This window comes from Oncorhynchus masou, chromosome 2 (assembly GCF_036934945.1).
Source record: "Oncorhynchus masou masou isolate Uvic2021 chromosome 2, UVic_Omas_1.1, whole genome shotgun sequence".
NCBI classification, from domain to species: domain Eukaryota; kingdom Metazoa; phylum Chordata; class Actinopteri; order Salmoniformes; family Salmonidae; genus Oncorhynchus; species Oncorhynchus masou.
The window spans coordinates 43,404,679-43,548,857 of NC_088213.1; the positions used below are offsets into that span (position 1 = coordinate 43,404,679).

The 144,179-nt window shown below is 42.4% G+C and overlaps 2 protein-coding genes across 3 annotated transcripts; one reads left to right on the top strand and one right to left on the bottom strand.

Moving 5' to 3' along the window:
• Nucleotides 1–772: 772 nt before the first annotated feature.
• Nucleotides 773–105,451, bottom strand: LOC135505302 (activating molecule in BECN1-regulated autophagy protein 1-like). Its single transcript, XM_064924560.1, has 17 exons — nt 104,341–105,451; nt 104,175–104,233; nt 103,892–104,075; nt 86,823–86,995; nt 86,584–86,650; nt 85,019–86,490; nt 79,735–79,821; nt 67,535–67,711; nt 62,833–62,913; nt 61,849–61,952; nt 45,962–46,072; nt 33,171–33,359; nt 30,719–30,873; nt 24,983–25,122; nt 14,062–14,172; nt 13,568–13,764; nt 773–5,710 (listed from the first exon to the last, which is right to left on the bottom strand). Exons 1-17 carry the CDS (start codon nt 104,470–104,472, stop codon nt 5,397–5,399), a joined length of 3,753 nt encoding a protein of 1,250 aa, XP_064780632.1. The 5' UTR covers nt 104,473–105,451; the 3' UTR covers nt 773–5,396.
• A 12,317-nt stretch (nt 105,452–117,768) lies between these two features.
• Nucleotides 117,769–132,691, top strand: LOC135505315 (lysosomal acid phosphatase-like). Of its 2 annotated transcripts, XR_010450264.1 has the most exons (12): nt 117,769–117,917; nt 119,051–119,146; nt 119,380–119,466; nt 119,924–120,076; nt 120,222–120,320; nt 122,781–122,870; nt 124,928–125,060; nt 126,258–126,346; nt 126,712–126,818; nt 127,814–127,989; nt 129,365–129,762; nt 130,996–132,691. XR_010450264.1 is itself a non-coding variant. In XM_064924561.1 (11 exons), the coding sequence occupies exons 1-11, from the start codon at nt 117,831–117,833 to the stop codon at nt 129,493–129,495; spliced, it is 1,248 nt and encodes a 415-aa protein (XP_064780633.1). In that variant the 5' UTR covers nt 117,769–117,830; the 3' UTR covers nt 129,496–132,691. The 2 variants fall into 2 exon arrangements, 1 of the variants encoding a protein (XP_064780633.1); XM_064924561.1 differs by having other exon boundaries at nt 129,365–132,691.
• Nucleotides 132,692–144,179: the final 11,488 nt, after the last annotated feature.

Consider the following 144,179-nt stretch of genomic DNA (forward strand, 5'->3'; position numbering starts at 1 on the left):
TCATCAATTTCCCAGGTCTAGTTTCCATCCATTTACACCGCTGTGTAATCCTACCAGTTGATATAGAGGCACGGCTTTGTTTGTTTGTTTTCCCGCTACCTCTTTGCACCGGACTGAATCTTCATCTCGAGTGTAAACACATACAGCCTCAGATGTTCAGGTGGGCCAACACTAGATAACGCTCGCCCTCTTCAAACCCCCAGGGTGTCCATGCGTCAGATCATAGTGGGACCTTTTTTTTGCCAGATCTGATACAGCAGAGCAGCGACTGTGAGTAATCCAACGATTCGGTTGATTTTACATCTTTCCCCCTGAGTAGTTATCAAGAAAATATGAATAATTCAGCAGATTAGAAATAGTTATCCTTTTAGTTGGAGTAAAAAAACAAAAAAGGTTGCAGTTTCATGATAATAAAAAATAAAAAAAATTCTCAAGGAGGAAATGATTCTGGAAGACATGAAAAACCCCAAGCGGGAAACAATCCGAATATTATTTTCATTTTAATTGCTCTTGTTATTTTTGCTTAATGCCTTGCTAGCCAAAAGTGAGTCTTTCTGTAGGAGGGGATGTGGGTTGTTTACCAGAAACAGTTGCCATGAATAAACCCACAAAGCTCCACAAAGATGATAAAAATAAATGGAGGAAGCAAAATATCCACAGAAAGAATTAGTTCCATCTAACATTAGCACTAGCTCCAAGCTCTCAAGAGCAGGGAGTCAGTCTTGAAGATCCTGTGCACAGTATTCTGTACTGTGAACATGACCACCCCCAATGACAGTGCCTTGTTCAAATTTAATAAACACAAAATGTTCAAGGATTATAAACAGCTGGCAGGATATATTGCCGTAGTGCTATCAATTAATGCATGAATTAAACGATACATTCTCTTGAAATTATCATACTGTAAAATAGCACGGAGGGAGACGATGACAAAGTTTCAAACAGGTCATAACAGCTCACCATGTAAGGGGACCACTTTTTACTAGATGGAAGGAAAATGTATGATATCGTCTTTCACCCTGGAGAAAAAAAAAGAAAAAATTTATTGTTTCTTAGCTTCACATTTTTATTTGTTTATGATCAACAAGTATTTTCTAGGATCTTTGGTGTTCCAACACCCCTTAGTTGCACATTGACTACTGTCATATACTGCGGTTTACCCTTTATAAGTAGATAGAAAACCACTTCAAATCACAATCTCCTACAAAAAAACAGGCACACTGAAGACACTTCCTTGTTGAGTTCACGTACACTAAAGAGATCACATATTGACACACGTGAGAAAAAGACACCATTGTGAGTCAGTGACAACAGAACAAATACACTCATGACCTTTAGAATTTCCCTGAAAGTATTCATATAGAAAGCTCATTATCCTCAATTTATAAACACATTTCAGACTTAAATATATATATATAATATATTTTTTTTTTAAATCCGAAACAGATTTGATCCAAATTTCAATCATATCCAGAAGGTCACAGACATTTTTATTCTGCTCCACAAACATATGAATATCAGCTGTATGAAAATATGACAGTGTAATGCCTTGACAACACTGAGTTTTGTGATGATCTGTGAACAGTGCAAAGCGTTAAGTAAATACGTTGAGTATGTAATGTGATTACATATTGCCCTTAAATTGCACAGAAAATCAAAAAACACGGGGAGTCGCAAAACGTCCTGGGCTGCGGAGAACTTGAATGTGGCGATTTCTACTGTATATACCGTAGTTCCACTATTTAACTACGGTTCTTGATTGAGTTTTGAACTGATGCGCACGCTGGCGGATTATTGTGTGTTGGTGAACTGAGGAATAAAGAGCACAGATAGAAGGTGAAAGCCGAAACGGATGAGCTCATCTAACGCAATGCTGCATGAGCATCAAGGGTGACCAAATCCAACGCTGCTCTTTCGCTCACTGCGTTTTCCCTCCCACTTCAAACCCAGCAGGACCGGAGCCCACAGGGAGCAGCTGTTCAGCTCTCCTGCTCCACCTCACCCAACAGTCACCCATGAAGCCACTGTCAGCTCCTGTCTTCTGATTTAGAACACATCCTTTTCCCCATTAGCCCTCTTGACCAACAGGACACTAGAATGCAGCACATCATATCCTCTTCAAATACAATAGAAAACAGGTGAAAGAAAACAGAGTACATTCCACCCGTTCAAAAACAAAACAAATAAGAAGAACGTGAGATGAGTGTGCTCAAAAAAAGAAATCAAAAACGGGGGAAACAAAAGTGTCAGGCTTTCTGCTCCAGTTTCCAAAAGGGGGGTCTTTTCAGGAGCAGAGTCTGCCAGATCTGGGTTAGCCTGAACCATTCTGATGCCTGATGTGTCTCTTGGTTTGTCTGTCGCAAACACTTTCCCATTACAGCCTTTTCTACTACCCAGATCACTCTGATATCCAACCCAAGAACTCTAAATGAGACTCCGATCTTCCTGCTCTTTCCAAGGGTCGATGGTTAGAAGTTGTTGTAAACAGATGATTTTTGTATAAAATCAGAATGGTATTGTCCCTCATGGATCATACGCTAACATGAAACAAATTAATGCTGGAATAACAAGCTTATATTTGTCCAAATCTAATTTCACTCTGAGTCTGACGCTATGAGAGGTAATCTAGTATTTCCCATAACCTTACAGGAGTCATTACAAGACATAATGGGATCACTTAATTGTTATTATTATTATTTTTTTTACCTTTATTTAACTAGGCAAGTCAGTTAAGAACAAATTCTTATTTTCAATGAGGACAAATTCAAATGAAGATCGGCACATAGAGTATCGGAAAACACTGGGAAGACAATTTCACAATCGGATAAACAACAAAATATATTTATCGCTTTGACAATCTTCCTGAAGTTGTTTGTCGTCAGATCAGCATATGAACCGACAAATGGTGCATTTGCTCTCCTAGAAGTGTTCTGAACAACAGAGATAGACAGTGCTGCTGCAGGGTCACAAGACTAATGAAACTCTGGTTAAATTTATATGAAAAAAGATTATGATCAACCTTACATTATTGCTTAAATTGGCATATCTTCTATAACCATCATCTTTCTAAAACATAAATAAACTCAACAGATACAACAGACACAATCACAATATACACAATACATAGAGAGACAGTGCAAGTTGGCTGGACCAACAGTGGCCGAGAGACAAAAACCTGTTCATAATGCGTAACTTTTCACATCCAAATATCAAAAAAGTAACCCATTCACCATGGAGCTGCAGTAAGCACTTCCGAATTCATTAATTCAACACAGTTTCTTTCACTGTCACAACCGACCACCTTGATAGGAAAAACAAGAAATAAAATGTATTCTTTTTTGCAGATTACTGTTTAAAACCAGTTTTAAAAAGGACTAAGAAGCCGTTTGAAGCACACAAAGTCCATTCAACCTCGAGAGCTTTGCCCCTGTGGTGACTCGGAATGCTATCAGCACCACCGCCCCTGTGCACCTCCAACTGCCTCTCTGTCACAACGACACAACCCCCAAGGCACCGGGGCGGCTCGTGGGAGGCAAACAGGCCATTTTTAAAGAGAGCCTTCCGGATGCATCTCCTTTTCAAATTCCATTTCGCCTTAGATGACTGGGCTCAACATACCACAGTAGACCTAGAGAAGGAATCCTACTGTATAAAAGACAACCATCACAAATCATGGGCTGACCGTTTGAAATCGTAGAAGAGGATACACTATTGTCGAAATGCTTCACTTCAAATACTTGGCACAGCATATAGTTGTTTCAAAACGCGTTTCGAAGTTACGAGGCTGCGGATCTAGGGCTCATGATCTTACATGCCAGTAGTACATGTGTACTGTACCCTGTTATTATTACATCAACCTTTGAAATACATAAGTCCTGCTGTTTGTTTTCTTTTCCCGGGTACGGATTAGCCATTGTCACACACACCCGACTGCACACTGTACACCAGATACAGGCATCACACTGGGGAGAAAAGAGTAACGGTATTATCTGGCCACTGTCTGGGAGCAAAGTCTTGTAATGCTAATAGGTTCGGCTTAACGTATGACATCTCGAAGGATCGGCAATAATTGTCATCAAATATATGGTCGAGCTATTGTGACGCACTATTTGAACTTTACAAATCAAAACCGCGCAGCTTAATCAGTAAGGCAGTATCAATATCTTGAAAAGAAGTCTAAATGAGAAGAAGGTTATGATATCATAAATAAGCCCCCCCCAAAAAAAGGAGTCGAACTATTTTGTCATTAACAGCACACAGCGATAATATCGAATATCGCCCATATTTGGAGTAGCATATTGTGGAATTGGTCTCCCTAAATATTGCCCAACCCTAAATTCTACTCTGTAATGTAATGCTGCTCTCCTATGTAGTACAAGAGATTCATAGTTATCTTGGGTCAACTACATCTTTGCGAACCACTAATCAACCATGATGACTATAAAGGAAGAATGAAACGTTTTGCAACCACAAAGGGCGACATAGAACATCCTCTCTCTTCACACAATAAAATATAATTCAGACATAAAAAAAACACAGATACAATAATCCAGGTTCACAATCAAATTGTACCAATGTGATTGGTTAATAAAATGTGCTTCTACTCAGCATATCAGCTTGTTGCTAATAGTGATCAAGAGTCTTAACACGTTTTGCAAAAAAAGTTGCAATTTGATCATGGAATTTGGTCCTAGATGGCCTTTGAAAACCACCAATCTGAAACCTGATTGTAAAAGAATCACTCAGGTCCACCTCCCTCCAATAGAATGGTCAAACTGTAGCTTTGGATTCTTGCACTCAATTGGGCAATGACACAAGTCTCAAACTGAAGTCAGGGCACGGAAAATAACACCACATCCAAGGAAGAGACTAAGCCTAATCCTAGATTGAAGATAGGTCTTATCCAGCCTACTATTGGATAGAAATCAGGACATGCAATGGAGGAGTAGGATGAAGTTTTAAGTGACTCATTTCATTGTTGGGATTGGAAGCCTCCAGAAAAAACAGTAGTCAATGTAATAAGGCTAGAGGAAGGAGAGTCTTCTAGGTAGAGATCAGATGGATATGGAAAGCACATGACCATCTATTGACTGTAGGGGTCTCCATGGTAACTGGCACTGTAGCTGTTGTTGTCGAGAGGGGAGAAAACAGGGGACAGGGTTGAAGAAGAGGAGGAGGAAGCAGAGGGCGAGTGTAGATCTAGATCATCGACAAGTCCCATAACCCTCAAACGCATTGTCTGTGTCTATAGGGGTCCCATCGGCCCCCTCCTCCACCCCAATGGGCCCCTGAGGGCTGAGATGAGAAGAGACTGTGATGTACTGGGAGGGGAGAGGTGCTACTGTCCTGCTATGGGCCCCAGAGAGCTCTAACAGGAAGGCTGAGCTCTCACCCAGCTACATGCTCTGGTGGGTTAGAATACGTGAGGTGGGCTCTGTGAACGACAGAGTGCCCCGGTGGGGCGGAGAGAGGGACGTCCAACCATCACCACCACCCTGACCCGTGCCCTGGGTGCCTCTGACCCCACCCGGTGCCTCTGTCCCAGTCTGGGAGCCACGGTGGATGCGGTGGCTAACGATGATGCTGTTACCGAAGCTGCCCATGGTGGTGCTCTGCTCCCTCTGGACCACGGCCGTCATACCACCCTCAGCAATCAGCCCGCGGAGCCGAGAAACGGCGTCCTCCCCAATGCCCTGGTCTTGAGATTCCCCTGGGCGGGGAGGGAGAGGAGGAGGAAAAGACATGGAGAGCTTGGTAACACATACAGTAGAAACAGTCACATTCATTTCCTCAATGTTGGATTCACTTCATTACTGGAGCAAAAACATGTTGGTTCGCAATGTTCTACTCGCTGAACATGTTGTTTGCACCAAACTACACACACATGAAAAACAAACAATTTCCACTTTTTACACAGATGCATGTACTCTGCTTGGCGGTTGAGAAACTGCCTCCATAACTGTAACCAGACAGTATAAACTATTTGAGGGAAGGTGGAAGTGGCAGGCATGACGTGATGGAGGTGGGCCTCTTCTCTGTGATTTGGCACGGCGCGGTGATATCCGTGCTAGCCGTAGCGCTAGCCCTAATGATGGCCACGTTACCTGACAGGATAAAAATATAGGTAATTAGAAGGCTGGCTAATGTCTCAGTGTCCAACTAACCTGGCTAAATCCACTCCTAAAACAGCGTTACCAGTCTGTTCTAGCATCTAGCCCCTACAGTAATACCACATACAGTAATCATATTAGTCGGGCAGCTGCTGTTGGTGCAGAGTTCAACTTATCCCAATCCCCTATTGAAAGGAAATCAAAGATTATTTACTGAGCCTAAAAAATATATTAAGCAACATCTCGGAGGAAGTGCAGCCAAATAAATGTTTGAAACTAGACAGCCGTGTACTGTAACATCAGTGGAGTATGAATAGAGTGAGACATGATGCAACTCAAGTGTTACGCCTATCTGTCAAGCACACATGGATATTTGGCTTTGCCACAACGTGATTGGCTGTTCATACCCATGAATTCAAAAAAATAAAATCCTTTACAGGCAAAAATAAAATTGTATATGAAGATTACTGAGTGAACGTCGGCAGCCTAAATGTTTTGCAATCGCACTTAAAGTGATGCGGGGAATGAAAATGAGAGTGAGTCGGCTGCCTCTAGCGATGCATGGAGAAGCCAGACTGACAGATCAGAGTACTGGGTGTTATCTGTCAGTCACGGACTCTCCCGGGACTCTGCAAAGAAATTCATATTGAAATCTGTGTCAAAAACAAAGCCACAGTCAGAAGCACACAAGTGCAGTACCATAAGGTGGAAACACGGCAACTTTAGCATCCAAAACTTCAGGCTTTCAGGATATGAACATAGTCCTTAAAAAAATAAATATATTATTGTACTTATGGCTGTCCCCTCCACTGAAAACAGGAGGTATCTGCAATGTTGTTTTTGTCAGGCGTTTAAATTGTTGGGAATGGGTCAATTTGGAAGAGTGAACACAGGCTGTATGTTTTTGTTCTTCATTTGAATTGGGCTCCAAGCAACCATAAAAGTTTATGAACAATTACCATTGTACCGTTATCTGCAGAATTACACTGGGTGTGCCAGCAGGACAGTGGCCCTGGCAGTGCCCTAATTCATATGGATGAGGCTACAACTGTAAATTAGAAGAACATTCAAAAGAGCTACTGTTTACTATGTACAATATTATTTTTCGCACTGCATTCACTACGCACATTATGATCATTTGTGGTCTGTAGATCATATTCCTTAGAGTGTAAGAAATGTGTGAGCGTCGACAACTGGGCTGTAATAATCCCAGCCGTAATAATGCTCTGTTGCCCCTACAAGGGGGAGGCCATTAACGGGTTCAATGAAGGGGAGAATATGAGGGAGGAAGACGGAGGCCTCCTCCCTCCGTTTCCTCAGTCCCAGAGATAAGGAGACAGTGAGTACTGACAATCTTCTCAGACAAGGACCAAACATATTTATCGCAGCCAACCACCCCTGTTGACTGACTGGTCTTGCTAATGATGTGGTGGTAGAACGGTGTTCAGATCATAGATAAAGAACTGAGATGACCTCGTGTGTGTTTTCTCTGACTCACCTGGAGCTACATTATGTCTCCTTTATGTCTCCTATTTGGCAGCTGTTTTGCTCTCAGGCAAAGATTGTCTTGTGGTGCTGGCCTCTGAGGAGGCCTCGGCTGACAGAGACGGTGCCGTCTCTGTGCTGCTGCATGGATGAAGGTCACTTACGTGTCCACCAACTCGGGGAGGAAGGAAATAAACGCAGCACATGTTGAGACCCTGTTCGCTGGGAGAGAATGTACATTTACCTTTCATTTTATACGGTTTAGAAAACCGTGCGTGCCTTGGTGACGCCGACAGAATCGTGTTCGACACGCAAGAGGAAAACTACATCCAGTCAGATTACAACCGTTTACCCAGGTAAACATTCAAACTCATTCAAATCCTCCAAAAACAAGCTCATTGTGAAGGGAATTCTTCAAGGTGATCTGCACCAAAAAAGAAATACGTCAAGGAGATGGATCTGTACTGGGTGTAGTACCCCGTACAATGATATATTTGTAGAAATATAGACTTACTCTGACTGAGAAACTTGTGCTGTGTTTAACCATATCCCTGAAACATGTTTCCTAAAGAAATGTGTAGTCTCAGGGAGGGGGAGAGGAATCGGATTAGTGCAGTATTTTGTTGCTCCATCTGCGAGGTGGAGAGATGAAAGCCTGCATTGGGCGGCTGCCGTCTGCCGATGAAAGTCTTAAAGTCTCTCGTATGCAAAACTGGACTAGGAACAGTTTCTTCTATACATGTTCTCTCATACCTCCAAAATCGTGGATATCTGATTGTGACTATTTTCACCTCCAGATCCAATCAAACCAGAGACTGACAAGGCTAGGGGATTATACTGAAACTCGCATGGCATCAGGGAATTGGATATAAGACCTGCCAGTGGGTGGCATTCTATCTGACTGTTCGACACCACAAGGCCAGAGGCTGCGTGAGTAGTACTCTCAATGTCAGTCACCTGTCCACCTGCTAACTGAACTGCAGAACCTTTTTAGAGTGGACGTTTTCCCACAGTATAAACTTGACAGGTACAAATGCATTTAGGTTTTCGCCTTAGAAGGGATAACAGGATGTTTTCAGTGATGGATTCCACCCATATACCTTAACGACGCCTCCTCTTAATAAGTAGATGACAGACGAGCAGTACAAAAACTATATGGTGACGTTTCGGACCAAAGATGATTCTCATTCAAACCATTAAACCATAGTTCAATAAAAAAAAAAAGTAAACTGAAGATTTGAAAGATCATTTCTCCCTCACCCCACACATATACGGTATAACCTGTGTAATTACACGCTTTTCAAAATACTGAAAGTTTCCAGTCATTAAACTGGAGGGGTTTCTTGACGACCCAGATAGTAAATGGTAAGTCCTGGGTGTCCTCTATTGCTACTGTTGATTCGTCAAATATCTTCAGTCTATTCTCCATATCCCCATCGAACAGCGGGAGGCGCCATTTAAATCCTCTTCGGTGGAGTAAGAGAGCTTCTGCTTTATTGCTCTGCCCTGTATCATCTCCCAAGCGTGGCCCCAAAGACACAGAAGGTGTTGAGGGAACGTTTCCTCCGTACCCACACGGCCTCTATTGGCACAGAGGACCAGCGCTGAGCATTTCCTGTAGTCTCTCCGACTCTCCCGCTCTCTCTCTATCTCTCTCTCCGTGGGATAAATGATCATTTGGCCTCATAATGCACACTCAGGCGCTTTAGCTTCATCGCTGTCCTGACAAATTGATTGCGTCTGATCTACCTGATCGGTGGGGCTATTAGGGCTTTCCGAAGTGTGTCGCTGCCTTAATGAAAGCAGGTGGGAAGTGTCACCTTGTGTTTAATACTCTCCTCTGCACAAAACACAGGGTGTCAGAATGGCTGGAGGGGACTCGACTCAAACGGAATCTTGGCTAAAGTCACTTTGCCAGGTGGGTGTAACAGAGATGCTGGTTGGTTTCTTTCTTGGGGATCATTCGGGAAAATGATAAATCAGAGCTACTTAACTAAAATGACATATTAGGCCTTGCACAAAAGTGAAAGTAAGACCCTGGGCAAGAGTCGTGCCGAGTGTTCTTTGAGCCAGCTATTCTGCCAAGGCATAAATAGGGTAGGTGTGTAATGACTCTTATTATCATAAAATGCGATCATCCTCTCACAACAGTGCTGCTAATCCATTTCAAATGAACACGTCGAGCAATGTTTCAAGAGTTGGGCCTGAGGAGTGTGCTGTTCAATGCGATGTGCAGAGACGTGTTCCCAATGCCTGCTCTATCCAACAGCAACACTCCATCAGGCATGCACTGGAGAGAGCTGCTAAAGAGTCACTTAAGGCATCACAGCCGTGGAGATGCTGATTGGTCAAACCAGCCAGCTCACAGTATGTGGATGGATGACTCAGATCCGAAAGATACGTAAATATAATTTCCCTTTGCACCAGGCCCATTGGGACTATTTTGACCTACAGTCAATTTGCACACACCAGTAATATTATGATGAATAAATGCAGGTTTTAATCATTAAAAACCTTTTCTTTGTGGTGAGTAATATTAGGCTTCCTGATAGTAGTGTTTTGTATCTCCATAATTTGCATACAATACCTCCATCTACTACTGAAAACTCCTTGGATGATATATATCAGATAATATTAGATATTATGAAACCTAACTTCAGGTTTGGGTAAGGAAGTAGGTATCATGTAAGATTCTCTTACAGTGTTTCACCTCCAGTGTTTCTTATATAAGAGGGACTCAAGTCTTTTTTTATGGGAAGGAAAACACTCCACTTCAAGAAACAGGCCCATTTCCACTGGAGAGTAGCGGCGTCTGAGCAGTCAACTTTTGAAGGGCGGCGGGTCGGAGTCAAAACAACCAACCTTAATTACCACCGAACTCCTGAACACCTGTCAAGAGAATCCTCTCGTAGCTCAACCTGAATGACGAGGACCATGGCAGAATGAACAGACACGGTCAGAACTGGTTCCAAGTGAGGTACAGTTAGTACACGTCTACATACAGCGCAGTGGCTCTATCTCCTTGCTATGCTATATAACCATTATACCAGTCATCGGTACATGAACAACAATAGGGGAGTAGAAACAGAGATAAATGATAAGTGCCAGATACGATTGGACGAAAGGTGAAAGGCCCTTGATCGCAAAGGCTTGGCATGAGAGCTTGCTTTCGATTCCTCGCCAGGTGTTTGTTTCAGTCATTCATTTGTAATGAGTATAATGGGAGGTGTGGTAATGCTCTCACAACGTAATGCCTCGTGTACAACATTCCAGCCGAGCCGAAATGGACTGTGGTGCTCTGTTTGTGGATACGGACTCTTATGGAATTGAGTCTAAATCCCCTATAGTAGTACCTTAAAAAGGCCCTTAAAAAAGGCCCAGACACACAAAAGTAGACCATGCAGGTCTCATGTTCTCTGATAGCGCTCACTTTCCCAGATGTGCCACTTGGGAAACATAAAGACACAGTCATGAAAATTATAATTCAGTGCCCCAAGAGAGACGTGTTTTGGATGAGACCCAATATCACGACATCTATTTCTGTGATCTGTTACTAAGACAGTTAATGCAGAGATATCTGGTAATAGGTATTGCTATATTACCACTGGGACAACAGACAAGTAATGGTCCACTTCACCTAACTTTGGAACCAAGGGCAATTCAGAGGTTAGTCTTAAAGGGCAATTTCACTTCTTTTTAATTTTTATTTATTTTTTACTTCACATTGATTATGTCCAGCACCACCTCAACATCAACATATGTGAAAATGGCACCTTTCTGTTTTGTAGTAAAAAAGAGAGGAAGTGTAAGAATTTCCAAATGACATCATTGACGTGCATCTTGTGATTTTAACCAATTATGAGTAGGCATTGCCTACGAATTGGTTGATGATGTCATTGGAAAGACACGGTATCTTCCTCTATCTTTTTTTTTACCACAAAATATAGAAACACGGCATTTTCACATACAGTATGGTGATGTTGGGGTGGTGCTGAAGATGACGAATAGGAAGTTGAAAAATTGTGAAATGTACCTTTAATTAACTAAATAAGTATTTGCTTCCTGTCGCCAGGTTCTGTATAAGCCTTTAGTGCATGCCTTTGAGGTCTTTGTTCTGCTCTGTATGGAATGAGGTCAAGGAGGTTGTTAAGACTGATTGCAATTAGGTTAAGTCTTAAATGCCAAATGAAAAGGATTCTATAAAAAGTGAATTCAATTATGACGCTACTAATTTGCCAGGTTGTATTTCCTGACAGCAACGAGGAACAAATTCCCGATTCATGAAAAAACCCAGCCATTGTAGAAATGCACTGAAACAGAACAGCAGAAAGTGTTGTGCAGTAAAACGGAAACCTAGTTGTGAATTCAGTGATGGGGTGATCATTACCATCACCGACTATCCAAGAGGGTCGCTAGCTGATATGATTAATCGCAAGACCAGAATGGTGATTTACACAGTTCACTCGCTCAATTAATGATACATTTATGCTTGAGGGGAGCGTTGGGCTCTCTGCGTATATATTGTATATTGTGACTTACCTGTTAAGACAGCACATAGTTGAACAGCTCAGTATTATGAAAACGATATACAGTGCCTTCGGAAAGTATTCAGACCCCTTGACTTTTTCCACATTTTGTTAAGATTCCAGCCTTATTCTAAAATGTATTAAATGGTTTTCCCCCTCATCAATCTACACACAATACCCAATATTAACAAAGCAAAAACAAGTTCAGATTTTGATTGATTTAAAAATAAAAAAGGGAAATATCACATATACATAAGTATTGGATGGTGAACCTTCGCCCCAGTCTGAGGTCCTGAGCGCTCTGGAGCAGATTTTCATCAAGGATCTCTCTGTACTTTGATCCGTTCATCTTTGCCTCCGTCCTGACTAGTCTCCCAGTCCCTGCTGCTGAAAAACATCCCCATAGCATGATGCTGCCACCACCATGCTTCACCGTCGGTATGGTACCAGGTTGCCTCCAGATGTGACGCTTGGCATTCATGCCAAAGAGTTAAATTTCCTCCAGATTCAATCTTGGTTTCCTCAGACCAGAGAATTTTGTTTCTCATGGTCTCAGAGTCTTTAGGTGCCTTTTGGCAAACTCCAAGTGGGCTGTCATGTGTCTTTTCCTGAAGAGTGGCTTCCGTCTGGCCACTCTACCATAAAGACCTGATTAGTGGAGTGCTGCAGAGATGTTTGTCCTTCTGGAAGGTTCTCCCATCTCCACAGAGGAACTCGGGAGCTCTGTTAGAGTGACCATCAGGTTCTTGGTCACCCCTCACCCTTCTCTCTCGATTGCTCAGTTTGGCCGGGCGGCCAGCTCTAGAAGAGTCTTGGTGGTTTCAAACTTCTCCATTTAAGAATTATGGAGGCCACTGTGTTCTCGGGGACCTTCAATGCTGCAGAATTCTTTTGGTACCCTTCCCCAGATCTGTGCCTCGACACAACCCTGTCTCTGAGCTCTAGGGACAATTCCTTCGACCTCATGGCTTGGTTTTTGCTCTGACATGCACTGTCAACTGTGGGACCTTAAAATGTGCCTTTCCAAATCATGTGCCTTTCCAAATCATGTCAAATCAATTGAATTTACCACAGGTGGACTCCAATCAAGATGTAGAAACATCTCAAGGATAATCAATGGAAACAGGGAGCACCTGAACTAAATTTTGAGTCTCATAGCAAAGGGTCTGAATACTTTTGTAAATTAGGTGTTTCTGTTTTTTATTTTTTATAAATTAGCAAAACATTTGAAAAACCTGTTTTCACTGTCATTATGGGGTATTGTGTGTAGATTGCCGAGGATTTGTATTTATTTAATCAATTTTAGAATAAGTCTATAACGTAACAAAATGTGGAAAAAGTCAAAGGGTGTGAATACTTTCCAATGACATTGTAGATCTAGTAGACAGGGTAAATGCTGGAGGGACTGGGGGAGAGAGACATGGGTATAGATATAGGTAGACCTACTGTCTGTTGCTTCGGAGGCCCGGAATGTGCTGGGAACCTGTGGATCTCGGTCGGTCTGTGTGTCGGCATTCTGAAGCTGTGGGACGGGTGTCTGTGTGCCTTGTGATGTCACAACGGGGGTAGGGTGACGGGGCTGGAGACCGATGGCGTTCATAAGCCCCATGTCCCTTTCAGACCTCAAGGGGGCCCTGCTGCTCCTGCAAAACACAGCCACATGGCCAACGCTGATAAAGGCCATATGGATGTAAGTGTGTGTATGACACTTGAGTGTTGGCATTGCATTTAGTTGAAAAACAACATACTGTGCTGCCTTTACCTTTGACAGACGTGTAAGCACAGTTCAGAGAACACCTGCTAGACAGAAGACTTACATATCTCCATTGAAGAAAGAAAAAAAACTCTACTTGCACCCCCCCTTCTCTGAAAGCCACATATACCTAACTATTGTTCTCACACACACCATCCTCAAAAGGCCTGCCCCAGCCAATTCTCACCCTGGTCGCTCTCCGTCGCTGCTCCCACCAGTACCACCGCCTCGATTGTTGTTGACAGCAAATACGGGCTCACTGTGCTCAGTGGGGCCGTCTCCGTCGAACTGGGCATCTCTGGAGGGGAGAGACGAAGGAGAGAGAAAGAGATCAAAAAGAGAGGGCGAGAAAGAAACAAAGAAAAGGAAAGAGAGAGGGACATTGTACAATGAGTCAGTGCTATCATGTCATCATTCATGTTTTATAATTTGGTCATATTTGTATGTTAAATCAGAGAACTAAAAAATGTTCAGTTCCAATGTCCCACTTGTCATGTCAGACCTATACAGCAGGATATGCTAAAGCTTTCAATAAGTTACAGTATTTCAAGCAAAAAAAGGATGTATTGTACATCATAAAACTAAATGTTTTGCTCGACAGAATGACCAGTCCATACATTACCAACAAGCAAATCCCTCACAGTGGTCCCCAGCATTAAGATGAAAAATCTCTTCTTTGCATCATAGCTCAGAATGACACAACATTGACTGAGGCAGGTTGTCAGAACAGGATGCATCCACAACTGTGATTTCATCGGATAAAAATCCATTCAGGGCAAGCACTCCAGCTATCTTCCGTGTAGAGTATAAATAAATCGTACATAATTTTACCTTGCAGTGAAACAGTTGAGATCGTTTTCATAATACTGCACTGGTCTGAGAATCTGACCAATAAGTGTCCATTGGTGTTGAGGCATAGAATGTGGTGTTGAACCATAAAATAACTTAAGATTTTCAATTCACATTTAAAAAACATTCCTGTCCAGTAGGATTGGATTAAATCTTTAAACAGAGACAGAATGGCACTGGAGTTCACCGCAGGGGTGTCAAAGTCAAATGGACGGAGGGCCAAATAAAAAATTTAGCTACAAGCCGAGGGCCGGACTGTTCGAATGTTCATTGAAAAATTTTTAAATGACGCATATAGTCTAGTGAACCTAATTGAACCTACTGAAAACCTAACAAATATATTCCAATATGATCAGATAAATAAAGCAATATTTTCTTATGGCTCTGTCAGTAATCTTTAATTTTCAACAGACACAAAAGACAAATTTCCTTTATATAAAAATCCCCATAACATGAACATTAAATGAAAGAAACCGGTATTCAAGGCACCATCAGTAGCCTATATTTTCTATTTTAGCAAAAGTGGGCTAAATTTACTTCAAAGAAAAAAACAATAATAGCAATTTTCTATCATCCACTCAACTGAAATATTTTTAAAATATAATTGGATTGAAATACAATAAAATAAAGTGCAAAAATCTATTAATCAAAAACAACACTTTGTTTAAGGAGAAGTAACATGCAGTGAAAACAAATATTAAACTTTAACTTTTAAACTTGAACTGAGTAAAAACTCTAAATATGTGATTGCACAGTAATGTTCACTTGTTTGAGGTTGAGGGTGATACTTGGTGGTGTCCCATCTTTTCCACAAGTTCATCAATGTTCGGGGTAAGGCTCTGAGCTGAGGAAATCCTCAGAATTGAGTGGAGGTGTTCAGCAGTAAGTCGACTTCTGTGTGATGTTTTGTTCAGGTTCATCAAAGAAAAAGTTGTTCACACAGGTATGTGCTGCCAAACATAGACAACGTTTGAGCAGCCTGGATGCGCAGCTGGGGCATTGTGTCGGGGAGGAAACGGGCGAACTCCGCAGCACCCACTGCCGCATATTTTGCCCTCAGTGCATCATTGCATTGGAGGTCAATCAACTCCATTTGGAGGTTTGGTGGTGAGCTTTCCACGTCAACAGCAAATGGGTTACCGAGCAGTTCCAACCTGCTTTTTTGTGCTTCAAAGTCAGCAAATCGGCGTCGAAAGTCAGCGGCAAGCATACCTATTTTATCAGCCAACTGTGCGCTCGGGAACGCACTGGTAGAGAGCTTCTCTTTCATGGTCTGGCAGCTGGGAAAGTGGCTCAAATTTTCTTTCCGCATCTGCGTCTCCCACAGAGTCAGTTTGGTTTTAAATGCCTTCACTGTACTGTACATATCAGAGATGACATGATCCCGACCCTGCAGCTGCAAGTTCATTGCATTCAGATGACTCGTAATGTCACACAGAAAAGCCATTTCACACAGAAACATTTCGTCTCGGAGTTGTGTTGTGTCTTTCCCTTTGCTGTCCAAGAACAGACAAATCTCCTCACGAAGCTCGAAACATCTTTGAAGCACCTTTCCCTGGCTTAGCCATCGCACCTCTGTGTGATAAGGCAAATCACCATGCTCCGTTTCTAACTCCGTCAGAAATGCCTTGAACTGGCGGTGATTCAAACCTTTGGCTCTGATAAAGTTAACTGTGCGCGTGATGATGCTCATTACATGCTCCATTTTCAAGGCTTTACCGCACAACGCTTCCTGGTGTATGATACAATGATAAGCTGTCAGCTCACCTGTCGCGTTTTCCTCTTGCATCTTTTCCCGTATCTTCGCCACCAGTCCGCTCCTGTGTCCACACATCGCAGGTGCTCCGTCGGTTGTCAAACCCACGAGTTTTCCCAAGGCAGCTCCATCTCATTTACACATCTTGACACCTCTTCATACAAATCATGCCCCGTAGTTGTGCCATGCATAGGACGTAAAGCCAAAAACTCCTCTGTCACGCTTAGGCTGGAGTCCACTCCGCGGATGAAAATTGACAACTGGGCAATGTCAGAAATGTCGGTGCTCTCATCCACAGCCAAGGAATATGCAATGAAATCTTTTCCCTTTTTCACAAGCTGCTCTTTTAGATTGATGGACAACTGGTCTACTCTCTCGGCAATGGTGTTTCTGCTCAGACTCACATTTAAAAAGAGTTGCCTTTTTTCTGGGCAAACTTCGTCACAAACTTTAATCATGCAGTTTTTGATGAAATCCCCCTCCGTAAATGGCCGGGCTGATTTAGCGATCTCTTCTGCCAAAATAAAACTGGCCTTGACAGCAGCCTGGCCTTGTGATTTGGCTTTTTTGAACAGAGCCTGTCGAGATTTGAGGCCTCGTTTTAATTCCTCTGCCTTTTGTAGCCTTTGTTCCATGTCCATATTCTTGTTTTTGTCCGCGTGTTTCGTTTCATAATGTCGTCTCAGATTATACTCTTTCAGTACCGCCACACTTTCTCCACACAGAAGACACACAGGTTTTCCAGCTACCTCCGTGAACATATACTCCGACTCCCACCTTGTTTGAAACCCCGGTTCTCAGTGTCCACCTTCCGTTTTGCCATTTTTGATGGGTATCTGAAAGTTAATTTTACTGTGATGCTGACGACTGCTGTGCCAATAAATATTGAAATGAAGCAGCCTACTGCTCGGTGCGTCACCGTTGCATTGTGGGAAATGTAGTATTGGTGCGTGTAAAAGATCTGCGGGCTGCCGGCCGGCTGCGGTCTGCGGGCCGGTTCTAATAATAAATCAAGATCATCCCAGGGGCCGTAAAAAACCTTCTCGCGGGCCGGATGTGGCCCGCGGGCCTTGACTCTGACATATGTGACCTAGAGGCAGCCTTGGTATTTTAATCCTGCAAAATGATCCATAATTAAGTGGGGGCAGCAGGTCGCCTAGTGGTTAGAGCGTTGGGCCAGTAACCAAAAGGTTGCTAGATTGAATCACCGAGCCGACAAGTTAAAAATCTGTCATTCTGCCCCTGAACAAGGCAGCTAACCCAATCATTGTAAATAAGAATTTGTTCTTAACTGAGTTTCCTAGTTAAAAAAAAGGTTAAATATTTTTTTTTAATTAAAAAGTGTTTTTTTAGCGCATTGTTTTTATCAAAGTTTTGTTTTTTGATAGCTTATCAAGTATAGAACATAAGAATTTTTCACTTTTTAAATCATCAACGTTAAATTAGTTAACATGTTTGGCTACTTCTCCAACCTCTCCAATCAACTAGCAAATTGTTTGGATTCAAATACCAGCAGAGCAAGATCTTTCTAGCTCCTCATCTCCTGGACCAAAGGCTGGATGAAAAGACTCAGAAAACTTTCCTCAGAAGTTTTGAACAGATTAAAACAACCCTGCTTAAGGACCTTAAGAACAGCCTCTCGATACGGGCTCCTACGGAAAACATGGTGAGGACGACGAGGTGGTAGGAGACTAATTAACAAACCAAAGTCTATTGTATGCACTAACAATGAGAGTACCGGAGTTAGGTGATCACGGGCCTGGCCATTTCTGCAGGCTGACCCTCAGGCAAATTACGTCACCCACTCAAAGGCAATACAGTCCATACAGAGAGCAGTGAACCAACCAAAATGTAATGAACGTTTTTTCCACCAATGCCTTCACACGTCGTGCACTCTACAATCTTCAAGGCTTAACAAGTCTCCTCTTTTGTATGAATTTATCTCAGAGAATGATTTTGACCTGATCTGCCTCATTGAAAATGGGCACAAAGAGGGGGACTATTAGCATCTAGATGCGGCAGCTCCGCCTGGATATAAATACATTGAAAAGGCGGGCGGCCGTGGTGGAGCCCCCCACCCCCCTTCAGACAAGCACAGATTTTTTTTATTCCTGAGTTTTGTGAACTATTAACCTCTGTATGCTAAACCCTCTCCAGCATTGTAATTTTGGGTGACTAACATCCATGCTGACTCACCAAAGTGCTCTACGACTGCTGACTTCCTTAACATGCTGGACTGCCTAAACCATGTGCAACATGTAAATGTTCCCCACCCACAATCGTCGACACACAATACATTATCACTGGAGATGTCCCTGCCTCCAACTTGGATGTCCTCGAACTTGGGTGTATCTGACCACAAGCCTGTGACATGGTCTGACTGCTCCCATTCCGCTCCAACGCCAAAAGGGGGCCTTTCAATTCTGCCACCTTAGGAAACTTAACACACCCCTCTTCCTGGAACACATCTAGCCCACCTTTGAGTCTGACTGCAGTGAGCTGGCCCTCAACGACATGGTCAACCTGTATAACAGCACTATGGGTAATACCCTGAACATCACTGCACCCGAAAAAAACACGAAAGTAACCTTCCAACACTCTTCAACCCGGTTCACCGATAAACCGCACAGAATGAAGACTCATGACCGTAAGCTTGAGAGGCATTGGGGGAAGGGCGGCTTCACTGTCCATCTACTGGCCTACAAAGACCACCACGCAAAGAAGCTATTCTGCTGCTCTAAAAGCAGCACGATCAGCCTTCTACTCCACCAACAATAGCAAACCTCAGAATCCTCTTTCTCAACCATCAACCACCTTCTCAAGCCTGCAAACTCATCTGAGCAGTGCAATCGGAACTTTTAAAGCGGGCCTGAAAACACGTTTCTTCTGACTGTCTTTCTTATAGTCCTAACCTGGGAAGTCCTTTTAGCACCTAGCCTAATACTGCCATTTTCTGCCTTGATTCTAAATGTATGATGTTTTTAGTGTATATATATTTTGCCTATGTAGAGCTATGAGACGACACAGTAGGTGACAAGTTAAATAAAATTAAAAATGTAAATTCAAAGCGCTATACAAATTAAATGTATTATTATTATTACTACTATATGAAAGAAATTCTCCAGTTCTCTTGTATACTTTTTATGCAGTACTGAAAGTAGTGCTGACGAGCTAAAAGTGGTCCCAAGAATTGCATACAACGTCATATATGTGCAGCTTTCTGCACCACGTCATTGCTCTCTCTTGCTCTGCTGTGTGTGAATCTTGCTAGCTGCCACTCAAATGGCAAGGGCCTGAAGCTCATTGGCTATAACTTTAATAGCTAGGGGGCTGGGCCGCGTGAGGGGAATTTAGGGGAAAAGGGCGCAGCACAGCTTCCAGAAAAACAGTCGCTTTCAAAAAAAATGGGATTTTATAGCTAATTTAGTTAAAACAGTAATTCTGCTCATAAATTATGCATGTATGAACTAAACATTCAGCCCTAAATGGGAGGTTAAAAAAATACTTATTAATCGCCATAGTTACAGAGCATGTCTTTATAAGTCACCCCAAATAGTATTGTGGCCTGAGTGTTGGGAGAATGCAAGCCATCCATAAAGCCTGGTTACATTGAATAGCTAGAGATAGTCAAGCAGTTGGTTACTGGGAAGACAGCACCATTTAAATGCATCTATCAGCTGTATCTTATTAGACAGATTAATAAACTGCATTTTATTAGAAGGATTAATAAAATGCATCTTATTAGAAGGATTAATAAAATGCATCTTATTAGAACGATTAATAAACTGCATCTTATTAGAATAATTAATCAACTGCATCTTATTAGCTGGAAATGAGCAAAATAATTTTCCATGTTCCATTAATCCCCAGCTGCATTTTATTAGAAGGATTAATAAGCTGCATCTTATTAGAAGGATACGAGCTAAATAAGTTTCCATGTTCCATTAATCCCAAACTGCATTTTATTAGAAGGAAACGAGCAAAATAAATGTTCCATTAATCCCCAGTATCAGTGGACAAGCAGCAGAGTCAGCGAATCAGCAGCCTGTGAGAGACACTGATAAGTCATGTACACTTAACGACCCTTCCGCTACAACCGTTAATTAAAATAAGTATGAGACAGGGAAATGAAATACTTGATAAGAAACTGAGCAACGGCTCTTTTTGGGGTAGTTACCATGGATCTAGGAAAACTGCAGGCAGGCATCAAATTGGGAAGATCGAGTACAAAAGTGGATATCTCATATGGACTGTTCTTCTTTCTCATGCCGGGAGGTAGATAAACAGTATGTGTATATTTCCAAAGACCATATTCTGGTGTGTAAACAGTGCAGTTGATGGACTGGTGTGCTGAAAGAAAAAATGGATGAGAGAGAGAGGTAGAAAGAGGGGATATTCTATTCACTCACTCCCTCAGGCAAAAAAAATAATATATCTGAGAGACAAATTGAGTGCATGACACTTAAAATCGCTGGAACGGCAGCCCCTGACATGCTACTGCTTTCAAACCTGTCAAATTGTCTGCTTTACAACAAGCACACCAGGCAGTCGAAGAGACCTTCCCAAATCCCCAAAGGAGGAAGACAATCTGTGTCTTCTCTTATTTGCATAAAACCGGGGGGGTGGGGGTTATTATCTTAAGATATAACATTGAGCTCTGCAAATATCACCAGAATGATTCAACATTAGACACATGCATATGTTATTTTGACATAAGCTTGGACAGGCCCAACTCAAACCTGTGTCTGAGCCAGTAATTGGGTATGGGCACTGTTTGCTTATTCATAATTGTCTTGGATAATATGTAGCAGATGAGGTTCATTAGCAAGCACAGTACAACGTCCAGCTGTAGTGAGTGCAGTTTTGCTACAATCTCCTTTAACACACTTAGAACAAGACTAAGACCTGGAATAGAGAAACGTTTGGACAGAGCTGAAGCCTCAACTGTTTTGCCAATGGTCTTAAAATGCCTCCATAAAAAGGAATAATGAGAGCTTTTCCTCAGGGCTCCGTTACCCAGCAGTCTCTGGGTGACTGGCCTGTTCTCCGGCGGGCACAGATCCGCGCCACTGCTCCACCTCACGACAGTTAAGAGGCATTTATGGGATACCAGTATGTGATGATGATGATGATGATGGATGACGATGATGATACACATTAAGTACTATAGAGAGAAGGTGCTGGATATCATGAGTGTGCATCTGGTTTTACAAGTCCCTACATTTTCTGCTTCAAATGTAAGAAAGCCACTGTGTAAAGTGAGAAGCAGGAGCGGGATAATCAAGTTGAGGATAGATTTCCTGAGGTACCGGTACATGTGAAACCCTGGTTCCAGTCGGACAACTAATCAAAGTCTGCATTTAACCTGATGTAGACCCTGTACTAACTACCTGCATCATTAAGAGTATTTGGCCCGTGAAAAGCGTACATTTTAGACCTCCAAGCACACTAGCCGTGAATCTGAAAGGAAGTTGAAGTATACAATCCAAGAAAAGCTGCCAAGAACAGAATACATGGTGGGAGTAGGGTCAAACTTTCAGGAGATAGATAAAGAAATAACAGTATTAGGACCAAGAGGGGGAAAGTTATTATTTTATGAGACTATTTCCCAAAACAATGCCACTCTCTCTCTCTCTCTCTCTCTCTGTCCTGATCTCATTTCAGTTTCATCAGCAACAGCACGTCCCTGCTCCCGGAGCAAAGCTGCTTACAGCACAGCATGCTTGATAAAATAAAATAAAAAGTCAAATTGCATTAGTTCTCATGCTGCTATTCTATATAATAAAACAGAATGGCCACACCAGGCATACAAAATTGAATTATGGGGGTGAAAAAAAAAATCAAACCCACAACAACCACCTAAACCTGCTAGCGAAATTGGGCTGTAAATACAAAGTTCTACCCAAATCCCCCAAAAACTAGGACAATGGAAGACAACAGAATGTGAGATATTTTGGTGAGGGATGACCAATAAGCTGAGAAATCAGACAGTCAGAGACGGTGAGTAAGTCTGTGCAACAGCTGAGATTGACAGGCTTGCTGCTGTTAGAACACAGCTGTTTCAATTAGGCTTTCTAGGATGATTGGGATTGGCCTCTGCCCAACTGCTTCCAGTGCCCATGGTCCCAGTGCCTTCTGTTGCTAAATAGGTTACTTTGACTACACTATGACCAACAGATCTCTGCTTAGACTGTACTCCACTTGTGGGGCAAACAACCACTTTTCCACTCAATTGGCATTTGGTCAAGGTATAAAGGTGGCTATCAGTACAAACCTGTGGACTGTAGTAAAACAAATATGAATCAAGAGGATGGTCATCATCAAAGAAAGGGCTGATTGAATTACCAATCCCCTCAACAGTCGATCACTCAAAACGGCTGACAATCATGGTTTGCTCTGATTCATGTCAAACTGAACGCAGTGAGACATTGATAGGCTGTTTTGGCTTGGAAAGAAATCACCAGTAAACCTGAAATGTGAATGGGGGGAAAAAAAGGACACTTCTTCGAGAAAACAAGCAGCCTTAAATTGTTTTTCATCCGAGCAGAAAATGAAATATTATGGGTTGTAAAGAAAAGAAAAACAAATCATTGATTGAAGAAGATGTCAGGGTTCTCGTGAAAACGTACAGAGCGAGGAAACGGCCTCTTCTTCGGAGAAGCCTGCCTGTGGGCAAATCAGGAAACATTGCTCTCACGCTGCTTCAGACTGCCAACACATATGAGGTGCCGGGATATTCAAATGCAGCTTAAAATGCAGATGTCTCAGTAGCGAAGACGACGTGTGCATCATTGCTGATCCATCTCTAACTAGGTATCCTAGAGAGAGGGTGCATGTACAGCAACATGCTGCCTCGCTACTGAGGCAGTGCTGCTATTCGAGGTCCGGCCATATATGAGCTCCTGCTGTAAACCCCCTTAGACATGTTTGATCATGTCATTTACACAACACAAGAGAATACAAACACATACGCATCCTGGGATTCTGGTCTTTATTCCCCTCTTTCAATGATCACTGCTCGACAGTGTAGTAGGAGATGAGTCACTGATTGCAGCACAACTGTTTCTACCATTAGTAAACACACAGGGAAATAATAATTGGTCTCCCGAGTGGCGCAGCGGTCTAAGGCACTGCATCTCAGTGCTAGAGGCGTCACTAAAGAAACCTTGGTTCGAATCCAGGCTGTGTCACAACTGGTCCCATAAGGTGGCGCACAATTGGCCCTGCGTCGTCTGGGTTTGGCCGGGGAAGGCCGTCATTGTAAATAAGAATTTGTTATTAACCGACTTGCCTAGTTAAATAAAGGTTACATTTAAAAACATTAATTTAAAAAGTCATTTGAAAAATACGCTTTCCCCAATAGGGATGTGGAGTCTATACCGCAGTGGTGTACAGTATGTGTGCCTGTGAGTGAGGCAGTATGTCCATAGGGAGTACTGTGAGTGTTCTTCCTCTTGTGATGTTTGTTTGGTTATTATGCACCTGTGGTGCTCTGCGTGTGCAGGAATGCTATTACTGAGTTTACAGATCACAATTAGGGCTTCACGATTATAGATGCACTGATAAGTCTCTCTTGCATGTACAGTGATTCTCTGGGTAAGATTATGGTTGGATCATTAAAAAAAGGCTGACATAAATTAGAGACAATTTTGCTGTTGATGAATTGCAACGTCTTTAGGGGTGTTTTTAGATGTAAATTCCCCAAATTTCCTCTTCAAAATCAGATAACATTTGTCTAGTCTTAACTATTGCTGTTCGTAAACTTTTGGTTTGTCACTAAGGTTTGTCATTTCTATGTGTAGAAAATAGTATTTGTTCATAATGCACATTTTACTGTTGTTTGATGATATAGTTTTTGTTCATCGAAGTAACAAAGCAGGCCCGGGGGCTAGGGAGAACAAATCATTCTTCCACTAACACCAGACAATTTATTTCAGACAGCCAGACAGAACGGAGAAAAACATAACTGAGAAACTTCATGAAGAGTGAGTGAGAACAAGCTCCTCTGACTTGACTTAGCTGATGACAGCTGGCTGAATAAGTCAGTGGGCGCTCCATCGATCCAACTCTCCCTGCCCTGCCTGCCTGCCGTGGGTGGGTGTGGAGCTGCTGCCTGCCTTCCCGAATGCCAAAGGCTTTAAAGCCATGAGCACTGGGACTCTCGGGCCATTACGTAACCACACAAATGAGGGGATTCTTGTCCTCAGCAGCAGAAACATATATTTATCTAAAGCAGGGATAGAAAACACACTAATTGGCTATTCGTTTTTTTCACTGTTTCCATACAAATGTAAAACAAATACATGGCATGTAGAGAAATGTGCTATGGGAGAAATCTAGCCACAGGCCACTCCTGATGTAAACATACTGTGGTAGTGAGAGAAGAGGTAGTGAGGACAAACTTAGTTCTCTAAGCCAGGGGCAGGTTGCACTGTGCGAGAGGGAAGGCAAGAAAGAGAGAGAAACTGAGGTACTATACAAAGAGTGTGTAGTGCAGACTCACACAGGTCTGCAGATGACTAGGTCTCCCTTGTTGGTACCGTAGGCAAGACCCAGGCCAGGTTCTGGGAGCCAGCGGGCCGAGTTGATGCTGACGTGTCTCCGCTGATCAGCGGCCAAGGGGTACACCACATCAAACATTCTCTGGAGGGAATAGGGAACATATGGAAATAAATCAATTACAGCCACAGCAAAGAGCATCACTATTTTCCCAATATGATACAACCCCAACATCTTTAAAAAAATATATAAAAAATAAAAAATGTGTTTTAAGAGTCATTTTATTGCATTAGCACCATCTTCTAATGAGCTTTATTTTTCACATTAGATTAGCATGCTATCGCATATTAATTAATTTCATGTTAATATAATGGTTATCAATTAACCCGATGATTCAGAACCTGAGACATAATCTGTTACTAGTGTGGGAATAGCAGAACAATACTAGAACTTTAGTCTGTCTGCTGAAGTAGAGCCGCTCCTTAGCGGTTGGCTGTTCCCTCAATTGAATCAAGTTCAGGAGGGACGTTGTTGGAGTGCTCATTTAAGAGCTTGTCACATTAATTCTCAATATGACTAGCCAAAACTGCTGCTATGACAACCATATCAGGTGACAGACACGGGTACTACTTCCTGCCTCTGCGTTGTCTGCCTCTAACCTTTTGAAGCAAAGACGAATGACCACATATACCTGTCTGTCCACATCTACATAAATTTTACACCACTCAGACAAAATATGGAGAAATAACAAAGGAGAGGGGGAAAGGCTGTTTCATTCATCTTCAAACGTAGGAGCAAGACAGAATAATTGGGGATTTGCATAACAGCTGTCAGCTCAGAGAACCTCGGACTGTCTACGCTGCCATAACTTGGGAGGTGTGTCAGTTGTGCTCGCAGGGAATGCAAAATATTCAACGTAGAAATTCAGAACACATCTAACACGGTCCCCTTTTGCTATGATATGTAAGAGTCATAATTTCAATTTTGAACAAAAAAGAACAAGTTACATATACTACCATTCAAACGTTTGGGGTCACTTAGAAATGTCTTTATTTTTTGTCCATTAAAATCAAATCAAATTGATCAGACATATAGTGTAGACATTGTTAATGTTGTAAATGACAATTGTAGCTTGACCAGTCTCAATGTCAACGGTGGAGAGGCAACTCTGGGGTGCTGGCCTTCTAGGCAGAGTTGCAAAGAAAAAGCCATATCTCAAACTAGACACTCTAATGTACATGTCCTCTTGCTCAGTTATGCACCGGGGCCTCCCACTCCTCTTTCTATTCTGGTTAGAGCCAGTTGACGCTGTTCTGTGAAGGGAGTAGTACACAGCGTTGTACGAGATCTTCAGTTTCTTAGCAATTTCTCGCATAGCCTTCATTTCTCAGAACAAGAATAGACTGATGAGTTTCAGAAGAAAGGTCTTTGTTTCTGGCCATTTTGAGCCTGTAATCGAACCCACAAATGTTGATGCTCCAGATTCTCACCTAGTCTGAAGGGCAGTTTTATTTCTTCTTTAATTAAAACAACAGTTTTCAGCTGTGCTAACATAATTGCAAAAGGGTTTTCAAATTATCAATTAGACTTTTAAAATGATAAACTTCGATTAGCTAACACAACATGCAATTGGAGCACAGGAGTGATGGTTGCTGATTATGGGCCTCTGTACACCTATATAGATATTCCATGGAAAATCTGCCGTTTCCAGCTACAATAGTCATTTACAACAATAACAATGTCTACACTGTATTTCTGATCAATTTGATGTTATTTTAATGGACAGATTTTTTTGTTGAAAAAATGACCAAAGAAACCCCAGCGTTGAACGAGAAACTGAAGATCTCGTACTCCCTTCATAGTTTGAGAAACAGACACCTGTCACCGCAACTGGCAGCTTCAATATATAGTACCCGCAAAACACCAGTCTCAATGTCAATAGTGAAGAGGCGACTCCGGGATGCTGGCCTTCTAGGCAGAGTTGCAAAGAAAAAGCCAAATCTCAGACTGGCCAATAAAAAGAAAAGATTAAGATGGGCAAAAGAACACAGGAACTGGACAGAGGAAATATATTTAAAAAAAAAAACAGGTCGCTAGGTGTAGGCTAGACCATAAGCAAATAGGTCAACTGGGATATGACGAAAGAGATAATCAGGGTGATTTTTCCACAAATAGACAGGTATTTCCCTTTCCACGGTAGCAAGATCTTATCTATTTTTGCTAACTTTCTATTAACATTCATCGGAGTGAGATCATTTCTTTCTTTCTGCATATGAATACCGAGTATGTCCACATCACCATCAGACCATTTCATTGGTAAACTACACGGTAATGTAAATGTTGTATTTATTTGTGATCCAACACTCATAATTTGGTTTTAATCAAGAGAGGATAGAAAAAGTATCTAGATCCTCTATGAGGCTGAAAAGAAAAGAATCATCAGCGTACAATGACACTTTTGTTTTTAAGCCCTGGATTTCTAACCCCTTAATATTATTGTTGGATCTGATTTTAACAGCTAACATTTCAATGACAATAATAAATAGATATGCCGATAGTGGACAGTTTGTTTTACTCCTTTAGACAGTTTAAGACTTTGAGAAGTAGCCATTATTTACTATTTTACACAAAGGGCTACTATACATGATTTTAACCAATAAAAGATTCTTCAAAATTTAAATATTCCAGTCATTCATAAACTCCTCTCACTGTCAACTGCATTTATTTTCAGCAAACTTAACGTGTAAATATTTGTATGAACATAACAATATTCAACAACTGAGACTAACTGAACAAGTTCCACAGACATATGACTAACAGAAATGGAATAATGTGTCCCTGAACAAAGGGGGGGTCGAAAATCAAAAGTAACAGACAGTATCTGGTGTGGCCACCAGCTGCATTAAGTACTGCAGTGCATCTCCTTCTCATTGATTGCACCGGATTTGCCAGTTCTTGCTGTGAGATGTTACCCCACTCTTCCACCAAGGCACCTGCAAGTTCCCAGACATTTCTGGGGAGAATGGCCCTAGCCCTCACCCTCCGATCCAACAGGTCCCAGACGTGCTCAATGGGATTGAGATCTGGGCTCTTTGTTGGCCATGGTAGAACACTGACATTCCTGTCTTGCAGGAAATCGCACACAGAACAAGCAGTATGGCTGGTGGCATTGTCATGCCGGAGGGTCATGTCAGGATGAGCCTGCAGGAAGGTTACGACATGAGGGAGGAGGATGTCTTCCCTGTTATGCACAGCATTGAGATTGCCTGCAATGACAACATGCTCAGTACGATGATGCTGTGACACACCGCCCCAGACCATGACGGACCCTCCACCTCACAATCGATCCTTCTCCAGAGTACAGGCCTCGGTGTAACGCTCATTCCTTCGATGATAAATGTGAATCCGACCATTACCCCTGGTGAGACAAAACCGTGACTCGTCAGTGAAGAGCACTTTTTGCCAGTCCTGTCTGGTCCAGCGACGGTGGGTTTGTGCCCATAGGAGACGTTGTTGCCGGTGATGTCTGGTGAGAACCTGCCTTACAACAGCTCTCAGTCCAGCCTCTCTCAGCCTATTGCAGACAGTCTGAGCACTGATGTTGGGATTGTGCGTTCCTGGTGTAACTCGGGCAGTTGTTGCAATCCTGTACCTGTCCCGCAGGTGTGATGTTCGGATGTACCGATCCTGTGCAGCTGTTGTTACACGTGGTCTGCCACTGCGAGGACGATCAGCTGTCCGCCCTGTCTCCTTGTAGCGCTGTCTTAGGCGTCTCACAGTACGGACATTGCAATTTATTGCCCTGGAGTCTGCAGTCCTCATGCTTCCTTGCAGCATGCCTAAGGCACGTTCACACAGATGAGCAGGGACCCTAGGCATCTTTCTTTTGGTGTTTTTCAGAGTCAGTAGAAAGACCTCTTTAGTGTCCTAAGTTTTCATAACTGTGATCTTAATTGCCTACCATCTGTAAGCTGTTCGTATCTTAACGACCGTTCCACAGGTGCATATTCATGAATTGTTTATGGTTCATTGAACAAGCATGGGAAACAGTGTTTGAAACCCTTTACAATGAAGATCTGTGAAGTTATTTGGATTTTTACTAATTATCATTGAAAGACAGGGTCCTGAAAAAGGGACGTTTCTTTTTTTGTTGAGTTTATATAAACTCCAGTTGTACTTTATCAAAGTCAGCTATGAACACCAGGCCTGGTTTCCCAGATGTTTCATGGTGTTCTATTGTTTCAAGTACTTGCCTTATATTACTTTAAAGTACTTTACTTCTGCTTGGTGCATTTTCCCATATTCCATCCAGTTTGCTTTATTTGTATAATATATTACACTTGATCTTGATTAAGTTCCTCTATTTCTTATTCTGACCCTCTAGGGTACAGTTTTTATTGCTATCTATCTGTACTGTTAGTGCTTCCATTTTCTTTGTTAATATGGACTCTTGACCTAAATTGCTTTTGTTTTAGAGATGAGTACTGAATTGCATGGCCTCTGAAGGCACATTTAAAAGTGTCCCATACAATAAGTGGATCGGCTGTACCTATGTTATGTCGGAAAAAGTCAGTTATAAATTCTTCTGTCCTAGTTATAAAGAAGTTATCATCCAATAGGCTTCAATTAAATTTCTAATATCCTCTCCCACGTGTAAATTATGTAAGAGTAATAACATAAATGCCAATCATGTGATGATCCGAGCCAAGTTATTAACGTGAGACCAAACGCTTTGAGAGAAACACCTCTTAGTTCACTTCAAATTAGAGATGGGCTTTCACGCGCCGTGTGGCAGCTTTAAAAACAAAAACAATATTCAAAATGTGTTCAATTAGATTTATCTAATTATGGCTCTTTTCAGACCATGTAACTGTTCAGTTAGAAAACTTATGTCACAACAATTTCATCACTGGCAATGTGAGAAGTTTGGAGTTAGAAGAGTTACTGGTGCTGTTTCACAGTGCTGTTGATCAACGATCATCAAGACTGTAACCGCAGACAAGTTCCTCTGAAAGAGGTGGTCAGCCAAAGGGCCATGAGAGATCAAGGGGTCGATTAAAGACTAAATGAGATGTGCATAACCATGATTCTACTTGGGGTCGAGCTACATAAGTTTCTCAATTACACTTGCTCACTTTGCACTGCTGGAATATAAAAGGCTAGAGCCAGCACCTGTGAAAAGTCTCTGATTGTAAGCCCATTTTCTACCCCCATCTTGTTTGGAAATAAAGTTATTTGGTACCTTCAGAATCCAGTTAAAGTAGAGTCAATGCAGACTCTGCCAGCACTGGTTTGATTGTTTGGGGTTGCTAATCTGGCTGGCCATTGTGAGAGGGCTGGAGCTGCGAGGGTATTATTGAGCTACTGTGCTGCATTGAATTGTAATGTCTGTCTCACGTACCTGCTCAGTTAGTTAGAGATAATGGAGGGGGGGAATCTATTGTTCTCATTGCCCTCAAATGATGGAGTTAAAGTAGCTATTTATAAAGAGTCATACTCTTTGCCAGCCAGAAGAAGCTCATCATTTACAATCTTCTTTACCTCCAGATGTGGGAGGTTTCATTTGGTTACTGTCACCCTGAAGATGCTTACAGATGATTTGGGTCTAGGTTCTTGCTGGCATTTTTAATTTCAATGCAAATCAACCTGAATCGAGATGCATTGATGAAAGCACAAATAAATGGCATATAATACCTTGTTGTTCCTGAAATTCCAAAGGGTTAACGTTGGCCAAACTCACCCTCATGGAAGTCTCTCCACCATGGGGCTGCTGCAGGCGTAACACTTGCGCTACCATGTGGTCTGTGTTGTGATGGAGCAGGATCCTGCGAGAGGCCAAGCCCACCATCACGTAGTGGCCCATTGGGGACAGGCTGACAGAAATGGCATTAGGACCTAGACAAAAAAAGAGATGATTAGGCTACTTTATGTTGAGCATGGATGGGTTTGGCATATAAACTTAAAGCAAATATTGAACACCTTTTGTCATGGTTTTACTTGAGGGCCTAAAAACAATATTTACATTCTGTCTGAAACACTCCATACTGTAAATTGCTTTATATATAATTGGGATTGCATTCTGGGTGTCTCTATTGACTAAGCAGCTATAAATAACAGACAACATGAACCATTAAATTAAACTGTCCTGCCTTCTCTGATGCCTTAGATGCCTGCTACTGTACAAGCAGGCTAACGCAAGTCATGTTGCATTTCCTAACAAACCAGTGAAGTATTTCTTAATGAATAGTTTTAATGTTTTTTGACGACAGATGAATGTTTGTTCCCACTTGAGAAACATTCGGTAAAACAACCTCTTTCATTAAAGGCAACCATTTGGAAACCGATATTATTATCCAGTTAGGAATCTGGATTATATCCAAAATGGAGAGTCCCTCTCTGTTGAATGCAGCCTGCACCTGATAAAAATCTAAAAGGTATATTTGTGTACTTGATTAAGCTATTGCCTAGTCTTAATGACTGGTAAGTGTTTGTACTGCTCGCTAGAGTAGATTAACTGTGAATTACTGTGTTCACAGCTACTTTAGGTCCAGACCTGCTCTAAATCATTTGTTTTGAATTTATGGCTAAGCTAGGCCTCCCACATTCCCATATCTACTTACCACCAAAAAAACTGTTGCTTAGATTAAAGCTTTAATTTGCCTTTTTCAATCTTCATGCTTAATACGCCTTCTTTAATATATTAAAATGTACACAATACTGCTGAAATATATATTTAAAAAATGTTTATTTGACCTTTATTTAACTAGGCAAGTCCGTTAAGAACAAATTCTTATTTACAATGACGGCCTACCCCGGCCAAACCCTAATCCGGACGACACTGGGCCAATTGTGCGCCGCCCTATGGGACTCCCAATCACGGCCGGTTGTGATACAGCCTGGAAACGAACCAGGGTCTGTAGTAGCACGGAGATGCAGTGCCTTAGACCACAACGCTACTCGGGAGCTCAAAATTGGACTTTAAAGATCTGTAAGATTGATATGACAGCACAGAACAAATATTTCGAAGCACTCCTTAAAGGGGGGATATTTTGGGGCTTACTACAATTATATTCCATACATGTATGGTCATGTGAAATTGTCCAATAAGACCCAATTGAGTTGTTTGGCTGCCATATTGGAAAAAGGCCTCTGGAGTTAATCTGGAAATTCTGTGATGGCCCAGTATCTACAAATCTTTTTAAAACACTTTTTTTTCTAGTTGTGTGTGTAATTTGGTGCCTCTATCATCAAAGTTACAATCCAAAAACATAGCGGTCCAATTACTTGGGATGGGCACGGTTATTTGAATACTCGAAAATCCGAGCGGACGTTAGTCTTCGATTACCTGCGAGGGTGTATTCATTTACTATATATCTGATATTGCAACATACAAGGATATACCAGGACATTTGTATAAAACAAAAGTTTCACAGTTTTTATGAGTGAGCCCCATAAAAAAAACTTCCGGTAGCCTAGGCTACACACTTTTCAAGCGTGTAACTTACTGTCGTCAATCAAAGCAGCACTACAGTCAGAGGCTCCATGCATAGAAAGTAAAGTGGGAGATTTCTAATCCATGCAAAATGGAATTACATAATTAAATTGGCTAAATGAGAAGGGGCAGGCTACAATGATTAACCAACAGGTAGGCTGTTGTTTAATATGGAGTTGTTGTAGACAAGGACGGGGATCGCAGCAAAATTGCATAAATGATCCTTGCTAGCTAGCTAGCTGGCTAATTTAACTGGCTAGTGTAGCTAGCTAGCTGGCTAATTTAACTGGCTAGTGTAGCTAACTGGCTAATTTAACTGGCTAGTGTAGCTAGCTAGCTTCTTCAAATAGATGTGATGCAGTCGAGGCAGACACTACCAGATGAGGTGATAGGTTGTCTATCACAGCAACAAGTTTGTCTAATTTGTGCGAGTCGGTTTGGCTACTTTCTCTCTTTCTATCTCCCTCCATGTCAGACATACCGGCCCCTGCTTTTGGGGGCCTGGCTCATGGACTATTTATGGGCCACAGTGTTACTTCAGAACAGGGGTGTCAAACTCATTCCGTGAAGGGCCTAGTGTCTACTGGTTGTTTTTTTCTTCTTTCCTTTCAATTTCAATCAAGTACAAGGGAGGAGAAAAAAAATCCGGCCCTTCGTAGAATGAGTTTGACACACGCGCTCAACAGAGACAACGACTCGCCGAATCTCTTGGAGTAGAGCATCTCTCCCAGGTTGTGAGGAGCCAGAGAGTAGATAGCCAGGATGCCCTCGTCTGGGAAGCCCCGCTGGCTGCTGGGTATGAACACGGCCAGGAGCTGCCCGTCTGCAGAGATGTCACAGCTGGCGTCATTGTAGATCTTGCAGTTCTGCACCAGCACGTTGACCGAGGCTGTGGTGGAGGAGACAAGACAGATGTGAGCGTTGTTTCACACATCTCCCGCTGTGTACATGTATGGTGCACATCAACTATACAAAAGAGGTCATGTTGTAAAAACAGGTGAATGTCTCTGAAGTTGGAAGGGAGAATGCAATGAGAAGAAAAGGTTGACATTAGCATTCAATCATATTACGATTCAATCATAAATGTTTGTTAACAATACTGGTCATATTATTCACACTCAAGTAAGTCCTAAACTAGTTCACATTGCGTTGACATAGTAAATTGCTTAAAAAGAAAAAAAAAGAAAGAATAGTTCCCATTTCCAATAAACTTCCAGATAGCATTGCAAAGAAAACAAATGCTAATTTCAGTCTGTTCAGAAATATTTACCGAAAGTGAAGACTTGAAAAAGGCATTGAATATTTATTTTGGTATTGATCTTAATGTTGCATTCCAACACCTGGCATCATCCCTTACCGTCTCCCTAGAGGAGACAACGATCCAAAACATGATTAAGTCATTTCTCAAAGAAGGCTGAGAGCGGCGGCTATGTGAACGCGCAACTCTCCTCCAAGTGTTGAGATACTGTAAGGAGAAGGGAAGTAATACTGTTAATGACTATACTGACAACCTGATGGATTGATGGAAATAGGCTAAATAAAATGCATTCCATTTTTAGAGGGGAAACTATCCACCAGCACATTGGCAATGTCATGCAATTTAGATTCTATCAGCCATTCAACATCAACAAGAAAAAAACAGCTTTCCTAAAAGCTAAGGGTCCCAAATAAGAGTATAAAACAGTGTTTATTTTACAAATAAAGGGTGCCCTTATGGCAAGCTATGCCAAAGCGAATAAATGGGTCACATACTGCAGACAGTAGAGGGATATAATCAGTTAACTGCTAGCAGACCATGCTCCAGTTCCTCTAGCTGATCATTCCCTGCCTACACCTTGGTTGAAAGAGCAGAGCTCTCCTTCCAATAACCTAGCCCAAGAATGCCTGTCATGGAACCAATACCCGTGGTCTATTTGGGTCCAGTGAGGACAATTGTGATGGCTGGTGAGGGAGGGGTGGACAGCGTGCATAGTGTATGGCCCATACATGGGGTGATAACAGCTGCTTGTGGGGAAGATTCAAGCTGGGCCATGATAATTAAGTAAAGCAGTGAAGTATTAGCAATGTAGGGCTGGGGCCTTGGGGGCAGACCCTGTGTTTTCCTCTGTGACAGCTTTATGAGCTCAATCCATCTAACACAGCTAAATGGACAGAGTGGGCATGCCATGCATGCCTAGTGAAGCAGCAACTTGTGTACATCCATTTGTCCTTTCACAAACAAATCCACTTTGTATAGGGTACATTGTATGCAATGTATGAGTAACAGAGAGTTGAGCACAGTTGTCAGTTAAAATGTTGAGAAAGTTCACTAGCCTCCAGATAACATTTGTCTACACGGTTCTAGATTTCAGTTATCTCCTGTGGCTCCTTATAAATTAGTACATGTAGGCTATATTTAAAAACCACTTCAAAAACAACTGCCCAAAAAATACTGCCAAAAAGCAGTACAATTCCCATGACTTAGACTGCCCAAGCATGAAATTGTTTTAGCAACAACAATATCAACAACAGCTAAATACATTAATGTAAGTGGAGTAACCATATTACTGTAGCAAGAAACCATTATTACATTATCCCTTACTGTTAAGTAGCCGAATTAAAATTAATGGCTGGCCTTTCTGACAAACAACAATCTTAAGCAACAATAATCAAAATGATTGGTGTTTGCGTAAGATGTGTTTATTTGTCTCATACACAGAATGTGGGATAAGTGGAGGATTGTCAAAATGAAAAGGGATACTTTTCATTGTCACGCAATACACCTTGACATTCAAATGCTAAACTAATACATTTATTTACTGCGAAATTAATCCTCAAAGCCTCTCAGCAATAAAATTGGCCCAGCTAGCTGCCAAACATACTGTGATTTGCATTTTAAGAGAACAATCTATACTATGCTACTGGGATGAGATGTGGCAAACATCCATAGGACGGATGGCTTTGTCTGGTGAGGGAACCGTGGCATTGTTTCACAAACTGTTCTAGGCTTAGTGAATATTATAGCTGACCTGGTTTTTCTTTTGAAGGCACTCTCTTGTGCTATATCCTGTCATCGATCAAATCGACATCGCTCATCCGGCACGGCCATACCATTTCAAACCCTCTCCTTACTTAGCTCCCAGACAGGTTTGTTTAAAATCTCATTTTTGTTGAGGACAGAGGATGCCCCTCCTCTGCCAGTTTCCTCTTGCTCCCTCACCCTCTCTCCAAGCATTATTTGGCAGTTTTTCGCACTACAAATTAGCTTTCCCCTTCAGCCACTCACAGGCGGGATATTCTGCCAGTAATGGTGCAAAGCTCTGACTAAGTCAGGATGAGAGGAAAGCAACTTTTGTGCCCCCACCCTTATGTTTCCTAATCCAGGACAGTTCTGGGAGGAGAAGATGGGAGCTTCCTGGCCATTCAGTTTAGTTTTCTTTTGAGGATGCTGGCTTGTGATCTCTACTCCACCAGCAGGCATACAGTTGAAGTCGGAAGTTTACATACAAACTCTGTTTTTCACAATTCCTGACAATTAATCCTAGTAACAATTCCCTGTTTTAGGTCAGTTAGGATCACCACTTTATTTTAGGAATGTGAAATGTCAGAATAACAGTAGAGAGAATGATTTATTTCAGCTTTTATTTCTTTCATCACATTCCCAGTGGGTCAGAAGTTTACATACATAAACACAAATTGTTTAACATGGGTCAAACATTTTTGGGTAGCCTTCCACAAGCTGCCCACAATAAGTTGGGTGAATTCTGGCCCCATTCCCCCTGACAGAACTGGTGTAACTGAGTCAGGTTTGTAGGCCTCCTTTCCTTCCTCATGTTGTCACAATGGGGACAAAGTATAATCTTTGTCCCCATTGTGCAGTTGCAAAAAGTAGTCTGTTTTTTTATGGCGGTTTTGGAGCAGTGGCTTCTTCCTTGCTGAGCGGCCTTTCAGGTGGTCGATATAGGACTCGTTTTTACTGCGGATATAGATACTTTTGTATCCATTTCCTCCAGCATCTTCACAAGGTCCTTTGCTGTTGTTCTGGGATTGATTTGCACTTTTCGCACCAAAGAACTTTCATCTCTAGGAGAAAGAACGCGTCTCCTTCCTGAGCGGTATGATGGCTGCGTGGTCCCATGGTGTTTATACTTGGGTACTATTGTTTGTACAGATGAACGTGGTACCTTCAGGCATTTGGAAATTGCTCCCAAGGATGAACCAGACTTGTGGAGGTCTACAATTGTTTTTTGAGGTCTTGGCTGATTTCTTTGGATTTTCCCATGATGTCAAGCAAAGAGGCAATGAGTTTGAAGGTAGGCCTTGAAATACATCCACAGGTACACCTTCAATTGACTCAAATGATGTCAATTAGCCCATCAGAAGCTTCTCAAGCCATGACCTCATTTTCTGGAATGTTCCAAGCTGTTTAACTTCTTGTGACGAGCAATCCCGTATCCGGGAGCGTAATTATAGCCTCAAGCTCATTACCATAATTATAGCCTCAAGCTCATTACCATAACGTTAACTATTTTTGAAAATCGCAAATGAAATGAAATAAATTTATTTATTTGTGTAGGAGAAATCGCTCCGTTTTGTTCATCACGTTTGGCTAAGAAAGAAACCCGAAAATTCAGTCATTAACTCCATAATATCGACAGAAACATGGCAAACGTTGTTTAGAATCAATCCTCAAGGTGTTTTTCACATATCTATTCGATGGTAAATCATTCGTGGCAGTTGCCTTTCTCTTCTGAACCAAATGGAAATGTGCATGCAGCTGGAGATTACGCAATAATTTCGACGGAGGACACAAGGCTGACACCTGGTAAATGTAGTCTCTTATGGTCAATATTCCAATGATATGCCTACAAATACGTCACAATGCTGCAGACACCTTGGGGAAACGACAGAAAGTGTAGGCTCATTCCTTGCCCATTCACAGCCATATAAGGAGACATTGGAACACAGCACATTCAAAATCTGGGGCATTTCCTGTTTGAAATTTCATCTTGGTTTCGCCTGTAGCATCAGTTCTGTGGCACTCACAGATAATATCTTTGCAGTTTTGGAAACGCCAGAGTGTTTTCTTTTCAAAGCTGTCAATTATATGCATAGTCGAGCATCTTTTCCTGACAAAATATCTTGTTTAAAACGGGAACGTTTTTCATCCAAAAATGAAATACTGCCCCCAGAGGTTCAAGAGGTTAAAGGCACAGTCAACTTAGTGTATGTTTTCACCCACTGGAATTTTGATCCAGTGGGTTGAAAAGTGAAATAATCTGTCTGTAAACAATTGTTGGAAGAATTACTTGTGTCATGCACAAAGTAGATGTGCTAGTCGACTTGCTAAAACTATAGTTTGTTAACAAGAAATTTGTGGGGTGGTTGAAAAACGAGTTTTAATGACTCCAACTTAAGTGTACGTAAACTTCCGACTTCAACTGTATATACACGGGTTGGATTTGCAAAAGACAGCAGACAATGTGTGTCACATAACAAATACGTCTAGGCAAGCAAGGTCAAAAAGTACCAGGCATATTTAAAGTGAAAACAACAAAAGTTATAACACTGCATGAAAAGTATGTTTGGTACCGACTTTCTGATAGAAATGGCACTGGAATAAAATTAGGCACCTAAGCTGTAACAGTGAAGAAACGTGCCACCTCTTCCATCCGAAATGTCACTAATAGGAGAAATGAACTAAATAGGAGGATGGGCAATGTAATCCCTTCCTTGGGAGATTACTATCCCACTTCCTCCATGCCCCAACCACTCTACAAGACATCTGAGGACACATTGGTTTTACACTTTTTGTAAGAATATGTGTGGCTAGCTTTCTACGAGTGCTATTGATGTGAATGCACTGTTCCAACAACCAATTCAATTTAGCAAGAGAAGAGAGAGTGGGGCCTTTGAAAATGTTTCACGATATCGGCACGGTTCCACACTTATGCAATCTGCTTGAAACCACCAATTACTCTCCAAGAGTGAAAATACTTGTTAGCATGTGAACTCGGTCTGTGACGTTAGCAGTATTGCAATGTTTTTTTCAAGGGAAAAAATGAAAACACAAAGCAGACCAAACTCTTTGGTCCTTTAAAAACCTTGCTGTATGTAAAATAGTGTCCTAATAGCTTTGTAAAATGACTCAATGACAACATTAGGGCTGTTTTCCTAAAGAAGTTAAATTCGCTTAGTGTTTTTTTCCTTGCCAAGATACTATAGAGTGCTGCGATACTGGTATTGTCTCGGCAGGGTTACTGTTAGCCGGTAAATGCCGTCTTTTGGCCGATAAAATAAATTAAAAGACGATAAAATAAATTAAAAGACGATAAATACATGTGTTGCTGGACGGAAGAAATAAAATACATTTTAAAATAATGCTTTTTATTAATTGATGGAAATACTACTCGATGTGCTCCAACTTCAAATGCAAATATACCTCATAGGTGTAACGGCAGATCTCCTCTTCGTCTGAAGAGGAGTAAGGATCGGACCAAGATGCAGCGTTGTAAGTGTCCATAACTTTAATCAAAGAAAGCACTGAACACTGAATACAAAAATAACAAAAGAAACGTGAAGAAACTGAAACAGTACCGTGTGGCGACTGCCACGGAACCAAACACCCACAAACCAACAGTGAAACCCAGGCTACCTAAGTATGATTCTCAATCAGAGACAACTAACGACACCTGCCTCTGATTGAGAACCATACTAGGCCGAAACAGAAACCAAACATAGAAAAACAAACAGACTGCCCACCCCAACTCACGCCCTGACCATACTAAATAAAGACAAAACAAAGGAAATTAAGGTCAGAACGTGACAATAGGCTAATAAAGCCACAACCTGCTTGGAAATTAGTATTTCTATTTACGCAAAAAATGTGAGGTTCCCATAAGGGACTTCAGCTAAGTGTACCCAGACTGAGCTAAATTGGCAAAGATTTAGTTGATTATCCCCGCTTCCAGTGTGACCGCTGAGAGGGGATTCTTTCTCCAAAACAGAGTAAAGACGGCCTCAAGATCACGCCTTCTTGAGGACAAAGTAACGAGGCTGATATGCACAAGCTGCTGCAAGGAGTAGGACAGCGTTGACTTCACAACAGCAGCAGCTCACTTTGAGCAGGCCAAGGTCCGCCACAAACGCAGGTAAAGAGGCAAATTATTGTGTTCGTCAGGCCCTGTCCTAGTAGTTTTTCTGCCCAAGGCAAGATCAACATATGCCGCCCCGTGTCATGAACAGTATAAAGATCTGGAATGGATTGATAGACTAGAATTATGATATGCACAATTGGTGCATTTCAGTTGAGCTTATTCAGTAGCACCTGTAAATAAAACATTGTTGCCAACTATTCACGTCAAAATACAAAGAATTACAAAGAATTACAATGTTGCTAGACAGCGAACTACCTATACTAGGAAACAGAGTTGTTACCAATGAGCCACGTATATCGCACATAACATCAGTCAAGACCCCACGATAGCTCAAATTACAATAAAACGTTATAACATCATCCAGTAGAACTGTAAAAAGTGAGATATAATTTAAGCCTTGGAAACAAGCGCTTTCGTAAATGCATGGAGCGGGACTCATTTCACTGGAGCATTGTAAAATATGATATTTCTCAATGAACGAATCAACCTTAACGAATATAGTTTATTAACGTATCGAATTTGATTGTCCAAAATAAGTTTTATAAATTTGCTCATTTTGCGTCCGCCTAGAGTGTCCTCTTTCCACTGCTGTGGTGCCGAATCGCAGCGGGCAACAGTTTATATGATTTTACTGAGATACAGTTCATATGAAGAAATCAGTTAATTTAAATAAATACTTCCAAATTCTCTAAAACAACGTTGAGGTGACTTATGGTAAAGAAATGAACATTCAATTCTATGGCAACAGCTCCGGTGGACGTTCCTGCAATCAGCATGCTAATTGCACGCTCCCTAAAACTTGAGACATCTGTGGCATTGTGTTTTGTGACAAAACTGCACATTTTAGAGTGGCCTTTTATTTCCCCCCAGCACAAGGTGCACCTGTGTAATGATCATGCTGTTTAATCAGCTTCTTGATATGCGACACCTGTCAGGTGGATGGATTATCTTGGCAAAGGAGAAATGCTTACTAACAGGGATGTAAACAAATTTGAGCACAAAATTTGAGCGAAAATAAGCATTTTGTGCATATGGAACATTTCTTGGATCTCTTATTTTAGCTCATGAAACATGGGACCAACACTTTACATGTTGTGTTTATATTTTTCTTCAGTGTAGTGAATCCTAACCCTAAACCTTTTCCTAATCAGCTACGACAAGTCAAATCTGACGTTAATTTGTCTAAAACTGGATCCCTTCTAGCCACGACCGGCTGGCTCTGGTGGTGTAGACAGCCATTTTTATTTTTGTTATTCGGCCTGGGTTGTATTTGAGTGGCCTAGATTGCAATTGAAAACAGCTGTGTTTTGTTATTTATTAATTCAATGTTTCATTCATGTTCCTACATGTTCATTCGCAAATTATATTAGACAAATTATATATTTTGAAGATGTATTTCATTACTGTGTAGGTGACTTGTACTTCTAGGCCAAATGTTTTTTTTCTTATCTAAATAATATTCAATTATGATTTGCTGCAGGGATGAAGATGCAAAGGGCAATGTTTTGCTTTTCAATAAAGCAACCTGTCATGTTGGTATAAGAACATCGTTCTACTTCATTTTATTACAACTTTACAGGCAAATTTCTATTCTGTGAATTACAATAATCTACATGTGATTTGGAGCACAGTGGGTGGACGCCCTAACGCGTTACACACCCAACGCATATGGATGTCCGGTAAATTAGAATCCTGCCGGTCACGTTGTCCAGCGCCAAATTTCCTGACGCAAACGCTGATGTGCATGCCTATCCATTGAACACTAATGACCCCTGCTGCTGCAGATGTACTAGTGGACTGGTCAAAACAAAAGACAGCAAAGAAAGTTGGATTCCTAATAAGACGTCATAATAAATGAGGATGACCTAGGAGAGCCTGTAAGTTGTTCCATCACTGCTAATGTAGAGAACCAATAGCCTACCGAAGTGCTTTTTTAAACCATATTATTGTCTGCCCTAGAAGATAAAGATACAGGATAATGACTCAATTAAGCAGCAACATAGACGTTCAACTTAACTAACATCCCACACTTATGTAATTGCACAACTTTTTCTTTGCAATGTCTCGCTGAATATGTGCATTAGCATATCAGCCAGTCTGCATTTGGCAAGAACTTCGAGATCAAGATGGGGAGAGCCATATGCAGTGACTGTGATTGTATTTCAGACCCTCTGCTTTTAATCATTGCTGAGAAGCTCCACACACACAAACGCCGGTTAACGCATCTCTTCCTCTTTCCCAAACAGCTGTTACAGTTCATTGTTAAAGGCACCACCCACATCAATTATATATGAGCAGCATTCCGGAGAGGGCCCATAGCCCAGTCTGTCTGTGGAGCTTAGTGGAGAGCCATACACACCACATTGAGTTCACAACTTACTCTCACAGAGGAGGAGGAACAGGGAACATCTGCTGTACTAGCATTCTGAAATTAAGTTCTTATCAGGAGGCAAAGTTATCATTATTGCTTTTAAATTATTTACATTCATTCCGGTGATTTACTTAGTCTTTTTTTCCATAATATAAGCGTTGAGCTTTTGTTACAAATGCATAGGTCAGATTAATTCAATATTGTTTTAATTTGACATGTTTTAACTCTTGACTTCAGTTCAGGGCATCCCTGTTTGAATTCTATAACACATCAGTATTAAAAATAACTTTTCAGATTAGATGTCAATACCATATTGCCCTATAAGCTCATTATAGGGCTCATGGCCCTGGGTTTGAACTCCTCCCTATGTAATTGGATCCTGGACTTCCTGACGGGCTGCCCCGAGGTTGTGAAGGTAGGCAACATTACATACAGTAATAGGCCTGATTTACAACAATGACGTGACAGCTTACAGGGAGTAGGTAGGTACTCTGACGACGTTGTTCCCATGCTTGACATGCCCCCAACCTCATCAATGGGACCACTGTGGAGACGGTCAGTAACTTCACATTTCTCGGAGTACACATCTCAGAGAAGCTGAAATGGTCTAACCAAACGGACACCGTGGTGAAGGCACGACAGCGACTCTTCAACTCATGCATGTGTAGAAATTCGGTCTGTCCCTGAGTGCCCTCACAGGGTTCTACAAGAGCACCATCAAGAGCATACTGTAGGGCTGAATCACAGCCTGGAATGGCAACTCCACTGCCGCGGACCGCAAGGCTCTTCAGAGGGTGATACGTGCAGCCGAACACACCATTGGATGCACACTCCTTGCCCTACAGAAAACCTTCAACACCAGATTTCACAGGAAGGCCAAGAAGATCATCAAGGACCCCTGCCACGCCCTGCTCTCCCTGCTTCAATCCCTCAGACAACACAGAAGAGTCATGGCAAAAACTGGGAGACTGGCAAATAGTTTCTACCATCAGGCTGCAGAATAGCCCCCATAGTCAGCTACCTGCTCCCCCTCACGCCTGCTTGTCCCCCTATGGATATTCCACCCACACTTCCCCTATGGATATGTCTAAAATCACATTGCTGGGAGTGGGTGAGTCACATCTCACCAACCTGAGGTATATTGTTGGGCAAAAAAATAAAAATAAATAAGGGCAGGGTCCCCAACTGGCGGCTCGCGGGTGATTTATATGGTCCCCCAAGTTTTTTAGCAAAAATAAATATACATTATTTTTCCTTTTTTTGGACATAAGACCGTAAAAACACCAGCAAATCAGCTCCAAGTGATTTTAATTTAGAAAATCTGTTTCAAAGTATTCCCACACATAAGAGATACAGTGCCTTCAGAACATGTTCACACCTTGACATTTTCCACATTTCTGTTGTGTTAGAGCCCGAATTTAAAACAAATTAAATTTCATTTTTTTTGTCACTAGCCTTCACATAAAACCCCATAATATCAAAGTGGAATTATGTTTTTCGAAATTTTTACAAATTAAAAATGAACAGCTGAATTGTCTTGAGTCAATAAGTATTCAACCCCTTTGTTATGGCAAGCCCAAAATAAATTCAGAAGTAAACGTTTGCAAAGACACTGTACAATAATAGTTTTTAACGTTATTTTTGAATGATTACCTCATCTCTGTACCGCACACATACAATTATCTGTAGGCCCCTCAGTCAAGCAGTGAATTTCAAATACAGATTCAACCACAAAGACAAGTGAGGTTTTCCAATGCCTCGCAATCTATTGGTAGATTCAAAAAATAAAAAATAATAATAATGTATATCCCTTTGAGCATGGTTAAGTTATTAATTACACTTTGGATGGTGTATCAATACAACCAGTCAATATAAAGATACAGGTGTTCTTCCTAACTCAGTTGCCATAGAGGAAAGAAAAAGCTCAGGGATTTCACCATTAGGCCAATGGTGACTTTAAAACGGCTGTGATAGGAGAAAAGTGAGGATGGATCAACAACATTGTACTCCACAATTGTGTACTCCACAATACTAACCTAATTGACAGAGCGAAAAGGAGGACGCATGTAAATAACACAAATACTCCAAAACATACATCCTGTTTGCAAGAAGGCACTAAAGTAATACTGTAAAAATGTGGCAAAGCAATTCACTTTTTGTCCAGAATACTAAGCGTTGTGTGGTATTGGATTAGCCCCAAACATATTACCAAGTACCACTTTCCATATTTTCAATCATAGTGTTGGCTGCATCATGTTATGGGTATGCTTGACATCGTTAAGGACTGGGGAGTTTTTCAGGATAAAACAAAAATGGAAGGGAGTTAAGCACAGGCAATATCCTAGAGGAAAACCTGCTTCAGTCTGCTTTCCACCAGGCACTTGAAGATGAATTCACCATTCAGAAGGACAACCCGAAAACACAAGGCAAAATCTACATTGGAGTTGCTTAAGAAGAAGAACATGTTCCTGAGTGGCCTAATTATAGTTTTGACTTAAATATACTTGAAAATCTATGGCAAGAATTAAAAATGGCTGTCTACCAATGATCAAAAACCAATCTGACAGAGCTTGAAGATTGTGAAAATAATAAAATGGGCAAATGTTCCACAATCCAGGTGTGGAAAGCTCTTAGAGATTTACCCAGAAAGGCTCACAGCTGTAATCGCTGCCAAAGGTGTTCCTACAAAGTACTGACTCAGTGGTGTGAATACTTATGTAAATTAGATATTTCTGTACTTCATTTCAATACATTTGCAAACATTTCTAAAAACATGTTTTCACTTTGTCATTATGGGGTATTGTGTGGAGATGATAATTTAAAAATATATATATTGATTTTGAATTCAAGCTGTAACAAGAACATTTGGAATAAGTGAAGGGGTATGAATACTTTCTAAAGGCACTATATATGTGATCGTGTAAGCAAGGTTTGAAAATGATTATTATTTAGTCAAATATCATATCTGTTTGGGCTTCTTGCGGTCAACAAATTATTTGCAGTCTACAAATTATGTTCCAGCACACTAACGATCCGCTCAAGAAAAACAATCATCCCGTGGATGAATTTAGTTGATGAAGCCTGGTCTAGGGAATACCATAGGCTTCAGCTTCCTGTATTCTGGGATAAGTTTCCTGTTTCTTCAATTCTTATTTGATTACCCCCCCCCAAAATGAACAATATTTTAACATTGGGGACCAAACACTCAAAAGTTACAGATCTTTGGTACGTACAGAGGTGAATTAGAAGTGAAATCCTCTATAAAAGTCTTGGCTTAGTTTGAGGATAATGTTCTTTCCCCATGTCTATTGTAGATAAGGGGTATAATGATACGCTGAACCGCTAGGAGTACACTACAGTAACTGCCTCTGGCTTCGGCAAAAAAAACAACAACTTAAAATAGACACTGTTACGTAACATATTACAACCTTTAAAATAATAGCTTGTCAACAAAACCCTCAAACTCGGAATGTTAAAGAAAATGAAACCCAGAAAAGGTGCTTGATTGGGCACTGAATGCATTAGAGCAGAATAACTCAGTGGGTTTTATATTTAGAGGTGGTGTTCTGAGCAGCGGGCCTCTGCTCTCTGTCTTTGACCTGATGTCAGGAATAACCTGGCCTGAAGCAGAGTAATAACCAGACCATGACACTATGTGAGCCTGATGATAAACAGAGCCACTGAATCTCCCATACCCTTAAGTATGGGACAAAAGTAGAATGCACTCAGCATGGTCCTGTGGGGATAGTACTGTGAAATGAACCAGACCATTAAGATCAGTGGCGGGCAAGATGGACAGAGAGAGAAAGCATTACAGAATAGCAGTCATTGCTGGGCTTGGATCTGAAACAATCCCCACAAAGGAATGAAAGATGGAAAGAAAGGTAGTGCATATCTTTTATGAGTAGGCCTAAGTTTCTTGTTCCACCCCAACAAATCGCCATCCCAACCAATCGACAACTTCAACAATGTTAGTCCACTCACAGTTGCTGATTTCAGGTAGGTTGTACTTGGTGAAGTCCCACCACTGGAGGCGGTAGGTAGTGTTGGCGATGTTACTGGCCACAGCTGAATGACCGTCACCAATAACCGCACCTAGGAGAAGAAAACAGAGAAACAAAAAAAATATGCACAAATCACTTGTCATGACTGTCCTGTGAGGATCCAAATAGGTCAGGGCAGCTTGGCAATGAATGACCTCAACCAGACCCTCTCTCACCCACAGAGGGGGGGAGGAGGGAACTGGTGGGGGTTTGATAGTTCACACCCTGTTGTAAATCAAGGAGAGAGAACATTCCTCTCCAAATTCACACAGGAATGTTCCTTTGTCTACACAGACAGTTTCCTACTAATACATTCAAAAGTGAATACTGGAACAATATTTCTAACATAGAATGTGGGGAATGGTCAGAGACGATCTAAAGAGTAACAATGTCATATGGGTTGTTATTTTGTGATGTCATAAAAAATGTTAGATAGGAAATACTGTAACTTGAAATCTCCATCATCTACGTTGTGTATGAAATATGGAATATGATGAGAGTATTTGTTAAGATATGGATTTGATTTTAGGAGCCAGCAGAGGAAAAATATATTCTATAAACTTTGCACAGTAAGTAGGCACAGCCAGTGAGGTCAAAGAGCGTGTCAGCCGGACGGAACCGTCCCTTTCGACCAGAGTGTATAAAACGATTGGAAAAGAAATGAACATTTAGACTAGAATTAACATTTAGACCAGAAAGGTGTCGAGCTGCAGCTCACGTCCAAAGTGGTTCGAACTCTGAAATCTAAAAATGAGGTCGAGACGATAATGTCACCTCCCGGGCAATGACAGCGGATTTACTGTCCAAAGTAAAAGTATCTAGAAAAGCGAATTTAAGTGGGACCATTCTACTACTTTTCAAAGCGTCGTATTCTACTACACTCATCAACCTCGAGAACCATCAACACGGCAGGCTAGCCTATCTTCAAATAAGCAGCTTTAGGAGCGAATGGAAGGGGAATCAACTCTGTAGTTCTGTTCAGGACTACACGACGGACAAAGACATTTAGACGTTAATACATTCATGATTTCTTACTCTAAACGGGCGGTGGTTCGTCTGCAAAGTATATGATTACTGTGAGAGTAGTTCTAAATGTACATAAGTATTATGTCTCTGTCCCTCTCTCTCTTGCCCCCTCCATGTCAGTCTGTTAAGGACTTTTTTCTAATATATTAAGTGTGTATGTTTATCCTGTGTTATCATTTAGTTAGCTAGTAAATAAATAATTTAACCAATTTGTGTAGTACTGAATCATAAGTAAGGCTGAGGCTACGACTGTTCAGAATGATGATACGATTCAAGGTTATGATTAATACGTTGACTGTTTTATGGATGTGATAGGTAAAGTCCTTTAGAGTTATATTCGGGGGTTGGTAACTCTTTAAACAACCGCTCTCGTGGTGCCCCAAATTCCTAATGAGTTAATTGGTACATGATTCATTTAAATCAGGTAACAATGAAACATAGTTAGTTGATTAGATCAATAACAAATCAACCACAACACATTTAATCTCTATAATAAATATATTAGCTTATGGGAAAAAAGTGTTTTCTATTTTACAGTTTTGGAATTCTGTCAAGTCTTTGTTGAGCTGTCATCCAACAATAGGGAAAACCGCAGTCCAGTACCAGGGTTTGTCCTGTCTGCTCAGTCATTATTCTCAGTAAACAACATACTACGGACCAGAAGTGTAAATGCTACTGGTCGAGTAAAAAAAAAAACTAAAAAATAAAAAGTTTTTTTATGTTGAGGCTTGCTCATGAACAAACCAGTGGTTTCGATTTCCTGGAGTGTTATGTTAATAGGATGCCCATTAACGTGGCTAATGGAATCCTGACCAGGTGCACATACAGTGCCTTGCGAAAGTATTCGGCCCCCTTGAACTTTGCGACCTTTTGCCACATTACAGGCTTCAAACGGGGCGGCAGGGTAGCCTAGTGGTTAGAGCGTTGGACTCGTAACTGAAAGGTTGTGAGTTCAAACCCCCGAGCTGACAAGGTACAAATCTGTCGTTCTGCCCCTGAACAGGCAGTTAACCCACTGTTCCCAGGCCGTCATTGAAAATAAGAATTTGTTCTTAACTGACTTGCCTTGTTAAATAAAGGTAAAATTTAAAAAAAAAAAAAAAAAAAACAAAGATATAAAACTATTTTTTTGTGAAGAATCAACAACAAGTGGGACACAATCATGAAGTGGAACGACATTTATTGGATATTTCAAACTTTTTTAACAAATCAAAAACTGAAAAATTGGGCGTGAAAAATTATTCAGCCCCCTTAAGTTAATACTTTGTAGCGCCACCTTTTGCTGCGATTACAGCTGTAAGTCGCTTGGGGTATGTCTCTATCAGTTTTGCACATCGAGAGACTGAAATTTTTTCCCATTCCTCCTTGCAAAACAGCTCAAGCTCAGTGAGGTTGGATGGAGAGCATTTGAACAGCAGTTTTCAGTTCTTTCCACAGATTCTCGATTGGATTCAGGTCTGGACTTTGACTTGGCCATTCTAACACCTGGATATGTTTATTTTTGAACCATTCCATTGTAGATTTTGCTTTATGTTTTGGATCATTGTCTTGTTGGAAGACAAATCTCCGTCCCAGTCTCAGGTCTTTTGCAGACTCCATCAGGTTTTCTTCCAGAATGGTCCTGTATTTGGCTCCATCCATCTTCCCATCAATTTTAACCATCTTCCCTGTCCCTGCAGAAGAAAAGCAGGCCCAAACCATGATGCTGCCACCACCATGTTTGACAGTGGGGATGGTGTGTTCAGGGTGATGCCATGTGTTGCTTTTACGCCAAACATAACGTTTTGCATTGTTGCCAAAAAGTTCAATTTTGGTTTCATCTGACCAGAGCACCTTCGTCCACATGTTTGGTGTGTCTCCCAGGTGGCTTGTGGCAAACTTTAAACAACACTTTTTATGGATATCTTTAAGAAATGGCTTTCTTCTTGCCACTCTTCCATAAAGGCCAGATTTGTGCAATATACGACTAATTGTTGTCCTATGGACAGAGTCTCCCACCTCAGCTGTAGATCTCTGCAGTTCATCCAGAGTGATCATGGGCCTCTTGGCTGCATCTCTGATCAGTCTTCTCCTTGTATGAGCTGAAAGTTTAGAGGGACGGCCAGGTCTTGGTAGATTTGCAGTGGTCTGATACTCCTTCCATTTCAATATTATCGCTTGCACAGTGCTCCTTGGGATGTTTAAAGCTTGGGAAATCTTTTTGTATCCAAATCCGGCGTTAAACTTCTTCACAACAGTATCTCGGACCTGCCTGGTGTGTTCCTTGTTCTTCATGATGCTCTCTGCGCTTTTAACGGACCTCTGAGACTATCAAAGTGCAGGTGCATTTATACGGAGACTTGATTACACACAGGTGGATTGTATTTATCATCATTAGTCATTTAGGTCAACATTGGATCATTCAGAGATCCTCACTGAACTTCTGGAGAGAGTTTGCTGCACTGAAAGTAAAGGGGCTGAATAATTTTGCACGCCCAATTTTTCAGTTTTTGATTTGTTAAAAAAGTTTGAAATATCCAATAAATGTCATTCCACTTCATGATTGTGTCCCACTTGTTGTTGATTCTTCACAAAAAAATACAGTTTTATATCTTTATGTTTGAAGCCTGAAATGTGGCAAACGGTCGCAAAGTTCAAGGGGGCCGAATACTTTCGCAAGGCACTGTATGTCAGTGTAGGACTAATGGCAAATCAAAAGGGTATTGGTGAAAAACTATAGTGCACTAAACCATTTAATAACCATCAAAGGTAGATACTGGTGTCTGTATGCTGTTATACCAAAAAGAGCAATCTAGAACATATATTATTCATAAGCATGTCTAAACCTACTAGGCAAAGAACTGCTCTAAAATTCTGTAAAATGTTTGAAAAGAAATGCATTAATACTGCAATATCGCCAACTGCAAGGTCCTAATGAATAATGAGGTATGGGCCTAAATCATAAATGAATTTACTGGTTCTGATTTGATGTCAGAACAAATGTCCAACAGTCAGTACATAGTAAATGTCTGTAATAACTGCACCAGAGGCATAAACATCAATAGTAACTGCCCATCAGCTACAGTAAATGCTCCAAGTAATTACATACACTTGACACATTTTCTGTCTGTGACAGTATGTGTGAATGTCACTCCGAGTCTAGGACACTTAAACAGCAACCGCAATTATTTCACAGTTAATTTGAAATGGAGGCCTCAGGCTTGTGAGACAAAAACAAGTTGTACTGACTTGACTGCAAAATTAACTAATGATAAAGACAAGAGACCATGGCTTTTTATACTGAGTGTTTCATCTACTTTCAAGGTGTTTAAAAAAGCAATGTAGATTAAAAACCGATTGAGTTTGCCATAATTAGCTATGCTTACATGACACAATTTTATCAAAAATGACAGAAACTGCAGTGTGAGGATAAGTGCTTAATGTTTTTAGCTGCTGCACCATGGTAACGGGCTAAACCTTTTTCAAGGCTGCACTTTTCCTTCTTACAGGAATACAACAAGTCTGCTGACCCTCTTTGTAATGTGGCAACCTTCGATTGGTTAGCTTAAATGTTACATTTTGTACTTACACACAGTTGCAACTTGCCTCTACGGTATGTGGTCAACATTGCAGCTATACAGAACTACGATGGACTTTTACATTTAAAAAAAAAAAACTTTATTTAACTAGTCAGTTAAGAACAAATTCTTATTTTCAATGATGGCCTAGGAACAGTGGGTTAACTGCCGTGTTCAGGGGCAGAACGACAGATTTTTTTTTTTTACCTTGTCAGCTCAGGGATTCAAACTTGCAACCTTTAGGTTACTAGTCCAACGCTCTAACCACTAGGCTACCTGCCGCAACTTTACACATGGTACGCTGTCTGTCCTCCGCTCTTAGTTTAAGTCATTAAGAGAACATTATTCATTTTTTTTCTCCCAAGATCACTGAAGTGTTGGAGCAAATTACATGTTGAGGAACTCTTGACAAGTGTTGCATTCATTTCTGACAGACCCATCATGACTCATGTCAGAGGGGGGGGGCTTAGACTCATGTAGGCTTAGTACATAGTCAGCTGCATATGAAAATTACTTTTAAATGAAAAACCTACCCATTAAATTTGATTATGTTTAATCTGGAAAGTTATCTGCCCTTATGCTCTATTCCCCCCATTTCGTTTTGTGTAATAGAAAATCGAACTAGCCATCATCTTACAGTATTTCCATGCATCATTGCCTGCAATGCCCAAAAAACCTCATGGCAGAGGTTAAGGAAAATAAATAGAGTGAATGACCTATTCTCTGAGGAAGAGGGGAGCTATAACTAAAGATCTGTAGTGCACTGGCTGCTCTTGACGGATTGAAACAGAGTTGGAACGTCAGTAGATCTTTAAAGAGTCTTTTTCACAAGTACTAGGCCATTACACCGGAAATGCAAAGTATATGTTTTATGAGAAATGGAATATTTGAAAGCAGACACCGCTCGATAAGCTAAAACATTTCTAATAATTTCATGGTTTAGAAATGTTGTATGATGATTCATCTTTGGAAAATCTTGTCTGAATCATATGTGGCAAACAAACGACAGAATCTAGACTAGCACCATAGTTAGCCAGTCAATGACTAAGAGCCCAGGCTGTTATTTGAAAAGCCTCAAACATTTTCACACCCTCATCGAATCAAGTTAGGGATTACTAGGGAATCAAACCGGAGAGTGAGAAGGATTAGAGAGTTGAATTGGATAGAAAGGAAGTGTTTGGGACAGTGTGGGAAGAAGAGTAGCAAGAAGTATGCCTGGAGATTATAAGGTATGGGGACAAGGGAGAAAAACAAGGGAGTTGGCAAACAAGGGTCAGAGAGAGCATAAGTGTTAGTATTTGATGCATATAGGCTGCATTTTACTTCCCCCTGGTCTCTCAGTCCAGATTTAAAACATTTTCACAGCTCCCCCTTAAAATTGGTCAAGGAGGGGTCAGAGGAGCCACAGGTTCTAACCCCATGGCCACACAGACAACACCACTGTCACATGGCACCATGGTGCGTTATAATAGAACCACATGGTTCAACTCACGGACTTACTACGCTCATACATAAAAAGAGAGTGGACTGATAGAGCTACAGTATATTTATTTACACCAGTGGGAGAAGACCCATGTTACAGTCACACTGTAATACACAGAGGAGCAGCCATACGAGGACCAAGCGCCCGGGGTCATGTTGCGTCATGCAAATGCAACCACTGGCCTTCTAGGAGTCTCTGTAAAATTCAGAGAAAAACGACTACATGAACGCATATTCGAAAACACACACATTTTATTCCGCTCTATTAGGAGACTAAGATCGGACTAGACAGAATAAGGACAGTCATTTTCCAACATCACTTAGACATTCCTCTGCTGGGGTTGTTTGCACTTTAAAAAGGAGAGGGAGTCACAAGTCTCAGAGAAAGACCCTTGTTGCTTTTTCCCCCACAGCCATTTGTATACCAGTTGAATGGCTGCTACTGCTGGTATTTTTGTTCACATAGGGAGGTCTGAAACATCTGAATAATGGCCCCTTCCTGGCCACTCATATCCCCACATGGGTTGACCTCCAATAAACCAGATAACCTCTACTGTACATCTAGTTCTGTACATAAAATTGACATTCCTCCAGCAAGCTTGCTTGCTCGATGCTAATGGCTTCCTATGTCAGGATACAGCTAGTGGTGTCTGTTTATGTCTGAGCTACAAATGTACAGTAGCTGCTTCAAGCTACCCAGTGTGAGTGCATCTGATCAACAGAAGGCAGAGAAATGGGATGTAGCTCTTACAATACATATGAAAAGAAACTAAATCACAGCGGGTACACTAACAGATGAAAAACATGATGCAGTGCTGCAGCAGTACGGAAGCATGTAAAGTGGAGCTATAGAGTTTTGTGTGTGACAACTGCACAATAGCAGAGTAGGGAGTAATCACCCATCTTATCAAAGTTACGTGAAATCACAGCAGATTTGGTTGCTGTGGTTACATCAACAGTGCATTGAGGCATGACTGATGAAACGTAGAGAGGAGAAAACATACAAGGCAGTGGTAATGGCCAAGATGATTTGTTGAATATAAAATAATTCAATGTTTAAGGCTGATATCTGGATTTAAAAAATCTAAATAAAACCAGGGAATATTTATGACAGCCCTAATACAAGAGCAATGCTAATCTCATTTGCCACATAAGTGAAATAATGCAAGGAATGCAACAAGAGGGGGCATTATAGAAATGAAATCAGACTGACCATCAGTCTGTGTTCTGACAGTTTAAACTGTTTACATTTTGCCAGTAGAAAGTCAATCCCTTCTGACTTCAACCGCATACCTTCAGGTCTGCCACAACTGGCAGAATCCGAAAGAAAGCGATGTCAAAACTAGCCCCATGTGGTTTGGATCTGAAGAGTATTGCAAAGTGTGTGCATGACTGAGTCAGTGTTTGAGAACATCTCTAAAAGAGAAGCTCCATTTTAAACTATTAGGTCTATACCCATTTTTTTATGCTCTGAAAGTCCATAGAGGCTGTAACTGGCCTCCGAAGGTTTGTGCTTTCGGGCTCGTCCATGTACACATTTTGAAGGTACCATAAACAGCAGAACGATGAATGAATTATGCAGAGGCCATAACAACTGGACAGGGAAGAACTTTTTGGCAGATGAGGTGTAGCTTTTAGAGTCCGGTGTCCAACTACTGCTTGAGCGGTCTTAAACGTAAAGTTTTGACTGAGCCAGCATTACTTGCGCTTTGCAAATCAACAAACCATAAATGTACTAGGAAAAAACGGATCATCTGCCACTCACCACACTGCCAGTGTGCTTTACTCAAACGTGGAAGTGAGTCTAAAGCACAGCAGAGTGATTACCAATGCCTTCCTTAAACCCATTTTTTAATTTCCAAGAGCAGAGGAGATGGAGTTTTTTCAAAAGGCTATTGTGTATGGTTACTTTATCTCTGAACCATAACTTAATATAATAGACACACTCTATTCTAACCACCGGGCCTCTGACAACGCTTAGCACTTACTTACTTCATAAAAAAAACTTAATGGAGTAAGTAGGTAGGTTTTTATCTTTTGGTGATGAGAAAGCTGCTGTCAGCTGTCCGACACAGCTTTCAGGAAAGTATTACAAAATCCAAATGCATATCCTTTGGGACTTTCCAGGCAAGATTTTAAAGAGCCCATAACAGTATGGAGCACTGGCGTGTTCCTGCCATAGACTCAGCTCATCCTGAATTATCCCCATAAACGTCCCTCCTCCATAAGACCTAGAAGGGAGGAGAAGAAGATCTTCAAGTAATGGTCACCATTACTGGCTCCACAGCCACAGGTCAACACTACCCCCTAGCTGGGCCTAGACAACATACACAATACACCATATACTCTAAAGCAAGGGTATTCAACCGGGGGTCCAGAGACCCATAGGTACTGCAGAACATTCGAGAAATATATAGTCGGAAGTTTACATACACCTAAGCCAAATATATTTAAACTCAGTTTTTCCACTATTCATCCTAGTAAAAATTCCCCGTCTTAGGTCAGTTAGGATCACTACTTTATTTTAAGAATGTGAAATGTCAGAATAATAGTAGAGATAATTATTTATTTCAGCTTTGATGTTTTTCATCACATTCCCAGTGGGTCAGAAGTTGACAGAGCTGATGTAACTGAGTCAGGTTTGTAGGCCTCCTTGCTCGCACACGCTTTTTCAGTTCTGCCCACAAATTTTCTACATGATTGAGGTCAGGGCTTTCTGATGGCTACTCCAATACCTTGACTTTGTTGTCCTTAAGCCATTTTGCCACAACTTTGGAAGTATGCTTGGGGTCATTGTCCATTTGGAAGACCCATTTGCAACCAAGCTTTAACTTCCTGACTGATGTCTTGAGATGTTGCTTCAACATATCCCCATAATGTCCCACCCCATGATGCCATCTATTTTGTGAAGTGCACCAGTCCCTCCTGCAACAAACCACCCCCACAGCATGATGCTGCCACCCCCGTGCTTCGTGGTTGGGATGGGGTTCTTAGGCTTGCAAGCCTCCCCCTTTGTCCTCCAAACATAACGATGGTCAGCAAAGAGGCAATGAGTTTGAAGGTAGGCCTTGAAATACATCCACAGGTACACCTCCAATTGACTCAAATGATGTCAATTAGCCTATCAGAAGCTTCTAAAGCCATGACATCATTTTCTGGAATTTTCCAAGCTGTTTAAAGGAACAGTCAACTTAGTGTATGTAAACTTCTGACCAACTGGATTTGTGATGAAGTGAATTATAAGTGAAATAATCTGTCTGTAAACAATTGTTGGAAACATGACTTGTGTCATGCACAAAGTAGATGTCCTAACCGACTTGCCAAAACTATAGTTTGTTAACAAGAAATTTGTGGAGTGATTGAAAAACGAGTTTAAGTGACTGCAACCTCAGTGTATGTAAACTTCCGACTTCAACTGTATATTTAAAAATAATAATAAAACATTGATATAAAAATACATGCTTTTATGAATATTGCTAGCAACAACAGAATAAACCCATTTTGAATTATATACCTACAGTAGAAAAGAGGAGAATAACATTTCTAATGATGTCAACTTTATTTCAACTCCTAATATTGAGCAAATTACACTCACTGGAGCTAATTACACTCACTGGAGTATCTGACATAGGCTTTGAAAAAGCACCCGCGAGTACCAGTCGCGGCAAGTGCCACTGGCTGCTGGTAAGCTTTCTTGACTGCTGCTATTTATGAAAATGTGTTTGGAGTTACATTTCTATCTAATAGGCATTGTTAGAGTTTACACTTCCTCCTCCATTTATAATGTGGGGAGGTCAAAATAAAAAACAATGTACCAAATCTATGAACTAAATATGTTTGACTACTGGCCTCCCGAGTGGCGCAGATGTCTAAGGCACTGCATCACAGTGCTAGTAGGCGTTACTACAGACCCAGGTTCATTCCAAGGCTATGCCACAACCGGCTGTGGCAAAGCCCGGAACAGTGCACAATTGGCGGTTAGGCGGGTCATGTTTCAAGGGACGCATGACTCGTTGGGGAGTTGCAGCGATGAGACAAGATCGAAATTGGGGGGTAGAATACAAACAAACAAAAATAAATAATATGGTTGATAACTTCTCCTTGCTGTTCACCTGATAAGACGATAACATTTGTTTTGTGCTAACATATTATGGTGTCCGGTTTGCCTGGGCGGGTGTCCCTGGGAAAGAAAAAGTTGAAGACCCCTGCTCTAAAAAGTCTTGCTTTATTGCATCATGATGAAACATTGAGAATAAATTATACAGTCTAATAATATTGTAGATATTTTAGTGTTGTAATTTTAGAGAGTACAACTTCTTTACGTGTTTAGTGTAACAATGCAGACCCCGTGCACATAGAATTCAGCTGGGTACACTTCCTGGGATATGACACACTGCACAACGGAAAATATGTTGCCCGTCTGCCAATGGAGAAATGAGTCTAAAAGCAGGAAACTGCCTAAATCCCTAATGTATTGAGCTTCATGCTGACAGCTGGAAACTTCCCCTTTTCATTGGTGAGTGCACATAACAAGCATTCAGTGGTGACATGCACAAAGTAGATGTCCCAACCGACTTGCCAAAACTATAGTTTGTGGAGTGGTTGAAAAATGAGTTTTAATGACTTCAACCTAAGTGTATGTAAACTTCCAACTTCAACTGTATTAATGACAGGCATGATGTTGGCAGGAACTAAAACCACTAGACTTTTCTGTCTGAGTGTCCATCAACCACAGCATCAAATGCCTCCAAGAGAGCTCCCATACTGGAGATAAAAGGTTGTCGCCCTCCCGTCTATAAAGAGAGACTACTGCATTACTGAGGCAGGACCCGCTAAGATATTCTAATACAGCCACTCATGCACTCAGTATCCCCAGCCGGGACGCTTTGATTCAAACCACTTACAGTAACTAATCTTGTCTTTGTTATTTTGAAGAGCAAATACATTTGAAAAATGCAAATGACAAAAACTAAATTTTATATGAAAATGTAAACAGTTTGGTTTACTCTTCACTAATGCATTTCAACAGGAAACTTCTAAGGCTCGGGCTTTCCATTGGGCTTTGGGGGATAGCCTATACACACAGATTTCTCGGAGGGCTAACAAAATGCAGGCATTGCATATTCAACAGCTTTCCCAATACAAAATACATGGAGATGACTGTCAGACTTATCTTGATTTGACAGCGCCTGAGCCAACTGGGTGATGGTGTACTTCGAACAGGGATGGGCAACTTAGGATGGGGCTGGGGGGGGGCCACAAAAAAAATCTGAACTCCCGATGAGGGGCCGCAGTGGTTCACGGCTCTGCATACCAACATCCATACAGCAAAACATGCAATTCTACACATTTTGACATGGGGTGGAGATAAGATTTTGTTTTGAATATGATATCTGAGTGAGAGTGACCAAAAAATCTAGGCCACCCCAGTCGTAAATTTGACCATTATTACTCAAAGTTTAGACAGCTGGCCGCTAGACGAACTTACCAATCAATAAAAAAAGACGTAGCTGAACATGGGCTTATTGAGTGAATATCAGTGACTGACATGTGCGAAAACCTGCTGATGCCCAAACACATTTGGAAACTCTCAACCGTGGTGGTGAGGAATTCATCCGCAGACCTAAAAAAAAGGGGGGGGGGGTTGCCAGTTTCCCATCCCTGACTTAGAGGGTTGCAGTAAAAGTGAGGGGGACATTGACATAGGATATTCAATTGCACAGTTAAAGAAAATAACTTGAGCAGAAAAACAATTGAAGCAGTGATCAGGAAAAGATGTTGGAAATGAGGGTGCGGTACACTACACACATCCGTTTGGGACATGCACATATGTTACTCCGCAACATATGCCTTCTGTTACACATATTTACTTTCGCCAAGGAAGGTATCAAAGTAAAACATGAAGTACTCTTTAACACGTGTAAAGCTGTTCTCAACTCTCCCAACCGGTAATCAGCATGGGAGCTGCTGCTGCATATTCCAAGGTACATGGGAATAAATGATATGACGTATTCAAAGGGTGAACCTTAAAAAGGGAGGGAATTGCTTTCTTCTATACATCGGCAAGGAAGTAGCTCCTTATACTAGTTAAGCTCAAGAGATTTCGTTTGGAGGAGAGGTGGATTTAGGATGGAGTGACTGAAGAGGAAAAAAAGGGTAGGGATAAGCTGGAAAGACAACAATGGAGGGTTGGAGGAGAGAGAAGAGGGGTGAAGTAGACACAGTGTGGGGGGGGTGAAGGGAAGGCAAACCGAGTGAGAGAAAGTGACTGGTCAGAGACCGAAGGTGAATGAGGTTATAGGGGACTGAAGCAGGGCCAAGTGACAAGAGAGTGACAAGCCCCTCTCGTCACAGTATATCAGAGAGCTGGAGCGTCACACAAAATACACCTGGCATATCCTCTCTCCACTGAACGTGTGATTTCCCTGAAGCTGATATTTTTTGTTTGACGGTAGTCCCAAGACAAAGCCCAAGTGGGGGAAAAGGAACATTGGGTCCTTGCTGTTCAACTTCTGGGAAAGAGCTAACGTTACCGACGGGCTGTCTTACGAGCTAGCTGCCTTAATTAATTAAGACTTCCTGTCTCACTGATACAGCATGCCTCCAGGTACTCTCAGTGCCACATCTGAACACGCACTTACAGACTGATACTAAATATTGAATTAAAATAGTATGGATTAAAGCACAAATCATTCTATATTGCATCAGACACATGCCAATGGTTTGACCTCTGGTTAATGTAGTGTACATTACTCAATGATGAGAATACAAGCTCTGGGCTAAATCCACTGCCCTATTGCTGACGATATTGCGCTTTTAATTTCCGGAAATATAAGAGCAGCCAAAAAATAGCGACCGCTTACCAGCTACCACCCGGTTACTCAACACTGCACCTTAGAGGCTGCTGCCCTTTATACATAGAATCACTGGTCACTATAATAATGGAACACCAGTCACTTTAATAATGTTTACATGCGGCTTTACTCATCTCATATGTATATACTGTATTCTATTCTACTGTATTTTAGTCAATGCCACTCCGACATTGCTCATCCTAATATTTTATATATTTCTTAATTCCATTATTTTACGTGTGTATTGTTCTGAATTGTTAGAAACTTCTGCACTGTTGGAGCTCGGAACACACGCATTTCACTACACCCACAATAACATCTGCTAAATATGTGTATGTGACCAATAAAATTGGATTTGACTTAGATGCCATTGGCCCGGTTGCCAACTCATCCATAAAACAAAATCTCACATTATCACAAAATGTAAGATTATATTGCAAAGTATCTGAACAATGGGACCTGGCAAAAGAAACAACAAATCCAGAATTTTTTAGTCAACATCACAAGTGGAATGATCATTTATTGAAGAAAAAAAAACAGAGTGAAAAAAGGATCATGCACGACAAGATTAGCTTACGTGTGATTTAAAACACTGTATGTCCTCAATGGTTTTGAACGGCTCCCTTTATGATGCGTTCTGTTTTGACGTGAAACCCTTACTTCGTCATGGATTTGTCAAAAGGGAAGAACTTTCACACAATAGGGAAAGAGAGCCTAAAAAAAAAAACAGAGGCACTGAAATAGCAGCCACTGAGATAGAAGAGGACAGATCTGAAGTACTGCACGTTATGTATTAAAAGCTGTACGGCTGAGGGCCTTTATGTAAGGGTGTCCTCAGTTCCAGCAAGTTCGATGTTGCTGGCACATCTGTGAACTGATATACAGTTCACAGATGCCTCCACCAACATGTCAATGCACAGAGGGGTGAAAAGCTGACATCTGCCACCAGCCCAGTCAAAAGTAGAAAACCCCAGAGGGGGACAAGGGAGATAGAGCAGAAATAAATGTAGCTTCTCTATAGTCATGCAATACAATACAGTACTTGCTACTTGGTTAATATCATATCAGTCTCTGGCATCGAACATATGGTGTTAATAAAAGAAAGTTGGACAAAGATAGGAGATGGTAGATACTACTATGTTCAGTTAATGTCCTTAGATAGAAATATGGATTAATGATGTATGATTTACTGGTACAATGAAAATAGTTGGGGAACTGAGACAAAATATTCTGATCGACCATGGTCTGTGTTCTATCCAATCATTTCCAGTTGTGTGTGCTGCCTGAACCAACAACCCTCTCTGTCCACTCCATTATTGTCCTCCTCCATTGGGATTGGTCATTGCAGTGGGTTCACTCTGGGTTACAGAGTGAGCAGATAATATCACCCTGTCTGTTCCCTTCTCTCCTGACCGTTGGGGTGACGATGAGATGTCATCCCAGATCACCTTCTCCAATTACAAATTCTCTTTCTGCACAGACACTGATTGGCCACCAAGATGAGAAGGGACATGGCCTCGACCCGGTTTAGCTGCTCAACTGGGTCTTAAACTCTGAATGACGTGTGCACTGTACCTCATGCCTTTATGCAAGTTTAAATTAAAATGCACTTTTTGGATCACAAAAATGAGCACCTAAAAATACTTCTAAAACCCCTAAAAGACAAAACCCTTCCATTGAAAAAAGATAACTAGTTATATAGCCAGTTATATAAATGCGCACCAGCATTATTTATTTTTGGAATGATTAAAGATTTGCATTTAGACCTCTTACATAAAGGCTCATATACAAGCATATGGTCATTACTGTCCTCTGCTGGTGAAAAAGCCCCGTTCTCAATTTTCACTACATTGTCACAGCAAAAACAAAAGAAGACTAGGCCATCTATGAACGAGCTATGCTGAACAGCTTGTGGAAGGTCATTTAAACTTAAACACTGTGTGTGCTGCTGTGGCATTTCAAGAGCAACATTACAAACCATCACCAACACAGGTGGCACAGCAATCTGCGTAGGAAGCAAATGGAGGGCTGGGCGGAGAGCATCTCTCCTGACTCAACAGGCATAAAACCTGATGTAATTTCTCTGTTTATTAACTAGACGTCACACACACACACACACACACACACACACACAAATGTAAGAACTTTTCATTCAAGTTGAAAGGAAATGAATTGTAAAACATTTGGTATGCGTAGGAGGTTTCAGCGGTGGGCAAGACACACACAATGACAGTGACACAGTACAATGAGAAACAACACCGTACAGCCACAGCAGCACTCTCCTCTAATGTCTCACTGTGACTATCGGTCATTGTCAGCCAACGGAAGCAAAAGGTGAGTGGGACTATTTGGCTTGGTTTGACATGAGCTGTGAACGTGTTCTACCTTTGGGTATGAGGAGTCAGAAACCATTCATAATGCAAAAGCATGCTTGAGACGGGACTTCAGAGAAACTCATATTTTGACACACGAATCATGTCGGGGGGTGGGGGGGTAGTTTGATAAGTTCGCTCTTTGGGGCTGGTGTGGGCGTTCCAGCATGTCTGCAAGAGTGTGGGCGGCAGAAAAAAAAAAAAAGAGGTTCTGAAGCGCTCTCGTCGACGAATTCATTATCTGCAACGTCCACATCGATACCACTGGAGCATGTGGATTTTGCTCCAAAAGCGTGGGTGGAGAGCACAGGGCAGTCATTACGCAGAGGCCCTCTTCGCAAACACTTACCTGTGCTGCTGCACTAACACTCATGAGTGGCTGAACTGCTCATCCATCCGAAAATGGTACATTGTGTGGGCAGCTCGGTCCTAAAGCACCAACGTGAACTGAAATATTACTGGAATGCCAGCTCTGCTAGCAGCCTAGTTACCAAAACAGAAACACAAGATGAAAACACGAGGGATAACTCTTCCTACCTGCTAGGACCCTGTTGACAGAGGAATGGGTGGCCAGGCCAGGCTGGCCCCTCTCGTGGTGGAAGATGCCAACATATGGCAGATACTCAGGCAGTAGGAACCTCCTTGAAGAAAGAGAGAAGCATCACGTTATATAGAAATCACACAACAACTAACAGAGTTTACTCACCCCATAATTAAGATATGAGAAAATTGGAGACAATCTCTGTCGCGTAATAGGGGACTAAAAAGCACAGGCAAGTTTTTATAAAAGCCTTACCCGACTTTACATTGTTGCACAAACTGATGAGGGTAGCCTAGTGGTTAGAGAGTTGGACTAGTAACCAAAAGGTTGCAAGATCAAATCCCCCGAGCTGACAAGGTAAAAATCTGTCGTTCTGCCCCTGAACAAGGCAGTTAACCCACTATTCCTAGGCCGTCATTGAAAATAAGAATTTGTTTTTCACTGACTCGCCTAGTTAAATAAAGGTTTAAAAAATTATAATAAATAAATACAATTGTGCTGTATGATGTTCACCACTGGTTTTGGATAGACCGATTCAAATCAAACTTTAGCAAAAGTTGGAGAATATGTAAAACATTTCCTGTAAACTAATCCTCGGGACACAAGAGTCCCGTTATGTCATTGGCTGCTCATATCATTGGTCAAAAAACATCAATTAGAATATGAAGAGCCAATAAGTATAATGTATTCGGAGTCCAGGGGGACCAATGATGAGTTTGAATAGGTTGACTATTTCACGTTTTTATTTTTCTGTTTCTTTTTTTGTTATGTATTTAGAGTATTTATTGTATGCTGTGTGATGCTGTTTTTTAAAATGCATTGTAGGGATGGCTGTTGTTTTTGTTTGTTTGCTCTGCATTGTGTGTATTCCATCAGGGAAACCAGTGGAATCACTTTAACGTGTTATCCCTTGGGTTGTACTCCGTGCATCTTTTTCCCAATAAAACAATCAATAAATGAATCATATCAGGGCCACCCACCGGGGAACAAATCTGCCAAGCGAGGGGGCAGACATACGAGCGTTGCGCGGAGCCCTGTGTCTGGCGCGATCACCGTTATCCCTGTGAAGACAGACAGACGGACAGAAAGGGAGATAGACAAACACATACAAAGAAAAATTAAAAGCCGCTTAACTGAGAGACCGTAGTTGGACTCACTATATAGTGCAGGCTCACTTAAAAGTTTGATGTTAGCCTAACTTATTAGCCTAACCTAACCTAGCTTGAGCTTGAGACCCAAACCAAAGGGAGAAAATTGCAGTACTACTTGTGATCATCCAGCAGCCTAAAAAAAAACAAGCAGCCAAACAGAAACTCCAGAGAAGATTTGCAAAAGTTTGAAAATGCTGCAACGCATAAAGATGGTAATATATGGTTCCAATGTTTCTCTATTAATAGGTTTGAAAAAACTGATAGTAAGTGGGCCCCTTTTCACAACACAATATAATCCAATCTGGACACATTCAAAGGAGGAAAAACAAAGGCAAAATATTTCCAGGCCAAGGAGACACTGTATAGAATCGGGATGGCATGTAACCTAGCGGTTAAAGACCGTTGGGCCAGTAGCCCGAAAGGTAGCTCGTTCAGATCCCTGAGCAGACGAGTTGAAAAATCTGTCGTCGTGCCCTTGAGCAAGGCACGTAACCCTAATTGCTCCTGATAGTCGCTCTGAATAAGAGCACCTGCTAAAATGACAATGTAAATATCTGACCTTGCAAAGGAAGACTGTGCCATTACAGGAACATTGGTTCCTGTCATTTATTCGCTGACCCCAGGAGGAATTAAATATGCATCATATTTCCATCAGAGTAGAGTATCAGATGAGAAGACGCGGCCTCTTTGTGATCCACTGGACGTTTCACATTCAGAATTTTCTTTACACTTCTTGAAAACTGAGACAATGTGAAAAAGGACGCGAGAGAGAGGAAATCCGACGAACCCGGAGCCTCTGAAAGTACTCGAATCGGAAAGCAGGCCGGAAATAGACATGCTTTCATAAATATACATTTCAATAACTGATATGAAATGTGCCAAACACTCATATACCCTCAGCAATGAATTTCTAAGTCGGGCAGTCAGGTTGGCAGAATAATTCATGTAGCAAATCGGTGAGGTCATATTTTGGCTTTGAAGATGCCCCATCTCACATCAGTCACCCAGAACTGCATTTTAATACCGGCAAATTGTTGTTTGCTCCGACTGCTATTATACTCTGTGGCTGACTGGCCGTATAACTTAATTGTATGTATGACGCTCAAGTCTAAAGTAAACCTATTTTGGTGGTCATGTTATAAATGTGCAGTACATAATGCAATAGTTAACTGGTCTAGGAGGACTTCACAAACTTGCAAACAGACTAGGGATGAAACGGTTACCGGTTTCACGATAAACCACGGTAAAATTCCCGACGGTTGATATTACCGTTTCAAATTTTCATTGTCATTAAAACTGTGTTCGATTACCGCGGTTTGAAAAACTCATCAACCAAAGTTAGCAACAGTCTGACGCAGGCCCCGTATGCAATGTGGGTTTTGTTTTGTGGGAAAACATGGTGGAAGGGAGTGACGGCGCTCTGGAGGTTTTTCAGCCTTCTGAGAGGACCAAATCTGAAGTGTGGTCGTATTTTGGGTTTTGCAAGAGTGTTGAGGGAAACTTAATCGAAGATGGTCACCCTGTGTGCAGAACATGCAAAAACGTTTTTTTTTTTTTTTTATAAACGAGGGGCCATGCATCAGAGCTGCCTCACCTTGCCAAGGTTGCCAGGAAGCTTTTGTGCATCCCAGCAACCATCATGTCATCAGCGAGTGTTCAATGCCAGCGGGCACATCGTCTCCCCACGCAGATCACTACTTAATCCGGACAAAGTAAATATGTTGACATTTTACATTTAATTTCAATTAACAAAGAATGCATCCATACAGGATGTTAGGCCAGCAGCACCTTATTTCTTTATGAAGGAGAGAACGGACATACAATCAGTGGTGTTCATTTGATTTGTTTGCATATTTTGTGTAATTTTAATGTCAACACCTGCACATTGGATTTGTTGACATATGGTTGTATTGCTCTTAAATGCACATTGCTTTACTTGTGTTGCTTTTACATGCACATTTGATTTGCTTACTTGAGGTTGTGTTCATTAAATCCTGCACTAGGGTAACGTTTAACTCTCATGGCCACCTGGTGCCATCTTTAATGTTAATGTTATTATTTTAATGTTTATGCACACAAAAAACGATTTTCTGTTGCTCATTTTATTTGTTGTTGGTTGGTTTTCAATATACAACTTGGTGAAATGATTTCAGTGTGTGCATCAGTACATTGAACATTTCCAGCACATTTTAGCAATACCGCGATAATGCTGATACCCGTGATAATTTTGGTCACTATAATCGTGATATGAAATGTTCATACCGTTTCACCTCTAAAACAGACTACAAACATAATGGGGACAAGGTACACCCGTAAGTAAATTGAAGAAATGTCCAGCCTCATTCTTCGCAAGCGTACAAAACAAACTAATTTAGATGAATTCACAATTCCTTTAGGAAAGGAGATGAGAAGAAAGGAGAGCTTAGAAATGACCTAGTGATAGCTGCTTTCCGTGGAAACAGGCCACAGTGTCATCGGAGGTGTCCTTATTAAACCGCTGCTCTCTCTCGGATCAGCATCTTACGAAACAGGTCGAGGGTTTGGAAGAGAATTAGGCTACAGCTCTAAAATGATTTCTTCAGTGCACCCCTTTAAAACACCAAGCGTTGTCATTCTGTGCAGTTCTCACAGCCTGTAGCTGTGTATGTTTTCACAGCACTGTAATCTAGGTTTACTTTCACTGTTTGCTGGTTCCTTACAGCGAGTGAATTCTTAACATCATTCCAAAAGCGCCATAGGGTTTTTCTGGCTATAAAGGCCATATCTTCTTATTGTGCAACTGGCACATGGCCAGTTTAAAGAAAAAGTGAAAGTCTCTCCTCAGTTATTCTGCACGTTAAAATATTTGATTTTGTGAAAATCAAACAAAACACCTGTCAATTGTGTGTACTGTGTTAAGAATGAATTGTTTTACAATTATTTTTAAAAATCACCTGTAGCATCCTGCTCCAGAAAAACCCCGCTCAGACAGGGCTGGTCGCACCAGCGTAATAGAACAACAAATATAATCTTATAAAGCCATCCGCGGTGCTTTATTGAGGAAAATAGACTGTTGCTATATTTTACTGTCACAATAGGGCTCCAGACTTCTCTGAATTTTTTCGTTCAATAGAGATCCATTTGCCTACGTAGGCTAATTTATTTGGGGCTAATTCGCCAAGTGGAAATCAAAACACATTAGCTATATAGCTAACTGTACATATTTCTCATAGCTAGCCGTGTAATTGCTCAATCTAACTGTTGATGGAATGTCCTAAAAACTTTCCAGCGGTACTAGCACGGACAGCAAAATGGCCAATGTTCACGAGGCTCCGCATCTCAAAGACTTACTGAACCGCAAATTTTCATTACTCATTACTGAGAGTTGAGAAACGCCATACCCCCAGAAATCTGAGACCCCCCCCTCTCTCTTCAACAAACAACAGCGTTGTGTCTGTGATGCATGGAGCCATACCCCATACTGTTAATTGCACTCACTATGGCTGCAAAGTTTTCTGATCCACACCAATCATAAAACAATTGGCAAGCAGAAGCCTAAATCGAGAATGGGGGATAAGGGGATGTTGTCTTGTTATAATTCCCTGAATCCCACCAGGTTCAATTATGAACGAGAGGGTGGCAGCACATGTCTAATCTTGTCTGAAGAGAACAGACACCGTCTCGCACTGATGTGGAGCTGACGCCACACCATGCAATGACCCAGTTATAACTAGCAACATCGGACCATTTACATGCTCCAGGAAAATGTCCCAGCTGGTTTCACGTAACTCTGAATCTAACCCAAAGGACAATAAAAGGCATTTTAAAATAGTTGATAGAGTGACGAATAACTTAGTTGTTCATTCGGACAAACAGTTCTTATCGTTATAAATCATATGTCCTTAATTGCTGGAGAGGAACAGCACCAGGGGAATTCCTTTGACCTCATTCATCCAACGATGCTACAGTACAAAGTCTGCAGAGGCCTGAGAAGACTGATGCCCTCAAATAAGTCCTGGGAGCATTGAATGTTACAAACCACTGACCCTGGAGTATCATGGTCCTGCAAGCAACACCATCTCCCAGCACCTTTTTTTTATAGCCAGGCCAGAGGCAATTAACATTTACATATTGAAAGAATAAAACCTAATCCATTAGAAAGATACATCACAAATTCAACCTTTGAGAGCCACACATCAGGCATTCGATGTGCAAGTTATTTCAGTAGGAGTGTTTTGCTGCTGCTGCTTTGTTAGACAGTCATTATGCATCCCAGATCATACAGAGGGTGTGTGGAGGCATAATGGAGGGAATTCATTTCTCTCATCCATTGGCAATGGTGCCTCCCCTCTGGGGACAGAAAAGCTCAGCATCTTGCTATGGTATGGTTTCATGCAAATAATTCCATTAATAGTGCTCCTTGTGGAATAAATCCCAAAGCTCTTGACAATTATAGGATGTTAAATCATAATGTGTTCTGTAAATGTCTTCATGAACAAGTGTCAAGGGATGCAAAAAAAGCATTGGATTTTGTAGGTTGATGACGACTCACTCAAACTCCTCAAAGTCCACCTCGTTGTTCTCAACGGAGGGGTTGCTTCCTGGGCTATCCGAGGTGGACGAGAGAGGCCGCAGTCGGCTCTGGTAGCGCAGTGATCGTTGGCGAATGCTGTCCCGCCGAGATAAGTACTGAATCATCCGCTGGGCGTAATACGCAGCAGGTGACAACCTGTGAACACAGCAAGGACACACTAGAGCTGCGGATGATTCAAATGGTGATCAGATAACCCAGGAGGAATAGACAATAGAAATCAGTCTCACTTTATTGTGCTATCCCAGTCACGTTTTTTTGTATGTACTGTGTAGATATGTATTCTTTTTTAAAGTGATAAATAAAAACACACAAAACAGGCAGAAAGCAATGCTAATACCAGAAAAACCTGAACAAACCCAATACCAGGTATTGTCAGAGCCCACAAATGGTAAAGATGGAGCAAGCTTCTTAAAAAAAAAAAAGGAGAAGTACATTTCCCTCTCTTTCATGCTTCAACTCTCAGGGCCATAGTTACAATGTGGTTCAATTACTGACTGATCCAAGTGGATAAGCCTTGAGCTGCACTCCGGTACCACAGCACGAAACCTACACAGGGAGGGCAGCTCAGAAGCTCACTGAACACAGAATGCTCCCCATGTAAACAGAGCTGAATAAACAGTAAGCTGAGATCCAGTGAGTTACACCACATTGGAAGACTGTAGACAAGGGATGGGGAAACTGATGGCCTATTTACCCTCTGAATTGCACATATATAATCCATGTCAAGGCTTAAAAATAATCCAATTTAACCGGTCTCCTCCCCTTCATCTACACTGATTAAAGTGGATTTAACAAGTGACATCAAGTGATTCACCTGGTCAGTCTCTGACATATTCCTAATGTTTTGTACACTTAGTGTATATTTCTGCAATTAAAGCATTCTTGACTGTTTTTTTTTATACAATGAACAAAAATATATAAATGTCACATGTTTCATGAGCTGAAGTAAAAGATACATTTTCCATACGCACAAAAAGCTTATTTCTCACAAATTCTTACCCCAGGACAAAAGGCCACTTTAAAATTGTGTAGTTATGCCACAGATGTCTCAAGTTTTGAGGGAGTGTGCAATTGGCATGCTGACTGCAGGAATGTCCACCAGAGCTGTTGCTGGAGAATTTAATGTTAACGTGAAATTTGTCTACCATAAGCTACCTCCAACATTGTTTTGGAGAATTTGGCAGTACGTCCAACCGGCCTCACAACCGCAGACCACATGTAACCACGCCAGCCAGGGACCTTTTCACCTGCAGAATCATCATCCGGACAGCTGATGAAACTGTGTTTGCACAACCGAACAATTTCTGCACAAATTGTCAGAAACCATCTCAGGGAAGCTCATCTGCGTGCTCGTCGTCTTCACCAGGGCCTTGACCAGACTGTACATTAGCGTCATAACCGACTTCAGTGGGCAAATGTTCACCTTCGATGGCCACTGGCACGCTGGAGTGTGCTTGATGGGTGAAACCCGGTTTCAACTGTACCGGGCAGACGGCAGATGGCGACATGGCGGTGTGGGTGATCGGTTTGCTGATGTCAACGTTGTGAACAAGACCAGGGTGCCCCATGTTGATGGTGGGGTTATGGTATGGGCAGTCATAAGCTACGGACAACGAACATAATTGCATTTTATCAATGGCAATTTAAAATGCACAGAGATACCATGATGAGATTCTGAGGCCCATTGTTGTGCAATTCGTCTGCCGCCATCACCTCATGTTTCAGCATAATGCACGGTCACATGTTGCAAGGATCTGTTCAGAATTCCTAGAGGATGAAAATGACGCAGTTCTTCCATGACATGTTTGGGATACTCTGGATCGACGTGTACGAGCACGTGTTCCAGTTCCAGACAATATCCAGCAACTTCGCACAGCCATTGAAGAGGAGTGGGCCAACATTCCACAGGCCACAATCAGCAGCCTGATCAACTCTATGCGAAGGAGATGTGTCACGCTGCATGAAGCTAATGGCGGTCACACTAGATACTGACTGGTTTTCTGATCCACGCCCCTACCTTTTATTAAATTAAGGTATACAGATGCATGTATGTATTCCCAGTCATGTGAAATCCATAGATTAGGGCCTACTGGATGTATTTAAATAGACTGATTTTCTTATATGAACTGTAACTCAGTAAAATCTTTGAAATTGCATTTAGATTTTTGTTCAGTGTAAATACTAAACTATAAATTGTCTTCATCAGGCTTCACTGAGCTGAGAACATTGTGAAGAAATTGTTTTAGAATCTGAAAGCATCTATGGTATATCTACAGCCTAGCCGGAGTACCCAGTAAGAGGAAAATGGATGTTAGATACTGTAAATAGCCTAAACTGGGCTGGGGCCACAGACTAGAGTATTGAGATTGAAGCCAATGTGTTGGTTTGAGTAAACAAAGCTCAAGAGTCAGATGAGGTGAAGGCAAAGACATAGCTAAATCAGTAAAGTAAATATGTTACTTTGTGCTGCTGACAGCAGACAAGGAGGTCTGGGACAGTCAATGTTGACTCTCCACAAACATAAATAGACAAATCCATCCAAATGACATAACTAGGAGAAGATTAGGGTTTAGGGTTTTTCAAAACCAAGACCCATCCTTGCAATTATCACAAGTCAAGTTGTGTGCACACCTCAGTCTAGCTTTACCATTGATTGTTTTACAAGGGCTCAAGGAGCTTGCAATACTTCGATATTAAGATCATGTTTTTTGAAGTTATAGTGTAGCCTGCTATGCAATCCCTGCATAGTGGTTCATGTCACAAATGAGTTTATCTGCCTGCACAATTACTTGAACAGCTGGAAAATCCTGAGTAACATTAATCAAAAAGTTATTGCATGGACATTCAATCATGTAACCAATATGCCCAGAGGGTCAGCAATTGGATTACAATGCAAAATACTGGATTGGAAACTAAAACAAGTACGGGGAAATAAATCAACACCTGGCAAGTATTAAAAGTGATCCTAAACTGACTCTACTAATGAGTTTGCCACATCTGCCATCAATTCCACTGAAGCTTTATGAATCTGACGTGACAGGGGTCAAACCTTTTCAGAATGGTCAAAATAAATGGAGGCAGGTTCCATTACAGGACAACATCTTTTGATAACTGGATATCCTAGAAACAAAATCCTAAATCTCAACTCTGGAGTTTAGAATGCGCTGGGAAGAGAAGGTAGAAGGGTGCATCGTGTTCTTTTCTATGGAGGGTCCAGCACACCAGAGGTGAGAAGGAGCAGCAGTGGGCATGAATATCTATGAGTTCTGCCCACAAGGAAAAGCTATCAAAGACACTGTCAAGCTCTGAAACAGGTTAACAACAGAGATGATCAGATTATGGACGCTACCTACTCGTAACATAGTTCTTTCCTGGCTGCAAGCAATACAGGCAAATTACAAATGACAAGGCACCTACAAAGTTCCACTAGCTTTCTCACAATGTTCAATGGAAATTATTTGAGTAATTCCCTAGAAAATGCTTTCTATGAACTGGTCATATAAAGACCCATTTTCACCTCAGATACTCAAATCAAATCGAATTTTATTTGTCACATGCGCCGAATACAACAGGTATAGATAGATATTATTGTGAAATGATTACTTTACTCTATTTTCTTAAAACTGCTTTGCTGGTTAACCTCTTGAACCTCTGGGGGCAGTATTTCATTTTGGATGAAAAACGTTCCCATTTTAAACAAGATATTTTGTCACGAAAAGATGCTCGACTATGCATATAATTGACAGCTTTGGAAAGAAAACACTGACGTTTCCAAAGCTGCAAAGATATTATCTGTGAGTGCCACAGAACTGATGCTACAGGCGAAACCAAGATGAAATTTCAAACAGGAAATGCCCCAGATTTTGAATGCGCTGTGTTCCAATGTCTCCTTATATGGCTGTGAATACGCAAGGAATGAGCCTACACTTTCTGTCCTTTCCCCAAGGTGTCTGCAGCATTGTGACGTATTTGTAGGCATATCATTGGAAGATTGACCATAAGAGACTACATTTACCAGGTGTCCGCCTGGTGTACTCCATCGAAATTATTGAGTAATCTTCAGCTGCATGCACGTTTCCATTTGGTTCAGAAGAGAAAGGCAACTGCCACGAAAGATTTACCATCGAATAGATATGTGAAAAACACCTTGAGGATGGATTCTAAACGTTTGCCATGTTTCTGTCGATATTATGGAGTTAATTTGGAAAAAAGTTCGGCGTTGTAATGACTGAATTTTCAGGTTTTTTTCTTAGCCAAACGTGATGAACAAAACGGAGCGATTTCTCCTACACAAATAATCTTTTTGGAAAAACTGAACATTTGCTATCTAACTGAGAGTCTCCTCATTGAAAACATCTGAAGTTCTTCAAAGGTAAATTATTTTATTTGAATGCTTTTCTTGTTTTTGTTAAAATGTTGCCTGCTGAATGCTAGGCTTAATGCTATGCTAGCTATCAATACTCTTACACAAATGCTTGTGTAGCTATGGTTGAAAAGCATATTTTGAAAATCTGAGATGACAGTGTTATTAACAAAAGGCTAAGCATGTGAGCCAATATATTTATTTCATTTCAATTGCAATTTTCAAAAATAGTTAAAGTTGCGTTAAGGGAATGAGCTTGAGGCTATAATTACGCTCCCGGATACGGGATTGCTCGTCGCAAGAGGTTAAGAAAATATTTGATAAATAAACTACAGTAAAAAAAAGTACAAAAAATAACAAATAACAATAATGGGGGGTACCAGTACCAAGTCAATGTGCGGGGGTAAAGGTTAGTCAAGGTAATTTGTACATGTAGGTAGGGGATCTTTCAAGATCTTGCTCATATTTGCTATGGAAAGCGTGATCACACAGTTGTCCGGAACAGTTGCTGCTCTCATGCATGCTTCAGTGTTGCTTGCCTCGACGCAAGCATAAAAAGGCATTTAGCCCATCTGGTAGGCTTGTGTCACTGGACAGTTCGCGGCTGGGTTTCCCTTTGTATTCCCTAATAGTTTGCAAGCCCTACCATATCCGATGAGTGTCAGAGCCGGTGTTGTTGATTCAATCTTAGTCCTGTATTGACGCTTTGCCTGTTTGATGGTTTGTCTGCGGGCATCGCGGGATTTCTTATAAGCGTCTGGATTAGTGTCCCGCTCCTTGAAAGTGGCAGCTCTAGCCTTTAGCTTGGTGCGGATGTTGCCTGTAATCCATGGCTTCTGGTTGGGATATGCACGTACGGTCACTGTGGGGACGATGTCAACAATGCACTTATTGATGAATCCCGGAACATATTCCAGTCTGTGCTAGCAAAACAGTCCTGTAGCATAGCATCTGCTTCATCTGACCACTTCCGTATTGAGCGAGTCACTGGTACTTCCTGCTTTAGTTTTTGCATGTAAGCAGGAGGATAGAATTATGGTCAGATCTTACAAATGGAGGGAGAGGGAGAAGTTTATATGCGTCTCTGTGTGTAGAGTAAATGTGTCTAGAGTTGTTTTCCCTCTGGTTGCACTTTTAACAGGCTGTTAGAAATTAGGTAAATAGGATTTAAGTTTACCTGCAATAAAGTCACCGGCCACTAGAAGTGCCGCTTTTGGATGAGTATTTTCTTGTTTGGTTATGGTTTTATACAGCTCGTTGAGTGCGGTCTTAGTGCCAGCGTCGGTTTATGGTGGTAAATAGACGGCTACGAATAATATAGTTGAGAACTCTCTTGATAGATAGTGTGGTCTACAGCTTATCATGGGGTACTCTACCTCAGGCGAGCAATACCACGAGACTACCTTAATAATAATCACGCATCAGCTGTTATTGACAAATAGACACACACCCCCATCCCTTGTCTTACCGGACGTAGCTGTTCTGTCCTGCCGATGCACGGAAAACCCAGCCAGCTGTATATTATCCGTGTCATCTTTCAGCCACGACTCGGTGAAACATAAGATATTACAGTTTAATGTCCCGTTGGTAGGATAATCTCGAACAGAAGTCATGCAGTTTATTATCCAGTGATTGCACATTGGCCAATGGAAGGGATGGTAGAGGCGGGTTACCCACTCGTCGACGAATTCTCACAAGGTACCCTGATCTCCACCCCCTATATTTCCTTCTTTTCTTAAGGCGAATGAAGGGGATTTGGGACTTATCTGGGAGCAGCATTATATCCTTCGCACCACACTCATTAAATGAAAAATCTTCATTCAGTTCAAGGTGTTCTGATATCCAGACGCTCTTTTCGGTCATAAGAGCCGGGAGTAGCAACATTAAGTACAAAATAAGTTGCAAACAAAGCGAAAAAACACAATTGGTTAGGAGCCCGTAAAACAGCAGCAAAAAACAGCGGTCTCAATGCATTGTCTTGGATGGTTGCCAGCATGTAAGAAAATGCTAATGGTCAGAACATATAGGAAATGTTTTCAAGTGGGAACTATATGTAACTGTTACTCTTGCAGATAGGCCTAGGCTACTTCTTACTCTTGAATGTTTGATGATATTAAAATGGAAGAGGAACTAGATTTGGATTTCCAAATTAGAAAACCTTTAACGGATTCTTATATTCAGTCTACACGCCTTTTAACTTTAGGGAAATTCTGATTGTTGGCTGAGGAACTCTTTACTGAGAAATGTGGTTGTTTTTTTATGATTGTATTTTGTATTTTCTATGCTCCTATGATTGTGTAAGTGTTTGTCATGCACGTTGGTTTTAATAGGACTCCGCCCTTTCCTAAATAAAGCTTAAATGTAAGGGAAAGAATAACGAGGTGGGAGGGAAGTGTCAGTGCTATCCTAACCACTTGAAAGGGTGTTACACCTTCATTATCACAGGTCAAAGAAAATGACGACAGAGAGTGAGGAGCCAATTGTCAAGTGTCCACTCTCTCCCAAAAGTTGCTTGTACTGATCATTATGTCCCTGCTCTGGGCCACACATTGATTTTCAACATTGCACCTTGGTTGCTAAGCAGAGCAGCTCTGTCCCTAGATGAATGTGTTTTTATTGAGAGGACTAGGCCTTACTCTCAACCTCACAAGATTACCACCTCGGCGCTCTACTGACAGTCAATCCCAGCAACTAAATTGAGAATCTCCAGGCTCAGTGCAATTCATCACTCTTCAGCAAGACAGTGTTAGAAAGGCAGGAAACAGATAGATAGTGATAACGTCACCTCTTCACTCAGAGGTCCAGGAAATGGTCTTCTGGTCAGACTCCGGAGACGGGCACATCGTGCACCACTCCCTAGTATACTTCTCGCCAATGTCCAGTCTCTTGTTGATGAAATCCGAGCAAGGGTAGCATTCCAGAGGGACATCAGAGACTAACGTTCTTTGCTTACGGAAACATGGCTCACTGGAGAGACGTTATCGGAGTCGGTGCAGCCAGCTGGTTTCTCCACGCATCGCGCCGACAGAAACAAACATCTTTCTGGTAAGAAGAGGGGCGGGGGCGTATGCCTTATGGCTAACGAGACGTGGTGTGATCACAAAAACATACAGGAACTCAAATCCTTCTGTTCACCTGATTTAGAATTCCTCACAATCAAATGTCGACCACATTATCTACCAAGGGAATTCTCTTCGATTATAATCACAGCCGTATATATTCCCTCCAAGCAGACACATCGATGGCTCTGAACAAACTTTATTTGACTCTTTGCAAACTGGAATCCATACATCCTGAGGCTGCATTCATTGTAGCTGGGGATTTTAACAAGGCTAATCTGAAAACAAGACTCCCTAAATTGTATCAGCATATCGATTGCGCAACCAGGGCTGGCAAAACCTTGGATCATTGCTATTCTAACTTCCGCGACGCATATAAGGCCCTGCCCCGCCCTCCTTTCGGAAAAGCTGACCACGACTCCATTTTGTTGATCCCTGCCTACAGACTAAAACAAGAAGCTCCCACGCTGAGGTCTGTCCAACGCTGGTCCGACCAATCTGATTCCACACTCCAAGACTGCTTCCATCACGTGGACTGGGATATGTTTCGTATTGCGTTAGACAACAACATTGACGAATACACTGATTCGTTGTGCGAGTTCATTAGAACGTGCGTTGAAGATGTCGTTCCCATAGCAACGATTAAAACATTCCCAAACCAAAAACCGTGGATGGATGGCAGCATTCGCGTGAAACTGAAAGCGCGAACCACTGCTTTTAATCAGGGCAAGGTGACCGGAAACATGACCGAATACAAACAGTGTAGCTATTCCCTCCACAAGGCAATCAAACAAGCTAAGCGTCAGTATAGACACAAAGTAGAATCTCAATTCACTGGCTCAGACACAAGAGGTATGTGGCAGGGTCTACAGTCAATCACAGATTACAAAAAGAAAACCAGCCCCGTCACAGACCAGGATGTCTTGCTCCCAGGAAGACTAAATAACTTTTTTGCCCGCTTTGAGGACAATACAGTGCCACTGACACGGCCTGCAACGAAAACATGCGGACTCTCCTTCACTGCAGCCGAGGTGAGTAAAACATTTAAAGTGTTAACCCTCGCAAGGCTGCAGTCCCAGACGGCATCCCCATCCGTGCCCTCAGAGCATGCGCAGACCAGCTGGCTGGTGTGTTTACGGACATATTCAATCAATCCCTATCCCAGTCTGCTGTTCCCACATGCTTCAAGAGGGCCACCATTGTTCCTGTTCCCAAGAAAGCTAAGGTAACTGAGCTAAACGACTACCGCCCCGTAGCACTTACTTCCGTCGTCACGAAGTGCTTCGAGAGACTAGTCAAGGACCATATCACTTCCACCCTACCTGACACCCTAGACCCACTCCAATTTGCGTACCGCCCAAATAGGTCCACAGACAATGCAATATCAACCACACTGCACACTGCCCTAACCCATCTGGACAAGAGGAATACCTATGTGAGAATGCTGTTCATCGACTACAGCTCGGCATTTAACACCATAGTACCCTCCAAGCTCGTCATCAAGCTCGAGACCCTGGGTCTCGACCCCGCCCTGTGCAACTGGGTACTGGACTTCCTGACGGGCCGCCCCAGGTGGTGAGGGTAGGCAACAACATCTCCACCCTGCTGATCCTCAACACTGGGGCCCCACAAGGGTGCGTTCTGAGCCCTCTCCTGTACTCCCTGTTCACCCACGACTGTGTGGCCACACACGCCTCCAACTCAATCATCAAGTTTGCGGACAACACAACAGTGGTAGGCTTGATTACCAACAACGACGAGACGGCCTACAGGGAGGAGGTGAGGGCCCTCGGAGTGTGGTTTCAGGAAAATAACCTCACACTCAACGTCAACAAAACTAAGGAGAGGATTGTGGACTTCAGGAAACAGCAGAGGGAACACCCCCCTATCCACATCGATGGAACAGTGGTGGAGAGGGTAGTAAGTTTTAAGTTCCTCGGCATACACATCACAGACAAACTGAATTGGTCCACAGACACAGACAGCATCGTGAAGAAGATGCAGCAGCGCCTCTTCAACCTCAGGAGGCTGAAGAAATTCGGCTTGTCACCAAAAGCACTCACAAACTTCTACAGATGCACAATCGAGAGCATCCTGGCGGGCTGTATCACCGCCTGGTACGGCAACTGCTCTGCCCACAACCGTAAGGCTCTCCAGAGGGTAGTGAGGTCTGCACAACGTATCACCGGGGGCAAACTACCTGCCCTCCAGGACACCTACACCACCCGATGTTACAGGAAGGCCATAAAGATCATCAAGGACAACAACCACCCGAGCCACTGCCTGTTCACCCCGCTATCATCCAGAAGGCAAGGTCAGTACAGGTGCATCAAAGCTAGGACCGAGAGACTGAAAAACAGCTTCTATTTCAAGGCCATCAGACTGTTATTAAACAGCCACCACTAACATTGAGTGGCTGCTGCCAACACACTGACTCAACTCCAGCCACTTTAATAATGGGAATTGATGGGAAATGATGTAAAATATATCACTAGCCACTTTAAACAATGCTACCTAATATAATGTTTACATACCCTACATTATTCATCTCATATGTATACACTGTACTCTATATCATCTTTATGTAATACATGCATCACTAGCCACTTTAACTATGCCACTTTGTTTACATACTCATCTCATATGTATATACTGTACTCGATACCATCTACCACTCGATACCATCTACTATGATAAAGAACACGAAGGTCACTGACAGAGCTCCAGAGTTCCTCTGTGGAGATTGCAGAACCTTCCAGAAGGACAACCATCTCTGTAGCACTCCACCAATCAGGCCTTTATGGTAGAGTGGCCAGACAGAAGCCACTCCTCATTAAAAGGCACACGACAGCTCGCTTGGAGTTTGCCAAATGGCCCCTAAAAGACTCTGACCATGAGAAACAAGATTCTCTGGTCTGATGAAACCAAGATTGAATTCTTTGGCCTGAATGCCAAGCGTCACGTCTGGAGGAAACCAGGCAACATCCCTACGGTGCAGCATTTTGGTGGCAGCATCATGCTGTGGGAATGTTTTTCAGCGGACGGGACTGGGAGACTAGTCAGGGTTGAGGGAAAGATGAACGGAGCAAAGTACAGAGAAATCCTTGATGAAAACCTACTCCAGAGCGCTCAGGACCTCAGACTGGGGTGAAGGTTCACCTTCCAACAGGACAACAACCCTAAGCACACAGCCAAGTAACCCAGGAGTGGCTTCGGGACAAGTCTCTGAACGTCCTTGAACTCGATCGAACACCTTTAGAGAGACCTGAAAAAATCTGTGCAAAAAGCTATGCAACGCTCCCAATCCAACCTGACAGAGTTTGAGAGGATCTGCAGAGAAGAATGGGGAAAAACTCCCCAAATACAGGTGTGCCAAGCTTGTGGCGTCTTACCCAAGAAGACTCAAGGCTGTAATAGCTGCCAAAGGTGTTTCAACAAAGCACTGAGGAAAGGGTCTGAATACTTATGCAAATGTGATATTTAAGTTTTAATACATTTGCAAAAATGTCTAAAAACCTGTTTTTGCTTTGTCATTATGGGGTATTGTGTGTAGATTGATGATGGAAAAAAACAATGATTACATTTTAGAATAAGGCTATATTGCAACGAAATGTAGAAAAAAATCAAGCGGTCTGAATATTTTCCGAATGCACTGTATATTTGACGACGACCATGTCCAATTCCATTTATAGCAGTGAATGTATTTCAAAGAACTGCATGCATTAGAACAAGTCAATATATGCCACACAGCTGGACTACTGGCAGATGTTGAGGGCAGTGACCTTTGACAATACTTAATGGGAGCATCATATGCTGGAGGCGATACTGTCGAGCACGTCTTACAGTATATATTGTTCAATGCTATCACATACTGTTGCCCGAGAACCACACAGAGACAAGTGTGCACAGGTTGGTGAAAATGGTAGTCTCGAGTAGCCATTCCTCCAAAAACTTTGTCATGCCTTCTTTGGAGGTCTGAAGAATTTTGTATTAGCCGAAACGATTTGAATGGTCCGCTACATTTTTGTTTCGTGTTACATTCCAAGAACCCTCCCCCACATGACTGTTGAAGGAGTACTGTGTCTTAAGATCCGCCCAAGCAAGGCATCTGATTGGTTTTAGACCAGGTCTCCTACCCTTTTGGCTAATTTAAGCCAGACTTCACCAGGCTTCCGGATTAGGGAAGCCTAGTTCTCTACGAGGCTAGTGAAATGATGTTTTCATTGGAAACATTTGCCATTTGTTTGCACCTGTTCGAGCACTACACCGAGGTCCTAAGGGTCGAACTGAAAATGTCTCGTACTTCCTTGCCATCAAAATTTGCCATAAATTGTGCTCTATCCATTGTTTTTGAAATTGTCGATACACACTGTGTCTCCCTTATGTGTTCGGTGATTGTTAGACAGAGGACAGAGTGAAGAGTGAAGAGAGTGTCTTCACAGAGTGAAGAGACTGTCCAATATCATTTCTGCAGAGTTTCAATTTGGTTTTAGTCATGTAATTTTATTTACTTATTTTTACTCAAACCACCCGAGGGAAAATCAACTGTATGTTTGACACCCCTGTGTTTGAGCAACCAATGTGTTTGATTTATTGAAGTGGCTATTTATTGTTGGTTCTTGAAAAGAATGCTACATGCTAATCTAGTATGCTGGACTGATTTTTTTAAATATTCTCATGAATTACATATTACAAGTAAATCATCAATAGCCCTGACCACTTGCCACAAGACTCACCTGGCAGGATCTGGATAAATGGGATGGTCCCGGGAGCCAGATATGTCATACCGAGACGGCGACATAACAGATGACTCCAAAAGTCTCCTATGAAAGAGAAACAGAGCAAAAAGGATGGTTAGATGTGCATTTCCACTAAGGAAAACACCCCAAACAAAGTTACTGTACATGTAGTTGTTCAATGATCAGCCCAAATCATTTCCATATTCATTATCACCAACTAGTCTAAACCCGCTTTCCAGTGAAGAAGAGGAGCCATTTCTGTGACTGATGCAACCAAACAATGTATCTCTCCTATCTCGCTACTTTTCACAGGTATAATTCAAATGGATACCTCCACAATTAACACAAACACACCATAGAGACCCTACATATCAGGTGCTTCCTTTTGGGTGACGACCAATGGATACGAATGTCTCCTAGCTCTTTTTTAATTCTTGATAATAGTTAGTGATTTGGAGGTTAGATTTAGGATGGGAGTCAATGCACTACAGCCCAATCTATTATGCTTGATAATGCCAATAAAACGTGTAAAAACGCTCCGAATTAAAAGTATTGAAGTATTCCCACACGAGGAATGTTGTCAGATGACGCAAAGACCATGAAAAATGGCTCCATTTCAATTCACGACTTGCATTCAGCGGTCGATGCTCTTAGTCCTGGATGAAACTGGACGTTTCAGGGAAAGATTAACTTTAGGTTATGTTATTCAGGCCATTCATCTGAAACGTTTGAAATAGAATCAGGTTCCTGACCAAACTAACATTTTGAAGTTAGCATGGTGTTAAAGGTGAATATAAAGAAGCTCGGGGATGTGTGTGGCGCAAAGGAGAGACACCACGTGACAATTTCAAATCTTGAATTTGACATTTTTGGGACCCATAAGACAAAGACAAAAAGCAACCCCAAAATAGACAGTCTATCAATCCAAATATGGAAGGGCGGTAATAATTTATTCAGATTTAGAATAAAAAAAATAAAAAGAATGTATTGTTGGATTCAAAACTTGTTTTAAAACAGCACATCTGCAGTGCAGACTATTTCAAGTGATTGGCCAGCATGCTAGCCCAACATAGTCAACATTGAAACCATTTAGAATAATTTACAGTGTGGCTGACATGTTAATGAGACTGAACATGCAGTTCCCATCCTCCTGCTTTAATCCTTACCCCAAAGTCACAAAACAACGTGCTCATTACTGTGAGGACTACAATGGCCAAATTACTGGAATAACTCAAAGCATTCCCTTCCTTGAGATTCACATTTATCTACATCTTCGCCTGCCTGCTCATTGGAGCGGTCTTTTAAACCATCATTTTGGTCAATTAAAAAGTATCATTAAAGTCCTAAGGGATATTCATTTGCTCATTATCGACAGCACATCAAGTTAAAAAAAATTATAGTGATGTGAAATGTCACAGCCCTGTGTAACAGCCCATTAAACTGGTCTAGTCTTTTACTGATCCAGGACTTGAATGCAATTTCTATAGAGGATGGTGGCCTTTATACTTCAGAGGATTTAAGGTAATCAAAAAAAAATCCCTAAATATGTCATTGTTAGATTAGAACTTTAAAAACAAAATGTTCTAGTCTGCTCTAGTCATCTGGGCTCAAAACAAGTCAGAAAATGTCTTAGAATACAGTAGCCAACACCTCTCCTTGAAAAAGCAATTACTGCAATAAATAATACAATATAAGCCCAATATACATTTTTTATTATTTTATTTTACCTTTATTTAACTAGGCAAGTCAGTTAAGAACAAATTCTTATTTTCAATGACGGCCTAGGAACAGATTTGTACCTTGTCAGCTCGGGGATATGAACTTGCAACCTTTCAGTTACTAGTCCAACACTCTAACCACTAGGCTACCCTGCCACCCCATTTTGTTAAATCCCTTTTAAATTTGCTATATCAATGCTTTTCCCAAATGAGGTGACTTCAGAATGTAGACACAAAAGAAAGAACCCATCGAACCCTTAGAGCAAGCCATTGTGCCCAGCTTGGCTAGACAACACAAAGTAGCCTGAAGCTCTAATATCATTAGTATAGTCACATAAAAAAAAACTTGAACATATTAAATTTAGAGTGACCTGCAGCTGTGAGTCTATGAAAAGAGACTGGAATCTAAAAGAGATGTGAACAAAACGGAGAACCAAACTTCAGTTTGGTCATTTGCTTTCCAGACACTTCTTGACAGCCTACTGATTAGACCCAATGCTTGGCCTTGTGTTAGACAAAGTAGAGCATCACCCTCAGGCTACTGGAGAGCTCTCCATGCAACAAGCCCCAGCATTAGGCTAGATAATGAGAGGTTGGGCAGGAAGGGTAGCTTCACATTGTTAAAGTTCACAACCCTGCCCTTGAAACAGAGGCTGATTGCAGCCTTCCAGGGCACAGGGGATGGATTGGGATTGATGCAAGACGGAAAATGAGAGAAGGAAAAAAACTATGACCGTGTGTGTTTTCAATGACTGTAGCAAAATGTTATGCAAATATTAGGTTATTTAACTTTTTCCATATCAGTTTTTACGAGAATAGGCATTACTTTCTTGCCTGGCTAAGCAAACTCTTTGCTCCAGCCAAATGCTATGCCTGGATCTGTCTGGATCCAAGTACCTTCCCGATGATTTGTAGAATGAAAATCCATTCTCGACCATCTGATTGGTCCCAGGAACTGATGGGTTGGGCCAGAGCCAGAACACACGTGGGTAATGTGGCATTTTGAAATGTGTCATTGTCTTTGATACACGGATTGGTTTTAGATTATCCAATCGCTGATTACTTTGTTTTGTACAACATCACTCATTTTGACGTCAGCACAAACAACTTCATTGATGGCAGTCTCAGACTGAACTATGTAGCGAACAATAGGGCAGCGGAAGAATTCAGATTGAGTCGTCAGGCAAATTACCTTCTAAGCCTATGTAAAATAGATGTCAAACCTTTGTACTGAGCTGCTACTGCTTAATTAGACATGTTGTGCAGAGCACATCATATCCTCCCTACTTTGTGGGAATAAAATTCACAGAAAATACCTATGCTAATTCCCTAACTAATCCTAATAGGCTAGCCTATGTCTAAGTATGCCTATTCTAGAAACTAGTAAGTTGTCAATGGTAGTTGCCACAGGAGAGGCAGAGCTGTCATGGCAATCATCTCTAAATATCTAGTCAGTACCATACTGCCACCAAGTGGAACACCGATGAGTAACATGGAGACAGCCCATCTTCCACAGGTCCATCACAAATGAGCTTGTCTCTGCCCTTTGATTGGAAGGTTGGGAATTCGATCCCTGGCCGAGTCTTACCAAAGACTCGAAAAACGGGACCCGATGCGTCTCTGCTTGGAACTCAGCATTAATAAGATTGGGGGTAATTCTGCGTTCAATACAACTCTGAAATGTCTGACTTGGAAACATGTAGAAAGATGAGCTCTGAATTCCCCACTTGGAAAGTATTAGAATCAGCCAATAGAAAGCTTGTTTGTAGGCTTTTTGAATGCTATTCATAAAAGCCATCCAACAGAAGTAAATTCATGGAAAATCTACATAGGCGTACAAAGGAACATTATCAGCAACCATCATTTTAAAAGGCTAATTGATCATTAGAAAACCCTTTTGCAATTATGTTAGCACAGCTGAAAACTGTTGTTCTGATTAAAGAAGCAATAAAACTGGCCTTCTTTAGACTAGTTGAGTATCAGGAGCATCAGCATTTGTGGGTTTGATTACAGGCTCAAAATGGCCAGAAACAAAGAACTTTCATCTTAAACTCGTCAGTCTATTCTTGTTCTGAGAAGTGAAGGCTATTCCATGCGAGAAATTGCCAAGAAATTGAAGATCTCGTACAACGCTGTGTACTACTCCCTTCACAGAACAGCGCAAACTTGCACTAACCAGAATAGAAAGAGGAGTGGGAGACCCCAGTACACAACATTTACATTTTACATTTAAGTCATTTGGAAGACGCTCTTATCCAGAGCGACTTACAAATTGGTGAATTCACCTTATGACATCCAGTGGAACAGCCACTTTACAATAGTGCATCTAAATCATTAAGGGGGGGGGGGGTGAGAAGGATTACTTTATCCTATCCTAGGTATTCAACTGAGCAAGAGGACAAGTACATTGGAGTGTCTAGTTTGAGAAACAGACGCCGCACACAAGTCCTCAACTGGCATCTTCATTAAAGAGTACCCGCAAAACACCAGTCCCAAGGTCAACATTGAAGAGGTGACTCCGGGATGCTGGCCTTCTAGGCAGAGTTGCAAAGAAAAAGCCATATCTCAGACTGAGCAATAAAAAGAAAAGATTACGATGGGCAAAAGAACACGTACACTGGACAGAAAGATGGCTTTTTTTCTTTGAAACACCATACATCAATACCTGCATGTATTTTCTTTCGACTGGATTGGTTGTGAAGACAAGGTCAGGAAGGTCGAAGCCTAATCATTCCACTGACTGGAGTCAGTGGGGCAGTTGACAAACAGTAAGGCCAAGTAAGGCCCACTACAGTCGAGGCAAAGCAAACTGCCAAGGAAGGCATTGCAAAACCCTCCAGAAGACACATCTGCCAAGCAGCTAATGAGCAAGAAGGGAGGAGGCATGGAGGCAGAGCATTGTCTCAAAACTGAATGAAATGTATACTTTAATTGGGATAGGAAAGGGGGGATACTTAGTCAGTTGTCTAACAGTGTATTCAACTGAAATGTGTCTTCCGCATTTAACCCAACCCCTCTGAATCAGAGAGGTGCAGCTGCCTTAATCGACATCCACGTCTTCTGCGCCCGTGGAACAGTGGGTTAACTGCCTTACTCAGGGGCAGAACGGCAGATTTTTACATTGTCAGCCTGGGGATTTGATACAGCAACCTTCCAGTTACTGGCCCAACGCTCTAACCACTAGGCAACCTGCCGCCCCTTTTGTCATGGATCCTTACCAAAAAATATCCCTAATGACTGCACAAGTTTGGAACAGGCCTTTTATCAACTTCGAATGAAGCACAAAAAGCAAGATATGCAAAGTTTGCCTGTATGATTACACTAATGTCACAAGCATGGGGTGACTTGGGGTTATGTGTAGGTGTTGTGGTAGGGCAGACTTGGCAGCTTATAAGATGTGTCGAATGTTGCATCTCACCTCCATCTATAACTGCCTCAAAGTCAGAGTTCAGCCATCATGCTACTTCCAGTATATTGGAAAAGGCTATGCATCGATTATGTTTTTCATTTAACAAATTGCACAAAATATAGATAAACAAGACCTTAACAGCTGATTCTCTCACCTTCTCAGGTAATCGTCATCAGGGCTTTCGTCAGGCATTTCTTGGTTTAAGGCCTCTTGTGGTACATTCACCGCTGGACTTGGACTGGCAGACTGTCTGTAAACCCTCTCCCACTGGCCTGTCTCCTGATTATACACCAACCCCACTGCCCATTCTCTCTGCGGGCTAGGGGTTCCCCGGTGAGGGAAGGCTGTGTCCCCTCCAGGTTCATCAGCACTGGGCTGTGGCTGTGCTAACTGTCTCCTGTCAGAGGACTGGGGATCCTGTATCACAGTCTGCCTCGTGTTGTGAAAGGCAGGGTTGGAGCTTGGGGGCTGCCATGAGGTGCTCCCCTCTTGTGATGGGGTCTGGCCGGTGCGTTCCCAGCGATGTGTACCTTGGTTAAACGTGAACAGGTTGTGGCAGACCCTGCAGCGGTTCATATGGCCGCGGAAGGGACCAGAACCATCATCACCGCTGTGGGGGGGCTGATAATGAGGGTTGACAGGCCGCTCAGAGTCTATGTTATTATTGTGCGTCTCCCATGTTTGTTGCTCTTGGCTGCTCTCTCCACCAGCGCCACCCGACTGCTCCATTTCCTGTATGCGATCATACTCCATGAAGTAGCGATTCAAGTTGCACTGCAGCACGTTACGGATAGAGATGGGGCTGTTGCTCCCTCCCTCCCCAAGAGTGTGCTGTCCACTACTAGTGCTGGGTCCATCTACAGAGCTGTTTCCACTGATGTGGGGGCTCATAACTGCTGGGGGAAAGCTTCCTCCCTCTGTGGCAGGGGTGTAGACAGGCGACTGATAGGAGCACTCCTGCTGTCTCAGCACAGACAGCAGGCTGACAGATGATGCACTAGTCGTGGGTGGAGATACCCCAACACCCTCACTATGCTCAGGCCGCATGTTGAGCATGCTACCCATCCAGTCTGCCCCCGCCAGTCGCCCAGAACACTCCCGGCCTGGCTGCTGGTGGCCTGAAGATGGAGTGCGTAAAGAGTGTCCTCTAGCACCGCTGTACACACTGCTGAAGGCAGAGGGACGGTGTGAGGAGCGAGGCTCAGAGGGCTGCCGGGGCTCAGTGCGAGCAGAGGAGAAGGTGGAGGCATAGGACTGGGTCTCCAGGCTCTCAGGGTCAGAGGGGTCCTCTCCAGATGATGAAGGGGCTTGGGTGGGAGAGCACCGACTGCAGAAGCAAACCATACCAAGGTGTTGCACACAACCCTGGTAGGGGGGTCGGAAGCGATTCCGCAGGGCGGAATAACGTCCAGAGGGAAGACTAGGAGAGTCAGCAGCACTATTGACAGCGGGTTCAGGAGGATGCTGCTCCTCAGACTGTGAGCCCGAGTTCCTCGATGACAGGATGTGCAGGAAGTTGTGGAGAATGGGGGTACGGCGGACCGGTTGGGACTGTAGGAAGGATCGATGGCGAAAGTGGGGCATCTCCATGCTATCCATGGGGACCTCAGAGTCATCATCACTCTGCTGAAAAGCACACAACGGGAACAAAATGTTCTTGATATGACGTAACTGACCTAATGTAAAGTATATAACGTAAAGTATTAGACATAGTCTCACCTGTTGGTTAGAGGGATTCACTATAGCGGTCAACAGGTAATGACCCAGTGGGTCAAACCTCACCAGTCTGCAACAGAGCATTCACATGTGTCATTATCTCCATTTTGCTTTAAATACTGTTTGAGAATATCTGACTCGGTTTTCAAATTCGGAAATTTCAGCAAAAGTTTCAACATGTCAACTAATCGAACACTGTGGAAATGACAGGGAGATGGAGAAGGTGGAGCTTTTTGTCAGACCTGACTCTCTCTGTCTCGCTGGCAGTCTTGACCAGGGAAAATGGCTCCTTCCTACTCCAGTCCCAGAAGTGAACCTCATTGTTTGTTGCTATGAGAAGGAGCTGGGCGGTAGGGTGAAAGGCCAGGGAGGCAATGGCCACATTGCTCTCAGTGAACCAGCTCTCACTGCCACCCTGGGCATCAGATGGGCCACACAATGTTCAAAAGAAGATGATTAGTGTCAATATTACGCACAAAACCCCAGAATGTCATATCATCCAACTACTTTTGAGAGAGTTCAAAGGAAATTGATTGGTAAAAAGTCAAACTTGTGATGATGCAATAGAGGACATGGTCACCTATACCAGCACCACACACAGAGATAGTTAGAGATCTCTAGTTGGATATGTTGGATTCGGGGTAAACTTTGAACATTGTTATACTCATAAGCATAGTAAATAAAGGAGTGGAAGTTACTGGTTTTAATGTCAGAGGTTAATGGTTCTCTGTAGAAAGACAGATGGCTTTGGAATGTGTTGGGTGGACGGGAGGTGGTCACAGGATTGCTATAGGGGAAGAGGATGGGCATCTGTGGATTAGTCTAAGGAGGGGTTGAGGTCAGGTCAGATCCCCTGAAGGGAGAAATTATGGTTAATTATCCTATTATCCTCTTCCTTTCAAACCATAAATGGTCAGGATTGGAGAGGAGGTGTGCCTAAAGTGGAGTATACAGTCGTGGCTAAAAGTTTTGAGAATGACACAAATATTAATTTCCACAAAGTTTGCTGCTTCAGTGTCTTTAGATATTTTTGTCAGATGTTACTATGGAATACTGAAGTATAATTACAAGCATTTCACGTGTCAAAGGCTTTTCTTGACAATTTCATGAAGTTGCAGTGTTGACTTTTCTTTTTCAAGACCTCTGCAATACGCCCTGGCATGCTATCAATTAACTTCTGGGGCTCTGATGGCAGCCCATTCTTGCATAATCAATGCTTGGAGTTTGTCAGAATTTGTGGGTTTTTGTTTGTCCACCTTGAGGATTGACCACAAGTTCTCAATGGGATTAAGGTCCGGGGAGTTTCCTGGCCATGGAACCAAAATATCAATGTTTTGTTCCCAGAGCCACTTAGTTATCACTTTTGCCTTATGGCAAGGTGCTCCAAAATGCTGGAAAGGGCATTGTTCGTCACCAAACTGTTCCTGAATGGTTGGGAGAATTTGCTCTCGGAGGATATGTTGGTACCATTCTTTATTCATGGCTGTGTTCTTAGGCAAAATTGTAAGTGAGCCCACTCCCTTGGCTGAGAAGCAACCCCACACTTGAACGGTCTCAGGATGCTATACTGTTGGCATGACACAGGACTGATGGTAGCACTCACCCTGTCTTCTCCGGACAAGCTTTTCTCCGGATGCCCCAAACAATCGGAAAGGGGATTCATCAGAGAAAATGACTTTACCCCAGTCCTCAGTAGTCCAATCCCTGTACCTTTTGCAGAATATCAGTCGGTCCCTGATGTTTTTCCTCGAGAGAAGTTGCTTCTTTGGTGCCCTTCTTGACACCAGGCCATCCTCCAAAAGTCTTCGCCTCACTGTGTGTGCAAATGCACTCACACCTGCCTGCTGCCATTCCTGAGCAAGCTCTGTACTGGAGGTGCCCCGATCCCGCAGCTGAATCAACTTTAGGAGACGGGCCTCCCGGGTGGCGCAGTGGTTAAGGGTGCTGTACTGCAGTGCCAGCTGTGCCATCAGAGACTATGGGTTCGCGCCCAGACTCTGTCGTAACCGGCTGCGACCGGAAGGTCCGTGGGGCGACGCACAATTGGCCTAGCGTCGTCCGGGTTAGGGAGGGCTTGGTTGGTAGGGATGTCCTTGTCTCATCGCGCACCAGCGACTCCTGTGGCGGGACGGGCGCAGTGCGCGCTAACCAAGGTTGCCAGGTACACGGTGTTTCCTCCGGCACATTGGTGCGGCTGGCTTCCGGGTTGGATGTGTGCTGTGTTAAGAAGCAGTGCGGCTAGTTGGGTTGTGTATCGGAGGACGCATGACTTTCAACCTTCGTCTCTCCCGAGCCCATACGGGAGTTGTAGCGATGAGACAAGATAGTAGCTACTACAACAATTGGATACCACGAAATTGGGGAGAAAAAGGGGTAAAAAAAACAATAATAAATAAATAAAAACTTTAGGAGACGGTTCTTTGGTGCCCTGAAGCCTTCTTCACAACAATTGAAACGCTCTCCTTGAAGTTCTTGATGATCCGATAAATGGTTGATTTAGGTGTAATCTTACTGGCAGCAATATCCTTGCCTGTGAATCTCTTTTTGTACAAAGCAATGATGACAGCACGTGTTTCCTTGCAGGTAACCATGTTTGACAGAGGAAGAACAATGATTCCAAGCACCACCCTCCTTTTGAAGCTTCCAGTCTGTTGTTTGAACTCAATCAGCATTACAGAATGATCTCCAGCCTTGACCTCGTCAACACTCACACCTGTGCTAACAAGAGAATCACTGACATGATGTCAGCAGGTCCTTTTGTGGCAGGGCTGAAATGCAGTGGAAATGTTTTTGGGGGGATTCAGTTCATTTGCATGGCAAAGAGGGACTTTGTAATTAAATGCAATTCATCTGATCACTGTTCATAACATTCTGGAGTATATGCAAATTGCCATCATACAAACTGAGGCAGCAGACTTTGTGAAAATTAATAGTTGTGTAATTCTCAAAACTTTTGGCCACGACTGTATATACTGGTAGTGGTGGAAACATGTCTGTGTCTCAATACAGCTGTGTCGACCCTTTGGGAAGAATTAAACTTGGTTAAGCTTCTCTAGTGTCCGCGAGTTATTTACTCTGAAAAATTAGAACCTAACAGATGGCGCTGCAAGCAGAGTTCACCACGATTTGTAGTCAAACCAAAGAGTCCAGATCAATGGAGCAGAGCTGTCAACAAACAAGGTAGGCAAGTTCCTATACCTGTTTCCACTCATTTTGACATCTTGGGGAGATGAAAATTGTAGGCTGAACATTATAGGATATGGACCGGGAGAGCCTGAGTTTAATTCGGTAGGCCCATTGTGTAAGGACTGGTCGTAGCTTTATGGTAGATGGTAAGTCCCGGAAGGTCAACTCGTACATAATTTTGGTGATGTCTGTTATCAATAATAGGGATATGGGAGGCAATACGGGAAAAAGCCATTATGTCATCCGTATTCTCCAGTAATACATTCGCAGGCGCTATAGTATCATTCTAATACAAGGTATTAAGTGCCGTGACCAATGAACTATTATCCGGGGAAGTGTGTAACGCTGCCTTGGAAAATAGTTAATAGAAGGTGTGTATTATAGACTGGAGTGAAAAAAAATCCAAAACACACTGAACACCGTCAGGAGAGGTTAGGGAATAATAACTATTGATAAACAGACCGGATTCTCCCTGTATTGTGGAGCCAGAGGATTTTAATAAAGCCATGGAGGGGCTGGAAGGAGAGCACTAGCATTCTACCAATTCGGCTCGAATATGGGAAGAATTTGGGCAACATTTCCCTGCTAACAGAGAATTCAAATCAAATAAAGAATTCAGGGAGGCAATTATGACTTGGCACAATGACATAAAACCAGAATCAAAAGCTCAATATATCAGCGTGTTGATGTCAGCATTCTATCAACAAAAAACTTGACTCATGTCGCGGATGTGCGAGGGGTTAATAGGGCCATAGGGCAAATCACTAACTATAGTTTCAGTGGCCAAGGTAAGGCAAAGAAATGTCGCAAAAAAACAAAGCATACGGAGAAAGCTCCCTGTTTTAGACGTGGGACTATCGGACATTGGAAGAATGAGTGTAATGTGATACTGGAACATGCTGCATTCGAAGGAAATAGAAGCGTTTGCATCTTTTTCAAAAGAGCAACAATAAATTGTCTTGAGATTAGCAGGAGTGGAAATGTCCCATATTGGTGAATAGCCTCGGTTCGATTGATAAGTGGTTCATAAAGCCTCTCCAGGTTCTCCTTTACCCAAATCCAGATAGCAGATGTTCTGAAAGAGCTGCAAAACCTGGACCCGTACAAATCAGCTGGGCTTGACAATCTGGACCCTCTATTTCTGAAACTATCCGCCGCCATTGTCGCAACCCCTATTACCAGCCTGTTCAACCTCTCTTTAATTTCGTCTGAGAATCCCCAAGGATTGGAAAGCTGCCACAGTCATCCCCCTCTTCAAAGGGGGAGACAACCTGGACCCAAACTGTTACAGACCTATATCCATCCTGCCCTGCCTATCTAAGGTCTTCGAAAGCCAAGTCAACAAACAGGTCACTGACCATCTCGAATCACACCGTACCTTCTCCGCTGTGCAGTCTGGTTTCCGAGCCGGTCACGGGTGCACCTCAGCCACGCTCAAGGTACTAAACGATATCATAACGGCCATCGATAAAAGACAGTACTGTGCAGCCATCTTCATCGACCTTGCTAAGGCTTTTGACTCTGTCAATCACCATATTCTTATCGGCAGACTCAGTAGCCTTGATTTTTCTGATGACTGCCTTGCCTGGTTCACCAACTACTTTGCAGACAGAGTGCAGTGTGTCAAATCGGAGGGCATGCTGTCCGGTCCTCTGGCAGTCTCTATGGGGGTGCCACAGGGTTCAATTCTCGGGCCGACTCTTTTCTCTGTATATATCAATGATGTTGCTCTTGCTGCAGGCGATTCCCTGATCCACCTCTACGCAGACGACACCATTCTATATACTTCCGGCCCATCCTTGGACACTGTGCTATCTAACCTCCAAACAAGCTTCAATGCCATACAACACTCCTTCCGTGGCCTCCAACTGCTCTTAAACGCCAGTAAAACCAAATGTATGCTTTTCAACCGTTCGCTGCCTGCACCTGCACGCCTGACTAATATCACCACCCTGGATGGTCCCGACCTTGAATATGTGGACATCTTTAAGTACCTAGGTGTCTGGCTAGACTGTAAACTCTCCTTCCAGACTCATATCAAACATCTCCAATCGAAAATCAAATCTAGAGTCGGCTTTCTATTCCGCAACAAAGCCTCCTTCACTCACGCCGCCAAACTTACCCTAGTAAAACTGACTATCCTACCGATCCTCGACTTCGGCGACGTCATCTACAAAATAGCTTCCAACACTCTACTCAGCAAACTGGATGCAGTTTATCACAGTGCCATCCGTTTTGTCACTAAAGCACCTTATACCACCCACCACTGCGACTTGTATGCTCTAGTCGGCTGGCCCTCGCTACATATTCGTCGCCAGACCCACTGGTTCCAGGTCATCTACAAGTCCATGCTAGGTAAAGCTCCGCCTTATCTCAGTTCACTGGTCACGATGGCAACACCCACCCGTAGCACGCGCTCCAGCAGGTGTATCTCACTGATCATCCCTAAAGCCAACACCTCATTTGGCCGCCTTTCGTTCCAGTTCTCTGCTGCCTGTGACTGGAACGAATTGCAAAAATCGCTGAAGTTGGAGACTTTTATCTCCCTCACCAACTTCAAACATCTACTATCTGAGCAGCTAACCGATCGCTGCAGCTGTACATAGTCTTATCGGTAAATGGCCCACCCAATTTTACCTACCTCATCTCCATACTGTTTTTATTTATTTACTTTTCTGCTCTTTTGCACACCAATATCTCTACCTGTACATGACCATCTGATCATTTATCACTCCAGTGTTAATCTGCAAAATTGTAATTATTTGCCTACCTCCTCATGCCTTTTGCACACAATGTACAGTGCCTTGCGAAAGTATTCGGCCCCCTTGGAACTTTGCGACCTTTTGCCACATTTCAGGCTTCAAACATAAAAGATATAAAACTGTATTTTTTTGTGAAGAATCAACAACAAGTGGGACACAATCATGAAGTGGAACGACATTTATTGGATATTTAAAACCTTTTTAACAAATCAAAAACTGAAAAATTGGGCGTGCAAAATTATTCAGCCCCCTTAAGTTAATACTTTGTAGCGCCACCTTTTGCTGCGATTACAGCTGTAAGTCGCTTGGGGTATGTCTCTATCAGTTTTGCACATCGAGAGACTGACATTTTTTCCCATTCCTCCTTGCAAAACAGCTCGAGCTCAGTGAGGTTGGATGGAGTGCATTTGTGAACAGCAGTTTTCAGTTCTTTCCACAGATTCTCGATTGGATTCAGGTCTGGACTTTGACTTGGCCATTCTAACACCTGGATATGTTTATTTTTGAACCATTCCATTGTAGATTTTGCTTTATGTTTTGGATCATTGTCTTGTTGGAAGACAAATCTCCGTTCCGGTCTCAGGTCTTTTGCAGACTCCATCAGGTTTTCTTCCAGAATGGTCCTGTATTTGGCTCCATCCATCTTCCCATCAATTTTAACCATCTTCCCTGTCCGTACTGAAGAAAAGCAGGCCCAAACCATGATGCTGCCACCACCATGTTTGACAGTGGGGATTGAACTGTGTTGCTTTTACGCCAAACATAACGTTTTGCATTGTTGCCAAAAAGTTCAATTTTGGTTTCATCTGACCAGAGCACCTTCTTCCACATGTTTGGTGTGTCTCCCAGGTGGCTTGTGGCAAACTTTAAACAACACTTTTTATGGATATCTTTAAGAAATGGCTTTCTTCTTGCCACTCTTCCATAAAGGCCAGATTTGTGCAATATACGACTGATTGTTGTCCTATGGACAGAGTCTCCCACCTCAGCTGTAGATCTCTGCAGTTCATCCAGAGTGATCATGGGCCTCTTGGCTGCATCTCTGATCAGTCTTCTCCTTGTATGAGCTGAAAGTTTAGAGGGACGGCCAGGTCTTGGTAGATTTGCAGTGGTCTGATACTCCTTCCATTTCAATATTATCGCTTGCACAGTGCTCCTTGGGATGTTTAAAGCTTGGGAAATCTTTTTGTATCCAAATCCGGCTTTAAACTTCTTCACAACAGTATCTCGGACCTGCCTGGTGTGTTCCTTGTTCTTCATGATGCTCTCTGCGCTTTTAACGGACCTCTGAGACTATCACAGTGCAGGTGCATTTATACGGAGACTTGATTACACACAGGTGGATTGTATTTATCATCATTAGTCATTTAGGTCAAAATTGGATCATTCAGAGATTCTCACTGAACTTCTGGAGATAGTTTGCTGCACTGAAAGTAAAGGGGCTGAATAATTTTGCACGCCCAATTTTTCAGTTTTTGATTTGTTAAAAAAGTTTGAAATATCCAATAAATGTCGTTCCACTTCATGATTGTGTCCCACTTGTTGTTGATTCTTCACAAAAAAAATACAGTTATATCTTTATGTTTGAAGCCTGAAATGTGGCAAAAGGTCGCAAAGTTCAAGGGGGCCAAATACTTTCGCAAGACACTGTATATAGACTATTTTTTTTCTACTGTGTTATTGACTTGTTTATTGTTTACTCCATGTGTAACTCTGTGTTGTCTGTTCACACTGCTATGCTTTATCTTGGCCAGGTCGCAGTTGCAAATGAGAACTTGTTCTCAACTAGCCTACCTGGTTAAATAAAGGTTAAATAAAAAAATTAAAAAATTAAAATACGTGAAGGAAGAGATCACGTCTGACCTAACTATTTAGTAAAGGCTAGGGATGAATTAACACGGAGTCCTTACGATGAGAAATTGGCTAAATTTGCCACAGGAAAATGTATTTTGGGTTGAAGAATCTAGGCAAAATGCCAGGGGAATGGATTCTAAAGGTAACACATTTAAATTATATGGCCAAACACTCCTTGCAAACTCAGAAAGCCTTGGGGGGGGGGGGTTATCTCATGAGACATTTTATGTGGGTTTTTAGTTTGAAATAGATGTACGTTTTATGTTGTCTTATTCTGAAATAGGTTTCTAGAATATACAAAAGGGTGGAGGGGTAACAAGGAATTAGCAAATGAGTTATTAAACCTAAAACTAACCTTAATTATTTTTAGGTAGTTCATGAACATTGTAGGGGATTGAAACAAACATTTAATGGGTTCTGAAGGACAGGGAATGTAAAAGGAAGAGGAAATATGTGAATGGTGTCGAATGCTCTATCCTGACTTTCTGGGGAGGCCTGATCAATCTCACTAGAAATGATCGGAACAGGATTTAATTATAAAATGAATGACAAACACCAGTCTGTTCAAATTGTACCATTACTTCATAAGATTATTATTATTTCCGTAGGGAGTTATAAAGAGTTGTTTTAGAATCATGTGTTCAACGGGGAAAATGAACAGCTCCCTGGGGTCCTGGTTTATGGGTAAATATACAGAGGTATTGTGTTCAGTCTGCATATAGAAGGGAAATATATGTTAATAAGGGATGACAGTTACTTCAAATGGATTGTGATATGTGTATTGCTGATTTAATTGAGTGTTTTTGTTTCGATACAAATTTCACCAGATTGGGATACTGGAGTGTGGGATTCCGCGAGGGGTTAGGGTGCTAACTTCATGATCTGTAAACTCTTTCGAGAGGTCGCCAGTAGAATAAGGGAGTATGGACTAATTTTGAAAATGGTTTTAGCAGTAACAGTATGTTGGTATGCTCTTTGACATTTGTCGTAGATATAATGTTATTAAGAAAAGGTTAATGTAAGAAGTTGTCATATAGTCAATGCTTGTCTGGATTTCCTGAAACAGAAATGAATTGAGCTAAACTGTTGTTGTCATCTTTGCTTTTTATGAGGTTATCATGGAAGCTGACGTCAGATCATGTCTTAATGCATGGTAGGAATAATTTGACCACAAACAGTGTGTGTGAACCTCAAAACCCTCCCTCACCGGCTGAAGAAAGAGCGACGAAGGCGTGCAATTCGACAGTGGCTTTTTAACACTTCTGAGACCGAGCCATAAACCAAAGTGCTGAGAACGGCAGGTGAGAGATTTGTGTACATGGGAGAAACGGACGTACATGTGCCATTGGGAAGATGAACTGTAAACGCTATCTGAAAAGGACACGCTAGAATGAAAAGTGCCGGGAAGAGGACAGGAAGGGGGGGGGGGTCTACACACTGCAAACAATTTTGACAAAGGATGCGTGGAGATACTGATCTTTCATTACCAGGCCACTCGTGACAGGAAAACAGGGACGGGGGGGGGGGGCTGTAAATGAGGTGTTATTACCAGCAATAAAAAGGTTTAGTTTATAAATGTACATTCTAACAGGGATGATGTGTGCTAAATTGAGAAGCTGGGATTCGAGTCCTATTCTCAAAGTAAGTACTAAGAACTCTCATTCTGAATTTGGTTTGGATAATTGATCAAATGTTTTAGTTATGATTTGGGCACAGCGAGAGAGAGTTGCTACAGAACGGTGAGAGGTGGGGGCGCTGATAAAATGTATTTTGCCAAGGGAGTCTCCAGAAATCTTACCTCTAAGTGTCCTCCAACAGGTTGTTGTTTGTTAGAGAAATCACTGGATGATAGGCTTGGGACAACCATGAGTTTTTTTGTTCTCTTTTGTTTTACCATGTAATCAGAATTTTAAAGTTAAATCGCATCAATGGGTGCTGCAAAGTTATTAAACATGTACTTCTTTTTCTCTTTCCTTTTCAAGTCAATATGTTTTTAGGTTTCGTGGAACATAAGAGTGATCATTGTTCCAGAGGAGAGACTGATGTACATTGACTAATTGATTTGAGAATGTTTTAGTATGTTTATAACTTTAGAAATGCATTAGGAGTAGTGACTAGTGTGTTATGGGTTTGATGTAATGATAGTGTATCATTCCCAGAGACTGTATATTGTTACAGGAGATAGCTCATAGGAAAGGGAAGACAGCTACCTGTACGCAATATGGGGATTTAATTGTACAATACACATACCCAGATCATGGTGAGAGGAGAAGAGATAGTGGTGGCATTTCAGACACTATGGTTATCATTCAAGAAACCTGAGTTTTGTTAGGTTGGATATTCTGCCCAACTCATTAATCTTTTTCCCAATTTCTAACATCCGGCGAACACTTGAAGGATTCATTGAAGGTTATAGGCATGGGCCATGTTAGTAGAAGCACGGGTTAGCATTGTTGGGATATCAATTAATGAGGACTCGTGCCACATGGATTGGTAACTGGGAGACCGATGGGAGTACAGGGGAGGCTGTTATTCAAATGTCAGAAATTAGTGCTCTTGAAATAAGACGAGAGTTCATGTTGTCAGGAAATGTGTTGCATTATGTATATCCTCAGGTGAAAGCAGAGATAAACAAGGGCACGGGCTGAATTCTGGAGATTGAGTGTACGTCAAGATGCACCAGGCGGGGGTTTTGGGACAGTGTTGGTCTGGTCCACACACACACTACTCCTTACAGCAGCTGCAGCGGTAAAGATCGTCATGTCTCTCCTTGGTGGGTGCATTGTTCTCACGTGAAGTGAGGTCAAGCTGCATAACGGGTGAGCTTGAAGACATGACAGAGGAAGTGGAGTGAAAGAGAGAGACTAGATTCCACTGTAAGACATACAGATGGGTTGGGTCTGGGAGCTACTTTAAACATCATAGTTGAGTTGGGGTTAGCTGCTTTATTGGTTAATGCATCATATGAAAGAGGTTAGATATTGGGGTAATTGTACTCTAAACAACATGTTGAAGTCATTGATGTGAAAGGATATACAGTGCTGAGTTACCTTAAGAGGATGTAGGGGTGTGGCAATGGAGGAGATGGGGAACAAAGTGAAAATGATATGACTTGGGAACACCTCTCGGAACCTGGGGCCGAAAGGGGAAGACTGGGCGAAAGCATGAGGAGGCTTTTTAGGGTTTTCATCTTTGTGGAACCCAGCACAAAAGTATCCTGGAGGCATAGAGTCAGGTGAAGAGAGAGTGGGAATTGTCATGGTCTCAGACTTTGGTTTTCATGCATATATAATTATGCATAGCTTATCACATTGTTAACTTCTTGAGTGTAGGGGCTTCTTGAATGTAGGGGTTTTTGGCTAAAAAACATACCCATTTGAAACTGCCCATTTCTCAGGCCCAGAAACTAGAATATGCGTATAATTGTCAGATTGGGGTAGAAAACACGCTAAAGTTTCCAAAAACTGTCAAAATATTGTCTGTGAGTATAACAGAACTGATATTGCAGGCGAAAACCTGAGGAAAATCAAACCAGGAAGTGGCTTCTATTTTGAAAGCTCCATGTTCTATAGCCTGCCTTCGCTCCATTTAAAGGGATATGAACCAGATTCCTTTTCCTATCGCTTCCTCAAGTTGTCAACAGTCTTTAGACATAGTTTCAGGCTTTTATTTTAAAAAATGAGCGAGAAAGATAACATGGCGTCAGATAGCTGGGTGTTCGCATGAGTTTTGCTTGCGCAACAGAGTGGGGCAGCCATGGTCTCTCCATCTCCTATTGAAAAAGCGACAGTCCCAGTTGATATATTACCGATTATATATTTTAAAAACAACCTGAGGATTGATTATAAAAAAAATTGACATGTTTCTGTGGACATTACGGATACTATTTGGAATGTTCGTCTGCGATGTTGTGACCGCTCGCGCCTGTGGATTTTGGATATAAAAATAATCTTTATGGAACAAAAGGAACATTTGTGTAACTGGGAGTCTCGTGAGTGAAAACATCCGAAGATCATCAAAGGTAAGCAATTTAATCTATTGCTTTTCTGACTTTCATGACCAATCTACTTGGCTGCTAGGTGTTTGTAATATTTTGTCTACTGAGAGAGATGTTCTTACATAAATGTTTGTCATGCTTTCGCCGAATAGCTGTGTTGAAATCTGACACGCCAGGTGGATTAACAACAAGCTGAGCTGTGTTTTGCTATATTGCACTTGTGATTTCATGAAAATGAAATATGTTTAGTAATTTAAATTAAATTTTGCGCGCTGCAATTCAGCGGGTGTTGATGAAAATGATCCCGCTAACGGGATGGGTGCATCAAGAAGTTAATACTGTTATGTTTGGTGTCTTTTTTGTTGCTTTCCAAGCCTTATGCTGTCACTCTCTTAGGAACCAGAAGGAGAGAGTGGAGAAACAAAAAGCGCTCCAGCTGACATGGAACAAGACAGCAGATTCATCTAGAATGTCATTTTGTTGTGTGATGAGAGATGGAAATAAAATTGTGTATGGTGTGAAGTCTCTGAGTTTGTAAACGTCACGGTGAATGTTTTGTTACCATTGTTTGTACATTTTTATTTATTTATTTTTTATTCATTAATTATTATCATTGTCCATTTAAAAGTAATTTCCAAGTTTACGTAAGTTGAACATTAGGAAGCTATTCTTCAATAGGAGGGACTGTTGGGGGGGGGGGCGTTGTATCATTTGATTTACACAACATTCCTACCACTTTTAAGACACAAAATATTATTTATTGTGAAACAAACAAGGAATAACACAAAAAAACTGTAAACTTGAGCGTGCATAACTATTCAACCCCCCCCCACAGTCAATACTTTGTAGAGCCACCTTTTGCAGCAATTACAGCTGCAAGTCTCTTGGGGTATGTCTCTATAAGCTTGGCACATCTAGCCACTGGGATTTTTGCCCATTCTTGAGGAAAAACTGCTCCAGCTGGATGGGTTCCGCTGGTGTACAGCAATCTTAAATCACACCACAGATTCTCAATTGGATTGAGGTCTGGGCCATTCCAAGACATTTAAATGTTTCCCCTTAAACCAACCGAGTGATGCTTTAGCAGTATACTTAGGGTCATTGTCCTGCTGGAAGGTGAACCTCCATCCCAGGCTCAAATCTCTGGAAGACTGAAACAGGTTTCTCTCAAGAATTTCCCTGTATTTAGCGCAACCCATCATTCTTTCAATTCTGACTAGTTTCCCAGTCCCTGCCGATGGAAAAACATCCCCACAGCATGATGCTGCCACCACCATGCTTCACTGGATGGTGTTCTCGGGGTGATGGGCTTCCACCAGACATAGCATTTTCCTTGATGGACAAAAAGCCACGTTTTAGTCTCATCTAACCAAAGTACTTTCTATATGTTTGTGGAGTCTCCCACATGCCTTTTGGCGAACACCAAACGTGTTTGCTTATTTTTTTCTTTAAGCAATGGCTTTTTTCTGACCACTATTCCGCAAAGCCCAGCTCTGTGGAGTGTACGGCTTAAAGTGGTCCTATGGACAGATACTCCAATCTCCGCTGTGGAGCTTTACAGCTCCTTCAGGGTTATCTTTGGTCTCTTTGTTGCCCCTCTGATTAATGCCCTCCTTGCCTGGTCCGTGAGTTTTGGTGGGCGGCCCTCTCTTGGCAAGTTTGTTGTGGTGCCATATTCTTTCAATTTTTTTAATAAAGGATTTAATGGTGCTCTGTGGGATGTTCAAAGTTTGATGTTTTTTTATATCACAACCCTGATCTGTACTTCTCCACAACTTTGTCCCTGACCCGTTTGGAGATTTCCTTGGTCTTCATGGTGCCGCTTGCTTGGTGGTGCCCCTTGCTTAGTGGTGTTGCAGACTCTGGGGCCTTTCAGAACAGGTGTCTATATACTGAGATCATGCAACACTTAAAGTCCACCTGTGCAATCTAACTAATTATGTGACTTCTGAAGGTAATTTTGTTGCACCACCTATTTAGAGGCTTCATAGCAAAGGGGGTGAATATATATGCATGCATCACTTTTCCATTTTATTTTATTTTTTGAATTTTCTGAAACAAGTATTTATTTTTTTTGGCTTCACCAATTGACTATTTTGTGTATGTCCATTACATGAAATCCAAATAAAAATCCATTTAAATTACAGGTTGTAATGCAACAAAATAGGAAAAACGCCAAGGGGGATGAATACTTTTGCAAAGCACTGTAGACATCATGCAAAACAACAAATCCCTACAAGCTCCTGCACATTATCTCTAGCTGAAACCTTTGCTAACAGGTATTATGACAACTTAAAACTTGCACAAGACAGTTTTCAGAATTGTCAATTTAAAGAAATGTTGCCAATTTATTCATTACAAGTTTTATTTAACCTGGTAGGCAAGTCAGTTAAGAACAAATTCTTATTTACAATGACGGCCTACCAAAAGGTCTCCTGCGGGGACAGGGGCTGGGATTACATTTTCTTTTTAAACATAGGCTAAAACACACATCACGACAAGAGAACACTACATAAAAAGAGACCTAAGACAACAACATAGCAAGGCAGCAACACATGACACATAGCATGGTAGCAGCACAAACATGGTACAAACATTATTGGGCACAGACAACAGCACAAAGGGCAAGAAGGTAGAGACAATACATCATGCAAAGCAGCCACAACTGTCAGTAAGAGTGTCCATGACTGAGTCTTTGAATGAAGAGATTGAGATAAAACTGTCCAGTTTGAATGTTTGTTGCAGCTCGTTCCAGTCGCTAGCTGCAGCGAACTGAAAAGAGGAGTGACCCATGAATGTGTGTGCTTTGGGGACCTTTAACAGAATGTGACTGGCAGAACGGATGTTGTATGTTGAGGATGAGGGCTGCAGTAGATATCTCTGGGGGAAGTGAGGTCTAAGAGGGTTTTATAAATAAGCATCAACTAGAGAGAGACAACTCAAAGGCGAAATCCATTAATGCCAAGATAATGGAATTCATTGTGCTACTTGCTGTAGGCGTCAAGACTGACATTTGGACCAGCGGTGTCAGCCCCATTAGCATGCTGAGTCTGATAGCACAGTAGGTCAATGAGGATTTCGTACTGAGGAAAGCCGTATTGGATGCTCAAGAATGTGCTGGTTCTCATACCGCTGTTGCCATTTCAATGGCATTTGAGAACATGTTTGAAACATGAACACACCCCTAGTGCAAGTTGAATAACTGACTCGATAAATAAGCTAATCTACTGCGTCTACAGCTGACGTTATATCCTCTGTCATGGCATTGAAACGCCTGCTCAACAAAACTGCCGATTTAGAGCGTGGGGTTAAAACTTGCAAAAGTACTCGAGACTGTGAACAAGCGATTCTGTGGTATTCTCTCTGAGCCTCTTTACTGTGTCGCCACCATGCCCGATGCTAGGTACAAGGACCACTACTTCGATGCAGACAAGAAACAGAGTTTACGTGAAATTTTACATACACAGCATGGAAACGGACACCGTGACAGTGCTCACAGAGTAAAAGAGGCCATAAACAGACAGAGCTGAAACTTCACTGCTTGACATGTATGATGAAATCCTTGTTGAGAATGAAACGGCTGAACAAATGAACAACGAAACTGCACAGCAAGTAAGTGATAAAAATAGGTTTTGATTATGCTTTGCTGGTAATGGGGACATAAGTAAATGACAACAAAATATATTTTTGGTTGGTGTGGTGTGTGTGTGTAACCTTTAACAATGCAAGTCAGTTAAGAACAAATTATTATTTACAATGACGGCCTAACCCCGGATGACGCTGGGCCAATTGTGCGCTGCCCTATGGGACTTCCAATCACGGCCGGATGTGATACAGCCTGGATTCGAACCAGGGACTGTAGTGACGCCTCTTGCACTGAGATGTAGTGCCTTAGACCACTGTATCCATATGTGTGTGTGTGTGTGTGTGTGTAACTATTTAACTGTACTAGAATGTTTAAAAGGCAGCTAAAATGTAAAATATCGGTATCAGGTTTTTTGGCAAGGAAAATATTGGATATCGGTATGGCCAAAAATGTTGTATCGGTGCATCCCTAGCATCAATTAGTGGGTCTTGCGACAGGTATACAGAGATGACCAGTTCACAGATGAGTATAGAGTGCAGTGACGTGTCCTATAAGGAACATTGGTGGCAAATCTGATGGCCGAATGGTAAAGAACATCCAGCCGCTCGAGAGCACCCTTACCTGCCGATCTATAAATTATGTCTCCGTAATGTAGCATGGCTAGGATGGTCATCTGAATCAGGGTTAGTTTGGCAGCTGGGGTGAACGAGGAGAAATTACGATAGAGGAAACCAAGTCTAGATTTAACATTTAGCTAATATTAGATAGCTCATCCAGAGATTCTTACCTTTGCCTCGATTCGGCAGTTTAGACCAGATCATCATGGCATTTGTGGTTCTGTATAATAGCCACATTAGCAGTTAATTAGCATTACATTTTGGGGGATAAATACAGGCGAATATATTGATAAGTCACTTTGTCCTAGAGAGATTTACACGGTTATCAAAACGTCACACCAGCGTACGCCTAAACGAAACACATCCCTTAGTTTAAGTGTTTCTAAAATCCCCTATAGGAAAAATTAAATGGTGAAAAAACTATTGGAACCATTTCCCTGTTTGACCTCTAGGTTTCACGGTATTATGACTCATACTGTGGTACGCTATAAAGGGCTTTCACCATTTAAAAGTAGTCAACCGGGTGGGGATCCATATGGGTTGAGAGGAATCAGACAATGATCAGAGCATTGGCTTCTTCTTCAAATTGGGTTACCTGATTTGTAAATGGCTTTAAGCTGTATCACTGCCATTTTATGGCCACAATAAATTAATGACCATATTTGGTTCAGTACTCCGGCACTGCAGGTGGCGGTAAATCACAAAGAAAATTGACTACTTCAAAATGGAAATGGCCTTAGCGGCACTGCCAGTGCTATTACAGATGCCATAATGGGACAGATAAAAAGGGATAATCTCAATTGGTTTTGCTCAACTCTCCTCTGTCCTGCTTTTGAAAAAGTTCAAAGATAATCGAGGAGCAGAGGCGAGGAAACAAATGAGCTTCTATGAAATGAGACTCCGCTCCATAAGGCAAATTACATTTACAGGGGTGGAATCCCAAAATAAATGTGTAAAGTGATAAAACATATCACTTTATATAGCTAGTTGTGGAAGACATTTTATAGATGAAATAAGTGCTGTATTCTTATTAAATGTGTGCATGCTTTTCTCCTTCGAGAAAACAGCTAATTCAAAGTGGGTGTGGCGGATTTTAAAACACTTCAGCGCTAGCCACTGAGTGGAATACTCTTGTGCATCAAGGAAGTGAGCATATGTCCTCCGTTCACCTACTAATTAACTGACACCGTCCTCAACCACTTCGGTTTCCAGGTCAGAGAGGAGAGGAAGGAGTCATCATCTAATTAAGTCTATGTTTGCACATGTCGTCCCTGGCGTTCCTTTGCATAAGAAGATGACAGCCACTCACATGCAGGTCCCAGATGCGAACCTCTCCATCCAGACATCCCGAAGCCACCAAACCAGGGATGGTAGGGTGAAAGGTCAGACACCAAGGAGTGCGGCGATGGCCAACCAGAGAGTGAACACACTTCCCTGTCTTAACCACTGTGACATAAATGTTGTGGTTGACATGTGTGGAGGCCATTAAGGTCCTATATGAAAGGAAAACGTTAACAGTTACCATACAATCTTCCGGTCTTGGTGTCTTTCTACCTCCTCCAAACATTTTTTTTATAGGATGTCATTCTGACCTGTCCGGGCTAAAAGCCAACAGGAAGGTAGAACGAGGGCTGTCCGGCAACTCCACTTTCTGTGGAAAATAAAATAAAAAGAGCACATAAAAAGTCACCACTCATCTCAGTTAAACTTGATACATTGCACGATTTCCATCCATTCCTCAGGAAGGATGCTCCTTACCTGACTCTGCCATTTCATCCTCCGGGTCTTCTCCTCAACAAGCTGCTGCAGGAGGCGCTGGGAGCCAAGGCCGCGGGCACCACGCTCCCGGGCAGATAAGATCCGCACTGAATTCTTTGGGTAGACAGTCATCTCAAAGATAAGGCCTTCCTCCCTCTCCTTCACACGGGTGTTTGTTGGTCTCAGTCACCAAAGGGTCTTCACAAAGGCCATATGAAAGTGTGTGTGGCCAGCTTGTAGTCTAAAGGGGAGTCTAGCTTGTAGTCTACACCTTTACCTTATGAAATCCAACTATTGATGACAGAACCATGTTTGTAGCTAACTAGCTAAAAATTGGTTTTTACTTATTAGTTACCTAATCACTGCATTTGTCATTTGTTAACAGCCATGAGGAGCTGATGACAATGTTGCCATTGGTGGCATGAATCATTTAAATCTGTTCGTTTTACAGAATTAAAACATAACGTTAATGACCAAACAACTGGTGATGTGGGTTCTGGCAGTTAAACTGAAACACAGAGAAACAACGAAAACAGGCTGTCATGAAACTTCAAAATCAAGTTAACTACCCGTCTCCTAGCTCCAGATTGTAAACCCAGATAATGTGATTTAACCCAACAAATGTGGTTCATTATACTGGTGGAGGACAAAGATAGTATCGCCAATAGCAGGTTAAAGTTGTCAGTTGAAAACTCTCTTGACGACGTTTTGTACAGCCAGGCCTGTAACTAACAGTAATATTTGGTTAAATCACATTATATTGTGTTACAATCTCTAGCTATCCATCTCCCAAAAAACTAACAAGCCAGCGTTTGTCCAACTCAAGCGTTGACAACCAACCCAAACAAGGCATTTGGCCAAACTAGCTAACGTTAGCGATATACTCGACCACGTCCCTACTTTTGCCCCACTGCTACGGTTGGATGTTCTTGACGACTTGACTAGTTACATATATTAGACTTTAACCAGCGTCTGAAACAGTCTCGTATATTTATGTTTCATTTTCTCCGATGTTTTCATATTGTGTTGACCGACTGTGGTTAGCAAACTAGCAGTGTAGCTAGGCTAGCTATTGGTCTATGTTCTCCAAAACATTAGCCAGCTGGCCAGATCAGACCTGGCTCAGCACATCAGGCATTACTAGCTGAACACGGGGACCGAGGTGGGCGTCAAACAGGGAGCTTTTTGTTTTCAGTGCAATAAATAGCTAGCTTACAAAAGGGTCAATTTTGCTTTAAAGTAAGCAATGTATTGTTCATCTACATTTATCGCTATTTCTAAATGTTTTATAGAAAACATAGAAGTTCATGATTATACAACGTAGCGTTTTCCAAACTGGGTCTGGGCCCTAGGATCCTGGTCCTCAATCCAAACAGTACACACATTTGTAAAAAGGGACCTGGATGGCACAATAAAGTCGGACTTATTTCCATTCTGGTTCCTATTTTTTTTACATAAATACATATACAATTATATAGATAGAGACGAAAAAATGCTCTACCTCCAGGAGTTTACGTACAATTCTTACAAGCTTGTTTGGCTGGTAGCTTATTCTTTAGATGTTCGGGTCTGCTGGTGAACCAGACATGATCAAAGTGACACTGGACTGGCGCACTAGCTAGTTTTCCATCCAATTGGCGACAGATTTGAATTCGAATATTGTAAAATCTTCATAAAACAATATGCCATTTCAGAGTTCTCTTTGGGAAATTTAAGCATCTGACAACATGAAAGGGAATATTTGAATAATGAGCCACAATTACGTCTCGTTAAAAACACTATTCCTTGTGTTTCGATGTGTAGCATATAGCCCATATGTTCATATGTTTAAGGCTACTTTCCTAAAACAATTATTGTCTGCCTCACCATTCAGCTGTCACGAGATTTGAGCACTACATGTATCAGGGCATTGCATGCATAGGCCTATAGGCGTAGGTGTCTACTGAATGATATTAACATTTTAATAAAAATAAATATTGCCTATATAAAGGAAGAGAAGCTTAGACCAGATAGAAATATGCGGGTGGCATCCTCCAACACTGACATGCATTTTTGAAATGTCAGATGGCTACTGTGTCTGCTATACAGGTGTATAGGAGGCTAATTAGTTCCTTTTCGATCATAATATTTTGTATAAAGATAAGCAATGTATTGTAAGATTATAGGAGTAACTCTGGTAGGCCTGAAAGTCTTGCTCATCTCAAATCAAACTTTATTTTGTCACATGTCCCCGAATACAAGTGTAGACCTTACTGTAAAATGCTTACTTACAAGCTCTTTACCAACAGTGCAGTTCAAGAAGAGTAAAGAAAATATTTACCAAATAAACTAAAGTAAAAAATAATAAAAAGTAACACAATAACATAACAATAACATGTGTGTACTGATCCAATATCCATAGCCATGCCATTTAACAGTTATCACTGGCCCTTGCTCAGACATACTCACCAAGAGCCCAGCGCCGAGCCTTCTTGCTAGCAAAGTCACGGATCAGATTGTTTTTCAACATCCTCACTTTGTCTGTATATTTTTGTGCACCTTCTCTCATTTGCTCCATCCTCATAATCTGCACTGATACTGCTGCCACTGCCTTTCACCTCTCCCTCCACTTCCAAACTTCTCCCTGACAAAACTGTATCACTGGAAAATGGTCCTGGCTCTATAGAGTGTACATGACACATATGATAATATATCCTATGATATAATACCATTTGTAATAACATCATAACGAACATTTTAGTTACCAACATTTTGTTGACTTAAATTAACTGAAAAAATTAACTAAAAGAAAAACCTGAAAAAATCAAACAGCACCGAATTCTGCAGAATATTGACCCAAATTACCTGCAGTTGTGTATCACCACCGCTAGATGTAAACGGCCATATTTCAGTCTGCATCAAAGTCACGGAGACATACCTTGGCCATGTGACTTCAAGGTTTTACTTTAACATTGGCTGTCACTTACATAGACTGAGTCCCTCAATGCTTCAAACTGTCCAGCATCCAATACAGACTAAACAATAGGCTGTTTTTGTTTAATATAATGATCACTATGTGGAAAAATAATTACAGTGTTTAGAATTCTTGTCATTGAAAAGGATTTATTCATTTTTCTTTGTTTCATAATAATAAAAAAAGAAATTCCCACGCTGGCCATTTGATTAATTGTTCAGCAGTCTTATGGCTTGGGGGTTGAAGCTGTCACGGAGCCTTTTTGTCCTAGACTTGGTGCAGTAGCAGCGAAAACAGTCTATGACTTGGGTGACTGGAGTCTCTGACAATTTTATGGGCTTTCCTCTGACACTGCCTATTATATAGGTCCTGGATTGCAGGATGCTTGTCCCCAGTGATGTACTGGGCCGTACACACTATGCTCTGTGGAGCCTTACGGTCAGATGCCGAGCAGTTGCCATACCAGGCAGTGATGCAACCGGTCAGGATGCTCTCGACGGTGCAGCTGTAGAACTTTATGAGGATCTGGTGAGCCATGCCAAATCTTTTCAGTCTCCTGAGGGGTAATAGGTTTTGTTGTGCCCTCTTCACGGCTGTCCTGGTGTGTTTGGACCATGATAGATAGTTGGTGATGTGGACACCAAGGAACTTGAAAGTCTCGACCCGCTCCACTACAGCCCCGTTGATGTTAATGGGGTCCTGTTTGGCCCACTTTTTCCTGTAGTTCATGATCAGCTCCTTTGTCTTGCTCACATTGGGGGAAAGATTGTTGTCCTGGCACCACACTGCCAGTTCTCTGACCACCTCCCTATAGGCTGTCTCATCGCTGTCAGTGATCAGGCCTACCACTGTGTTGGAGTCTTGTTTGGCCATGCAGTCGTGGGTGAACAGTGAGTACAGGAGGGGACAAAGTACACACCCCTGATGGGCCACCGTGTTGAGGATCAGAGTGGCAGACATGTTGTTGCCTATCCTTACCACCTGGGGGCAGCCCGTCAGGAAGTCCAGGATCCAGTTGCAGAGGGAGGTGTTTAGACCCATGGTACTTAGCTTAGTGATGAGCTTCGTGGGCACTATGGTGTTGAACGCTGAGCTGTAGTCAATGAACAGCATTCTCACATAGGCGATTGAGATTGCGTCATCTGTTGATCTGTTGATCCGGGAGGATGCTGTTGATGTGAGCCATTGAGGCTTTGCTTGTTTGATGGTTTGTCTGAGGGCATAATGGGATTTCTTATAGGCGTCTGGATTAGTGTCCCGCTCCTTGAAAGTGGCAGCTCTAGCCCTTAGCTCGATGCGGATGTTTCCTGCAATCCATGGCTTCTGGTTGGGATATATACGTACGGTCACTGTGGGGAGACGTTGTCGATGCGCTTATTGATGAAGCCGATTACTGAAGTGGTGTACTCAATGCCATTGTATGAATCTCGGAACATATTCCAGTCTGTGCTAGCAAAACAGTCCTGTAGCATAGCATCCACGTCATCTGACCACTTCCGTATTGAGCGGGTCACTGGTACTTCCTGCTTTAGTTTTTGCTTCTATCAGGAGGATAGAATTATGGTCAGATTTGCCAAATGGAGGGCAGGGTAGAGCTTTTTATACGTCTCTGTGTGTGGAGTAAAGGTGGTCTAGATTTTTCCCCCCTCTGGTTGCACATGTGGCATGCTGGTAAAAATTTGGCAAAACTGATTTAAGTTTGCCCACAATAAAGTCCCTGGCCACTAGGAGCGCCGCTTCTGGGTGAACATTTTCTTGTTTGATTATGGCCTTATAGAGTTGGTTGAGTGCGGTCTTAGTGCCAGCATCGGTCTAGGGTGGTAAATAGACGGCTACGAATAACATAGATGAGAACTCTCTTGGTAGATAGTGAGGTCTACAGCTTATCATAAGGTATTCTACCTCAGTCGAGCAATACCTCGAGACTTCTTTAATATTAGACATCGCTCACCAGCTGTTTTTGACAAAAAGACACACCCGTATCCCTCGTCTTACCAGGTGTAGCTTTTCTGTGCTGCCGGGGCATTGAAAATCCCTCCAGCTCTATATTTTCGGTGAAACATTAGATATTACAGTTCTTAATGTACCGTTGGTAGGATAATCGAAGGTCATCAATTTTATTTCCCAATGATTGCGTGTTAGCAAGTAGAATTGATGGCGGTGGGAGTTTACTCGCTCGAATACAGATTCTCAAAAGGCAGCCCGCTTTGCATCCTCTTTTTCTCTGTTGTCACACCCTGACCATAGTTTGCTTTGTATGTTTATATGTTTTGTTTGGTCAGGGTGTGATCTGAGTGGGCATTCTATGTTGTATGTCTAGTTTGTCTGTTTCTGTGTTTGGCCTGACATGGTTCTCAATCAGAGGCAGGTGTTAGTCATTGTCTCTGATAACCATATTTAGGTAGCCCGTTTTGTCATTGTGGGTGATTGTCTATGTGTAGTGTTTGTGTCAGCACGATTGTTACATTGTTGTTTTGTAGTGGTCAGTTTTCCCATTAAAATGACGAATACTTACCACGCCGCATCTTCGTTCTCCTCACTATCTCCAGATGACAACCGTGACATCTGTCTTTTCTTCACGCAAATGATGGGGATCTGGGCCTGTTCCCGTGAGAGCGGTACATCTTTCTTGTCAGACTCGTTAAAGGTAAAAGCTTCTTCCAGTTTGTGGTGAGTAAATCCCAGAAGTTATTTTCGGCCATAAGAGATGGTAGCAGAAACATTATGTACAAAATAAGTTACAAACAACGCAAAAAAATTAACAAAATAGCACAATTGGTTACGGGCATCAGCGCCATCTTAACATATAGTCAAGTTCAACTGTCGGAGTCAGTTGGAGCGCAGGGGCTCTCTTTCAATTCAATTTAATTCAAAGGGTTTTATTGGCATGGGAAACAATGTTTACATTGCCAAAGCAAAAGAAATAAACAAGAAACAAAAGACAGTTAAACGAGGGGAAAAAACAATAAAAAAATCACAGTAAACATTACACTCACAAAAGTGTTAAAAGAATAGACATTTCAAGTATTGTATTATTGGCTATGCAGTGTTGTAACAATGTGCAAGTAGTAGTAAAGTAAATAAACATATCTCTCTCTCTACCTTTCTCGCTGTATTTCTCCCTATAGCGTGCTCTCTCTCACTCTTTCAATTTTCAATTTAACTGGCTTTATTGGCATGAGAAACATGTTTACATTACCAAAGCAAGTGAACTAGATAATAAACAAAAGTGAAATAAACAATAAAAAATTAACAGTAAATATTACACAAGTTCCTAAAGAATATAGACCTTTAAAATGTCTTGTGTGTACATACAGTGTTGTAATGATGTTCAAATTGTTAAAGTGCAAAAGGGAAAATAAATCAACATAAATATAGGTTGTATTTCCAATGGTGTTTGTTCTTCACTGGTTGCCCTTTTCTTGTGGCAACAGGTCACAAATCTTCCTGCTGTGATTGCACACTTGTATTTCACCCAATAGATATGGGAGGTCATCCAAAGTGTACTTGTTTTTGAATTCTTTGTGGGTCTGTGTAATGAGGGAAATATGTGTCACTAAGATTTCCTTAATTTTGGGTCAGTCACGGTGGTAAGGTATTTTGCCACTGTGTACTCTCTGTTTAGGGCCAAATAGCATTCTAGTTTGCTGGTTTTTTTTGTAAATTATTTCCAATGTGTCAAGTAATTATCTTTGTTTTCTCATGATTTGATTGGGTCTAATTGTGTTGCTGTCTTGGGGGTCTGTTTGGTGTTTTACGGTGTACAAATAGGATCATTTGGCATGCAGAATCTCAATTTGGTGTTTATTCCATCTTGTGAATTCTTGGTTGGTGAGCGGACCCCAGACCGCAATGGGTTCTAACTGATTCAAGTATTTTTTGCCAGATCCTAATTGGTATGTCACATTTTTTACGTTCCTTTTGATGGCATAAAAGGTTATTCTTGCATTGTTTCTCAGATCGTTCACATCTTTGGAAGTTACCTGTGGCGCTGATGTTTAGGCCGAGGTATGTATAGTTTTTGTGGGCTCTATGGCAAAGGTGTCTAGATTGTGTTTGTGGTCTTGGCAACTGGACCTTTTTTGGAATACCATTATTTTTGTCTGAGATTTACTGCCAGGGCCCTGGTCTGACAGAATCTGTGCAGAATATCTAGGTGCTGCTGTAGGCCCTTCTTGGTTGGAGAGAGAAGCACCAGATCATCAGCAAACAGTAGACATTTGACTTCAGATTCTAGTAGGGTGAGGCCTGGTGCTGCAGACCATTCTAGCGTCCTCGCCAATTCGTTGTGTGTGTGTATATATGCCAAACCCTGTCCTGTCTGTCGTCTTGTCCGTCTCGGACGGAAGGAGAGGGTTTGGCTTAAACTGCATCCCTGTCTCACCCCCCGAGCCCTGTGGAAAGAAATGTGCCTGTTTTTTGCCAATTTTAACCGCACACTTGTTTGTGTACATGGCTTTTCTGTCGTATATTTTTCCCCCTACACCACCTTCCATCAATTTGTATAGTCAATTTGTATATGCCAAATTTGTCTCTGCTTTTGTGGATTGGGGTAACCAGTCCTTGGCTCCAAATATTGGGGAATATGCCAGAGCTGAGGATGATGTTAAAGAGTTTAAGTATAGCCAATTGGAATTTGTGGTCTGTGTATTTTACCATTTCATTGAGGATAACATCAACCCCACAGGCCTTTCTGGGTTGGAGGGTTTGTATTTTGTCCTGTAGTTAATTCAATGTAATTGGAGAATCCAGTGGGTTCTGGTAGTCTTTAATAGTGAATTCTAAGATTTGTATTTGACAATGTATATGTTTTTGCTGTTCTTTGTTCTTTGTTATAGAGCCAAAAAGATTGGAGAAGTGGTTTATCAATACATCTCCGCTTTGGATAGATAACTCATTCATGTTTAGAGTTTTTAAATTTTCCCAGAAGTGGTTAGATTCTATGGATTCTTCAGTTTCATTGAGCTGATTTCTGACGTGCTGTTCCTTCTTTTTCCATAGTGTATTTCTGTATTGTTTTAGTGATTCACCGTAGTGAAGGCGTAGGCTCAGGTTTTCTGGGTCTCTACAGTGGGGAGAACAAGTATTTGATACACTGCCAATTTTGCAGGTTTTCCTACTTACAAAGCATGTAGAGGTCTGTAATTTTGATTATAGGTACACTTCAACTGTGAGAGACAGAATCCAGAAATTCACATTGTATGATTTTTAAGAAATTAATTTGCATTTTTTTGCATGACAAGTATTTGATCACCTACCGACCAGTAAGAATTCTGGCTCTCACAGACCTGTTAGTTTTTCTTTAAGAAGCCCTCCTGTTCTCCACTCATTACCTGTGTTAACTGCGCCTGTTTGAACTGCATAAAAGACACCTGTCCACACACTTAATCAAACAGACTCCAACCTCTCCACAATGGCCAAGACCAGAGAGCTGTGTAAGGACATCAGGGATAAAATTGTACACCTGCACAAGGCTGGGATGGGCTACAGGACAATGGGCAAGCAGCTTGGTGAGAAGGCAACAACTGTTGGCGCAATTATTCGAAAATGGAAGAAGTTCAAGATGACGGATAATCACTCTGTCTGGGGCTCCATGCAAGATCTCACCCCGTGGGGCATCAATGCTCATGTGAGGGATCAGCCCAGAACTACACGGACCTGGTCAATGACCTGAAGAGAGCTGGGACCACAGTCTCAAAGAGAACCATTAGTAACACACTACGCCGTCATGGATTAAAATCCTGCAGCGCACGCAAGGTCCCCCTGCTCAAACCAGCGCATGTCCAGGCCCATCTGAAGTTTGCCAATGACCATCTGGATGATCCAGAGGTGGAATGGGAGAAGGTCATGTGGTCTGATGAGACAAAAATCTAGCTTTTTGGTCTAAACTCCACTTGCCGTGTTTGGAGGAAGAAGGATGAGTACAACCCCAAGAACACCATCCCAACCGTGAAGCATGGAGGTGGAAACATCATTCTTTGGGGACGACTGCACCGTATTGAGGGGAGGATGGATGGGGCCATGTATTGCGAGATCTTGGCCAACAACCTCCTTCCCTCAGTAAGAGCATTGAAGATGGGTCGTGGCTGGGTCTTCCAGCATGACAACGACCTGAAACACACAGCCAGGGCAACTAAGGAGTGGCTCCGTAAGAAGCATCTCAAGGTCCTGGAGTGGCCTAGCCAGTCTCCAGACCTGAACCCAATAGAAAATCTTTGGAGGGAGCTGAAAGTCCGTATTGCCCAGCGACAGCCCCGAAACCTGAAGGATCTGAAGGTCTGTATGGAGGTGTGGGCCAAAATCCCTGCTGCAGTGTGTGCAAACCTGGTCAAGAACTACAGGAAACGTATGATCTCTGTAATTGCAAACAAAGGTTTCTGTACGAAATATTAAGTTCTGCTTTTCTGATGTATCAAATACTTATGTCATGCAATAAAATGCAAATTAATTACTTAAATCATACAATGTGATTTTCTGGATTGTTTTAGATTCCGTCTCTCATAGTTGAAGTGTACCTATGATATAAATTACAGACCTCTACATGCTTTGTAAGTAGGAAACACTGCCGATTTTACAGGTTATCAAATACTTGTTCTCCCCACTGTATGTTTTTGGTTGGATAAGTTTCTCAGTTTCTTTTTTAGGTTTTTGCATTCTTCATCAAACCATTTGTCATTGTTGTTAATTTTCTTAGGCTGTCTGCTTGAATTTTTAGATTTGATACGGAAGCTGAAAGGCCAAATGTACTATTTAAGTTTTCTACTGCCAAGTTTACACCTTCACTACTACAGTGAAACATTTTGTCCAGGAAAATGTCTAGAAGGGATTGAATTTGTTGCTGCCTAATTGTTTTTTGGTAGATTTCCACACTACCTTCCTTCCATAGCATTTCTTAATATTATTCAGTTCCTTTTAATTTGATGCCTCTTGATTGAGCAAAGCTCTGTTCAAGTAGAGTATGATTTTGCTGTGATCTGATAGGGATTTTAGTGGACTGACTGACTGAACGCTCTAAGAGACTCTGGGTTGAGGTCAGTGATAAAGTAGTCGACAGTACTACTGCCAAGAGATTCGTTATAGGAGTACCCTCGAAGCCTACCATTGACTATGTACATACACAGCGTCCGACAGAGATGCAGGAGGTGTGACCCGTTTTTCTTGGTTATGTTGTCATAGTTGTGTCTAGGGGGGCATATGGGGGAAGGAATGCTGTCACCTACAGGTAGGTGTTTGTCCCCCCATGTGTGCTGAGTGTGTCAGGTTCTTGTCCAGTTCTGGAATTCAGGTCGCCACAGACTAGTACATGTCCCAGGGCCTGAAAATTGTTCATCTCCCCCTCTAGGATGGGGATTCTACTGGGAGGATGTAGGTAGCACACATGAGGGCATTTTTCGATGTTGAGATTATTTCCTCATTAATTTCTAGCCAGATGTAAAAATGTTCCTGTTTCGACTAATTTAATGGAGTGGGTTAGGTCTGCTCTATACCAAATTAGCATACCCCCTGAGTCACATCTCCTTTATACCATGTTTCTTGTAGGATTACAATGTCTGTATTTTCAATTCCTTTGAAGTCTGGGTTCCTGCTCTTTAGGCCAAAGGCAGATGACCTCAGACCTTGTATATTCCAGGATGAGATAGTAAAAGCTTTGTGTTCCATAGTGTCTAGTATTGTTTTTGTGTGGTTTAGGCCTGGAACTTCACAGTAGCTGTGAGCAGAGCATGGGGCTTGGGGGGTGTAATAGTGGGCGTTAGGCTTGTTGCTCTGCTCACGGCCTGGGCATATGTCCTGCTGTCATGTTGAGGTCCTTGCTGAAGGGGTGGGGGCATGGGGTAGGCAGAAGAGGCATAGGTCTGATATGGGGGGCCTATAGTGTGGCCAGGGTTTTCTTCGGGTGTCTTAGCTGGTTGGGGTGTGGCTGGTTATTGCTGTGGTCTAGGTGTAGGGCCTCTTGTAGGGCCTCATCTCGGTGCAGGTCCTTCACGAGGGGGTGTTGCAGGTCTGGGAGGGTGTCTCACTGGTCTGGGCAGGGTGTCCGTTGCTCCTGTGTGAGGTCCTGGGGCTACGGTTGAGAAGCTCGCCAAAAAGACAGAAGGCTACTCTGGGGCCGACTTTAGCATCATATGAAATGCCCTCATGCAGCCTGTCTGGAAAGTGCAGTCAACCACACAATTCAAAAAAGTGATTTATACACATGATATAGGAACTCTATTGCAGTCGACTCTTGTAAACCACACTGAAGGTGTATAGTTTTCTCTACTATTGAGGAGATTTAAGATCGTTTGTGATGGTACTCTAGGTGTGAGGGCCGTCCCGTGCCAGCAGTAAATTAAAGGTGGATGACCAACCCCGTGCTCGCCTCGGAACCCGGCTGCCATAGAATTGACCTGGATGGATGTACCTAGCGACAAGCTGCTGATGCCCATTATCTGCGTGGTGAGAAACATACATTCACAACACAGACACACTCCCTATGTTCACTGACATTCACATTCACTGCTCACAAAACATACTGGAACATGGCGTTTCAACATGCACGTCTGTCTCTCAGATTAGTGTAATTGCTGAACCGTGCTCATGATTTTGTTCGTCCTCTCGGTATGTCCCTCTGCCCTCCAGTCTGACATGCAGCGCTCACTATCCTTCAGGAGACCCACAGTCAACATGGAGGACTTGTTCAAGGTCAGGAAGTTCATGGAGGACTTTGAACAGGATGGCTGAGAGGTTTCACTACCATGTCTCTCCTCTAAAGCCCCATTCGTACAACCTTCTGTCAAAAAGTTGCTACAGTATTACAAGGTAAGGGAGAAGGTCTCCGGAAATGGTCTGGAGAAGAGAGTAGGGGATAGGGTCAAGCGGGCAGGTTGTTGGGCGGCCGGCCGTCACAAGAAGCGAGATTTCATCTGGAGAGAGAGGGGAGAAAGAGGTCAGAGCACAGGGTAGGGCAGTGTGAGCAGAACCAGCGGTGTCGTTTGACTTAGCAAACGAGGATCGGATGTCGTCGACCTTCTTTTCAAAATGGTTGACGAAGTCATCTGCAGAGAGGGAGGAGGAGGGGGGGGGGTGAGGAGGATTCAGGAGGGAGGAGAAGGTGGCAAAGAGCTTCCTAGGGTTAGAGGCAGATGCTTGGAATTTAGTGGTAAAAAGTGGCTTTAGCAGCAGAGACAGAGGAGGAAAATGTAGAGAGGAGGGAGTGAAAGGATGCCAGGTCCGCAGGGAGGCGAGTTTTCCTCCATTTCCGCTCGGCTGCCCGGAGCTCTGTTCTGTGAGCTCGCAATGACTCATCGAGCCACGGAGCGGGAGGGGAGGACCGAGCCGGCCTGGAGGATAGGGGACATAGAGAGTCAAAGGATGCAGAAAGGGAAGAGAGGAGGGTTGAGGAGGCAGAATCAGGAGATAGGTTGGAGAAGGTATGAGCAGAGGGAAGAGATGATAGGATGGAAGAGGAGAGAGTAGCGGGGGAGAGAGAGCGAAGGTTGGGACGGCGCGATACCATCCGAGTAGGGGCAGTGTGGGAAGTGTTGGATGAGAGCGAGAGGGAAAAGGATACAAGGTAGTGGTCGGAGACTTGGAGGGGAGTTGCAATGAGGTTAGTGGAAGAACAGCATCTAGTAAAGATGAGGTCGAGCGTATTGCCTGCCTTGTGAGTAGGGGGGGAAGGTGAGAGGGTGAGGTCAAAAGAGGAGAGGAGTGGAAAGGAGGCAGAGAGGAATGAGTCAAAGGTAGACGTGGGGAGGTTAATGTCGCCCAGGACTGTGAGAGGTGAGCCGTCCTCAGGAAAGGAGCTTATCAGGGCATCAAGCTCATTGATGAACTCTCCGAGGGAACCTGGAGGGCGATAAATGATAAGGATGTTAAGCTTGAAAGGGCTGGTAACTGTGACAGCATGGAATTCAAAGGAGGCGATAGACAGATGGGTAAGGGGAGAGAGAGAGAATGACCACTTGGGAGAGATGAGGATCCCGGTGCCACCACCCCGCTGACCAGAAGCTCTCGGGGTGTGCGAGAACACGTGGGCGGACGAAGAGAGAGCAGTAGGAGTAGCAGTGTTATCTGTGGTGATCCATAATCCATACATTATGCTTTTTCTTACTCAAAAACGAGTTGTATGAGCTCAGATCAATGAGGCCTACAGACCATAAATAGCACAAGTTCAAAACTTAAGTTGATACATATATTATCACATAATGATCTTTTTATTATTATAGATTTATAATCAGCTATAATGGGGTGGTCATTTTGGACCGGGAACACAGAAATAGTTAACATGAAAAGAACACAACAGGAGGGTTAAATAGTGGAGTGTGGTGGTTTAATTTTATTACATAAAAAAAAAATTGTGACTGTAGTATTAAATGGTAGGGTATTTATTTATTTCAAGCAAAATATAAGGGAGTTTTATTCCAGTCTAGTAGGTGGCGGTAATGCAACATATTGGATGCCAGCCGCCGTTAAACCACCTCGAAGAAGAAGTTTACAAATATATTTTGAAGGTTGTGTTATATAGCTAATGTGTTAAAGTAACCGGACGTTGACGATGGACTCCACTGTACTGCTTCTATTGACAATGTTCGCTGTTTTAGGTAAAGTTGTTGGAGACAGAAGACTGACATTTGTAACGGTGGTGAGTATGCTGTTAGCTAGAAAAGAATCGCTGAAGCTCGAGACTTTTATTTCCCTCACTAACTTTAAACATCAGCAATCTGAGCAGCTAACCCGATCGCTGCAGCTGTACATAGCCCATCTGTAAAATAGCCCACCCAATCCCCATATTGTTTTTATTTACTTTTCTGCTCTTTTGCACACCAGTATTTCTACTTGCACATCACCATCTGCTCATCTATCACCCCAGTGTTAATTTGCTAAATTGTAATTACTTCGCTACTATGGCCTATTTATTGCCTTACCACCTCACGTCATTTGCACACACTGTGTATATAGACTTGATGTTTGTTTTTTTGTGTTATTGACTACGGTTGTTTAACCCATGTGTAACTCTGTGATGTTGTTTGTGTCGCACTGCTGTGCTTTATTTTGGCCAGGTCGCAGTTGTAAATGAGAACTTGATCTCAACTAGCTTACCTGGTTAAATAAAGGTTAAATAAAAATACGGTTGACTTGTTTAGCTGAAGTTCGCCAGCTAGCGTTAACTTGTGTGTGCTAACTAGCGGTGTGTCGTGTTCGTTTTAACGTAAACTGGCTTGATACGCAGTCGTCTGACGGATATTCTTCTCTTTAAATGTTACACAATAAGTGAACTGGCAAAGTTAGCTACTTACTAACTCTAACTACCTAACATACCTAGCTGGAATATGTAATGTTACCAAAAGAGGAACTGACGTTAGCTAGCAACATTGTTTTGCTATAGGCTAGCCTGGTAAACGTTATCGAGTCTGGACAGTTCGTGCTGTGCAACGTTACGTAGGTAACGTTAAGCTAATACGGTTTCACTGATGCCTGTTTTTTTTAGGGCTATACAAGCTGTTATGTGACCCCAATGACTTTCACGTAACGTTAACTAGCTGACAAATAAGGTCACAAAGAAGGGAGAAATTATTGGATGAACAGCAACACTGGATTGTTGCTATGTTGACTTTGCTCTAGTAAGTGTGGCTCTGTTAATGGAAGACAAAATACACATTGAGTTTAGCCTAATTGTGGTGGAGGATCCTGCTTGTGCTGGACATGGGAAAGGCTAGTCCAACCAGTTTGTCACTTGCCTAGAATGAAATGTTTGGGATTTTTCTTTTTACCTAGCTCTACCGCCATGGTGACCGATCCCCAGTCAAAGCCTACCCCACTGATCGCTACCAGGAGAGCTCTTGGCCACAGGGCTTTGGACAGCTCTCGCAGGTAAAGTAAAAAAAATGATCAAGTACTGAATTACACTAGCCTGAAATCCAGAACCTGTTTTGAAAACGTTCAACTCTTTGTACTCCGTGTCATGCGAAAGCAATGTTTAGCATGACACTGAGTGGAATGATCCCTCAAACAAACTGGTACCCAAGCATGAGGAAGAATCTTGATGCACTGACGGGTATGGTTCTTGCTGTACTAATAGCACACCATTTCTGGGATCTCTACAGGAAGGAATGAGGCAGCACTTTGAGCTGGGACAGGTGCTGCGGAAACGCTATCAGGGTTTTCTAAATGACACCTATGACCGACATGAGGTATTTTATGGTTTAGTTCCTTGTTGAAACTATGATGGTCTCACAGACTCAATTAAATTAGAAATGCAAATTGGATCATGTGTATTGCCCAGGTTAAACAAACTGTGGACTCTTCCAAAAATTCACTAGGCTCCTGAGTGGCGCAGTGGTCTAATGCACTGCATCTTATTGCGAGAGGTGTCACTACAGTCCCTGGTTCGAATCCAGGCTGTATCATATCTGGCCGTGATTGGGAGGCCTATAGGGCGGAACACAATTGGCCCAGCGTCGCTCGGGTTTGGCCGGGGTAGGCAGTCATTGTAAATAAGTATTTGTTCTTAATTGACTTGCCTAGTTAAATAAAGGTTTAAGAAGAGAAATCCAAGTAAAACCAGCTCAAGGCTGTAGCCACTGAACTGCAAAAGGAAGTATCTTGTTTCAATGATAACCACTACCCCTCCTATTGTTCTTTGTCTAGATTTCTGTGAGGAGCACAGACTATGACCGGACCTTGATGAGTGCAGAGGCCAACCTGGCAGGATTGTACCCTCCCAATGGGTCACAGGTCTTCAACCCATCACTGGAGTGGCAGCCTATTCCTGTTCACACTGTACCCCTGGATGAGGAGAGGGTGAGCAGGGTGATGAGGTCTTGGGTGATATCCAAAGATGGACAACAGCCACAAAATTAAGACATTCTGAATATGATTTTGTTTTAAATAATAAGTTATTGGCTACCTCCATACTAATGTACACATTTGACTATTTCTATTTCAGCTTTTGTCATTTCCCATTCCGGATTGCCCTCGTTATAAAATCCTCATGATTGAGACTGAACGCACAGAAAAGTACCTCAACATGACATTACTATACAAAGTAAGTGGCACTGCAGTCACTGGAATTTAGGTGATGACTGGCTAATGAGGCTTGCGACTTATTCTTATGAAATGTGATTACCTTATCATTAACTGTCTATGGTTTGAGTCTTCACAATTCATCTTTAGCTTCATCACGCCCCTAACCCCGCTTGACCTAAAGTCATGAAGTTCTCAACATAGGTGCCACCATGGCGGATTTTCCACTATTTAGAAAAACACTAAAAACGCTACTCTTCTGGCACCGAATGGCCGATCTTCACAAAACTTGATATGTGGCATCTATGGACAAAGGTCTCTCAATGCAATACTTTCCAGACTAGTACCTAAAACAACATGGCCACTATTGACCAGTAAACATTCACATGGGCATGGTCTGGCTCATAAATGCATATACAGTGCATTCGGAAAGTATTCAGATCCATTAACTTTGTCCTCATTCTAAAAAATGTATTCTTATTCTAAAATGGATGAGATTTTTTTGTTTAAATAATCCTTAACAATCTCCACACTACCCCGTAATGAAAATTGGCAACTGTATTAAAAATAAACACATACCTTATTTACATAACTACTCAGACCCTTTGCTATGAGACTAGAAATTGAGCTTAGATGCATCCTGTTTCCATTGATCATCGTTGATGTTTCTACAACTTGATTGGAGTCCACCTGTGGTAAATTCAATTGATTGGCCATGATTTGGAAAGGCAAACACCGGTCTGTCTATATAAGGTCCCACAGTTGACAGTGTAAAAAAACAAGCCATGAGGTCAAATTACTTGTCTGTAGAGCTCTGAGACAGGATTGTGTGAAGGCACAGATCTGGGGAAGGTTACCAAAACATTTATGAAGCTTTTGAAGGTCCTGAGGAACACCGTGGCTTCCATAATTCTTGAATGGAATTAGTTTGGAACCACCGCCATCATTCTTAATTGGAATTAGTTTGGAACCACCAAGACTCGTTCTTGAGCTGGCCGCCCGGCCAAACTGAGCAATCGGGGGAGAAGGGCCTTGGTCAAGGAGGTGACCAAGAACTGGACGGTCACTCTGACAGCGCTCCAGAGTTCCTCCGTGAAGATGGGAGAACCTTCCAGAAGGACATCCATCTCTGCAGGACTCCACCAATCAGGCCTTTATGTTAGAGTGGCGAGATGGAAGCCACAACTCAGTAAAAGGCATGTGACATCCCGCTTGGAGTTTGCCAAAAGGCACCTGAAGGACTCAACCATGAGAGAAACAAGATTCTCTGGTCTGATTAAAGTCTTTAGCCTGAATGCCAAGCGTCACGTCTGGAGGAAACCTGGCACCATCCCTACGGCGAAGCATGGGGGTGGCAGCATCATGCTGTGGAGACATTTTTCAGTGGCAGGGACTGGGAGACCAGTTGAGGCAAAGATGAATGGAGCAAAGTACAGAGATCCTTGATGAAAACCTTCAGAGCGTTCAGGACTTCAGACTGGGACTAAGGTTCACCTTCCAACAGTACAACGACCCCAAGCACACAGTGAAGACAACGCAGGAGTGGCTTCGGGACAAGTCTCTGAATGTCTTTGAGTGGCCCAGCCAGAGCCCGGACTTGAACCCAATCGAAAATCTCTGAAGAGACCTGAAAATAGCTGTGCAGCGATGCTCCCCATCCAACCTGACAGAGCTTGAGAGGATCTGCGGAGAAGAATGGGAGAATCTCTCAAAATACAGGTGTGCCAAGCTTGTTGCGTCATACCCAAGAAGACTCAAGGCTGTAATCGTTGCCAAAGGTACTTCAACAAAGTACTGAGTAAATGGTCTGAATACTTAAATAAATGTGATATTTCAGTTTTAATAAATTAGCTAACATTTCAACAACAACAAAAAATGCTTTGTCATTATAGGTATTTTGTGTAAATTGATGGGGGGGTACTACTTCATAAAACTTCATAAATTTTAGAAAAGGGCTGTAATGTAAGAAAATGTGGAAAAAGTTGTGGGGTCTGAACTTTATGAATGCACTGTAAATCAGTCAAGGATATTTAACAATTTATTACACATTGCAAACACTGTCAAGACACAACATGTACAAGAACATTCATATCGAACACAGTGGTGCTAGAGTGGGCATATGTTTACATCGCTGAATCTATTTGACTCAGTCTGATCTTTTGGCACACATGTTCAGGGATATGAATCTAGCTAACCCACGTGATATCTCAGATAGCACTGGCCCGATATTGACACAACTTGGCAGAATGATGCGTTTTGCCTTAGAGATCCATCATTTTCAAAATTGCACGGATTGGCCTAGGGGGGGTGCAGCATCACTTGTGGGGGACAACATGTTTGCCATTGCCTTGTTTCTACCTTGTTTTGAATTTCTTCTCCATCACTTGCCAACCACATGTTGAGCTGTCAAAGCTGTGTCGACAATCTTAACTTTGAATGCCCCTTGTCTAGATTATCATTGTTTGATCCTTTGCTTTTACAGGATCTAATAGCGATGGTACGGGAGAAAACTGGTCTGAAGAACACCACCATTGAGACTGTTTGGAGTGTCCATGACACCCTGTTCTGTGAGGTAAGCAGCGTATTACCTACAATAAACTCAGCAAAAAAAAGTCCTCTCACTGTCAACTGCGTTTCTTTTCAAACTTAACAAGTGTACATATTTGTATGAACATAACAAGATTCAACAACTGAGAGACAAACTGAACAAGTTCCACAGACATGGAATAATGTGTCCCTGAACAAAGTGGGGGTCAAATGTTAGTCATCAGCTGCATTAAGTACTGCAGTGCATCTCCTCCTCATGGACTGCACCAGATTTGCCCGTTCTTGCTGTGAGATGTTACACCACTCTTCCACCAAGGCACCTGCAAGTTCCCGGACATTTCTGGGGGGAATGGCCCTATCCCTCACCCTCTGATCCAACAGGTCCCAGACGTGCTCAATGGGATTGAGATCTGGGCTCTTCGCTGGCCATAACAGAACACTGACATTCCTGTCTTGCAGGAAATCACGCACAGAACGAGCAGTATGGCTGGTGGCATTGTCATGCTGGAGGGTCATGTCAGGATGAGCCTGCAGGAAGGGTACCACATGAGGGAGGAGGATATCTTCCCTGTAACGCACAGCGTTAAGATTGCCTGCAATGACAACAAGCTCAGTCCGATGATGCTGTGACACACTGCCCCAGACCATGACGGACCCTCCACCTCCCAATCAATCCCGCTCCAGAGTACAGGCCTCGGTGTAACGCTCATTCCTTCGATGATAAACGCCAATCTGACCATCACCCCTGGTGAGACAAAACCGTAACTTGTCAGTGTATAGCTTTTTTTTGCCAGTCCTGTCTGATCCAGCGACGGTGGGTTTGTGCCCATAGGCGATGTTGTTGCCGGTGATGTAAGGCAGGTCCTCACCAGACAACAGGCCTACAAGCCCTCAGTCCAGCCTCTCTCAGCCTATTGCGGACAGTCTGAGCACTGATGGAGGGATTGTGCGATCCTGGTGTAACTCAGGCAGTTGTTGTTGCCATCCTGTACCTGTCCCGCAGGTGTGATGTTCGGATGTACCGATCCTGTGCAGGTGTTACACGTGGTCTGCCACTGCGAGGACGATCAGCTGTCCTTCCTGTCTCCTTGTAGCACTGTCTTAGGCGTCTCACAGTACGGACATTGCAATTTATTGCCCTGGCCACATCTATAGTCCTCATGCCTCCTTGCAGCATGCCTAAGGCACGTTCACGCAGATGAGCAGAGACCCTGGGCATCTTTCTTTTGGTGTTTTTCAAAGTCAGTAGAAATGCCTCTTTAGTGTCCTAAGTTTTCATAACTGTGACCTTAATTGTAAGCTGTTAGTGTCTTAATGACTGTTCCACAAGTGCATGTTCATTAATTGTTTATGGTTCATTGAACAAACAATGGGAAACCGTGTTTTAAACCCTTTACAATGAAGACCTGTGAAGTTATTTGGATTTCTACAAATTCTTTGACCGGGTCCTGAGTTTAGCTATAATTCCTTATAGCTGTTTCACTTTGCTTACTTTCAATGTAGAATATATTGCGAAACATTACAGAATTTCCACTGTACAGTTTGCCATAAATCATGCAGATTGAGTCCGTTAAACTTTTAAGTTTGGCTGTAGGAACATTTCACATCCTGTTTTAACTAGCGAAGGAACCACAGTGTTTCATGGAAGTGAAAACAGAACTGTGACCCTGTGGCTACTCAGCCTTGTGACCGTTGCGACGTGAGGGAAGTCATGCTTTACTTTGGTCAGCTGAAATAAACCTGCCATGTGGAAACATTTGGGAAGGGCTGGGGAGACACAAAGGCAGCAATGTGGTCATGCATTGTCTCCAGCCAGATTAAAACTATTTATTTGTATATCACAACTTGTTAATCAAGAAATGTTGCCTATACCTACTTTAATTTCATTGGTGGTTATATTGTTAACCTTGTTTTATTGGCTGTTCAACACTGTAATGGTAGCAATATTATTTTACTTTAGAGATGGACAACAGCATGTAGATTGAATGGTATTATTATCTTATTAACATTGTTGTGTAGTTTCACCTTGATTCAGTGTCTTGAGCATATTGGGGTTTTTTGTTCTCCAATATGGCATTTCAGGCAAGGCACAACATGACCGCTCCTGACTGGGTGACCCCTGAGATCATGGATGATCTGAGGAAGCTCAAAGACTTTGGCTTTGAAATCCTGTTTGAGGTCTACAAGCATCAGGAGAAAAGCCGTCTCCAAGGAGGTACTGTCAGAATGGGAAGTGCAGAAACGCGTTTCAGCTCAGCTATCTACATTTCCTTTTGCATGTGCTATTTAGTGATGGCCATGGCTGCTGTCGGAGGTAACTGTCCCGTCCCACTTCCCTGGTTTCCACACCTGGGCCCAGTTTTTTTTTTTTTTTTAAAGTTCTATCTGGATTTTACCTGTCGGATAGGTTTAAATGTATAGAATGAATAGAACAGATGAATGGAGACTCTTGTTCTATTTTAATGCATTATTCCTATCCGATTTGCCGAAATCCGGATAACTTAAAAAAATAAAAATGGGCCCTGAAGATTCCGAATCACATTTTGCTCATGTTTCGTCACCTCTACTTTACGTGCAAATATTTGTGGTCACCCTCCCTTTTTTATTTTTCTCTCTGTCAATCATGAAATTATAATTATTCAGGTTTTACTGGTGAAACGTCCAAGCAGCATCTGCATACCAACCATTTGATCTCAATCAGGTTCATGGGGATAAGCATTTAGATATTCTTGAAGTAGCCTACAGTGAGCACATTTTTGAGTGTATTGTTTTAACATATTAGCATGTTTCAGTCAAAGCACACATTTTGTCTTGTGGTGTGTACTGTTGGGTTTTGGCCACATGAGAGATATGTGACCGTTTGCACAATGTGGTGTTTATTGTCTTAGAGTACTGTTATACAATAGTATTCTACATAACAGAATTTAATATAATACCATCATTATGTGCTCTTGCAGACATCGTTTCAGCTTTGATCTTACTTTAGTAGATAAGCACTATTTGCCAGAGAAGCCTGTGCTCTACGAGTAGAGTACAGGCTGTGTGTAAAGTAGAGGATCCCGCACATGTGCAGAAGCTTCGGGACCTTCAGCTGTCAGGAAGAGGGATCCAGAAAAATTGGATTGGCAGCCACTCTGTTTTAGTTATTGCATTTCATCATATGGCCCTCAAATATATGACAGTGATTAGAGATTTGAATATGCATTCATACATCTTTGGCTTAGTACGCTCATCTCAAACGATTAAACTACTTTGCACATCATCGAGATGAAGACTAGCCCCACAACCACCATTGAAGTCAGCTGATGTTTTATGTAATGGCAATAGCACTGAAGGAATGAGAAAAGATGGTAAATCTTCTCATTGTCTACTTAACTGCTAACTATAGGCTTTTTACTACTCCATCAAATAGGTGTCCTCTTGGGTAGCATTGTAAATAACATCTCGGAGTCTGCACTTCCTGACTCCAATCGCCGTCTGAAGATGATGATGCTCTCTGCGGTAAGCTTTTAAATCTTGTGCATGATCTCCTCTTTACGTGGATGCCTTGGACTGTTTGCTGCAAATTGTTCATCTAATGCAGGGACGGGCAACTGGTGGCCCATGCGACCAGCAGCCCCCTTTATTTTTTTATTTTTTTGTAGCTGTCACTATATTAGACCATGTCAGCACATTTTTGGGGGGGATTGAAAGTTATTACTGTCCGGGTGGGGCCATTGCTCATCAGTTATCATATTAACAACTGCAAACATTTTCTCTCTTATGGCAAAATGTGTAGAGTTGCAGCAAATGTAAAACGGCCACATTTTCTCTACGCCCCGTGGCAAAATGTGCCGAATGCATGAGTCTTTTGTGTTACTTTTCAGCATGACACCACCATTGTGGCTCTGCAGTCAAGTTTGAGTATCTTCAATGGAAAGCAGCCGCCCTATGCCTCCTGCCACATATTTGAACTCTATCAAGAAGACAACGGGTAGGTTGCACTGTGATGGAATAAGACCCTTGTTAATAGCTGTACCAAACTGTGTGTAGTTATATTCTACTGTGTTATCTTGTAAACTGGCTTAGATAAGCAACGTTTGGTCAAATAAAATAACAAATTCACTACCAGTCATGTTTGAACACCTACTCGTTCAAGGGTTTTTCTTTATTTTTACTATTTTCTACATTGTAGAATAATAGTGAAGATAACACATATGGAGTCATAGTAACCAAAAATGTTCTACGACTACTGGTTTGTTCTTTGCAGCAATTTGACCATGATGGCCTGATTTCACGCAGTCTCTGAACAGTTAATGTTGAGATTTGTCTGTTACTTGAACTCTGAACCATTTATTTGGGCTGCAATTTCTGAGGCTGGAAACTCTAATGAACGTGTCCTCGGTAGCAAAGGTAACTCTGGGTCTTGATGGTTTTTGCAACTGCACTTGAAGAAACTTTCAAAGTTCTTGAAATTATCCCGGATTGACTGACCTTCATGTTATAAAGTAATGATGGGCTGTTGTTTCTCTTTGCTTATTTGAGCTGTTCTTGCCATAATATGGACTTGGTCTTTTACCAAATAGGTCTATCTTCTGTATACTACCCATACCTTGACACAACACAACTGATTGACTCAAACGCATTAAGAAGCAAAGACATATCACAAATTAACTTTTAATGATGCACACATGTTCATTGAAATGCATTCCAGGTGACTACCTCATGAAGGTGGTTGAGAAAATGCCAAGAGTGTGCAAAGCTGTCATCAAGGAAAAGGGTGGCTAATCTCAAATAGATTTTTATATTTTTTGGTTACTACATGATTCCATATGGGTTATTTCATAGTTTTGATGTCTTCACTATTATTCTACAATAGAAACTAGTACAAATTAATACCTTGAATGAGTAGGTGTCCAAACCTTTGACTGGTGCTTATATCTGATTGAGATCTGCTGTCAGTCTAATATAGGAGTCTATCCCATCTAGATCATTCACAGTGGCCATGTTTTATCGCAATGACACCACAAGAGCGCCTTACCAACTGGCTATACCTAGCTGTGACCTCTTCTGCCCCCTGGAGGACTTTGTGCGCCTCACCAAACCATCCATCCCAGAGGATTGGGACAAGGAGTGCATGGTTGAGTCTCCTACAAAGGATACAGGTATGATGGGAGTAACATGGGCCGTTTGAAAAAGAGCCTCGAAGCAATAGAATGTGTTGAATAAGGGTTATTCCACTTTAAAGGGATACTTCGGGATTTTGCCAGGCCGTTTATCTACTTCTCCAGTGTCAGATGAACTCGTGGCTACCATTTTTTTTTTCCGTCTGTATTTTGAAGGAAGTTGCAAACTAGCAACTTAGACACAGACTTCCAGTCATTGCGCTAACGCCAGTTAGCTTTGGCTTGCGAAACTACCTCTAACTTCCTTCGTACTGGACACAGATACATAAACATGGTATCCACGAGTTCACCTGACTCTGGGGAAGTAGATAAAGGGCCTCATTGCCAAAATCCCGAAGGTATCCCTTTAATTAAAATGGTGCAAAGAGAGAGGATTTTGAAACCTACCGTCTCAGATTGTTCTGAAACGGTTTCTGTAGTTAGAAACATAAGCATTCATTCAACATTATTTTGTTGAAATGTAATTTGATCTTTGAGAAATTAACCTAATTAATTGCACCTAAATTGGCCATTTTTTCCCCTATTGATAGGGTGCATATATTCTATATAGTATCTCGCATCCAATTTGGACCAAACTTCTTCCTATCAATGAGGTAAGATATTCAAAACAATTGTCAAAAGCCACCTATAGAGCCCCTCCACACCAACACCACCCCAACAACAGAATACATATTCTTTGAGATGTATTAATGCATGTGAGGGCCAAATCTATTTCTATGGGCATAAGCACTTCACACCCCTCTTGTTGGTGGAGTCAAGTCATAGATAGATATCTATCTCTCTAAGGCATGCTATAACTGACAAGAGCAAAACTGATAGAGCATTATCCAATTTTGAAATTGCACCTTGTGCATTCTACTATTACAAATTTCAAGAGTAGGTTAAAGCTGTACTGAGTTCCTGGTAATACCATTTATGTATGATGGGACATAAAACAAAACTTTAATGACTAATTTACCTGAACTGGTGGGAAGTACACTACCAAATACACTGGGATTACATATAATGACAAAACAATACTCACGCTGCAGTTCAATACTATTTTTGGGGGTGAATTCTCATGTTTTACACATTGGTAGGAAGACGTTTGGACCAAATCATATGTTGGGTACTATATTTATTAAATATATTATGAATCCAATGAATTTAAAATGGCCCATTTTTGGGTGCAATTAGCTGAATTTTTGAGATCAAATTAAAGTTGCAGGAATGCTTATGTTTCTAACTGCAGAAACTACTTCAGAGCAATCTGAGTTGGTGGGTGTCATGGCTTGCTGATTTGGCATGGAACGACTAATAATGTGTGTTTTGACATATCTACTGTGTCTTTCTCTGTCTCTGGTCCAATCATCAGAGGTGGTCATCGGACTAGCAGTTTGTGGCTGTTTGCTCTTCCTCCTTATCGTCCTCCTGCTCGCTGTGCTTTGTCGGCAACGTGATCCCTCCGACGGCTACAGTCACATTCACAATGAGATTGAATCTTGACAAAAGTACAAACTCCACCGTAGGCAGGATTCATGGGAGAGTGAAGATGTTGTTTGAATGCCTCCCAGCTCTGCCCTCTGGTGGGGGATGCAGGAAAAGGGAACACTGGACTCCTTTTTAGTGCAACTTTTATTTTTTTTATTTTTTTACTTTTTACATGTAAAAAATGTTTTCCTTCAAAGGGGTCTGTGACCTTTCACCAAAAATGCACAGAAACGTACTGGGAAGGACAAAGGTTATCTAGTCTTCTAGTCAACTGTTGTCATGGTAAGTATTCCTAAGTTTGTGAATGAAGTTGGTTACTGCATTTGGACAAAAATGGCTTTTTTAATGTTTTCAAATACTACTTGTACTCATGGGTCCAAGTCACCTGACCAGCGTTCTTACAAAATGTGGACCACTGGATGCTTCATGCTTGTTTGATTCTCCACTTGGAGAATAATGATCATTGTGACACTGAACCCGAGGACTGCTTGTGCTTCATTCTTTCCAAGGAACAGATTTTGGCCGACTGTACTGCGCATTCTTCTACCAAGTCATTTGATAAAGAATACTATTCATTTCCTCTGGTGGTGATTGTCATGGTACTTGGAGAAGCCTTAACATCATGGTAGTCTTGGTAAAGGCTTTGCTCTATATGTCAGAGGCATGTACTACTAACAAGACTGTCATGCTTTGTGCCAAGGGCTGTTAGATTAAATTTAAGGCATAGTAATTCATTTATTTGCTGAAAAAGCTACATGTATCTAACAGTGTGACTGCCCTCTTTCTGCTCTTCCTTTAGACTTTTTTTTTTTTAAGGAACGTTAAGTTTTTTTTTTCTTTCCCCCAAAGTAAAAAAAAAATAAAATAAAAATATTACATTATAAATACAGTATGATACCTTTAAATTAACGAGTGCAGTGTCCCCCACTGAGTTCCCATCAAACAAGTCACTCCGACCAAGGTAAAGACAGCTTCAGGTTGGATATTCAACGGATATCCGCCTGTAGTTTTCCTTGCAACCGCAGTTAGGAACGGTCAACCGTGACAAATCACATTTCTTAAATTTCAATAGCTCTTTAACCGTTACTCCTAAAACATTCAAACCTGGTTCTAGCTAACCTGATGGCATAGACACACATTGCGCACTTTGTGTGTCAATTTACATCTCGCACTATTTTAAATTATCTATAAAAAAAATAAAAAAAATGTTTTTTTCAAAAGCTCCTTGGTTATGTGACCTGACTTCAAACAAGGTTCAGAATGTACACTCAGCGGGCCTACACATTGCACACCCTTTAGTTAGTCCATTTTAATCTCACAAGATTGTACATGAATTTTGTAAATGTTCTAATTTCATTAGCTCCTTGGTCATGTGACCTGACTTCAATCAAGGTTCAGAATGTCCAATGATGAATGTCCATTTACATCTCATACGATTTTACATTTCATTTTTCAAACTTTATAATTTCAATTTCTCTTTGGTAATGTGACAGACTGACCTCAAACTACTTTCAGAATGTCCACGGACTGGTGGAGACGGGCGCCACGAGGTGCGGTAATGCGGCCGCTCCCGGAGAAGCTGGCGGGAGCCCTGGAATGGGTTTGCCACGAGGGAGGGGCCCAAGCCCTGGAAAGCGTTGCTGTTTCGGCGGAGTTCGGTGAGCTCTCCCTGGCTCTTGAAAGTCCGGGGGAGAGGGTGTAAATCTCACGCCGGGCAATATTACTTTACTATATCCGCAGCAGGTCTCCAAGGTGAACAGCCTCTGGCATGTTATAACAATGTAGGTAAGGGAAGTTGGCAGAAAAGATCCGTAACTTCGGGATAAGGATTTGCTTAGAGGAGGAGACGAGCCCCAATGGCCCTGCAGTGATAGGGCATTGCATGGATCTGGCTCATGCCCTACGAAGTGGGGAGAGGTATCTCCAGCTTGTCTGGAGAGGGAGGCCTACGTCTGTGGGTAGTACCATCCATGCCCAGGGATTTGTATGTAGCAGAGCAGCTCAATCGCTGCAGTCTATTGAAAGTCAGCCCTCGATCCTCAAGCACTCAGGCCATGGATGTTGGTGTGGGGACCGCAGAAAAAGCGGGCGGATCACCCGGAGCCTGTTTTTGAATTGCCATGTGCACAGAGCCTGTTTCAACAGCGGGACTGTAGACGTTTTAGTAATTCCAGGGAGTAAGCCAAGGGAAAGGGGTGTTGACCGGGTAGGTGTGGAGGTCTGTAGTTCCAGGGAGTAAGCTATACACACTCAGGCCCAGGGAGAGGGCGGGCAGAGTATAGGCCTAGGGCCCAGGAATCAGAGGTCACCAGGTCAATAGGGGGCCTGCCTGGAGGTCAGGAAGGCCCAAGTGAATAAGTGTGTGTGACACTGTCCTTCAGGGGTGCAGAGCAGGCAACTTAATGTAAAATCGTTTGAGATGAAAATGGACAAACTGAAGGGTGTGCAATGTTTAGGCCCACTGAGTGTACATTCTGAACCTTGTTTGAAGTCAGGTCACATAACCAAGGAGCTATTGCAATTTAAATGTAAAAAAAGTTTGTACATTGTTTACGCTCCCTAACTAATTCAACTAGGAATACAAAATGCTGCTCACATGTTTATTAGCTTTGCAAAGTGAATTAATGTCCAAATTGTGAAAATAAGACCTGTGCTGTAACACAATTTAACCATGAGTAAAAGTCCAATGTTGGTAGTGACTGCCCATTACTGCTTTACATTTATTAACCATTATTCATATTACTTTACTATAATTTTAATAGCTCCGCACTACCTGTAATTTAATTTGCATGTGTTCATCCCAATGTGTTTTCATGGGCAATGAGTAATTTATAATAGTGCCTATTGTTTAACCAGACATCTGATTCAATTTGTCCAACTGGTTTTTGTAGACATCATGGCCCCAATAATCATGTCTCCATTTTATCACATCGCTACGTGACGGACTGGAGAGTAATTCTTATCTGTAATATTTTGTGTTAAATCATGAACAATTGGTTTCACCGTAGTGCTTGAATTATGCTGTTAAACATAAAATCATTCATGCCCTGATATGCTGGAAGTTAGTTGTAAGAATTGTTTGGCACTGGGAATTCGCAATACTTTGATTTGAGTCACTGTTTGCATGTGGATTGCTTATTAAACTGCATTTTGAGTGTCTTGTCAAAAATGTTTTTATTGCACCTTTTAAATAAATTGTTCTGTAATAACATTTATTTGGGTTAATACTTGTTCCGAAAGCTAGGGGGATGTGCAGGTAACTGATAAAATAATGTGTCTTTAATTGGGCGTTGGGCTGCCGGAACCGCCTCAATGTGTCTGCATAGATTCTACAAGGGGGGGGGACACTGACCCAAGTTGAGCCCGAGTAAATGGAACGTACAGTGATAACCTTTTGATCCACTTCTCTCTCTGCCTAATCTGACCTTGAATTTAAAAATTCAGAACAACAGAATAGCATGCGATTCACCTGCTATTATCTTTGGGTGGAGATCAACAAAATGAAAGTGTGGTGCAGATTTGACAACAGATACGCTGTATTCTGACCTTGACTTAATTCCCCTCATTCCACCACCTTTACGCGCAATTAATAAAGTCCAGCAACCTGCCGGTTCCAAGTGAAACGACATCTTTCTTTTCCCCGATGGAATTAACACAATTCTCCATGCACTGTAATTTACAAATTGATAAGGGCTAGGTAAATGATTAAACTATTTGGGGAAGGGGATTGTAAATCTAAATAACAATTGTTTTAGATCTATTTTACCTGGGGACATATGTGACACCAGTCATATGGCAGCAAAGTGAAGCATATTAACATAATGTATCACCTTTTCCACAGTGAAGTTTATGAAATGCTGGCTTTATGACCTTTTCAGGGATGTTATTTGGAGTCAAGCTGTAGGCTTTGTAGCCATGCGCAAATGACGTATAGCGTCAAACCTACAGTTGATTTATGATTATGAGGGTGGATTTATAGGACTATTGTACACTTCTCACCTAATATTTCATCATTGTATCAACTGAATATGGCAACTTTCTGGATGAATCAAACCACTATCTTTGATCCTCCTATATATTTTGTGCATAAAAGCTTTCCAAACCGTTTTTTGTATTATTCATGAATACTTTCCTAACCCTAAATAATATACAATATCAGATTTTTAAAGCTACCAATTGGTGCTAAAACTGTTCACTATTTTAGTGAGTCTGTCAAGAAAATGTAAAGGTAAGGTGAATTTAGAATAAGTGAGACACTTTATTTGCATATCCAAATTCTTTTTCGATCCAACACATTAGCCCAACACGTGATACATTTCTAAAATCCTCAAGATGTTTCCTAATGTCACTGATTTACCATGTGATTTGTGGGGTATGCTTCCTGTTTGAAGCTTGCTCTTCATCATGTCAATGAAGTGATGTAATTTTGATCACGTGGTTTCTCTGCAGGGGCTTAGTACCAATAGTAATGATTTTCTCTTCTCAGAACAATAAATAAATACGCCAATATTAAGCTGTCCCAATTTATGTTCCACTCTTTCTGAATCCATACTACACAATTTTAAAGGGATGGCTTTAGATAAATGTGCTGAAAACCCTATTGAATTAACTTTTCGAGAATCTGTTGACCAGCAAGTGGGAGGGTTTTCACCAGTTTAATTTAACTTGCCTAGTTAAAGGTTAAATTAATAAATGAAATGTAATCAACACATGCAAGGGAACCACACCTGCACATTTTTTTGTCATGTTCTGTGTTTTCCGGACAAGTTGGGCTACTTTGAAAACGATGTCGCGGATGAAAATGTATTGGCCGCGGATTGCTGGTTTTTGGCCTATTTCTAAATTGCACGTCGTCCACCATGGCATTTCTCTTGAAAAATGTAGATATATTTCATTGTGACCTGCTGCTGACTGTCTGGCAGTGACGCAGACTGTTGCTGAGTTAGTGAGGAGGGCGGTGTGTTTGTGTGTGTTTGTTTTGTTGATGGGAAGGGCCAGAAGGTGGGGTGTGTGTTTGTTGATGGAACATTAAAGTTATTGGCTGAGTCACGAAAGGGAGAGGAGAGCTAGCAGCACAACTTTTCACCAGTTGTAAGTAGGCTATTTAGATTGTCATTATGGAGACACTTATTTCCAACCCTTTTTCCAGATTTATCTATAGTTATACACATGCCAAAGGGGATTTATTTACATTTATAAACCTGGTTCGAGCCCTGAATGCTGATTGGCTGAATGCCGAGGTATATCAGGCCATATACCACAGGTACGGCAAAACATTACTTTTTACTGTTCTAATTACAGTGGTAACCAGTTTATGATAGCAATAAGGCACCCCAGGGATTTGTGGTATATGGCGAATATACCACAAATCCCCGGCCAAACGGCTGTGTCCAAGCACTCCGTGTTGCATCTTGCTTAAGAACAGCCCTCAGCCGTGGTATATTGGCCATATACCATAACCCTGGTGCATAATGATGTCGTAAAGGAACTTGAATATGTGGCAAGAGAAAATATAATTTGCCCGTATTAAACCCATCAATGGATGTTGATTTAACTCGTTTGACTGCTATGATTAAGCAATGTCATAGCTTGCATGAATTATAATTTTAAGGGATGCTCAAATTTAGCTTATAATGTCCTTACAAGTTACTATGATATTCCTTCTTAATTGTCTCGATAACGTTATGGAAAAGGGGTGTGTGTATATGTACTACTTCAGTAGTTTTTTGCGGTATCTGTACTTTACTCTTTATATTTTTGACAACTTTTACTCCACTACATTCCTAAAGAAAATAATGTACTTTTTACTCCTTACATTTTCCCTGACACCCAAAAGTACATTTTGAATGCTTAGCAGGACAGAAAAATTGTCTAATTCACATACTTATCAACAGAACATCCCTGGTCATCCCTACTGCCTCTGATCTGGCAGACTCACTAAACACAAATGCTTCGTTTGTGAATTTTGTCTGAGTGTTGAACTGTGCCACTGGCTATCTGTAAATTCTATAAAAAAAATATAAAAAATTGTGTTGTCTGGTTTGCTTAATATAAGACATTTTAAATGATTTATACTTTTACTTTTGATACTTAAGTACATTTAAAACCAAATACTTTCAGACTTCCTCAAGTAGTATTTTACTGGGTGACTTCATCTCAAGCGCAGCTCCAGAGGGGTATACTAAAATGCTGGTTCGAGGAGTTAGCATGGTAACTTTGGTCGGCTGGGAGTTCAACTGGTCATACGAAAGTGCCTCACTTTTTTTGACAGGTACATTAATATGGCAACAAATCCTTCAGAACTAACCAGAGGGGTATCCTACGAAGCAAGCTAGATCTACTCAGGGTTTTCTAAAGCTAACCAGCTTCAGTTAGCTTCACATTACAACTCAGCCTTCATCCGGACTACGACTGTGGATATTTCTCATTCGCCTGCAGCTAACTAGCAGGCTTGTAACTGACGCTTGTATGCCGCACATGGCTAGTTGAACACCGAACTCATCATTTTGACACAATGCTGAAACATCAATCCATGGGCAAGTCTGTGCTGAAATCAAAATGAAAGAAAAATCATCATGCAAATACAGCAGGCTATGGTGTGAATTAGGCTTTCAGAAGTGCCGTCTTTATTTGATTACTTATCATTAATGAAGAGTACCATCAGTCACTCCTGGGCTACAATCACCTATCCGGACTCGTTTTACTGCCAACGTGGAGCCCCACCTATCGGACAATTTTTTTTTTCTTTTTCTTTTTTTTTCTAGGGCCTCTATAACTATATCTATTGTTGTTGTTTTTGGCGAATTGGATTGATCCCCCCCCTACCACACGGAACCCCACTAATCCTACTGACGGAAACGCACGAGGTGGCTAAAAACAGACCTCCATCCTATGCTAGCTTGCTACCGATGGCCCGGCTAGCTGTCTGAATCACCGTGACCCTAACCAACCTCACTACTCACTGGACCATTTTGATCACCCAACAAAGCATGCCTCTCCTTAATGTTAATATGCCATGTCCATTGCTGTTCTGGTTAGTGTTTATTGGCTTATTTCACTGTAGAGCCTCTAGTCCTGCTCACTATACCTTATCCAACCTATTAGTTCCACCACCCACACATGCAATGACATCTCCTGGTTTCAATGATGTTTCTAGAGACAATATCTCTCTCATCATCACTCAATACCTAGGTTTACCTCCACTGTATTCACATCCTACCATACCTTTGTCTGTACATTAAACGGGGCGGCAGTGTAGCCTAGTGGTTAGAGCATTGGACTAGTAACCAAAAGGTTGCAAGTTCAAATCCCCGAGCTGACAAGGTACATCTGTCATTCTGCCCCTGAACAGGCAGTTAACCCACTGTTCCTAGGCCGTCATTGAAAATAAGAATTTGTTCTTAACTGACTTGCCTAGTAAAATTAAGGTAAAAAAATAAATACCTTGAAGCTATTTTATCGCCCCCAGAAACCTCTTACTCTCTGTTCCAGACGTTCTAGACGAGCAATTCTTATTGCTTATAGCCGTACCCTTATCCTACTCCTCCTCTGTTCCTCTGGCAATGTAGAGGTGAATCCAGGCCCTGCAGTGCCTAGCTCCACTCCTATTCCCCAGGCGCTCTCTTTTGATGACTTCTGTAACCGTAATAGCCTTGGTTTCATGCATGTTAACATTAACAGCTGTCTCCAATTACCTATTCCTTCTAAATATATATAAACCCAGTGTTCTGTTCAGGAGAGATTTTTTGATGGGGGTTTATTGCTGGGAGATCATTGCTGGGAGGTTATTGCAGAGAGATTGAATGTGAGGGAGGTCATTGCTGAGAGAGGAGGCTGATGGCTGTGGATAATTTATTATGTTAGTAGTTGGTATGTTCTGTGAGTTTTTTGCTCAGATAGAGCTTATTTGATGTCCTTTGTTTCTTAGTTTGTTTGAGAAATTATTTGTTCTCCTGTTTCATTTGTTCCCAGAGGGGAAGGGGAAGGCACCTAAGGAGTGCTTAGGCAAGAGACCCGCAGGCTTACATATACCCGTAGCATATTCACTGTCTAGGCACACTAGGTAAGACCTGGGCGGACCACCCCTGTATTTTGGTTAGGGCACCAGGTGGTGCTAAATTAGGTAAGTATTGGTTAGGCAGGTAAGATAGGAGGGGGGCTTTGAGATTTACTTTCTTTGCTTTGGTTCCGTCCAGCCCCTTTTCCCCATATTACCGTGTAAAGGAATAAAGTCCTTGTAAACGGTACCACATTCTGCCTGTTGTCATCCTTACTCACGCCTACAATCCATACCTCTTTCACTTCACGGAGAGTTTAGTTGTAGCAGGGTGTTGCGTTCCCTCTTCATAGAGGCGTGCGTAACACCTGCAGAGTTCTGTCCTACTATCCAGGTCTGTACCCAAACAATTTGAACTTCTACTTTTAAAAATCCACCTCTCTAAAAACAAGTCTCACCGTTGCCACCTGCTATAGACCACCCTCTGCCCCCAGCTGTGCTCTGGACACCATATGCGAACTGATTGCTCCCTATTTATCTTCAGAGCTCGTGCTGCGAGGCGACCTAAACTGGAACATACTTAACATCCCAGCCATCCTACAATCTAAGCTTGATGCCCTCAATCTCACACAAATTATCAATGAACCTACCAGGTACATCCCCAAAGCCTTAAACACGGGCACCCTCATAGATATCATCCTAACCAACTTGCCCTCTAAATACACCTCTGCTGTCTTCAACCAAGATCTCAGCGATCACTGCCTCATTGCCTGCATCCCTAATGTGTCATCGGTCAAACAACCTCCACTCATCACTGTCAAACGCTCCCTGAAACACTTCAGCGAGCAGGCCTTTCTAATTGACCTGGCCGGGGTATCCTGGAAGGATATTGATCTCATCCCGTCAGTAGAAGGAAGCCTGGTTATTTTTTTAAAATGCCTTCCTAACCATCTTAAAAAAGCATGCCCCATTCAAGAAATTTAGAACCAGGAACAGATATAGCCCTTGGTTCTCCCCAGACCTGACTGCCCTTAACCAACACAAAAACATCCTATGGCGTTCTGCATTAGCATTGAACAGCCCCCGTGATATGCAGCTGTTCAGGAAGGCGAGAAACCATTATACACAGGCAGTTAGAAAAGCCAAGGCTAGCTTTTTCAAGCAGAAATTTGCTTCCTGCAAAACTAACTCAAAAAAGTTCTGGGACACTGTAAAGTCCATGGAGAATAAGAACACCTCCTCCCAGCTGCCCACTGCACTGAAGATAGGAAATACTGTCACCACTGATAAATCCACTATAATTGAGAATTTCAATAAGCATTTTTCTACGGCTGGCCATGCTTTCCACCTGGCTACTCCTACCCCGGTCAACAGCATTGCAACTCCCACAGCAACTTGCCCAAGCCTTCCCCATTTCTCCTTCTCCCAAATCCAGTCAGCTGATGTTCTGAAAGAGCTGCAAAATCTGGACCCCTACAAATCAGCCGGGCTAGACAATCTGGACCCCTTCTTTCTAAAATTATCTGCCAAAATTGTTGCCACCCCTATTACTAGCCTGTTCAACCTCTCTTTCGTGTCGTCTGAGATTCCCAAAGATTGGAAAGCAGCTGCAGTCACCCCCCTCTTCAAAGGGGGGGACACTCTTGACCCAAACTGCTACAGACCTATATCTATCCTACCATGCCTTTCTAAGGTCTTCGAAAGCCAAGTCAACAGATTACCGACCATTTCGAATCTCACCATACCTTCTCTGCTATACAATCTGGTTTCAGAGCTGGTCATGGGTGCACCTCAGCCACGCTCAAGGCCCTAAACAATATCTTAACCGCCATCGATAAGAAACATTACTGTGCAGCCATATTCATTGATCTGGCCACGGCTTTCGACTCTGTCAATCACCACATCCTCATCGGCAGACTTGACAGCCTTGGTTTCTCAAATGATTGCCTCGCCTGGTTCACCAACTACTTATCTGATAGAGTTCAGTGCGTCAAATCGGAGGGTCTGCTGTCCGGACCTCTGGCAGTCTCTATGGGGGTGCCACAGGGTTCAATTCATGGACCGACTCTCTTCTCTGTATACATCAATGATGTCGCTCTTGCTGCTGGTGAGTCTCTGATCCACCTCTACGCAGACGACACCATTCTGTATACTTCTGGCCCTTCTTTGGACACTGTGTTAACAACCCTCCAGGCAAGCTTCAATGCCATACAACTCTCCTTCCGTGGCCTCCAATTGCTCTTAAATACAAGTTAAACTAAATGCATGCTCTTCAACCGATCGCTGCCTGCACCTGCCCGCCTTTCCAACATCACTACACTGGACGGCTCTGACTTAGAATACGTGGACAACTACAAATACCTAGGTGTCTGTTTAGACTGTAAACTCTCCTTCCAGACCCACATCAAACATCTCCAATCCAAAGTTAAATCTAGAATTGGCTTCCTATTTCGCAACAAAGCATCCTTCACTCATGCTGCCAAACATACCCTTGTAAAACTGACCATCCTACCAATCCTCGACTTCGGCAACGTCATTTACAAAATAGCCTCCAATACCCTACTCAACTTATTGGATGCAGTCTATCACAGTGCCGGTCGCGGCCGGTTACGACAGAGCCTGGACTCAAACCCAGGGACTCTGATGGCACAGCTGGCGCTGCAGTACAGCGCCCTTAACAACTGCGCCACCAGGGAGGCCCGGTTATCCTGAATTTAACTCAGTTGACCAAAGTTACCTGCTTACTTCTCAAACCTACTTCGTAGGATACCCCTCTGCTCCAGGGCAGCATGATCCACCATCAAAGTACGGATGAAGCCTGAACTGGAATGTGAAGCGAACTGAAGCTAGTTATGTCAGGATTTGGCCAGGGTTGTTCCGGGTTTTGGTCAGTAGATGTCCCCATTGTGCTTTTTGTCCCTATGTTTTTCCCTTGATCCCCATTATTATTTGCACCTGTGTCTCGTTTCCCCTGATTGTATTTAAACCCTTTGTTTCCCTCAGTTCTGTGCTCTGTGTTTGTATGTTAGCACCCTGCCCTAGTGTTCTGTGTGCTCTTGTCGATTCCGGGTGAAGTTCTTGTGGTATTCTGTTTTTTGTTTTTGTTTATTTTTGGTGAGTTTTTTTGAGGTCTTTTTGTGTTTTTCCTACCACCTTTTGGATTTGCCATTTTTTGTATTTTAGGATTTTTTCTTTATTAAATACACCATCTTAAGTACTGCTGTGTCTGCCTCATCTTCTGGGTTCTGCTGTCTATTCGTGGCTCAGTTGGTTAAGTGACTGTTTCTCACTCCGGAGACCCAGGTTCGAAACCGGGTCCTGACAGAAACACAGAGCCAAAAATGAACCCAGAGGCAGCCAGTTCCCAGGACCTTTTTGCCACGCTGTCCCACCACCAGGAGACTGTCCAACGCCACGAAGCCGCCCTGGTTCAGCAAGAGGCCTTAATGGCTAGACATTCTCATCTTCTGTCGGAGATGCTGACTTCCATTAAGCAAATATCTGATCGACTTACCCCGGCAACAGTTTCCGTCCCAGTACCTCAGGTTCACGTACCCATGGCAGTTAACCCCCTGGCTGAACCTCGTCTTCCACCTCCCCAACGGTTCTCAGGTGATCCAAGTGCTTGTAAAGGCTTTCTCACTCAATGTTCTCTCTCCTTTGAGCTGCAACCCTCGTCGTTTCCCACCGACCGGTCTAAGATCGCATATATCATCACCCTGCTGTCGGAAAAAGCCCTGGCCTGGGCTACTGCTGTGTGGGATGCCCATAGTTCCTGCTGTGCCAGCTACTCTGCCTTTGCTGAGGAATTCAAACGAGTGTTTCAAGGCCCAAGCAGTGGTTCTGACTCAGCCAAACAGCTCCTGACTCTCCATCAAGGTTGGCGCAGCGTGACGGACTATGCCATCCAGTTCCGCACGGTGGCAGCAGCGAGTGGCTGGAACAACGAGGCGCTCACGGTGTGCTTTCTGAAAGGCCTTTCCGACACTATCCAAGATGAACTGGCCACTCGGGAACCACCGGACAATCTCGAGTCCCTGATCAAGTTGGCCTCACGCATTGACCAGCGTCTGAGAGAGAGAACTCAACCGTAGACCTCTAGCCCCTATCAGTCCCAGCTCCGAGTCCCCACCTTTATCATCGCTGGCTCCACCGGAACCCATGCAGATTGGACGCATCTCCCAGGCTGAGAGAGACCGCCGGATGAGGGAGCGACGCTGTCTATATTGCGGCAAACCGGGCCATTTCCGTTCCACGTGTCCCGGGCTCCAGGGAAACGCTCTGTCCCGTACAGACCGGGGGGAACTGTAACGGGAAACATAACCTCCTCCCATCCGTCCAACTCCCGTCTGCTCATTCCAGTCACCCTCTCCTGGGACAACCACAAGCTTCACCTTCAAGCCTTGGTAGACTCTGGAGCCGCAGGTAACTTCATGGATGGTGTCTGGGCGAAGGAGAATGGCGTTCCCTCTGAACTTCTAAGTGACCCCATGAGGGTTACTACATTGGATGGAAGCCCTTTGGGATCTGGACTTGTCACTCATGTCACTACCTCCTTGAGACTTTCAGTTTCACAACACCAGGAATTGATGAACTTTCATTTGATCTCCTGTTCCGAGTTCCCTCTCGTCCTTGGATACCCCTGGCTTCACAGCCATAACCCTCACATCGACTGGTCTGTGGGCACTATCAAGCAGTGGGGTCCTACGTGCCAAGCTACTTGTATTTTCCAGAATTCCCCGAGTTCTACTCCCGAGTCTTTAGAATCCATCGACCTGACCCGAGTTCCCGAGTGTTACCATGACCTCAAACTGGTGTTTAGCAAACAGAGGGCCACCATGCTACCACCCCATAGATCTTACGATTGCCCCATCGACCTGTTTCCGGGCACTTGCCCCCCAGGGGTCGGATCTTTTCCCTATCTCCACCCGAACGAGCTGCTATGGATACCTACATCAAGGACTCTCTGGAAGCAGGCCTCATGCGTCCATCAACCTCCCCGGCGGGAGCAGGGTTTTTCTTTGTGGCCAAGAAAGATGGTGGATTACGTCCTTGCATCGACTACCGGGGACTCAATGACATAACCGTCCGTAACCGTTACCCGCTACCCCTTATGGCCACAGCCTTCGAGCTGCTCCAGGAAGCAGTTGTTTTCACTAAGCTTGACCTGCGGAACGCATACCATCTTGTGCGGATCAGACCTGGTGACGAGTGGAAGACCGCTTTCAACACGCCTACTGGTCACTATGAATACTTGGTGATGCCCTTCGGCCTGACCAACGCCCCAGCGGTGTTCCAAGCGCTCATAAACGATGTGCTTAGGGATATGCTTAACATATTTGTGTTCGTTTACTTGGATGACATCCTCATCTTTTCGAGCTCCTTCAAGAACACACTAAGCATGTCAGACAAGTACTCAAACGCCTCCTGGACAGCCATCTGTACGTTAAGCCGGAAAAATGTGAATTCCATTCATCCCGAGTACAATTCCTGGGATTTGTAGTGGAACCCGGTCGAGTCCAAATGGACCCTAGGAAGGTAGGGGCGGTAGCGGATTGGCCCACCCCCAAATCCGTTAAGGATGTTCAGCGTTTCCTGGGCTTCACAAACTTTTACCGCAAGTTCATCAAGAACTTCAGTTTGGTGGCAGCTCCTCTCAGCTTTAACCAAAGGTGGCAATGCAAGGTTTTTGTGGGGAAGAGAAGCTGAGACGGCCTTCCAAGGACTCAAGCAGCGCGTCCTCTCTGCTCCCATCCTGATACTACCGACTACGGATGAACCATTTGTGGTGGAGGTAGACGCATCAGAGGTTGGTGTTGGAGCTGTCCTGTCTCAGAGGGGTGAAGACAAGAAGCTTCATCCGTGCGCTTTCTTCTCACACCGGCTTACCCCGACTGAGAGGAACTACGATGTGGGGATCGTGAACTCCTAGCGGTTAAGATGGCATTGAAGGAATGGAGACACTGGCTCGAGGGGCTTCTCACCCGTTTCAAGTGCTTACGGACCACAAAAATCTGGAGTATATCCAGCAGGCGAAGCGATTGAACTCTAGACAAGCTAGATGGTCTCTTTTCTTCAATCGATTCCAGTTTATCCTCACCTATCGGCCCGGGTCGAAGAATCTCAAACCGGATGCCCTGTCCCGAGTCTACGCTCCTGCCATTCGAGATGACACGGACATGCCTGTCCTTCCTGCTGCTAAGATTGTGGCTCCGATCTCGTGGCAAGTTGAGGATACCGTGAGACGTGCTCAAGCTAGCGAACCGGACCCTAAAGGAGGCCCTGCCAATCGGTTGTTTGTCCCCAAGGCAGTGAGGACTCAGGTCCTTCTGTGGGGGCACTCCTCTCGCCTCACCTGTCATCCGGGCGTAGGTCGCACCTTGGAGTTCATCCAGCGTAAGTTCTGGTGGCCTACCATAAGAGAAGACGTTGCCACTTTCGTCAATGCCTGCCCCGTGTGCTGCCAGGGCAAATCTTCTCACCTCCGCCCTCAAGGACTCCTTCACCCTTTACCTGTTCCCCACAGACCCTGGTCCCATATCTCATTGGACTTTATTACTGGACTTCCTCCATCCCATGGCAATACTACTATCCTAGTCATAATCGACAGGTTTTCAAAGGCGGCCAGGTTCGTCCCTCTGACTAAGTTACCTTCTGCCAAGGAAACGGCTGAGTTGGTAATTAATCATGTGTTCCGAGTCTT

What these genes read in the sequence shown, in the direction of transcription:
- LOC135505302 (XM_064924560.1), bottom strand. Translation starts at nt 104,472, where the DNA reads ATGACTGTCTACCCAAAGAATTCAGTGCGGATCTTATCTGCCCGGGAG. An exon ending in TTCGCATCTGGGACCTGCAT is followed by an intron (nt 86,996 to 103,891) that starts GTGAGTGGCTGT and finishes TCTGATGCCCAG; the next exon opens with GGTGGCAGTGAGAGCTGGTT. An exon ending in CTTGGCAGATTTGTTCCCCG is followed by an intron (nt 61,953 to 62,832) that starts GTGGGTGGCCCT and finishes TCTTTCTTCAAG; the next exon opens with GAGGTTCCTACTGCCTGAGT.
- LOC135505315 (XM_064924561.1), top strand. Translation starts at nt 117,831, where the DNA reads ATGGACTCCACTGTACTGCTTCTATTGACAATGTTCGCTGTTTTAGGT. An exon ending in TACCCCTGGATGAGGAGAGG is followed by an intron (nt 120,077 to 120,221) that starts GTGAGCAGGGTG and finishes TTTCTATTTCAG; the next exon opens with CTTTTGTCATTTCCCATTCC. An exon ending in GAAAAGCCGTCTCCAAGGAG is followed by an intron (nt 125,061 to 126,257) that starts GTACTGTCAGAA and finishes TCCATCAAATAG; the next exon opens with GTGTCCTCTTGGGTAGCATT.